Genomic DNA, 144,179 nt, shown 5'->3' on the forward strand with positions numbered 1-144,179 from the left:
ACATCCACGGCGTCTACCCTTCATCCGAACCCACCCGGCTCTGCACTTCCCTCCAGAAATCCTTCCGATACCTCTGTCGAACAAGACTTTGTGTACTTTACTGTACAATAAATCCTTAACCATAGCTCACTACATCCGGCCTCCCAGCCTGTTATTCCGGTCCGCCCAACCCACAACTCCACACTATGTTTCCACATCGACGACCACAGTCTCAACGACGATGGCATACATAGTCAGCCTCCTCATCGACATCTATAACTCAATCGTCGACGGCGGGTAAGCCTCTGTCATCGATTATACTTATAAAAAAGCAATCGACATTGCTTAAAGTTCCATCGACGGCATAGTCTACGTCGAAACATAAACTGTCGACGCCTGCACCGACGACTAAGACGCCATTAACACCAGGCGCTTCGTCGACGAAGACATCGACGACGGTAAGCGCATCGTCGTCGACTAAGATATCGGCGTCAAGCACACTGTCAACAAAGGCACCGTCGACGACTACGTCGACGAGGACACTGCCGACGACTTCATCGTCGACGACGAAGGTACCGTCGACGACCACACAATCGATGACGAAGGAACTGTCGACGAAGAAACCGTCGACGAAGGCACCGCCGACGACCTCATCGTCGACACTTGAAAAACAATCGGCGTCTGCACAGTCGACTGCAAAGTAGACGACGACATCGTCGACGCCGTGGAAAAAAGCTGATTTAATTCCCCCAAAACTGAATGAAAAGATGCAGATTACACCAGAACTATCACCAAGTAGAGTACAAGGATTACTCCTGTCTTGCCTCCTACAGAGTGATGAATCTGAAGACGACCACTATGAGCAAGCTACTAGTCCTTCAGATCTTATTGTGAAGTGCCAGAGCACAGATGAAGATGATGTAGTTATTACAGAGGAGACCGTACATACACTACAGGTCACTCCCATGGTTTGCCTTCCAGTTTCAATTATCTCAGATCTCCAATTCTTGATCGCAGACTACAAAAAATGTTTCCCTGAATCACCTGCGGCACCCTTCAAAGGAGAAATCTCCATTATCACCCAAAACACATTAATCTCCAAAAACAAGACCACCACCTCTGGTTCTTACTCAAGAGAGGGAACCAGTTCATAATGTTCACTCATCGGATGACGACTAAGAGGAACCAGAAGAAGGGGAGGTACGGTATGACCTCTCTTCTCACAGGGATGAATAGGATTATATCGCTCATTCTCCAGCCACACCTGAACCTCAGACTTTAGAGTCCCCCCAGTGGACATTGGAGGTTTCCACAACTTGGTGGAAAGAACAGCCACAAGATTCCACATGGCTATAGAATCACAAGAAACAGACTTTTCTTTATGATTTTAAAGATCCGATCAGGAAGACAACCTAGATCTATTCCCATAATAGAACACCTATGGGAGCAAGGTCAGCAATTGATGCAAACGCCAGCATCGGTCTCTACAGTAGTGCCCAGACTGGATAAAAAGTACAAAGCGCCATCAACAGCAGTTACCTGCCTTAATGCACACCCCAAACCAGATTCTGTAGTCACACAAGCGGCTCAAAAGAATTCTAGAAATCCATCCTCGCCACTGTCAGCACCACCAGACCAGGAGGGCAGGAAATTGGACAGCATAGGCAAACGCTTTTCAACTACGTCCGCCATGACTGTCAAAATAGCGAATGCCATTGCGTTAATAGGCAGATACAACAGACAATTGTGGGAAGACATTGTCCCATACCTGAAAGAAATACCAGAAAACTTGAAGGAGGAAGTCGAATCCCTCCTAAAGGAAGGACAAATGTCAGCATCAGAGATCATCGATTGCGCAATAGATGTCGCAATGATAGGTTTCAGGCAACTGGCAGGTGCAGCAGTCTTAAGGAGACAAGGATGGCTCAAGGCAACATCCTTCAGACAAGAAATCCAAACTAAAGTTCTGGATATGCCCTATAACGGACAGCATCTATTTGGGGACAAAATTGACGAAGCCCTACAGCCAATCAAAAAAGACACAGATACTGCACGAGCTCTAGGCACCTTACAGTTCAGAAACCAGTCCTTTCGAGGACATAGAGGCAGAGGTCAGCCCTCTTACAGAGGATCATACCAGGGAAAATCCTCCTACGCATATAATGAAGGCCGATCGCAATACCAGCAGCGACAGCAGCAACAAGGTCGCCAGACCTCCTACGGGAAATCAAATTTCAGAGGGAGAAACCAGAGGAAACCAACAGGCGGACGCCAATAACAGTTTCCAGCAGCTAGTCCCTCCACCATCTCATTCTTTCAAAATTGGAGGCAAAATATCACACTTCCTCCACAATTGGAAAGCAATAACAAGAGATCGATGGGTGATCCAATTATTCCAATACGGACACTCATTGGAATTCAGCTCAATCCCTCCAACAACTCCTCCTCGCAAGATCCAACACACACACTTGCGATTACTCCTCCAAGAGATTTCATCAATGTTGAAGAAAAGGGCACTAGAACGAGTCCCATCAGCTCAAAAAGGAAAAGGATTTTATTCCCGATTCTTTCTGATTCAACAGAAAAGGAAAACATGGAGGCCCATTCTAGATCTCAGGGCACTCAATTAATTTCTAAAGAGCCAATCATTCAGGATGCTAACCCTTCAGGAAATCTTAGGATCTCTAGAGGAAGGAGACTTTGACGTCCTTGGACCTCCAAGACGCATACTACCACATCCCAATACACAGGCGCCACATGAAATACCTACGATTTGCTGTAGCAGGACAACACTACCAGTTCTGTATCCTACCATTCGGCCTAAAATCGGCGCCTCGCGTTTTCACAAAGTGCCTCTCTCCAGTGTCGGCTTACCTAAGACAGCAAGGCCACCAGGTCTTCCCCTACCTGGACGACTGGCTGGTGAAAGCACCTTCTATGAAAGGCGCACAAATGTCTTCCAACGCCTGTCTCAATATTTTGGTCAAACTGGGCCTGACACTCAATCACGAGAAGTCAACCTTACAACCCTCAAAAGTTATAACTTTTCTAGGGGCAACTCTAAATACGACAACTTTAACAGCATTCCCATCACAGGAAAGAAAACAGAAACTAATTGCTACGGCCAACGCAGTGACCTCAAAGAACACCATCCGAGTCCCTACTTTCAAGTCCCTTCTAGGGATGATGTCCTCGTGTATACTACTCATTCCTCACTGTCTGCTCAAGATGCATTACACTGGTGGAAGACTTCCACCAACCTATCACAAGGACTAACGTTCCTTCTGCCTCCAACTCCACATGTCATAACTACAGACGCCTCTCTAGAAGGATGGGGAGCAGTCCTTCACGAGTTGCAAATCAGTGGCAAGTGGACGGACCAAGAGAAGAAACTCCACATCAATCTCCTGGAACTGAGGGCAGTGTTCCTATCTCTCTAAGCCTTCCTCCCGTGCATCAAAAACTCAGCAGTGCTTGTGAGAACGGACAACACAACCACAATGCACTACTTAAACAAGCAGGGAGGAACACGTTCTCTGACACTATCTCTAGAATCACAAAAAATTTGGAACTGGCTAATACTCCACAACATCAACCGCACGGCAGAGTATGTCCCGGGCAAGGACAACGTCATAGCGGACGCTCTGAGCAGACAGAGGTCTCTGTCCCACGAATGGGAACTCAACCAAAATGTTCTAAACAACATTTTCACAACATGAGGGAGACCGCAAATAGATCTATTTGCCACCAGGGAGAACGCCAAATGCCGCAACTTCGCAAGTTGGCATCCCCAATCGCGGTCACTAAGAAATGCATTTTCCATCGCATGGCGCAACGTGTTTGCGTACGCATTTCCGCCATTTCCCCTACTAACGAGTCATTCGGAAATTGAAGACAGAGCACTGCACACTGATTCTCATTGCCCCGTTCTGGCCGAGGCAGCACTGGTTCACGGACCTTCGTCGCCACTCAGTCCAACCTTCAATCCATCTGGGACATCATCCATCCCTACTCACAATGTCCAAAGGCCAAGTACTCCACCCGAATCTGAATTCCCTCAGATTATCAGCATGGCTCCTGAGTACAGAGAATTCTAACAACTAAACATTCCGCAGGAGTGCAAGAATGTCCTAGCAAAGGCAAGAGCTGATAGCACAAACAAAACTTATTCACTAAAATGGAAACGCTTTTGCGTTTGGTGTATGGGTAATGACCTCCATCCCTTTCAAATCACTCCGGAACAGCTCCTACCATATTTATTACAGTTGGCACAATCTGGACTTGCCCATGCATCTATCAGAGTTCATCTGGCAACCATCTCTCGCTTCACGAGAACATCAAAAGGAACATCGCTATGGTCCCACAGATTAATTAAGCAATTCCTGTAAGGACTCTATGGATCCTTTCCTTGACCACGCACAGTTCCACCAACATGGCACCTTAATGTGGTACTCAACCAATTAATGAAACATCCATTTGAGCCCATCCATAGAGCTGATCTCAAATACATCTCATGGAAAACAGCACTACTTTTAGCCTTGACTTCAGCAAGAAGGGTCAGCGAGCTGCAAGCTCTTACCATTCAAGATCCCTTCATGCAGTTTAGAGAAGATGGAGTGATTTTAAGGACTAATCCACGCTTCATTCCCAAGGTCCCTTCGGACTTCCACCTAAATGAGCCACTAGTCCTGCGATTATTCTTTCCTAATCCCAGTTCTGCAGCGGAACGATCATTTCACTCTTTAGACCTAAAAAGATGTCTTAAATTCTACCTAGACAAAACAAAACATATCAGGAAAACGAAACCGCTTTTCATTGCCTTCAGCAGACCAAGAAAAGGCATGCCACTTTCTAAACAAAGCATTTCAAGATGGATATCCTCTGCAATTGCATTTTGCCATGATAAAGCTGGACGACCACTACAGTCCACAGTTCGAGCTCACTCCACAAGAGCTGTGTCCACATCGGCAGCACTATTCGCTGGAGTGCCCATTCTGGACATTTGCAGGGCAGCGACCTGGAAGTCGCCGCATACATTCACCAGGCACTACTGCCTGGATACAGAGCTGATGCAGGATGCAGCTGTAGGCCAGGCTGTACTTCGCCATCTATTCCAGTGAGATGAGCCTTCCTTCTTCCCTCCATCCTTTATTGGTATGCACATTTTCTTCTATTTATATTCACTTGTTGATGGTTGCAAGTCGTATGATATGTATTATCTCAGACTGCTTATACTGTCTCATTACAAATGTGCATAATGTATTGCTTGCTACTCTGATTCAGGCATGTGAATCTATGAAAGACACCCATAATACTGGATAAGAAATGCGTTACTTACCTGTAACTGCAGTTATCCAGTATGTGTCTTTCATAGATACACATGCAACCCTCCCGCCTCCCCAGGAAGGTCTCCTCTCTCTCTGTCTATCATATATTACGCCTACCTAGCTTGGTGCGTATGAAAATCTGAGAGACTGAGGCTCCTGGGAGGAAGCTTCTAGAGGGAGATGGTAGCTGATTGGCTACTTTCTAGAGTTTGGTACTTTTTACAAAAGGTCATAGGCTACTAAGGTAAGGCCCTTAGGCCTACTTTTCTCTATGTATGTCTATAGGACATTACTTTTCTATTTACCGGGGACTCCCATCTCGATGACGGGGAATGATTCAGGCATGTGAATCTATGAAAGACACCAATACTGGATAACTGCAGTTACAGGTAAGTAACACATTTCTTACTGGGCACAGATAGACACTGTGAAAGGGGGTGGTTAATTGGTGTCGAAGAACAAAGATGCGGCATCAGAAACGGAAGGATGCTTTACCAGGGTGCACTTGAAGGAAGTGTGTATTTTTCAGCAGGCTGAGCTGAGCTGGGGAATTTGAGGCTCAGAAATAGGCGTTTCATGGGTGGCAATTGGTGGTAGTTACATGCTGAGGGTCCATTAGGTAACTAGAGTAGGAGACCGTACCATATGCCACTTGGCGAAGGTGATTGGGGATAGTGGTCATAGAGTGGTAAAGCTGGGAAAGTGAGAGAAAGTACTTAGAATGGAGCCAAGGTGTGGGGGAGGGGGTGACGTTGCTAGCAGCCAACAAAGGCGGACTGTAAAGAAAGAAGCGGAGACCTCAGGGTTCAGGAAAACCTAATAGTTTATTCAATCAACTCAAGAAGCTCACGGCCAGCCAGCTCACCACGGACCTCCTTCAAAGCAACTCCCACTGAGAAGTTGTAACAAACCTCTATGGATAGATCCGTGCTGGAAATGAATGCAGTACAAAAGGGGAAAAAAGCTATGCGAAGTACGCGTTTCTCCTGTTCATTTCAAGGATGCAGTGTAAAACAGTGAAAACAACTGTGCACTCCACCCCCCCCCCCCCATAAATTACTAAACAAAACTGCAATTCTCATACATAAACATTAATGAACATAAAATTCTGAAAGCGAACAGGCATGGAAACTTAGTTTTGAGTGATCCTAGAAGTGGTAGATGGTGAGGTTTCTAAGACCGTATTATTGCTCAAATCAGCCGAAATGTAATTTGAACTGGACACGAAATAATCAACTAAAATGGATGAATTTTAGCTAACACTTGAAGTGGTAGGCAACCGACAACATTGTGTGGATATATTGGGTAGATGAGAAACTGACCTTTGAGACTTGAGCCACCATGAACTGTCAAGTGTAGTCTTGGAATCACTCCCACTACCATAATTACCCTTTGCAGACAAAACTTGTTTAGCTTGTAGTGGAGTGACTTTCATTAAGCATCTTCCACTGCACTACCTTTTTAACAGAATTTCATACCGAACCTTTGAAAACCTCCCGACTTGTACAGGGTTAATGTATGTAAGTTCTCCTTTTTTCACTCTACTGGGTTTCCTGATAAGAACTCTCACCAATAACCAAGTCCACAAGTCTCACACGATGTCTCCTATCAAACTTTTCCTTTACAACACTTGTTGATAAGCAACCTTGTTTGCGATGAGACCTTTGGACTGCTGAAGCGAGCTAATGACAACGCTCCCGGCGACCGCCCAAATCAGAGATTGCCAGGGGTCAACAAGCAGCCCTATCCGCGGCCACTGAGGCCCTTACCGGAGAGAACTTAACTGCCAAATGAACGATTCTGATCTGCCAGACCTTCTACTTGCATCCTTGCTGGTTGCAGGGGGCAGCAGGGGTGCAAACTCCTTTTGACCATACGACGGCCCCCATTTTGTTGACTGACCAGTTGCCCTGGGGCGACGGAGTACTTTCGCTACTTGGACTTGTTGCCCTGTCACAAGTTGGGGACAGGTTTTGGGGATTTTCTTGTTATGGGATCTTAGGTTTCCTTTTTCCTTTCCCCCTCTTTACATTCTTCTCGGTGGGTCCCCCTTGTCCACGTCTTCCCTTCGCCTGCAGCGTGCACCACCTCTGAAGCTGACACCACCGTCTTCTCCTCACACTACTTGCACACCCTGCCTGCATGGCGCCTACTTCAGCTTAACCCTTTCTTGTACATTTGATGCCACACGGTCCACTTAAAGTTTTGACCCTCAATGTCCGGGGCCTGAATAACCCCATCAAACATCGAGCTGTCCTTAATTATCTGGAACACTCAACAGCTGATATCTGCCTTCTACAGGAGACCCACTTACTACACAAAGATCAACACAGGATGAAATCCCGAGCCTTCCCCACACAGCTGTTCTCCTCACACTCCACTAAGTCTGCAGGGGTAGCAATACTTGTTTCGTGCTCCTTCCACAGCAAGGTACTCCAGAAAGAAGCAGAGATCAAGGGTAACCTGCTCACGTACCAATTCCTAGTGGCTGGGGTGTCCCTCATAATAGGCTTGGTACATGTTCCCAACGAGGGTCAGGAACAATTCCTACATAGCGCACTCACTGAAGCCACAGCAAACTCCGAAAGGCGCCTGCTGCTGGGGGGAGACCTGAATCTCGTCTTTGACAATCTTATCGATCGCTCCTGCCAGCGCACTAGTCAAGTAGGGCCTCTCTCAGTCTGGTTTGGCACGTATCTGGGACCTGAGTTTTGTTGACTTATCGTTACACTTTCACCCCCTTAACCGGACATTCACCTATTATTCAAGAGCCCATAAGACCTACGCCAGGCTAGATTACTTATTGTGCTCCACCCCGCTGCTGGCACTAGCCACTGACGCCGATGTTCTCACCACGTCCCCATCTGACCACTCTTTAGTTATGGCCTCTTTCCTACTTCCATGCGCACCATTACCACTGCGGCACTGGCGCCTCTGCGACTCGCTTTTACACCAGGCTTCCATAACTATCTCAAACAATTTAGCCTTCAATGCTAACCCGGACACCTCGCTGGCAACACAGTGGACTGCCCTCAAAGCCGTCTTACAGGGAGAACTCATAGCGATTTCCACTGCCATTAATAAAGAACGCAGCCAGAAGCTGGCTGAGCTCACACAGCGGGTTGCGGAGTTGGAACAGATGCACCAATGCACTGGAGCAGCCAGGGCCTGGCGCCAACTCTGCACGGAGCGGAAGCAGCTCGCGGCGCTTGACCAGGACAAAGCTTAGTATGCGGCCCTTCGTCTCCGCACCTCCTACTAAACCGGAGGTGACCGGTGTGGCCGTCTCTTAGCTCATAAGCAATGGTAAGTGAGACCGCGGCAAGGGGTGCAAGCCATCTGACCACCTGGAGGTGATCTCACCTCCGATGATGTAGCCATAGCAGAAACCTTCCGGGATTTCTACGCTAAGCTATACTCTGGTGACTCCCTTGACATGCTACACAGCCTTGACTACCTGGAAGCCGCGCAGCTTCCCACTCTGAACCCTGCTCAGGCTGCCCAACTAGACCGGGTTATTGGGTTGGAGAGGTGATCCCGGCTATCTCTCGCCTCCGACTTGGGAAGTCACCTGGCCCAGATGGCTACTCCGCAGCCTTCTATAAAGCCTTTTGCAACCAGGTGGCTGCGTGACCTTTTTAACACATTTGCCCAATCCGGTGCAATAGCGGAGGAAATGTTGGAAGCCTCAATTATAGTTATCCCGAAGCCCGGAAAAGACACAACTAGCTGCAGCGTGTATAGGCCGATGTCCATTTTAAACATTGACATTAAGCTATATAAGAGTATCCTTGCGACACGATTAGCTCCTTATATGGTCCAATTGGTGGAGCCAGACCAGCCGGGCTTTATCTCCCAGCGGCAAACCAGTGACAATACAAAGAGTACTACACCTCCTAGAAAAAGCGTCTTGCACGCATGGGGAATATGTTACTGGCTATCGATGCCGAAAAAGCCTTCAACAGGGTTCACTGGCCCTACCTAGAACAAGTCCTGCAACGGTTTGGCTTTGGGGACATCCTGCGCACCCGTATCCTACATTGTAATCGCTCGCCATGGTCCGGGTCAATGGCCAGATGTCTTCCCGCTTCGCCATAGGTAGGGGCACTCTGCAGGGGTGCCCTTTCTCCCCCCTTCTCTTTGCGCTCTATATGGAGCTACTCTCGCAGAGAGTTAGGCATCACCCCCTCATCACAGAGATTAAATTCGGGTGGGACGTACACAAGATTAGACTTTACGCGGACGATATTTTGCTTCCATCACTGACCCTGCCCAGACTCTGCGGGCTCTCTTTATCGAACTGCATAACTTCGCGTAGGCCTTGGGGTTTAAGATCAATATGGAAAAATCGGTTGCCCTTAATATCTAATTGTCTGTGACCACGCTTGCCCACTTGAAGGAAGAGCACCCCGTCCAGTGGGTCGGCACCACGGTCCCTTACTTAGGGGTCCAACTGGGCCCCACCATACCAGCCACCGTCACCGCTAACTAGGATAGGCTTTGCACTCAAATCCGTAGAGAATTGGGTAGATGGAAACATTACCCCTTCTCGTGGCTGGTAAGAATAGCAGCCGTTAAAATGAAAACTCTCTCCCAGATCCTTTAGCTGTTCCAGACCCTCCCTTTGCGCCCTCCCGCAGGCTGAAGTCAGCAGATCCAGTCAGATCTAGCACTCTTCATTTGGCAGGGTTGCAAGTCACGGATCAAGCAGGCCGTTGCGGTCCTGCCCCCGGAACAGGGAGGGTTTGGCAAACCGGATCTGCAGCTCTACTTTTACGCGGTACAGCTCAGCTATCTGGTGGAATGGCATCGCCTAGAATCAGAAAAACACTGGTTGTTCCAGGACCAGGCGGTTGCAGCAATGCCCCTACAGGGTATCCCCTTTCTCCGAAAGAAGCACAGACCACCCAACCTCTACGCATTTCACATCAAGAGTACAATACTGGAGGCCTGGGACCGCACTGCTATCCCACAGGAGCTGATGACATTTCCCTCCCCTATGACCCCATTGTTTAATAACCCTGACTTCACTCCAGGACTGGATCCTAAGGAATTTACAAGCTGGCGGCTCTCCCCATGCCGGTCTTTGGGACACCTATATGACTTGGAGGGAATCATCCAGTTCCTACAACTTAGGGCAGACTATGGTATCCGGGAGACAGACCGAATGCATTATTTACAACTTTACACTGGGCACTTGAACCGCAAATTAAACCCGGAACTCAGCACCTCTTAACTCCTTTTGGGAAGTGGCTGATTACCCGATCCTCAGATAAAAAATAATTTCTGATCTGTATAAACACCTAATAGCGGCTTCAACCCATACATACAATGCTGGGAGGGTGCTTTGGGAGCGGGAGCTGGGTAGGACTCCGGCAGCCACGGTGACTCACACACAGCTGGCATTATTCCCCTCTTTCCTTCCTATTTTTATGGTTTGTGGACAGGTGGTGGGGGTGGATTTGGGGAGTATCTGTTTTTTGGTTCCCTTCCCTTTTTCTGGGGTTTCCCCCTCTAGACCCGCTCCTAGCATTAACTCTGTAATGAATCGAATTGGTTGTTTAATATCTTTTTAAACTGAGGTATACTTTTAAGATAATGATTGATGCAATGGTTTTATAAAATAATGGTGTTTTGATATGTATTGTCTTTTATGAATTGATATTCGAAATAAAGACTTTTGAACTGAACTGTAATGCTACCATTGCTGACAATTGATGTCTGTATTGCATTGTTTTTTAAGGAGCAGGAGGTCCTGTTCTTTACTGTGTCTGAAATCAATAAAAGATTAAAACCATAAACATTCGGGATGTTAGATGAAATAATAAGGTCATAATAAATGTTCATGGCTATTTGCTATTATCAGCCATTTCTACTAAGTGACTCCCACACCTGCTGCATTGTCGAATGACTAGATTCTATCAAGTTAGGTATGAGGTGTTGTGTTGTAGCATGCATTCCTTATCTCTTATTTTCTTAGGCTTCACCATCTCGTGGTGTCCTCTTGCTCCCTCGTGATGTGTGGTTTCGTGCTTTCTTCCCTCCCGTGGTTCGGTATCTTTAGATTGTGCCTCTGATGCTAGGGTGGGGTGGGGGGGGGGGTGGAGGGGGGGGGCCTATAACAGGCAGGTGGGGAGGCCGCCATTGCCATCACATGTTGCTGATTGTCGTGTGCTGCTAGGCTTGTGCTGTTTGCACCGAGTCTCTGCTTTCCTTATGTTGCCTGTATGTTCCTGTCTTTCAGTAAATACCTGCAGTGACCATGGGAGATTCTGAAACCCTGACTGAAGTGCCTGCCACGTTGAAGCGCCTGGTAAAATACATTGTACGGGGCTTCTACGGGTTGGAACATGCACTAACGCTGGACGTGCTCATACGGTATCCATGTGTGAAAGAAGAAGACATCGGCACACTCCTCCAGTTTGATAAGAAACAGCTGAGAACGATCATCAACACACTGAAGGCAGATAAGTTCATCAATTGTCGGATGCGTGTGGAAACTGTGGCAAATGGGAAGAGCACAAGGCACAATTACTATTACATCAATTACAAAGTCCTGGTGGATGTGGTAAAGTACAAGCTTGATCATGTCCGTCGTAAGATAGAAGCTGATGAAAGGGATTCCACCACGAGAGCCTCTTTCAATTGTCCCTCCTGCCTCAAGACCTACTCCGACCTGGAGGTAAATCAGCTGTTTGACCCTTTCACAGGTAGGTGAGGTTATTACAGCACAACGCTTCACTACTTTTTACTTATTGATGAGTACCAAGGGGACATGGTATTACCAATCAAAATAAACGTATTTCCCTAGGTAGTTCTCATCTCTTTCAGTCACTCCACCATCTTTATATTCTATTCAGGCTTATAAAAAGAAATATTAGAAGAACACTGAAAACAACCATATACATGTCTTAAAAAAAAGCGTGGTATATATATTTATTATAATGTATAAACATAATTGTGGGTAAACTGTATTGGATTAAAGATGGAATGATTGGGTTATGTAACCAGAGACGGAGATGCTTAACTCATTATGCAAAACATATTACTAATTGTGGAAGCAAAAAACATAATACCTTCTAATTTATTCCTGTAATAAGGGGTACGTGGGTGAAATGAGTCGGTAAAGGTTTATAAACATGAATCCACTATTAGAAATAAGAAACGAAGAGCCCCTTTGGTGGAATATTTCACTGAAAATAATTCTAAACAAAATGACGTTAGTTTGTGTTGGAAAAAATTACCACTAAAATTGGGAGTGGCTATCAATAAAAAAAGGAAGTTGAGAAAACACTATTATATGTCGAAATTTAGTTGTTTTCGGGTAGGCCTGGCCAATAGACCATATAGTGGGTTAACTGTATGGAATTATAGAAAGAATGATTGGATTACTGTCCCATTTATATCTCTGTATCTAACCTATGTTATGGTTTTATGATGACCGCTTTCGCATTCCCGTCTGTGGTTGGTTTGGAGTATCATCGATTTTTATAAATAGAGTGGACACCCAGTTTGTGGTGGTGGTGATTGATTATTTATAGGACTAAGAGGATGGTATTGAACTTTGGTGTCGGTCGCCTTTTTGTCCCTCTATTTAGATGTAGTATAATTTATCTTCAATATGGATGAGGGAACAAGCTCGTGGAGTATTGCAGAGTAGCCTTGGGGTTTTTGGTTCGATATGTTCAATATTTCTATCAGACATTTTGGGCACTACTCCTTGGGTTGTAAACCTGGGTATTCAAATGCGTGTTAAAATGAGTGGATTTGAATTGATTTTAAGGGTCTTGTTTACAATTTTTTAAGGTGCGTGTGATTCTTCGTTTTTGTCTGGAATGAAGATGGTGCCTGCGTTGTGATATCGGATGCCGTTTGAAAATTGTGAACAGAAAGGCGTATTTTTATTTATGATTTAGTGCTTAATACCCAGGGTTTGTGAGGTAGACTGTTTAGCTGTATTATCGCTGCTAAACAAGAATTTGAGTTTTGATATTAATGGAAAAAAAAGTAGCAAGAAAAGATGAGATAGTTATTCATCCCCTTTGTCTATAAAGTAGTAAATGTTGACATAGAAAATTGTCTTCCTCATGAGTAATGTATTTTTTTGTGTGACAAGGATACTTGTTAGTAAATAAGGAGGAACCAGAGAGAGAAAGCACAGTGGGCGATAAACAGCAGTCCTCTTGGCACACATTCTTCTTTGCTATCCCTGGTGAGGCAAAGACTGTTTGAACGGCACCATAAGTAAGTGGCTCCCTAAAGATTAACATAGCGGTTGCGACAGAAAACTCCACCGCTTGGTAAGACGTGTGCCCCTGCCCACAGTGCCCAACTGTATTGACGTTACTTACTACAATTTGGCAACAACTGGACCTCCGAGCCTTGTATATTCTTCCAGCATTGATTCCTAGTGCTGCCTTCCCACAGTTGAATATTCCTTCGTCAGCACTCGGGCTGTGAGTGACCATCAGTGGCTGCTCTGTGTTCGACCTCTGTATCAGAGGAAGAGCTGAGAATCCTGTCGGGTACTTTACGATTAGTTGTGGTGAGGATTTTCCCTGTGCCTTCTTTCTAACTGATCCTCCTACCAGCACTGAAGCTGTGCATGCGTGCTCAAGTCAACCACACTCCTGAGGAGAGCAGGCTGCTCATAGTACGAGGATGCCTGCAGCTGAGCGACTTACTCCGTCTGGTGTGTCATGGTGACGTGCACACCCTCTGTGAGAAATTGATTTTCAGGGAGAGTTGGCTGCTTGTCACATTATGCGGGTGCAGCCAAACTGGTTCATACCTTGCGTGTCACGGTGATGAGCACATCCCAAGGAGAATTAATTGCCGGCATTAGCTGGCCGCATGCTGCACTCTCTCTTCAACAATCCTATTCCTAAGCCATTATTTGGTGGTATTCAGAATTCAGTTGGGCATATTTATCATTCAGTGACACGAACACTTTATGGTACAAATCCTTTTGGAATTTGGCGTGTCACGGTGATACGCAGATCTTATTCTTGCTCCCAGCCTATACCTGTCCTTTCAATGGCCAATTGTTTTCGCTGACCCCTCCCTTGCCATTCTTGCCTGGTCCTGGGGAACCACAAATGAAGAGGCCTGAGTGGAAAGACTATTTTATGAACTATTTATCAGCAATTGAAGAGTAGGGTTCAGGAGAATTGACTTCCTCACGTAAAAAAACTTTTACTACATAGTCTAGGTCCAGAAGGAATACGCATCTACCTCCAAATGCAAATGGAAAAGAAGGCCAGATCAGCAGAGGAAGGGGATATCTTTGTGAATGCCCTGGAAGACTTGGATCACTACTACTTACCCACTGTTTACATAGCCATCAATAAGTTCAATTTTTCCCAGATGAAGCACGGGAAGTCTGAGCCTGTTGAAGACTGTGTCTGCTTTGAAAAACGTAGTGATTACATGTAAAATTGGTAATTTACATGATGAACTAATTAGAGACCATGTCATCATGCACACTAATGTACAGGAAAGACTGAGTGAGTGGAGATTACTCACTCAAGGACGTTATAATGATAAAGAGTGAACTATCTAGAATATGTGCTAAGGCAGCTCATTCATCAGCCGTTTCGAGTGAAACTAAGGAGGGTACAGTGGTTTGCCAAGTTTCTAAAGCCAAGGGTTTTAAAGATGCAAGCAGGTCTGACACAAAAAAGAAGCCTGCAGTTAATCGGAAAAGCAGAAATCTTAGTTTCTTTAGGTGTGGTAGAGAGCACCTTACCAGTGATGAGAACTGCCCTGTAATTAAAGCGAAGTGTTTATTCTGACTTGTTATGGGCCACTATGCAAAGGTGTGTAGGAGGAAGAGTAAAAGTATGCAACGGGTTAAACTAGTGGATAACAAGTCAGACTCTGAATTGTCTGACGCAGGCCAGGTTGAAGAAGATGAGGGTGTGCTATGCATGGAGTGTCCTGTTCTAAACTTATGCAATGTAACTAGGAATAAACCATTGCGCATTGTGGACATTTGAGGGGTAACAATATGCATTACCGCAAAATCTGGTTCACCTTTTACTATCGTGAACAAGGCAGTATGGGATAGTAAATTTGCAAGCGAAGTAAATAAGCAACAAATTGAATCTGATATTCATCCTGTCACCTTCACAGGTGAGAACATACCAATTGTGTGGATATTGTGTATTACACTTAACATTTAAGAGTAGAATGACAATGGCCAAACTGTATGTGTCTGAGGTGGGATCTGTGGTATTGGGATGGGTAGATTAAAAGGCCATGGATATTACTCTAAACCCAAACAGCGTGGAGTAGGTGCTGGGTGTAAATGATACTGAGTTGGATTTGAAGAATGTGCTAAAAAATAAACAATACCCTGAAGTGTTTTCAGGAAGCATAATGACTCTAAAAAAACTTTGTCCATAGGATTGTCTTAAAGAAGAATGCTGCACCTGTGTCACATAAAGTAAGGAATATCCCTTTCAGTGTTGGGGATGAAGTTACTAAAGATTTGAAGGGCTTCGAGACCAAAGGTATCATAGAGGCCGTGTAGTGTGCTGAGTGGATGGCTCCACTGGTGGTGGCCAGGAAAAGTAATGGCAAACTGAGGTTATGCATAGATTTGAGACCTCAAAAAAATATAGTTGTGGACAAAGTCCCCCTTCCTAAAATAAATTAATTGCTGGCTTTAACTAAAGGGGTTAAGTGGTTCTCCACAATTGACCTGGCTTTAGCATACCACCAGGTGACTCGACATCCTGACAGCAGGGATCTAACCGCATTTATAATGCCCATAGGATGTTTCAAGTTTATCCGCATGCCATTCTGCTAGCCATGGGTGCTGCAGTCTTTCATAGAATCCTGCATAGACTTTTCAAGGATCTTCCTGGCACAACCTACTTCCAGGATGACTTGTTGATTATGGGCAAGAGCAAAGAGGAACATGAGAGCAGTCTTCACGATGTGTTAGATAAATTGAAGGCCTGTGGTTTAACTGCTGAAAGTAACAAGTGTGAGTTTGGAAAAAGATTAATTTACTTAGGACCTGTATTGGGTAATAGTGGCATCACCGCTAAAAAAGAAATGGGTGATAGTGGCATCACCGCTAAAAAAGAAATCCTAGAATCCAATAAGAATGCCCCAGCTCCTACGTGTTAGGATGAGGTTGGGTAATTTTTGGGCTTGGCTGAATTTTATGCTAATTTAGAGGGATTTGCAGAAAAAACATACCAATTGAGAGAGCTCTGATGTAAGAGGCAAGAGTTTGAACGGAGCGAGGAGTGTCAAAGGCAATCTTAACAGATTAAACTTAGCATATGTGGTGCATTACCTCTGCAAGGATTTGACCATAGAGCTAAGACGTTGATCACCATGGATGCCAGCTGTAAGGGACTTGGTATGGTTCTCTCCCAGATTTCCAGTGATGGAATCGAGGGCATCTATTCTTTTGCTTCCAGGTCCCTAACCCCTCCTGAGGAAAAATATTCCATGATAGAACAGGAGATGTTAGCAGGCAAATGGGCCACATCTAAGTTCAGACAGTTTGTGGGGGGTAAGGAGTTCCCAATATGTACAGACCATTAGCCACTAGTCAAGATGTTAACATCTGAAGGGTCTAGCATCGCTAATCCCCGTATTGCTAGAATGTCACTCCGCTTAAATGATTACACGTACAATGTTGAGTACATCCCTGGACAGAAAAATAGGGTGACTGACTATCTCAGCAGGTCACCCTTGCAAAGTGATGATAAGGATGTTTGTGAATGGGAGGAATACAGAGTAGCAAGTGTTTAGCATAATCTGGGTAACATTACAGCGGCAGATTGGGAAACTAGTTACAGGGAAGATAGTACTTTAAGTAAGGCTTACACTTTGCAAGGTTGGCCTGACAAGAAGGCTATTGAGAACGAATGCAAGAATTTCTGGGAGCTTAGAGATAAAATATCTGTCTCTGGTTCAGGATTCCTTCTAAGGGATAACCGGATCATTCCACCACAGTGCCTTCAGGAGAGAATACTAGAACTAACACATGAGGGACATCAAGACATTAAGTTTAAGCATAGACCTAAGAGTTCGTATTAGTGTCCCTGGTTGGACATGGCCATGGAAAAATTTGTCAGAACGTGCAATCATTGCAGCAATTCAGATAAATCCCTGGTCATGTTAAGACCACCCTTGGGTAACAAAATTTTACCTTCGGGTCCGTGGGAGGATTTGGACACTAACATCTTGGGCCCTGTGTAAGATGGTATGGGGAACCCAAATACATCTTGGTGGTGTTTGACATGTATTTTAAGGGAAACGGCCTGAACTTTTTTTTTAAATCTTTTTATCAGCGAGTGTCCTGAACAACGACTGATAAACAACGATCTGGAACTGAACCACGACCTCCTGAACAACTACTTCATTAAACAAGTGACTCTGACCTTTAAACACGAACAAAAATGTAATAAATTTAAAGATCACTTTGAATAAACTATTTTTAATAAACAATCTTGAACAGAGAGACTGTTTTAATTTACCAGTAGATAGCACTGTAGGGAGTTTTCAACTGATATTTTTATGCTGATGTGTTTTTTTTTAATCGCTTTAAATAGTGCATGGAGAGCCAGGAAGACCCGCCTCCTGCCCCAGCCCTGCCGGCTCACAAGATCTACCAATGGTCGGGAGCCAAGCGCAGTCTTACCAGGGAGGATAGAAACTTCTGGATCGGATCACAAACACCAGTCCACCAGTAATGTGGGTGGCATAAACACCCATTTCTGCAGCACAAAGAAGCTGCAAAACAGACAGATAAAGCACTATTAGAAACAGTTAAAACATTTTTTATTTTAAATGCACAAAACCCAGACGGCTGTTATACCAATCTTGCAGCCTGGTGCAAGCAGATTGGAGTGACTCTGTGAGAAGGACCATGTCTGGAGGGGGCACCAACAAAGTAAAGCCATCTAAAGCCACCACAACCAAGCCAGCATAGCCAGCGAGCTCAATCCTCACCACATCAATGTGGAAAAGCAAAGGTCAAGCGCACCACCTGAGAGCACAGGTTTCCCATTGGATTGGTAAAGAAGTCCTGTGTATTACTGTTAGCTAGTATGTACAATGCTACTGTGGGACGCGGACTGATGGATGGGAGGACAGACAGACAGACAAACAGAACACTGCTTAGCATGAATTTGGTAGGCCAAAGATGCAGGAAGCTATTGTAGTCGCCTGGTGTTTGTGTCACATAGTATAGCTCCTAGATGCAGTGAGAGCATCTAGAAGCAGAGATGGTGTGCTTGAGTAGCGCGGGGGAGTCACTTCCTGGTCATGACGTAACTGACGAGGGAGGACATTAAGTATTTAACTGTTTTACTGGGAAGATGCTGCACAATTCGGCATCAAAACGGGCCCAGGGGACAGAGCTTTGGCCCCTGGACTTCAATAAGTTACGTAAGATGGCTCCCTGGAGGCACAGGAGCTGCAAGGTTATCTGAATTGTATAAATAGTGCTCGATGCTGAAGCGTGTAGATCCTATACATAGAAGGCGCATGTTCATGAGACAGGCCAGTGACCAGCCCCTCCTATCTCCGACAAACGATGAGAATGTATGTATGTGTGCATTGCACAAAGGGCAAATTTATTTTCATGGTTCACTAAGTTGTGGTTCAATACCTAGTGGTTATGATTTGGTCATTGCTTAGCTTTTGTGGTTTAGGCGCTCGTGATTTGAGGTAGTTGTTTAATCATACAACCGTATTTTAAATGGCCTGAATTGAAAATCTGTGAATCTTCTGAAACTACAAATATTGTTCAATTTCATGAAACTGTATTCTTGAGGACATCCCAAAAACTCTCTTGAGCGATAATGAGCCACAATTTGTGGTTGAAAAATGTGCTTGTTTCCTAAAAAGAAATAGCATGAAAGGAAGGAAGACCCATGTGTATCACCCTGCTTGTAATGGTGCGGTTGAGAGGTTTAACAGGGTCATTATGGGCAGTATCCAAGCAGCCATTTGAGCTGGTAAGAAGTGGGAGCATGAACTCAATAAATTGGTATGGTCGCATCGCTCCTACTGTAACAGGGTACAGACCTTTCAAGATTCTGATGGATAGGAATCCCTTTACTAGGGACAATTCGGCATGGTTGTCTAAACCAATCTAGAAAAAGCCCACCACATGTACAGGGAATATTTTGACAAATGGAGCACCGAAGTAGTAACCTTGGGTGAAGGAGAGTGGGTATGAGTCAAGTAAAGTAGGTTAGTGAGGAAAGGGAGCAGACCTTTTTCTGAACCTATGAGAGTAAGGAAAGTCTTTGCGTGTTGTGCTGAATTAGATGATGGCAAGGTTTGACATTTCAGCAAGCTAGCCAAATGCAACATCTTGTCAAGGAAGAGGGGCTGTGGTCGCTATTCAGGTTCATGGATTTGGGATGAAAACGTTTGTTAAGATGTAAATAGGTGGACCAGTTCCAACTTGGAGTATTGGGAAGGAAGACCCTTGGTGCAAGTTGATGATACACTCACGGACGGTGTACAAGGGGAGAGTGGTGAGGGCGAGTCACCTTTGCCGCTAGGTACACTGAGCTTCAGTAATGGAATGTGGTGCCAAAGTCACACGTCTGGGAAGACGAATCAAATTGCTTGTCAACTACAATGATTATATTTGGTTTCTTTTTTAACTTTTTTTTTTTATTGGGTACATGACTTGTTGGATTAAGGCATACAATAAGGTCTTGTGTACATAAAATTAATATTAAAGATATACAATAAGTTGTTTTGCCTGCTTTGCCTCTGGTTGTTATCTTCCAGTGAGGGTTCCATTAGTGGTAGTACAGATTCCCCCATTCTAGTGAAGTAGGTTATGTGGAGCACTTTAAGTTGTATAAGGCGTAGCTTTGAAGATATCACCACTTCTTGCGGGGAACCTGGCACTTCCTGCCAGTCCGTGTCATCTAGTTCCCCAAAGTCGATCTGCCATTTTTCCTGGAGTGCCTGTGTGGGGTCTGGCTGGTGTATATAATTTTACGCCAGGTTAGGGATCTGGCTTTTATATCCATCTGATCGGTTAGGAGTCTATCCTCCAGTAGAGAAGCTTCCAGTAGTATAGTGGCTGGTGGTATGGAACAGTTCAGTGGGTGCCTTCTCATATTGATTCTGTAGTTGAGTGAATGTAATAGTCTTCCCCTTGGTCTAAAGGTCCCCTACCCTTGAGATCTCGATAGCATCCCATTGGCGAAATCCCTTGCTGTTGCCTAATTTACCAAGTTTTCTGGTTTCCCAAAGTGGGGTGGCTTGCGATATCTTTTTGTCCCAGCCCAATTTTCTGAGTACGGTGTTATGCGGGTTGTATGTTCTGTGTGTTCCAGGGAAGTTGTTCTTCGGGTTTTGTTGTAAAGTGCTCGGTTGATTCCTCCTCTTCTAGGAAATGCCTATCCATTCAGAAAGCAGGATCAGTTTTGGGGGAGTGGAGCCCCTGATCACAATCAGTTGGGATGTCCAGTAGTATGTCTGTATGTTTGGGAGTGCAATGCTGCCATCGTACCACCTCTTAACTAATTCACTCATGGCTATCCATGCTGGTTTTCCACCCCAAAGGAGGCTATTTACTTCTGATTCTATTGCTCGAAAGTAGAAGTTGAAGGTAAAAGACTTGTAAAGCGCTCGATCACCGTGCAGTTTCTTGGCGATCAGGACTGAAAGGCCCGAAGTGAGACCGAGAAGGCCGCCTAGGGTGAAAAGGCACGTGAGAAGAGGAAAGTCTTGAGGGCTTTACGGAAGTCTAGGTAAGTTGGAATGGACCTGATAGTGAGTGGGAGGGCATTCCAAAAGGGCGGGGCCAAGGTCGAGAACTTCAAGACCCCAGATTTCTTCTTCCTAAAGCGGGGAACACATAATAATAGTTGGGAGGAAGAGCACAGGTCTCTGGTAGGAACATATGCTTTAATTTTAGAGTTAATGTAGGCTGGTGAAGTGCCTGCCAGGGCCTGGAAAGTCGTACAGCCCATCTTGAATAGAGAACGCTCAAGAATGGGGAGCCAGTGCAGGGTTTTTAGCAGAGGGGTGACATGGTGAAATTTTGGAAGTTTGTAAATAAGTCGAGCTCCATGGTTTTGGATAAGCTGAAGGCGCCAAAGGTCACAAGCGGGGGCAGGGATGTACAAGATGTTGCCTAGTCAAGGCGTGACATGACCATGGGCAGAAGAATAAGTTTAAGGGCTGCAAAAGAAAAAAAGCGGGAGATCTTGCGTATGGTGCGAAGTGTCCGAAAGCATGATGATACCACAATGCTGATCTGAGAGCGCATTGTGAGGTCGTTGTTGACTTTGATCCCCAGGGTTTTTACAGAGGGGGAAGGTGGGGGGGGGTGGCAAGGGAAAGGGGCCAGAAAATAGAGGTCCAGGGGTTGGAACTGCCACCCGAGAGTACCAGTTCGGTCTTGTCGGGGTTTAATTTGAGGTGACTGCCGTTCATCCAGTCACTGATAAAGGTCATGGTGGTTTAAAAGTTTTGGATAGAAGCAGGGAGAGGAGAAAGGTTAAAGATCAGCTGGAGGTCGTCGGCATAGTTGAATACCGTGACATCCATCTGTTGCAGTGCAGAAATGAGAGGGAGAATGTAAAGATTAAAGAGGAGGAGGGAAAGAGAAGAACCCTGTGGTACCCCAAAGTGAACGGCACGTGTAGGAGGACAGCCTGAGTACGGTTCCCTAGAAAGGAGGTAAGCCAGGCCAAGGCGGGTCCCCTGATGCCGGCGCCTCCGACACGGTCGACAAGGATGGAGTGGTGGACCGTGTCAAAGGCGGCGGACAAATCAAGAAGAACCAACGCCTGGGGCGAGTTGGTATCCGCGCCCCCTCTATGCTCGTCCAGGACGGAAAGAACAACCGATTTCGGTAGAGTGTGACGGACGAAAGCCAGCCTGATGGGAAGCTAGAAAGCGGCTTTCCTCAAAGGTGCTGAGAACTTTGGTGACTTGGCATTCTAGAATTTTTCCCAGGAAATGGAGAAAGGAGATAGGGCGATTAGTTAGAGAGAGAAGTGGGATCAGCACCTGGTTTCTTTAGAATATGGATTATTTTAGCTGATTTATGCTAGTCATTGACAATTCCCTGCATGAGGGAGTTATTAAGGAAAGTTAGTGGGGGCTGGGGACAGGCAGAAAATATCTCTCTCAGTATGTGGGCAGGGCAGCTGTCAGAAGGGGATCCTGATTTGACCTTTGTTAACAGTGAGGAAGGCTTCCTTGGAAATCGAGGGAAGTTGGTCTAAAAAGAAAGGATTGTAAGATGGTGAAACCAAGAATGGGGTGTTTTGGAAGGCGTCGAGGAATCTTGAGAGTGCCATCATTTTGAAGAGTGCCGCTCTCCCCAGAAGTGTTGGTGGTAGTGAGTGCCAGTGTTTGGCATCTCGTCGCAATCTTTGTAGGGGTACTAGGAGGTTTTTATTCATAAAGTCATCTGGGTTGGATGTGACGTGGATCCCTAGATATTTAAAGCGGTTTTCCACCATCTCTATCTTTTTATTCTTTTCTTTCTTTTATTTCATAAGATTCTCAATCAGACAACACTGGGAAATCGTCAAGCGACTTTCTCCAGGCTCAAATGTCATAGGTAGTAATCGCCTGGATAGCCTGGATATATTGGGAATATACGAAATTGAGTTGAGGTGTTCAATGCATATTTGACAGATACAAGCGAGTGGTCCGAGATACCTCTGGGCAGAAGTTAATTCCTTAAAACTCCCAACACAATCTGCCAGTAAAAGTATGTTGTCTATTCTCGAGAGGCTGTTGTGTGCGCCTGAGTGGTATGTATATTGTCGTGCCTGTGGAAAGTGGGCACGCCAAGTGTCCACCAGACCTATTGTCTCCAGGAAGTCTGCAAATTTGGAGTGTGTGTGGTGTTGTTGTCTCGGAGGTGTGCGATCTAGCGAATTATCTTGGGTAGTGTAGAAATCTTCCCCAACTATTAATTTTCCCTCTGGGAGCCTACGTAAGAATGCACTAAGCGCTGGAAAAACTAACAAGTGAAGTGCAGGGGGAATGTATACGGCAACTATATTATTAGTATGCCCTTCCCACTGACACAAAATTGCTGCAAAGCGGCCTTGGTTGTCTGCTTGTGTGTACTTGATAATGAGTGGTAATTGTTTCCTAATTAGGACCCCTACGCCTTGTGAGTCTGATGTAAATTCGGAATGCACCACCAAAGTCCCATCTGGCAAGGGCATTGCATGTGGTACTACAATGATTACATTGTTGATTAATTATTACATTCTTGTACCTGAAAGTATTATCTTGCTTTCTATGCTATTGTGTTTTATGTTTCATTCTGTATTGCACCTACTTGTATTTTTGGTTCGCACAGTATCTTATCTGTTTACTCAAGTTTTATCTCTTTGTATAAAAAGGGGAGATGTTGTGTTGGCATTCTTCCTGTTGCGTGAGGTTGCTACCGAGCGTGTGGGGAGAATGCCAAGACTTTAACGTCCGGTGGGGGAACCGTGGGCACTGACAGCTATTTTTCAGCTTCACTAGCTTTGCGTCTGCTGCTCTCCCTCTTATGAGAACAAAGAACTTAGACTTCACAGGGTGTCAGTCATTACTTACTACACTTTGTGCAGAATAATGACCATATTGGGTGTGGCATGAGTATATAAACACCCAACTTCCTGAAAGTGCTTAGGCTTCCGGATTCCCTGTGAATGCGAGCTGGTAACTAAGAACCCTTACCTAGCTTCACAACGCCCTGGATCTTGCGTTTGGACTCCACGGCTAAGCTTTGTCGGCTCTTCTTTGGCACAGCGCCAAACGCAAGTAAGGTTTAAATACAGAAGTTATTTAAGGAACAATTTTAGGAAAGTAAAATAGTTATATAGTTCCAATCTGAAATTTCAGTTACAATTTTCATTAGCATTATATTATATATATATATATATATATATATATATATATATATATATATATATATATATATATATATATATATATATATATATATATAATGCAAAATGTTCGTATTTCTTTATAAGTCTGCTTGAGACTTCATTTTATTACTGTATCCTAGGTGTCCTCAAAGGAGTTTCAGCAGAAGATGGAAATCAAGAAATCTATAGTATATGTGTGAGTAATAGTGAAAGCAAGAAATCTATAGTATATGTGTGAGTAATAGTGAAAGCGGCTATTCTGGGTGGGAAGAAGAAAAAACTTGTTGTGCGACTAGGGGATTATTATTTTTTTTCTTTCTTTCGCTCAGTTTTCAGTGATTTGGTTTCAACACCATGCTCTACAAAAAAAGACTTCTGACAGAACAGCCGACACCCTCCTATTCACCAAACTAACGCTCAGCAGACCGAGTTGATCGCAGGCAGGACATTAAACAAAAACATCACTACTTATGAGCCATAGTATGTAAGAGAAATAAAAAGGTCCGTACTAAGGCGCACCAAAGGCATGCCCGTCTGCGCCCAACTTCTGCCAGCTGACAGGACCCATGCCTGTTTTATTTTTTTATTCACATTTCCCCTCGCCGCCTCCTTTTAAATTAGTGAACTATCAAAATGACTCTGTTCAAACACTCAAGTCAGGAGCTGAACGATGTTAATTATTCATCTCTCAAACACTCAGCCCTACTAGAAGTTGTAACAATTAGAGGGGTGCGAAGGATCTTAAGTCCTAATATGTCAGCTTCACCAAGTGAAACCCACGTAGTATGTCATCTTAATCACAATAAAATCTCCAAACCACTAAAAGCATTATATTTCAACGCAAGCTCCATCCCTAAACACGCTGTTGAAATATGGAGTCTCATGGACACGGAATTACCAGATATCTGTTTTATTACGGAAACCTGGTTACATGAGTATGCCTCCACAGACGTGGTCACTGCTTTTCGACCACAATACAATATTATAAGAGTGGACCGAGAAAAGAATAGAGGAGGTGGCTTACTTATAGCCACTATTCCTGATGTGAATATTACCTCTTTAGAAACAATAAGCACAGACAAATTGGAATTATGTATCTTCAAAATGGAGGGTTTGTTAGGAGGTACATGGAGAGGAGCATTATTATATAGACCTCCCGGTCCTAAAAATGACTTCCACACAAACTACTTGAGATAATTGCTCCACATGTATTGGCCTCTGATTTCTTCCTTTTGATAGATTTTAATTACCACGCTGAATTATTACAAGACCCAGGCACAGATCAGCTAATTTCAAGTATCTGTACCTTGGAACTAGCCCAATTGGTAACAGGGCCCACACACACAGACGGTCACACACTTGATTTACTGTTAATTAACTCTACAGAGGTTAAGGTTGAGCCACCACTACCATTATTATGGTCTGACCACCGCCTACTAAAATTTGTTATTTTAGACGATACAATCAAAACGGCCACCAGGAAAAAATCAATCTGGCGATGATCATGGCGTAAAGTCACCTTACCCCTTTTACTACCTACTTCAGTTCCACCCAACTCAGTCTAAATGACAACATTGATCAATGAGCTACTTCCCTAGAAAGAACCATAACCAATGCGCTGGACAAAATTTCCCCTCCAGAGTGAAAATTATATCCAGAGCCGCTCCCTGGTTCACGGAACAATTGAAGTCAGCAAAGCTTTCCTGTAGGACAGTGAAACGGAAATGGAGGAAAACTAAAGATCCAATAGATCGTGAAACATATAAATGTGTCCACGGTAATTATATGGAAAACTTCAGACCAACAAAAAAACAATTTCTCCTAAATCTGATTGAGCAGTCAGCAAACTCCAACAAGGAGCTTTATCAAATCTTAAAAGAATTCACTACTCCACCTGTTCAGATGCAAGCCTCTATCCCGCAGGACTGGATATATTCCCTCTCTAAATTTTATGACGAAAAAATCATGGCAATCCATAACTATTTTCCTCCAAGACACTATCATTGTCTCCGGAAATCCTTCCATAACTGCCTCTGACCCCCTTCCCATACTGGACGAATTTACCCAGTGTAGTTCAGAAGAAGTGACAAAAGCTATGCTGAAAGTAAAATCTGGTAAACCCACAGATCCCCTGCAACCGAGAAACCTCTAACCGATCGTACTACGATAGTACAGGTGGAAAATACCATCTTGTGTAGCAGACCAATCAGGATGGGAGTGCCACAGGGCTCGATTTTGAGCCAGACACTCTTTAACCTATATGTGACCCCTCTGGCCAAAGTATTCAGATCTTACGGGTTTGATGTTGTCGTATGCCAACGACACTCTGATCCTAATCACTCTGGACCCAGATCCAATGGAAACTAAGTCACGTTTCAAAGACTGTATGTCCCACATCAAGAAGTGGATGAGCACAAACCATCTGCAGCTAAATGGAGGAAAAACTGAAATAATGCTTTATGGCAAAGCTCATGAGCATTGGTCACACGGATGGTGGCCCTCAAGCCTTTGCCCCTGCCCAACGCCAACTCAGACGGGCAGAAACCTAGGCTTCCAAATGGACAATAAATTGTCAATGAAAGACCAGATAAACAAGACTATTAGCTCCTCCCTTGGCATCATGTGTAATTTGCGCAAAGTTTTCAAATGGATTGCGACAGAGTTGAGAACCCCTAGTCCAGGGACTGATTATAAACTGTATGGACTACGGAACGCTCTATTGGCATGCTAGGAAGTTGGTCCATAATGCTCTGCTAATCGAACAGTTAGGACTTCAGGTAAGAACGCACTGTTGCTTTCGACATCCAATTGCTACATGTCGTTGGTCGCAACATTTGTTGGTATGTTATTTTTAAGTTTGTCTCTCCTAGGCAATTACAAAAAATACAAGCAATACTTCGTGGAGGACTCAACAGAAACAATAAACTAAAAGCATAAGGAAATAGATTTGTTTAATCAGTATTACAAATGCATGTGATTAAAAACTAAAATTGACAGGATAGCACAACAATACATCCTCTCAGACAGTACAAATAGAGTATCCCATCTGACAAACATTACAAAAATTCCATTAAAATCCTTCATAAAAAGAAAACACAGTAGTAATTGTCGACGCGCGTTTCGGGGTAGCAAACACCTTCAGGAATTTACCACAAGTACCCTACAATATAATTTAAAAATAGATAAAAAACAATTTCGAAAATATGAACTACACAACATTTGCATTACATGTGCTGTTTTTTCTTTACTATTTTTTTAAAAACATTACATAGTCTAAAACATAAAGCAATTGTACTAAAGAAATATAAAAACATTATCTCAAAAACTTACAATATAATACAAAAGTATAATAAAGCAAAAAGTCTACATTTTTAAAGTACCTCAAACAGTATCCACGATAAAGAAAATAATACACATTTGCTAATGGTCATATTTGAGTACTTAATTGCAACACTTAGGGTGTAGTGCTAGAGAAAAGGAGAAGGAGCCACGCAAACTCATAGGGATTGCCAAAAGTCTAAAGAGAACTTACTTTAAAATTTCTTTTTAAACAAGCAAGACTTAGATGGTGTTGCAGTATTTCTCATAGACTGAAAACATTCTGAAAAATAATATTAATTATACAATGGTCTTTAATTCTGTTGATAAGTCTCTACTACTCCTATCAACTATATTATATAGTCCGACTTACTTACAAAAGTAGTCCTATAAAGCTAGTCCCTTTTGATGATGTCGGGAATATGGAGCACAATAAATTAAAAATGTCGTAAATGAAGACCTCCTTCTTACTGAAAAACAAAAAAATATATAGCTGTAACTGTCATACACTAATCCCGATAGTCATGTGGTAGTTCAAACCTTAGTATTTGGTATAAAAGAGTACTTGTATGGAACGACAGGCCAACATTAAATGACAGGTGTCCTGCGTCTTAAAACAAGCCAAAATTAGATGGGCTATACATGGATGAAACAAAAGGGGGAGTATGAGAACTCCTACACAAACTCCTAACGATCAAAAATATCATTAGAAGATCATAAGCTAATCAAAATACATGAGATTAGTCACCAAACGTCCATCACTATTTACCATAGCTAATCAAATTATTATGCTAGTATTATATTACCTGAAATCGTAAGTCAGGTTTAATAACCCGGAGCTAAGGGTGGGGGCGGGGGTCTCTTAAAAATGGTATGGCCGATGTAATCGAGGCCGTGGCTTAAAAACACTTAAACAAATCTAAAAATAAAGCGGCTTCATTGTATATAATAATGAAAATGCTTCAGTTTTGATATGATGAAACTGTGAAAGAACTATGAGTCTCTTTGCAGCAGTACCACCCTTCACTGTCTCCGATGTAACTTCAAAGTTGAGATTCTTTTTCACCGTGAGGGGATAAAGAAAGATCCCGAGCTGGACCAGTCTGAGCACATGCTCTTTAGAATTGCCAGCACAGGCCAAATCTGGCCCACCTAAAGCCCGGGGAAGGAGAGGGTGTTGGCAACACCCACACACCCTCCTTTTGAAGCTACTCCCCTGAACGGGGGTATCATCTCGTGGTTCGTGGTGATGCTTCTTATGTGTCTAGTGATGTATTACCCCAATATAAGCTAACGTTGCATCCAGTTGCTCATTTGTCCATACACAATCTAACTACGATAAGTTAAAAAATATAATTTTTCATCCCAAAGAAAGAATTGTGTGTCACCATGACTAATATATATTTTAAATTAGTTTGGTCTTTAAAATTGACTAGAGCACATCGACCCCTCCCATAAAGAAATCACAACGTCTGCGTTTTTATGATTCTGTGTGGTGTAATTGAGTAACTGCTACATTAGGACTTTTCTTTTAGCCTACACAGTGCCTGAAACATTGGATTGGAGGGAAGTTATTTCAGAACCTTTATTACCATTTCGTGACCTTGTCAGAGCTGGTCGCTCCCCCTGAGTCCGCCCGGTCTCCCCTTGCTGCCGCCGCTGCTCGCCGCTGCCCCTGTGGCTCCTTTATTTTTCCCGTTTTTTCCACCCTCTCTGTGCCAGTAATTGTATTGCTTTTCACTGTTGTACCAGTAATTGTATTGCTCTCACTATTGAGCCCCTGATTTCTTCTTTGTTTCTGTGCTCGTCTGCTGCCTTTTTTCCCCGCTGTTCCGCCCCCCCCTCCCCGCTCCCTGCCGCTGCTCCCCCGCGACCCCGCCCCCGTTTTTTCTTCTGTACACTCGCTCCCCTTCCCATTCGCCACCCCGCTCCCGCCTCCCAGCTGCTCCTCCCTCCCACTTCGCCATTTATGGCGGATTCGAGTCAACGTGTACACGCAGCGGTCACGCGCAGCGGGCGTGCCGATTGTGCGCCGAAGGCAAGCCCGTCTAAGCCCGTCCACGCCTGGACCGCGCCCAGCGCCAGGACCCCTGGTCCTCGTCGATGCCAGCGCACCCGACGAACTTACGACGCCGCCACCCTCCATGCACTCAACGCCGGCCGAAACACCGCCTGCTACCAAGCCACCCCGAGGCGCACACACGGACTCTTCACCCAAGCCTGCCAATTCACCTTCCTCAGGACCTGCCCGGCACCCGCCGAGCACCAGCAACAACCACCTCAAGTGCATCCTGATCAACACCTGCTCCGTTTACAGACACGCCGTCGAACTCTAGAACCTCCTCGACACATCACCAGACGTCGCCTTCCTCACGGAAACCTGGATGAACTCCTCCTCAGCCCCCGACATCGCCATAGCCATCCCGGAGGGCTACAAGATCACCCGGAGGGACCGCATCAACCAAACTGGAGGAGGCATCTCCATCGTCCACAAACACCATCCGCATCACGACCAACTCCGACGACACCCTCACCGCCGCCGAACACCTTCACTTCCAGATCCACACAAACCCCAAACCCACCCTCATCTACAGACCCCCGGGACCACGCACACAATTCAGCGAAGCCATCGCAGACTTAGTCAGTCCACACGCCCTCACCTCCACAGACTACATCCTCGTAGGGGAACTCAACTTCCACCTGGAGAATAACAAGGACTGCAACACCGCCGCCTTGCTGGACAACCTCGCCAACCTCGGACTCAAGCAACTGGTGAACACCCCCATCCACTACGCCGGCCACATGCTTGACCCGGTCTTCTCCTCCAGCAAGCACATCTCCTTCAGCCACTCCATCGGACTACACTGGACAGACCACAGCTGCGTCCACTTCAACTTCAGGAGAACCACGACACACCACCACCCGCAACAGGTTCCCCGCAGAAGCTGGAGCAAGATCACCGCTGACCAGCTCACCACCTCCCTCAGCCAGACCCTCCCACCATCACGACGGACCCAGACGAAGCAGCCCGCAACCTCACACAGTGGCTCGCCGATGAACTCGCACCACTGAACAACCCTCCCAGCAGACCCGGCAGCAGGAAAGCCTCTTGGTTTACCAACGACCTCAAAAACTCCAAGAAAAACTGCCGCACCCTCGAAAGCTTGGAGCCACGACCAGACAACAGAATGCATGACAACCCTCAAGAATGCCACCCGCAAACACCACCAGCTGATCCGCACCACCAAGAAGACAGCATTCAAAGAACGACTGGACAACAGCATCCACAACAGCAAGGAGCTTTTCAGCATCGTCAAAGAGCTCTCCAACCCAAGCGCCTGCAATAACGACATCACCCCCTCGCAAGACCTCTGCGACTCTCTCGCCTCGTTCTTCCACCGCAAGATCGGCGACCTACACAACCGCTTCGGCGCGGTGACCACGCACCCAACCACTGAACCAGCGCCCCCCCCACCATCACCCTCTGCACCTGGACCCCTGTCAGCACAGAAGACCCCACCCGCCTGATAAACACCATCCACTCCGGCTCCCTTACCGACCCCTGCCCACACCACATCTTCAACAAAGCCGACTCCATCATTGCACCCCAACTCCGAAATATCATCAACAGCTCCTTCGCATCCGCCACCTTCCCGGAGAGCTGGAAACATGCCGAGCTGAGCGCCTTCCTAAAAAAAACCACTGCGGATCCCACGGACCTCAAGAACTTCCGCCCCATCTCGCTCCTCCCCTTTCCAGCCAAAGACATCGAGAAGACAGTCAACAGACAACTCTCCGCCTTCCTCGAGACCAACTGTTCCCTCGACCCCCTCACAGTCCGGCTTCCGAGCAAACCACAGCACCGAGACCGCCCTCATCGTAGCCACCGACTAAATCCGGTCCCTTCTCGACAACGGTGAAACGGCCGCCCTCATCCTCCTGGACCTCTCAGCAGCCTTTGACACCGTATGCCACCACACCCTGATACAACGCCTCAGCAACACCGGAATCCAAGGAGCGGCACTGCAGTGGATCATCTCGTTCCTCGCCGGAAGAACCCAGAGAGTCCGCCTCCCCCCTTTCCGATCCGCGGCCACCGAAGTCATCTGCGGCGTCCCGCAAGGATCCTCACTCAGCCCCACCCTCTTCAACATCTACATGAGCCCTCTCGCAGCTATCGCCCGCCAACACAACCTCAACATCATCTCATACGCCGACGACACCCAGCTTAGCCTTTCCCTCCCCAACGACCCCGCCAAAGCCAACCTCCAGGAAGGAATGAGACGTCGCAGAATGGATGAAGAGCAGCCGTCTGAAACTGAACTCGGACAATACAGAAGTCCTCATCCTCTGACCATCTCCCTCTGCCTGGGACGACTCCTGGTGGCCCCCTGCCCTGGGCAGCGCACCCAAGCCAATGGACCACGCACACAACCTGGGCTTAATCCTGGACTCCTCCCTCACGATGACCAAGCAAGTGAACGCCGTCTCATCATCCTGTTTCAACACCCTGCGCATGCTCCGAAAAGATCTTCCGATGGATCCCCACTGAAATCAGGAAGACTGTCACCCAGGCCCTCGTGACCAGCCGCCTGGACTACGGGAACACCCTCTACGCTGGAACCACAGCCAAACTCCAGAAACGACTCCAGCGCATTCAGAACGCCTCAGCACGACTCATCCTGGACATCCCTCGCCGCAGCCACATCTCTGCCCACCTGAAAGACCTTCACTGGCTCCCCGTCAACAAGAGGATCACGTTCAGACTCCTCACCCACGCACACAAGGCTCTCCACGACAGGGGCCCGAAGTACCTCAACAGCCGCCTCACATTCTACACACCCACCTGCCAACTCCGATCCGCCAGCCTCGCCCTCGCCTCTGTCCCACGATTTTAGAAATCTACCGTCTGAGGAAGATCCTCCTCCTACCTGGCAGCCAAGACATGGAACTCCCTCCCCACCCACCTACGGATGACCCAGGACCATCTCTCCTTCAGGAAACAACTCAAGACATGGCTGTTCGAGCAGTAGCACCCCACCCACCCTCAGCGCCTTGAGACCCTTATGGGTGAGTAGCGTGCTTTACAAATTTGGTGATTGATTGACAATAGAAGAGACCGTTTTCCAGTGCTTCAGTGATCTTGATTGTTGGTGGCACAGAAGCAGAGGGCAGAGATGTATTTTTGACCTAGGAAAGTAGATGACTTTTTGTGTGTGTGTTTCTTTGTGTTAGCCAGCTGTGTGTGTTTCTTTGTGTTAGACAGCTTTTCCTAACTAACCAAAGTTTCAATATGTAAAAGCAGTAATACCAGCGAATAGTGTGTGGGGCGTAGGTATATATTCAAGGAGCTAAGGTGCTCTTTGTAGAAAAGTTCAAGGATTTTAGTTTTACTGTTGATAAGGGGCAGAGGTTGTGTAGAAGGGAAACCAGGAGTCTGTCCGTACACCTACTTCCAAGCGTGGCAGAATAGGGGCTCTTCATTTACTCTGTCAAATACCAGGTTCATCCACTCAGTGCAACTGTACTTTGACGAGAACCTTCTCCGTGTCCAGCTTAGCGTTTGCTTTCTTTGCGCCACTGTGCCTATCTTTCATTGTATTTACTAATTTCACTTTTATATTGCCTGCTGAAAGTGTTCCATGGTTTCATAGCCTGCAAGAAGTCACACAACTGTGGTACTAATTTTCATATTTTGTTTAGATTCATTCTTATTGAAAATGACGGACTGTTTTTCATGTATAGGACAAAATAAGATTGGTTTGTATATAACAAAAAATCTTATCTAGGCAGATCTAAGGCTTTTAGAGTTTAGCTTTTTACAGAACATTACAATTTACAGGTACGCCTTCAATGCACAAGGATGTTCTTTACCTCAAGATGACACCTTTTGGGGGCAAACTAAGGAGTTACCAAGTAGACCTGTGCAATTGAACTGCATATTTTAATGATTAACCTGTAACGGTACTAAATGCAATTTGGCCTTTTTCAGGATAAACTGGAAGCAGATTTAATCCTGAGTGGGGTAGGTAGAAACCAGGAGAGGACAATAGCAAATGTATGTATATGGCTGGTATGTGTATGGTGGTGCAATGGGTGTCAAAACATTACATTGAAATGTGCCCTGAGCATTTGCAAGTGGCTGAGATTCATTCAAGCATTCCTTTGATGTGATTTGGTGCAGTGATTTCTTGGAGTGCATTAAAGGGCGTCTGTTTCGTCCAGATTTCCTCTATTCAGATTCACTTCATTCTGAGAACTGAGTTGTTTATTATGAAAATAAAAAGACCGAACCTTTTCAGATTTGCTGTGAACTAATTAATGCTCTGCAAAAGAGGATGGGGAGATTTCCATAAGTCTCTCAAATGAGAATTTCAAAATTATAGGTGAACACTGTGGCATTGGAGATTTTGATGGAGAAGCAGAAACAATTTTTTAAGTCGATTCACTTGAATCCAGCTGCGTAGACATGGACGATGTTGGGGATGAGGCTGGCATATTTTGCGAGACCCCAAAAATAGATTCTGAAAAGGCAGGCACTGTTGGTGATCTGATTCTTAGAGTCGGCATGGGTGGCGTTAGCATTAATGATGGCATTGTTAGATTGTCATACATAACTTCTCTAATGATTTGTAACTGCAATGCAGCACAATATGTGTGAGGCATTCTCATTGGTCACCTATGTCAAATGCCGTTATTGATATTTTTCCACCATGTTGTCCATATAGATTGCTTCAAAGTATATCATGCACCAAAAAGCAAGGCTCCCATGAGAAGGTTGAAATTTGTGAAATTGGAAAGTCCAGTTTTCACTTATCCTGTCTCCTCCAAAGGAAAATGTCTTTGCTTTCAACATTGTTTTTCTGTTGGGCAGACATCTCCATGTACATTGCAATTCATGCTGGCTTTATTTCTTTGCTATGAAAAAAAGAATTCCACAACAAACTACCAGAAGTGTAGTTGAAATTCCACCAAAAAGATTTGAAAACTGAACTGAAGAAGGAAGTATTGAATCCAAAAACAGTATGAAAGTCAGTCAATAGGCCCGATTTGATGGGATTAGAAACATGGACTATGCCTGTTGTATTTCAACCATGGAAGATGGTGTGGAATAAGTCCGAAATAATGTTCCAGAAATTGATTCTGCTGAATTGTTGAATTGAGCCTGCAGAATTTTCGAATTTTGGAAGCAGACTGGGCTCTTTAGAGGGCAAAAGGTTTTGCAACACAGGCTAAAGGTACCTCTTTCTGTGTCAGGATCACAGAAGGCCTGTTTCATTTATCTAAGCACTTATTTCTGATTTCTACTTTTGGCCAGGGAAACCTTTCATACAACTTATTTGGAGGAGGATAGATTGTAATACCACAGCATTTTACTGTTTTTTGAACAGTTAAAACCTAAGCGAAACTGGGGTCAACCCACAGCAAATTTCATTTATTCTAATTAGATAAGAACTAGGAGTGTATGATAGGAATGAAACGGGTGCTTCAGGAAATGTATATGAGAGGCCAGGCTTCAAAGGGTTGCAAGCCCCTTGCAGTGTGATGGAATCACAGAGAATGAATGTCCTAAGTCGTTGGTTCATCTAAATTATCTAATGAATTCAGGGTTGTCTTCTGTCAAAAGATTTAACTCAAAACAGAATTTCCAGACATACTAAGGAGAGGCATTGTGTAGTTTTTTTTAGTTTTTATTATAGTAGTCTAAGGATGTCTATTACTGACAATCATAAAAATGAATGTCCGTAATTGACCGGTAGTGTATTCAATGCAAGAGTCACATAAGATAGTGGTCTTCTGGTATAGATCGATAAGAGTATACGTTTGTAATGTCCAATTCAATTTAGCTATTGCTGGCATCTAATTCTTGCCCCTGAGGCAAGAGATTCATATCGTATTTTAAAAGATTGAAAGTAAGAAACATAATGCTTGAAATTGTGTTTATGCATTTTGAGTGTTTGGAAACCATTAATAATAAATTAAAATGTGCTTCACATTATTTCTTTTTTCCGCTCTAATGGCGTGTACAGCTTCTCTTTCTCTATATATATTTGTTCCTTATTTATAGTAGCATATATTAGGGTGTATATATAGGCCATTTATTCTTTACGGGATGTGGAGCCAGGACAAAATACCTGAATTCTATGTCTTTGCAAAGCTTTGACAACCATATTTGGCATAACTTGCCAACACTATACATAATTAGGGTCATGGGGAATTGGGGGGGGGGGGGGTACATCCTATCGAGGGTCTGGTCTGGTTGTTAATAGACCAGCAGCTTTAGATAGGAATATGTTAATATATACATCAATATTTATTGACCATAACCTGCTTCAATCTGAGCTGAACTTACGTTCTATTCTGCACCAATACAGTTAATTCACAATCACTGATGTTCTTCACACAATTTTAGTTTATATTTCCTGCCAATATCTTGTTCTGCAAATAAGTCAAACTGTGTGGAATAAAGAAATCTGACATTGTGATCAGGGTATTTTTTTCTCTGAATTATCGGACTCATGAAAATAATAAAGGACCAATAGGTTATACCTTTGATCACTAATAAAATAAGGAAACTTTTCTGGGAATGTCTGACTATTTATGGGGACCGACAATGCTTGCACTGTAAATTTGTATAGATTTATCTTGGGCTGTTTGATCTGTGAATGCACAGATGTCCATAATAATGAAAAGAGCCCCTGCTTATTTTCTGCACTTAAATGAGGATCTTCACTGTTTAAGGAGGCATAAGACTTTAGATCAATATCTGTTTGACAGCATTTAAGTCTCACAAAATTGCAAAAGGGGGAGGAATTATAATATCATCCTGTGGAAGAGGGGCTTTGAAACATGGGAGATTTGAACCCCCAGAGCAGGACAGGTCCGCTGGAACATACCACCCCAGACCATGGATCTGAGGAGTGGGAAGAAGATCCCACAGGAACAAACGACAACCGCAGCGGAACAAGTCTAGTGATTAATCTTAGCTCCCAACAACTCTCTATAACCCAAGAGCAAGTGCTAAACAAAGGTCTGGGCTTTGTGACAACAAACCACACGGATCCCTTCCAGGCCCAGATCGAACTCAGCAAACTTTATCGTAAGATTAGGCTGCACTATTTGTTTGCAAATAAAAACAGCGGATTTTCCCAAAATCCTACTACTAGCAACACCGGTCTGAAGAAACCCTCGTCATTCAATCCTACAACGCTGGGCCAACCACCCAAGGTGTTGACGTTTGAGGAAGCGGTTAATCATGATGTCAAAGAACTCTTCTCTCACAAACAGAAGACTTTCTCTAATTTGTCCAAAGTGGAAAAACTTGCGATTAAAGAACTCACTGAGCACCCCCTTATTGTAATTAAACCAGCAGATAAGGGGGGTGGAGTGGTCATTTTGGATGCAGATGCATATCGGAACGAGTGCCTTCGCCAACTCAATGATGTACGTTCCTACAAAAAACTAAAGGAGGACCCGACGGCTAGATTAACCAACATTATAGCGAACATTGTAGAAGAAGCATTAGCCGAAGGTTGGTTAACCCCCAAAGAGGGCCAATATCTGCAGGTATCACACCCGGTTACTCCATACTTCTATCAGCTGCCTAAAATACATAAGGCCCAACGTCCACCTCCTGGCCGACCCATAATTTCGGGGATAGGTTCGCTATTGGAACCACTATCCACCTTTGTGGATGTATTCTTACAGCCCATGGTACGTGAGATGCCATCATTTTTAAAGGACACCAAAGATGTATTAAGACTGTTGCCCGAGATGGAGTATGATATCAAAACAGATCTATTGGTGTCATTTGATGTGGAAAGCCTATACACCTCAATACCGCAGACGGAGACACTCCAAGTAATAGAAGACCTGTTACTGTCCCGAGAACTTAACTCCATCACCCCGGTTAGACTGATCATGAACCTCGCTACTGTGGCCATGACGGAGAACTTCTTCGCCTTCGAAGACTCCTTGTATTTACAGATTAGCGGGACTAGCATGGGCAGCGTTTTTGCCCCTAGTCTCGCTAATCTGTATGTGCATCATTTCAAGCAGCAGCACATACTCGTAGACACCAATCCCTACTCTCATTGTCTGCGTGCGTGGAAACGCTACATAGACGATATTTTGGTGGTGTGGCGAGGCACAGAAACTGAATTAAAAGAGTTCTATGAGTGGCTGAACCTCAGAAACCAGTTCTTGAAATTCACTATGGAATTTGACAAAGAAAGACTGGCATTTCTGGATCTGTTGTTAATGGGCACTGAGGAGGGTTTAAAGTCCGAACTTTATCAAAAACCCATGGCCCGCAATTCCCTTTTGAACTATCACAGCTGTCACCCGAAGGCCCTTCGAGACAATCTGCCATATGGGCAGTTTCTGCGCATACACAGAAATTGCTCAGACAGAGGTTCCTTTGAAAAACATGCCAACAACTTAAAAAAAGATCTTCTCGAGAAAGACTACCCCAAACAATTAATAAAACGCTCCAAGAAAAGAGCACAAAATAACAATCGAGCAAGTCTCCTCGAGAACTCAACACCAAAAGAGAAGACAGAAAGAATGACGTGTGTAACAACATTTGGCACAATGTCCAACCAAATAACTAGCGTCATCAAAAAACACTGGGGCATCTTGAACACGGGGCATGACACGATACCAGTTCCCCTGTTTGCCTTTAAACGGGGACCCAGCCTTAGGGACAAATTGGTCCATACAAGACCCAAAACTGAAATCCCGAAAAATACAGGCACCCTATGGGATATGCCAGCTGTGATCGGACACCACCCGTGTGGACAATGTGCAGCGTGTCCTCAAACCCGTAAATCCACAACACTTGATATTGGTATAGAACATCCCTGGGAACAGCGGAGGTTTACGAACTGTAACAGTTCGAACCTCATTTATTTAATTAACTGTCCCTGTGGAAAGAAGTACGTGGGGATGACCACGAGAAAGGTAAAGATAAGGATCTCTGAGCACAAGAGCTCAATACGGTGTAACAAACAGGCAACCCGTATGACCAAACATTTTTTGGAGGCACATCATGCACCAACAGACCTCCAATGGACTGTGCTAGAACAGCCGATGATCCCAAAACATGTTACTGATGTCAGCACATTCCTACACCGCAGAGAACAGCGGTGGGTGTACAAACTCCAAACGGACATCACGGGTTTAAATGAAGATATCCCGTGGATGTCCCTATAAAATTACGACATCAAGAGCACAGTGCCTACTGTTTCCAGTCCTCAAATGCCAGATTGTCAGCAGTCATCATATTGATCTGTAAAAACCATACTGTGGACAAGTTAAACCAATATACAGAGATGTAATGCTACTGTTTAAGTCAATACCACTTCTAGCCAACTAGACATCCTTTGGGTCATTTAGATTACATTGTGATTGCACACCCCAATTGAACTACAAATTCCATCAGTCTTGTAGTTCCAGCACTTATTAGGCTTTGTTTCAATAGATGTAGGATGCCAGAACTACAATTCCCATCAACTTCGTAGTTCTAGCGCTATGAACTACAATTCCTAGTATCACCATAGTCACCCTGCTAACTGTATATAACCGGACCCACATAGTGATCAAAAACGGAGCTTCCCCATAATCCCCCCGCTAATTGTATATTAACTTGACCCACATAGCGACTAAAAACGGAGCTTGCGTGTTACCGCGAGGTTCCGTGTAACAAAATAGCGCTGGGAACTACAAATCCCAGCATTCTTGTAGCCCCAACGCTAAATAAAAATAAATATAGGTAACGTGATCCACGAAGCCTGCGTGTTACCGCGAGGTTCCGGGTAACCAATCAGTGTATATTCAACACTGAAAGGGCCTCGCGCTGGGACGCGCCTGATGACGCGTAGCACACGTGTGGTGCCCCCGACCAACAAGCACTCAGATAAGTACCACGCTTCCTGTCCAGTCGGTACCTCCCACAAGTCAGCCTAGAGGAAGGCGAGGAGTACCGACGGACAGGTAAGCACTAAGGGGAGCAAGGGAGGATTCATTTGTATTGTCCAGTCCTCGATGGGTGGAAGCGCTATCAGGCGATCTACTTTTAACGCTCATACAATAGAACGAAGAAAACGCCGGGGCAGCCAAAAAAGATGGCAATAGAGACTAATACTCCGCAAGAGTGGGAAGAAAGAATTCTTTTACACCGAATACAAGATATTCAGTATAAGACAGCACTTTGGCGATAACATGGCATTCCAGGTAACACGTGGTATGCCACGTTGGGGCTAGATGTCGGCCTTTACAGTAGCACTATATGGGCAGTCATAGACTTAGACTACAGTCTAAAAAACCGAAATGTGACCCTGTTTCTGCCTAATCTAACAAGTAGAAACTTTTGGGGTGGTGTCAATACCAACAACATCACGTTTACTTTTGTAAAGAAATACCTAATGATGAGGTGTCGGATGGAGTTCTGGTGATCTCTTCCTCCTTCATGTGTTCCTTTTCTGTTTCACATCTATTAGAGCGGTGCTCCATTTGTACCTGAGCTGTTGCCGGGTGAGGTGGAGAACGCATTCCCCAAAACTTGGGTGAGTGAAATAATGAGATTCGAGTCCAGGATGTTGGCACCTGGCTTACATATTTGATTGAAATTACAAACACTGACCATGAATTGCTTGGCATATTAATACTTTACAAGCATCTCTTGTATTTTGCAGCAATCTTTAATAACTATGTGTGTTTTTTTCTATGTGTGTTTGTCTATTTCCTAACTGTTTGGACCATATCCACTGGCGCTTGCAGGTGATATGATTCTTTTTACACACTTATAATTTCGTAAACAGCAGTTGCACTTAAACAATAAGAAGGTCCTGATGAAGCAGACTGGTATCTCTTGAACCAATTCACTGCAGAAACATGTCGACCTAGTTACCATCTGAGTAGTTATTTGTTACCACTACTTGCACTGTTTTTTAACCTTGGGTGTGGGTAGGACTCTATTAAACTCAATTTTTTCCACTCCCACAACCCAATATTAATTTTTACACTCTTAGTTGCCACATTGAGCACTTCATGCACTGCTTTATGTTAATTAATTTCTTGTACCCCCTGATACCTACACTAAGTTCAAACCCACACACTTCACAACTTTGATTAGGTTACACTCTACCTAATCCCAAGTGGTCTTTTCCACTTCCTTCGGGTGAAGGATCCCAAGTGATGTAGGGCGGTACAGGACGGGTATCTGATGGGAACACTTTTCCACCAAGGATACTTGGGATTCAGGGATAGTGCTCCCTCTTCACGCATAGTCACATAGTTTGCTGCACTCTTACGTTGACCCATTGTTGCACATTGTTTGTTATATAGTCATAGGGACTGCGACAATGCAAGGTCATTAAATATTTTCCCAACCTTGCCCTCTTTATTATGTTATAGATTTGAATCCTTACCTTCAGACCCAAAATCTGTTAAGGAACTCTTTTTCAAACACTGTCCAGCACAAGATACGCAGTGATGTTCACGGCATGATAATCCTGTGGTACTATTTCAGGTGAAAAAGAATTTAGTTGTAATTCCTGAACCCCAGGAACTTGTACTTTTTTTTATCAGGAATATAATTCCTTTGTACTAAAAGTCAAAATATAATTTATTTATTTAAGTAGCTTATACAGCGCGCAGCTATCCCCGGAGGTGTGTCCCGGCGCTAAATAATCCACGTTGGAATGGACAAAACAATCCACGTTGGAATGGACAACTCCAATAGCAATAGATCTGTATGAGCATAGTGGAAAAGGGTATCTGTCATGGAACCGCAAGCAAAAAGTCATCTGTAGCATTCATTGACTGAAGGAGGAATGATTATTTCTCTTCTTCAAAACCTATAGTCGTAGAATACTGTTTTTTGCTATCATTTTTTCAATGGAAGTAAGTTTTGCTGGTGGTTTATAATAAACCACAGTTGTATAATTAGCAATTGTCAATATTACAGCATCGGGTTTGTTTGTTTGTGTAAATCTGGAAACACAGGAGTCTCGTCAATTCCAATGGGGTGAAAGGTTTTAACCTTGCTTGACTCTCTGGGGGTGGTTCTTCCAGAGTATGGAGACGATACATTGATTTACTCAGAGCCACCTTGGGTTTAATAAGAGTCTGAATAGAATCAGCCACGGAGTGCATATTTAATGTGATTCCTGTTATTTATTTAAGAAGTGGCGGTAAGATTAGTTTGTGTGCCTTCCACGCCAAGAACTGGACAAAATGGTCCAATTAATGATCCAAAGATTTGTGTGTCAGGGATCTTTTTCTGAACTAGCTCTCCCACTACGGGGAGCCATCCATCAGCATCTTCAGTAACTTTATTTTCGTTGGTGGCAGTCAGAATTCTTCACGTTGGATACCTTAGTTCTAGTTTCTTGAACAGAATGCAATACATTTAAACTTGAGACTGAATTGAGTAATTTTAATGTGGCCATTTTTCAGGGACATTGAGTTGAAGCACAGCCATTGGTTCTCTGAAGAATAATTTGTATTAGGTGTGACCACCTAATACACCTCATTAGGAATTTGCAGTCAAGTCAATCCTCCATCCAATATCGTTGGTAAAAGGCCCGTTTAAGCGTTCCGCTGTCAGATTCCGGGCGAAATGAGCACTAAAATAGCAACAGTGCTCCTAAAGCAGACATAGTATCCATAAATACCTTAGCTGCGAATGCAGAACCATTGCCTGGATTTAAGATATGAATTCCTGTTATTGCAAATAGGCACTGCAGCTGTTTAATGACTGCTCAAGCAGTGGGGGACTGATGTGTGTGTGTGTTTTTTTTGTTTTTGTTTGTAACCAAACCCTAAGGAATGTAGAGCTTGAATTAACCATTAAAGATGTGAGTTTATGTTAATTGCCATTCAGAGGTGGCCTGACGTGGTCAAAGAAAATTACCCCAAATGGTTTATTGGAGATTGTAAGAGGAGCCTCTTCTGGTCTTAAAACAGTTGAATGTTTTATTTGTTGGCAAATGTTGCATTGGTGCACATTTATTTTTGTAAGCTTTAGTAAATATCACCACCAGTATTGTTGCTGTAGCATTGATACAATGGCACTGATGCCAGAACTAGCCGCAGCTATCTCCTTGTGAGCTGCTCTTACTAGATCTAATCTAGTTCATTCATTAGAAATATACTTATCTCCTCCCCCAGGTATAAAGACCATAGAAACATTGTCTTTAGGGAAACTATGCAAAACATTTTCTCCTTTTTAATGTTGCTTGTATTGTACTTAAAATGTCTGCGCTGATCTTAGTTTAGGATCACTTTTATGAGCCACAGTGTGCTGTACATAGCACAAAGGAAGCTTGTCTTGTAGAACCACTACTTTCCCCATGAGTGTTTACTTTTTTTTTATTTCCCTTTAGAGTCTCTGAATCAGTTTAAGTGTCAATGGCTTAAGCCTTTGTTATACCCTTGTACATAGAATACTGAATCTGACACAATAAGTGTAGGAACTGATGTATCAGTAGATATACATGTACTTCTATATGCCCTTCAGAAGGCTAACTATGCAGTAAAGTCACCCAAAACTTTAGTACGTGTGCGTAGTGCCTTGAGGTCACCAGCATAAAAAAAACTGCCTGCACTGCAGTACAAGCTGCGGAGGACTTCTTTTTCGTGCCAACGGTAGGCAGTGCAAAGACGTCCAAAATCATCCTCTTATACTCATGTACGGGTAAAATATTTGCAGTTTGTGGAATGTTTTATGTTATCTGCAAAACTTTGTGAGGGCAAAATGTAGGATCATATTCAAATTTTTCATCCATGGCATTTGAAAAAGTGGCCCATGCACCCAAGTTAGGTGTAGAGTGCGCGCAGTATGAATACCAGCTCTTGTTTCTTCGAGTGTTTATATGCGAGAAACCATGATTTGTTTTTTCTGTGCTAGAGGAGGTTCCTTCAATATAGCTGTCTGTACTGCAGTGAGGATTTTCTCAGTAGGAGCAGTCCTCAGCAGAGGATTTAAAGTGTGATCTGTATACGAGAGTTGTCGGTCTATCGTTGTAAGCCACATATGTGTAGCTTGAAGTTTTCAGAACAATCCTAATAAATGGGTTTGTCTTGTTTTCCTGTGCCTATAAAAACTCTGCAAAAGACACGCAAATGATGGACGGAATGTGGAGCAAAGTAAACATTCACCTCCGTCAGGAGATCCGGGTTAAATGCATCCTTCTTTTGCTCACCATGCCACCCCAGGTTAGACCCAGCCATATGCAAATCAATCTTGACCATGCTCCTCATGGGAAAAGTCCTGCCCTAACTGCTAAGCCAGGTTCTTCCTGGACCGGGAACAAGTTGGGACCGGTTTCAGGGTATTATCCATTATCAGCCAGGCTAGCTTGAATCCAGTGGCACAGTGAGCCTGGTACCCACATCTGGGCATACCCGGCAGACTTTGGGCGAGAAAGGGGAAAAAATACATTATGGACGGAATGCAGAACAAATCCAACATTCAGCCCAGTCAGTATATAAGATGATCATCATGGAGGAGAAAAGTACCGATTTCACAACAAAAATTCGAGATGCTAAAAACTCTGCAAAGGTACTCTTCGCCACAGTGAAAAAACTAGCCAACATTTCAGAAAAAGGCCCTGTGATGAGCAGCCCCGAATTTTGCGATACTCTGGGAAAATTCTTCACTGATGGTTGCCTCAGTCTATAAAACCTTTAACCCATTCCCTGCTGGCTACATTCCCCCTCTGTGCTGGGGGGAGGGGGCGCACGCAGCGCTGCCATGCTCATGACGAGCTCAGGGGAATTAGCCCAGCGTGCGAGCGTTCTAAAGGCCATGACGAGCTCAGCTCGTCATGAGCACCGGAGCACTGTAGCTCATGCTGAGCTAGTCATGAGCATGCAAGGGGTTAAAGACAACTATAACACCCCTCAGACACCGGCAAGAATAGGGGTGGGTAACAACACAACTAAGGCAGGATTTACTTTTTCCCCACCTCCGTTAGATCAGATCATCCAGGTGGTGGGAAACAGTCAGGAGCCCCCTCAGATCCTTGTCCCCCTAAAGTTTATCATATGTGTCAAGATCTTGTTAGTGAACAATTAAATGTGTTATTCACTAAGCTAATTCAATGTGGCATTTTCCCGGAGAAATCAGCCTCTGTACTGCCTCTGTTGAAGAAGCCTAATTTAGACCCAAAGGAGCCCAGCAGCTATCGTCCAATTTCAAGTCTTCCCTTTTCATCTAAGGTGTTAGAGAAGCTGCTAAATATCCAGCTTACAGAATTTATCAATAAAGAAAATCTGCTGGACCACACTCAATATGTCTTCAGTGAGGGCCATGGGACTGAGACTGCGTTCGTTATGGCAGCGGAGGAACTTAGGTTAATTCTCGATGCAGGGGGGAAGGCCGCCTTGATCTTGTTAGATCTCTCGGCGGCCTTCGACACCGTTAATCATGAGATTTTGGCTAGCAGACTGGCAGAGATGGGGCTTAATGGGCCCTCTCTGAAGCTTCTGTCCTATTTAGCCGACAGAACCTTTTCGGTGGAACTGGGAGATGCTGTCTATAAACTATTCAAACTGCCATGTGGGGTACCTCAGGGGTCTTCTCTTAGCCCCACCCTTTTTAACTTATGTGGCGCCATTGGCTTCCATTATTAGACAATGTGGGTTCTCCGCTATCTTATGCTGATGACACACAGGTGGTGGCGTCGGTCTCAAATGACCTGGAAGCGACAGCTGACCTTTTCAATATCTGCATGAGGCAGGTAAATGAATGAATGCAGGCCAACTGTCTTAAGTTAAACTGGGAAAAGACAGAAATTATGCTGTTAGGACCCAATCCTTCCTTTTGGTCGCTAAGATGGTGGCCTGATAGTCTGGGCAACTGTCCCATCCCAGTCTCTAAGGTTAAGAACTTGGGGTTTGTTTTTGATGACAAGCTTACATTCAGTGCTCAGATTAATAAGCTAACTTCTACATTTTGGCTTATTTTAAGAATTATTAGGAAAATCCGTCCTTTCATCCCCTGTGAGGCACTGAAGACTTTAGTCACAGCGCTCGCTTTGTCCAGATTGGACTATGGCAATGCTCTTTGTTGGGTTGCAAGCACAACTGCTACTGAAACTACAGAGACTACAGAATGCAGTGGCAAGACTGTTGCTTGATATTCCCAGACTTGAGCCGGTTTCCCATAGATTGGAAGGGTTACATTGGCTTCCAGTGGCCAAAAGGGTCATTTTTAAATCGCAATGCCTGTCCTTTAAAGCAATAAAGGCTCTAGACCGCAGTTTTTGAAGACTCATCTGAAGTGGTACACACCAGGTACGAGCCTAAGATCTTCTCATTCCAAGTTGCTGCAAACACCTAAGTTCAAGCAGGTTCGCTGGGGAGGAAGAAGTTTCCTAGTGGGTACAATCAAAATCTGGAACCTCCTCCCAAGTCCTGTTAAGAGTAGTACATCGCTCATGCCATTCAGAAATGCTCCGAAGACCTGGCTCTTCACAAACAGACCTGATGCGTAATGGACATTATAACTATCTGGTCCTAGCGCCAAGATTCCTCCGGGCATTCGTGCGCTGTATAAATTATAAAATCGATCAAATCAGTCTAGACATCTGGGTCAAATCCATTGTTCTTTTGCTTGCCATGCCACCCGAGTTAAGACCCAGCCATATGCAAATCAGTCCTGACAGGGGGTGAGTGTTTGAAAATGTCAGAACTCCGTCCATCATCTTGTTGTGCTTGCTATGTAATGTAAATACTTAGAGCCTGATCCAGAGCTTAGCTGAGGGGATACTCTGTCACAAATGTGACTGCTATTCCGTCCTCTGTATTACAAGCGCCATTAGGATATTATGCACTTGTAATACGGTGGACAGGATAGCCGTCACATTTGTGACAGTGTATTCCATTCACCAAGATCTAAATCAGTCCCTTGATCTTTAACATTTCTGTTTACAGTCCACAAAAGTTTGCTCTGTTTTTGTCCAGTTATTTTCAGAAACCTTGAGGTAGTTAATTCATACAAAGTGTTTACCCACTCAGTATAACGTGGCAAGCATTCCCTTCCAAAGCTAGGTAGGCAATTCCATTTAGGTTTGTTACTTCCTTAATGTGTTTGGAAGTTCTAAGTTAGAATGCTACTGCGAGAATTCTGGTAATACACATTTACCTGTATGGGTGTTCACATTCAAGAAAATCATAATAAGATATACAATTTTCACATTTCTTATCATTGGTTTTTTTTTTACACATCTATCGGGCTAAAAGCATAACTATACTGATTACCCGCAATCAGGTGTTCAGACAAGTCATTGTCTGTAATATAGATGTTATCAATTTATGATAGCGCCTCAGGATCTTCTTGTAAAATCTCCATAATGCTTGCTGCAAAGAATCCTGGGCAATTCGTATACCCCTCTGGAATTCTTGTACAAGTGTATAGAAAACCACTGAATCAATAAGTGGTTACATACCACAATTCAAGGGCTATTTTTTGACAAAAAACCCACAAGACATATAACGTTTTATGAATTATTTAACTAGATTCATCATTAATCCAGTGCTGTTAGCATTTTGTACGTGGGTGTATTTACATTTCTATAACCAAAACGTGACCTATATGAAATATTAGGTTTTAACCCTGTAAAAAGGAGTGCTTATGGTGGAGTGATGAGGCATTTTCATGCCTTGATATTGTAGTTGATCTGAACCCGGTTTCTAATGTGCTTTGCTTCTGGCTTTAGAGGATATTGAACCTGATCATTTGGCTTATTCTTTAAGGGGATCACATGTAGAACAGATTCTTCGTCCCATCCAGTTTGGTTTTTACACAATGCAGCAGCCTGCTGTACAGCCCACTTTCTTCCCTGAATTCTTCGGGTACTAAGGAGGAAAACACTTGCAATATTAACATCTCACCTTGAGGTGCATTCCTTATAAAAACTAGAGGCCAATCATCCTCCGAGAAAATGATAGCATAAACATCCGACAAATTAGACCAGAATATAGTTATGATTTTCTTCAATATGTAGCCCTCCCTTAATTAGAAATTTCCACACCAAAATCACTTTTTTTCTCAAATCTGTGTGAGAAAGTTCTGGAATCTACTTGGATCCACAAATTTCCTACCACCCAGCATTTCCCCAGGAATCCCAAAAGAAATGATACCTCACTCACGTGGGTGGGTCAAGTACCCGCGACAGGCAAGGTCCAAAACGTGCTGAGGAGACATCAAAATGTCCTATCACAAAACAACCTGGTTTGGCAAGGGGAGGGGGGGGGGGGGGGGTGATCTTGGTTTTTGGCCCCAGCCTCTGTGGCCATCTTGGAAAAGTACCAAACCTACACATTTCTGAAAACTAGACACCCGGGGGGAGTCCAGCAAAGTATGGCTTGCGTGGGTCCCCCAACGTTTTCCTACCCAGAATCTCCTGCAAACCTCAAATTGTGCTGAAAAAAAATCTAATTTTTCTCACATATCTGTGTGGGAAAGTTCTGGAATCTACTGGGATCCACAAATTTCCTACCACCCCAGGTCTCCCTGTAAGAATGATACCTCACTCGCGTGGCTGGGTGTTAAAACCAGGATCTCTAGTGGGGTATGCACCCTAGCCCAAGTAGGGACCACTGCCTCCGACAGGGTAGCTTGGTGCAGAGCAGGTAGGCTAAACGCAGGAGGTAATGTGTAAAGTGTTTGTGCAACACACATCAACAGTAACCGTAAAAACATTCACAAAAGGGACAACACACCCGTTTTATTAAAATAAAAGTATCTTTATCTGAAACTTCGGCACGATTCAAAATGGCAAAAGTCCCTTATATAGACGTTTTTCCTTAAACAGAAATGTCTTTGAGCAGGTTATTTAGAATGTTCTCTCCCAGAAGTAACGTACAAGTCCTGTACTTTGTCAAGCAAATGTAAGAGTCGGAGTAACAGTCCCAGGGTTAGAGCAAGTCACTTGTACGGACCGTATCTCCCTTTCATTAAAAAAATGGTTTTGATTAATAGCACCCCTCACGTGCTACTGAAGCACGGTGCCCTTCTTGAAATGGCTGAAATCCTCGGCTACCCTGATGCTGACTTCGCAGCCCCTGACGATAAAGACATACCCTCAACACGTGCCGGCCTGTAAATAAAGCACCGATGTCCCAGAGTACAGTGAGCAGACTCCAGTGGCCCGGACCCAAGGGAAAGGCTTTCCACAGTCCTGCTGGCAGGCATGCTATCAGTTTAATGCCACACAGGAAAAAAAATACTCAGTCCCCGGCAGGCCCACCAACAGAGGGATGCCCACACTGTCTCTGGCCCACAGCCTGGCCAAGGCAACACTTCAATTGGACACTAGGAGTGTTTACCTGAGGGATGGGATGAGACTGGTTCCGACGCGAGGCTCCTCCGGTCCCGGTAGTCCTTTGTGAAGGCAGTTGTCCTCACAGCCCCTGTCCCACAGCTCACACCAAGCGCAGCAGTTGATAGTCTGGCCGAGGTCGGGTTGCTCGGCAACTCCTCGCCCTTCTAGTAGCCTCTTCAGGATGAGCCCCTCGTTGCCGGGCAACACACCGTTTTTGGGTGGAATCACTGTGCCAGCACAAATGTCCTACCCCACAGTATTCCCCTCAGTCTCCTGAGTAAAATGATACCACCCTTGTGTGGGTGGGGTAGGGCCTGTGACAGGGAAGAGCCCAAAACATAGGGATTAAGGGTATAGCACAGATTTCCCAGCGTTACTTTTTTTACAAATACATTTTTAGTCAATTCTGCATTGGACACCCACACAAGTGAGATATCATTTTACTCTGCTGGCGGAGAACCCGGGGCCAAACCCCCCCCCTCCTCCCTCCCCCTCCCTGCCCCCACCCAACCCCCCAAAACCAGGTAGTTTTGTTATAGGTAATTTTGAAGTCTCAACAGCACGATTTGGGACATTTCCTGTTTCAGCTACTATGCCTACCCACACAAGTGAGGTGTCATTTTTATCGGAAGAACTGCGGAAACGCTGGGTGGTAGGAAATTTGTGGATCCACGCAGACTCCAGAACTTTTCCACACACAAATTTTAGAAAAGTGATTTTCTTTCTGCAAAATTTGAGATTTGCAGGGGATTCTGGGTAGAAGAATGTTGGAGGGCCAACGCAAGCCATGCATTGCTAGACTCCCCCCGGGTGCCTAGTTTGGGTTTGGTAGGTTTCCCTAGATGGCCGCCGATCCCAGGGCCAAAAACTCATGGGACCCCCCCCTTGCAAAACCCGGTTGGTTTGTGATAGGTAATTTTGATGTCACCTCGATAGGTTTTGGGCCCTTGCCTGTCGCGGGTCCTTGACCCACACATGCAAGTGATGTACCGTTTTTATCGGGAGACCTGAGGGAACACTGGGTGGGAGGAAATTTGTGGATCCACGCAGATTCCAGAACTTTCGCACACAGATATTTGAGAAAAAAGTGGGTATTTTTTTAAGCGAAATTTGAGGTTTGCAGGGGACTCTGGGTAGGAGAATGTTGGGGGACCCATGCAAGCCAAACCATGCTGGACTCTCCCTTTCCCCCCCTCCCCCGCACCCCCCCCCACCCCCAGGTGCGCAGTTTCCAGAAATGTGTTTTGGTGGGTTTCCCTAGATGGCCACCGAGCCTATTTTGTGGCATCCCGGGATTGCATGACACTCTGACTTTTCACCAACACAAAGGTTTGCCGTACATGGAAACTACATTGGTGTGGTGCTGTTTTTGAAAAAAACATTATAAGGAGCCTGAATTTACCGTGCTCTTATTACCATATCACCAAAGAGTGACACATTGGGGTGCCTGCTATATTTATTCAGATCTCCGCAGTATCCTGTGACCACTAGATCGTTAGAGCTAGTGGGATAGGGACGCCTATAGTTGAAGGATATCTCCCCATCTTTTTAAATTTGAAATCTGCCAGACCTTGCATTTTTATCTTTCTGTGCAAGAATAGAACTACGACCAGAGAGAGAAAGGGTATAATCAGTTGGAAGGATCATACAAATACGCTCGACCTCAACGCTGTTTACCCAGGAGATAGTTTTCTGTCACAACATTTAAAAAGAGCCAGAATTAAGAGACAACCAATCGTCTTTTGTCTTGAAAAAGGTGGTGCATATCAGGCAGCACACCGAAACGCGTCGATGCTTGTTCTTTTAATTAAATTCGAGGTACTATTGTTCTGAGTATTTTTGACATTTGCCTGAATTTATGAATAGATCCCAACGAATTAGTAATTTGGATGTTTCCAATATGATTCACTTGATTTTGTCTTTGTTTGTAAATTTACTTTTAATCAAGATCGTAGATTATGAATGTCATTTTCATGATCATGTTTTAAACTTTTTATTAACCAATAAATGTGCATATTGTTTTATATAATTTGTTACAGTTCCTACTGTGGTGTGTTTATCATCAGAACTGTGGGGTTTCTTGATTGTGATATTAGTGTTGATGTGACATTGAATGGCTTGTACGATAGGTGAATGTGAGTTATATTGATCCAAGGGAATTCCTGATTTCACACTTGGTGTGTTGGCACCCTGTCCCTTGGACATTTGGGCCTCTCCCTCTATTTTTGAAACCACCCTTGCAAAACCAGGTTGGTTTGTGATGGGTAATTTTGATGTCGCCTCAATAGGTTTTGGGCCCTTGCCTGTCGCGGGTCCTTTACCCACCCATGCAAGTGATGTACCGTTTTTATCGGGAGACCTGAGGGAATACTGGGTGGGAGGAAATTTGTGGATTCACGCAGATTCCAGAACTTTCCCACACAGATATTTGAGAAAAAAGTGAATTTTTTTTCCAGCGAAATTTGAGGTCTGCAGGGGACTCTGGTTAGGGGAATGTTGGGGGACCCTTGCAAGCCATACCTCGCTGGACTTGCCCCCCCCTGGGTGCCCAGTTTCCTGAAATGTGTGGGTTTGGGGGGTTTCCCTAGATGGCCGCTGAGCCCCTGGGCCAAAAACTCATGGGACCCCCTTTGCAAAACCTGTTTATTTTTGTTTTGTTTTTTTAACAGATTTTATTGCCATTTTCCTTTTTTACCATTGGTCCATGTATACATGCTTAACCATCATTTGAGATAACCATAGTGAGTCCATAACATGGTTAGTACTTAAGGTACAGTGGCTCATATTGCCGTTGTTAGCTGCTTCTTAGCCTTAGACATTTCTAAGGAACCCATTCCTGATACTGTTATCTACCCGACTTCTGTTTGAAAACTGCCCCCCCCCCACAACTCCCAATTAACTCCCAACCAACCAGGTTGGCTTGTGATGGGTAATTTTGATGTCGCCTCAATAGGTTTTGGGCCCTTGCGTGTCACAGGCACTTGACCTACCCACGCAAGTAAGGAACCATTTTTCTCGAAACACTTTGGGGAATGCGGGGTGGGTTGAATTTTGTGGATCCACTCAGATTATAGAACTTTCCACCACAGAATTGTGTGGACATTGGTTTTTTTTGGACAATAGTTTAGGTTTGCAAGGGATTCTGGGTAACAGAACCTGGTGAGAGTCAGTCAAGTCACCCAATCCTGGATTCTCCTGGGTGTCTAGTTTTGAAAAATATATAGGTTGGCTAGGTTTCCCTAGGTGCCGGCAGAGCTAGGGTTTAGAAACTACAGCTAGGCACTTTGCAAAAATAAAGGGTTATTTTTTATTGTGAAAATGGGATGTGTCCACATTGCGTTTTGAGCCGTTTCCTGTCATGGCCACTAGGCCTACCCACACAAGCGAGGTACCATTTTTATCGACTTTGGGGAACACAGAATTGTAGAACAAACTGTTATTACCTATTGACTTTCAATAAATTTCTGCTTTCCAAATGAAAGACAATGTGTGAAAAATGTCATTTTGAAAAATTACCTATAATTCTCATGCTAGTATGGGTATTCCTAATTTCGGAAATGTGGAAATATCTACTGTTTATAAACTCTATAGTTTGTTCCCATTTCAGAAATACATAGGTGTCTTTCATACCGATTTTTTTCCATGTATAAATTTCCCAGAATAATTGCTATATACCCGTACATAATTAAAAACCATTGCAAGTCGCTGCTCCGTTATTGGCTCTGGGTTCATCTGGTTCTTGGTGAACCTACAAGTCCTATATATCCCCACAACCAGAAAGGTCTAGCGGATGTAACTGTATATTGCTTTTAAACAGCTGTCATAATTAGAAGAAGGTACAGGGGAAAACGTTGACACAAATAGCTTTTTTTTTCAACTCCAATTTTTCCTATATCCAACGGTTAGTTTCTATAAAGAAACCTCGAAGGATCTACACCAGGGGTCTCCAACCAGAAGCTCCTGAGCTACAGTAGCTCTCCAGCAACCTCGGAGTAGCTCATCTGTGTGCAGTCCAGCTTATTAAATAAGCAAGCTTGTGCTTGGTTGAATTATCATACATATTAAAAAAAAATGAAATTATACGATATTTATATTAGTAGCTTTCAAAGCGTTTCATTGAACATAAGTATCTCTCAGTACAGAAAAGGTTGGAAACCCCTGATCTACACAAATGACCCCTTGCTGAATTCAGAATTTTGTCTACTTTTATGAAATGTATAGCTATCCAGGATCCATTATTGCTTTCATACCCATTTCTTCCATTAACTGGAAAGAGGTTTAACGCACACAAAATAGCAAAAATAGGCTATGTCCCAGAGCAATTCCAAAACTGTGTAAAATATTTTGGTTTTCTGACAAAAGTCTGCTTGTCCCTGAAAGCTGGGAAGGTGGTGATTTCAGCACCACGACCGCGCTTTTGATCCCATTTGCAGGTAAAAAAACGGACGCTTTCATCTGTAGCCCTTTTTTCCAATTTTTTCCCCCAAAAAACAAAATGTAGCTGTTTTTTGGCTAATTTCTGAGCCACCTCCAGGGGAAGCCACAAATCTGGGTAACTTTAGAAATCCCTATGATGATGGAAAAAAGGACGCAAATTTGGCGTGGATACCGCATGTGGTAAAGTTACAGGGGCCTAAGCTTGAACTACCCCAAATAGCCAAAAAAAGACTTGGCATGAGGGGGGAAGGCCTAGCAGCGAAGGGGTTAGGAACACTTGGAACCCAGGAATATGTTTTCAATATTTATTTACAATGAAAACCCTATTCTAATGCACACACGCGTACACTAGTAATTATAAAAACGGAACAGTGACCTTGCTACTTATCAGGAAAATGTAATAAAACAAATGAAGGAGAAGTAAAGTGTTCAGCTTCTACGAAACCTTGTTCATTTTTTAGAAACGGTCCCTGGAAAAGAATAGTCATTCCTTACATAAAATCATGAACAGATTTGAGAATAAGATGGGTACAAAATTGCCCTACATTCTGCAAATGTGTGTCTTCTTGAACCTGCCAACTTGTTAAGATGTGCTGTATAGGTATTTTGCAAGCTATGGGAGACTACATAAATTTGTGTCTGATGCAGACAATGTTTGTTGTATTATCAGGAAAATCAACATTAAAACCTGGCCCACCAGCCCATAAGAACCCACAAACTACCAAAAAACACCCCACACACTGACTTCTCAAACCAGCCTTTAGGTGCTGCCAGATTGTCCTAGTGCCAGTACAACCCTTATACCGGGGTTCTTCTACGTGTATCACATATAGTCTATTTAGCTCTGCATGCAAATCTTTGCATAAGTATAAAGAGAAATTGAGAAGCAGTATGTGAGAAAGGAGGTTACGACTGTCGCCCTGGTGTTAAAGCCAAGAACCTGCGCAGATGCATTGTAATTGGTGCGTATTTTGTGATTGGTTTTACAAGCTTGGTGTGCTACTAGACTGCAGAACCTACATGCCTATTTTGTTCACTATTATTTTAATGTACTGTTACCTTTCTGAATGTTTCAGAGCTGTTTCGTTGCACCTATTGCAGTACAGAGGTTGAGGAAGACTCTTCTTCGCTTCCGAAGCGAGATGCTCGAACCCTAATAGCAAAATTCAATGACCAGATGGAGCCAATCTTTGCACTTCTCCGCGAGACAGAAGATATAATTCTACCATCTGAGTTGCTTGAACCTCAACCCACAGAAATCCCAGAACTGGCATTAAGGCGAGTACGATTTTTATCTTGCAGGCAATGTCTGTAAAAGTAGTAGGTTATTAAAATGAAATGTTCACTGGCATGGCTGTATTCAAAAGATTTTATTAACACACTAGCTGCGCAACATTGAAAGCTTGTTAAGCAAACCTAATTTATTGCTGCGGGCACACAGAATTCTGCATTATAATGTTCTTACATTTAAAAATACATATGTCTCTAGTTTTTTAATGCATGCGTTTTTACAGGATCAATATTTATAACTTGCATTTTTGGTAATGCCTTGTTGTCTGTAATTGCAACTTCATTGTTTTTCAATGAGTTATTTGCTCTACTCTGAGGCTGATATATCTCTTTGGAACTCCTCCTGCTTTGCTTACGAATGGCATAGTCTAGCGAGCCTTGGTAAAACCAATAGGTCATGCCACTATAATGTGTTAAGCTTTTGGCTTTGCCAATACTTGTTTGTACGTTGTTAAAACAGAAAAAGAAAAAAGGGATCAAAATATTAGAGGAAATGCATGCACATATTTTACCGTATCTGGAAACTAGAAGTTCAATTAATTACTTTTTAATCTTCATAAACAGCATGGCTCATGTTTCAGAATTCCCTGTTCTGTCTGTCAGCACGAGTCGACTCAGACTGGAACAAGTGCTTCGGCCTTTTGGTGGGAGCAGGTTTAAGGTCCTCTCGGAGAAGAGACCTCTTGCCAGTCAAGTTTCAAGATTATTATAAATGTTAGAGAGCCTAGCCTTCACCTACAAACACAATATAAAAAGGTGCGAATATTGGAAACCTGAGAATAAAATTCAGAGATGTTGGCCAAATGATACGTTCATTATAAAACTACGCCCAGGGTTACTATTACATGTCCCATCCCCCCACCCTGCCCAACTGTGTCCTTTTTCCCATTCTTTAGCTGGTACTTCCATAGCAGATTGTGAATGTGCACTTTCCAGGTGGTTTCTGTTTCAGCGGATCAAATAGAGAACTGGTCTTAAATCTGCTATATTTGATACTGTTTGCACACCCAGCTCTGCATATGGGGAGTAGCGGAGCCCCCGGCCCAATTTTAGCAAAGCGCGCAGGAAATGAATTTACATTGCTTGCAGGTCCCTGACTTTGTTATAGCCCCACATCCTGGCACCCTAGAGCGCGCTACACAACAGCTTTCTGCCTATAGACCTTCAAGACAGAAGTTACACGCTGCCTGCCTATCCCTTTGGCAAATCTAAGAATAGCACTGCAGCGTGCTCTAAGCCTAATGGTAGATTTATCTAGGTGAGACCGCCAGCTATGCAACACAAATCAAGCCAGTCGAAGTGATCAACCTTTCCTTAGCAATTCCGCACCTATCTTAAAAGACCTGCTTAAGTGTAAACTTGTTTTCATCACCAAACCTTCGTTTTCTTCACATTAGTAAGGAAATGTTTTGCTCTACAGAACCCAATAAATTTGTTGATCATAATGTGCATGGAGTTTTTCGTCAAAGATAGCAGCACTGTGTCATCCACATAGAACATTGTTGGAACCTTCTCATCTAATGTCTTGTCTCCTCCAGACAGGCAGTAACATCATTTGTAAATAAGCTAAATAGGAGAGGGGCCATGACGCGACCCTGCCGAGACCCAAAGGGGATGGTTAGGGGTTTACATTCCCCTTTTAGGCCAAATCACACTTGCACTGTACTGCATGCATGAAGACCTTTGATGACTGCCAACAGGGATGGCTCAATACCCAGCAGATTAAGAGTGCTTCAGAGCCTTTCTCTTCATACAAGGTAAAAGGCAGAGCTCAGATCAATAAAGGTGAGACATTCTATTTGTTTACCCTCACATAGTTAGTACACATTGAATAGAGGCACAATGCCTCCTCCATGGTACCAATCATTTTACTGAAACCTGCCTGGCAGGCAGTTAGTTAACATATTTCCCCCATCAGCCCAACATTGCAAACGATTCAGAAGTATCCGCCCAAATATTTTCCCCACTCTCTAAAAGAGATATAGGCGGGGTCAGTACGACTACCTTTCGTATGCATGGGGACCAATATAGCAGATCACCAGGACTTCAAAATGCTGTCTGGCTGGAGCTCAGCATTGTAGCCCTTTACTAGGATGCCAGCCACAAGTCTGGGTCTGCTACAAAAAGATCAGCAGGAACCATATCAAGACTGGGGTCTTTATTCGACTTCTGCTGTCTTGTAGCTCGCGCTACATCAGGGCGGAGAAAGTGCAAACTGCTGGTGCTATCAGCATCAAGAGTTTCCGGCACGCAGCCAGCAAGGCCGGAATCTTGTATATGTAACTTTTTACAATCCGCCACATACACAATATCCCCAATGTAGTGTTTCAACCTTTTGACTGCACTCGTTGCAACCAGAGACCATCTTCCAAAACTGCTTGGTGTCAGTTGCTCTTACTGCAACCATTAAGATATTACATAATTGTATTGAAGACCGCTAGGATTATTGATTCCATACCCAACTCCTAGCCCCCTATCTGGCTAACATCAGATGTTATAATGCTTGTAAGAGCAGGCTGTACATTCCTATTTAATGATCTACTGACCTCACATTAGGAGTTTTTTTTTCCAGAGCCAACATATCATTCCAGTCATCATGAATTTGAGGCAGAATGTGTTCTTCAAATGAGTCCGTATAGCAGCCGGTCTCTCCTCCCAGTACCATACATGGTACAGACCTATGCTTTCAAGAAATATGCGATAAAAGATAGCCAACCAGTTAAAAGCTGCGCTTTTGGTCAAACCTCGTAAAATTATACTTGCTGTTGTGCTTTAATAGAGGAACTTGCAGAGGTGGGAAGCAACATGGAGAGCAGTGGGACGGGAACATTAGGGAGAAGCAACTCATGGGGGAGAAAACAATAAAACAAGCACTCCCATGGAATGCTAAAAGAAAAAAGAAGATGCTTGATGTGCGGCTAGTCATCTACTTAAAAAACCCAGTAAATAAGCCATGTTCCTGGGAAGGGACAAACCGAAGAAAACGAATGAAAGCAAAGGAATAAGAAGCAAGCAAATGAGTGACAAGGCCAAAAAATAATAAGCAAAGGACTGATCCAAAGTCTACTCTAAATATTAGTATGATACCAAACAGTCCTTTGACACCAGACAACTGAAGCAGTCTGTAGGCAAGACTTAAACATCCCCACTGCCTATAAAATGTGACCAGGAAGACCATTTAATTGGTGGTTATGCTACGGCATCCTCATTTCCAAGGGAGCAAAAACTGTTGTCTTCTTGCTCATCTAGATTCCTCATTCTCGTGCCTATTGAATGTAATGGATTCTTGACCTCCTTGAAGGTCAGAACAATATATCTTGCCTTCTACTTATTGCTCATCACTTACATTTTACTAATGTCCCTTAGTAGGCTGCAATAATTCTGCATCAATAGCAGCTTTCTGAAGCTCATCCTTGAATGTACCATCTCAACCCACCCTACCTTCTGTTTACACCCCTGTTCTTTGTGATTCGTCTGTCTCATTTAAGCATATGCTAGGGGTGCTCTTGGCCCCAACTTTTTAATTCCTTTGGTATCAACTTATTAAGCCAGGTAATACAAAGGGTGTAGGGGTTTCAGGAAGTAAAAACAGCTGGCTTGGGTGTGTTTCTTTGGACTAGTGTATCCACTGCAGGGATCTGTGTTTGACCTAATGGTCACAGGTTCTAATCTTGGCAGGTCCGCTCTGTTACCCAACTCAGTGTTACTAATTTTCTTGATTTTTGGAAAGATGAACAGTTAAAATCTGTTAGTTCAGCATAAAGATACCCTTCTGGGTGGACATACATTTTAATAATCTACATATTATGTTATAAAATAGCGAGTCGTGAATAGGCATAGGGCCTTATGTAGGAGTTTGAAGAAGGTCAAAATACTCTGATTTCTGAGGGAAACCTCAAATACAGAGTATAATCTTCTAGCTCAATTTCCTCAACAAAAGGGTTAATTTTATGGAGGAAATTCAACCAGTGGATCTACTTCATATTTGGCTTTTCCCCCAAAAAGATCAGGATTTCCAGTTTGTTACAAACTTTAACTCATTATATCCCAGCAATCTTACATTTATGTCTAGCCATATTTTACTCTTCTGAGCAATTCGTTTGAAAACCACATTGTATGGATTCTCATTGGATTGCAAAGACCAGGTTAATCTTGGATTCTGGGTCTTGAAAAGGCAATGGCATTGGCAAGTCTTTAACCGCAAGACTTACTGAAGATCTGGAAGTTAATTTTTCAGTGGAGGTCTATAGTCTGGTAAGTATCTTTCTGTACCATGTCCATTTTTCAACCACATTTGAAGATTACGCATTCTGTCAATATTCGTTTGCCAACGTATAATTAATCCCTAAATGCTATACCAATTTTTTAAAGCCTCTGTAGGAAAGTGTCAATACCAGATTCCAAACTGGTTATTTACTGCTATGACATAACAGTGGAAAGACACAATTTAGTTACCATTCCTGTCAGATGGCTGAAAGAAGGACTTGCTTTTTCAGTGTCCCCCCACCGCCCCCAACCTCGCCTGGGTCTCCAGAGACTCCAGCAAAGCAGTGGAATTGCATAGGACGGTCTTTCATCTCACCATCTTCTCCCACTTCTCTCGTGTCTTTGTAGGTACCTAGAAGACAGACAAACATGGGTGGTGCTGATAGAACCATCTTATCTGTCACCCATGTGTCTACAGAGACCCATAGATGACAGGCTCTGCAGACATAGCTCTCAGAATGCTGCTCTCAACGCAGATTTATTTGGGAAGATTTATAGGAGGACCTTGATCTGGACTGGACAGTTTGACTAGTTCTACAAGTTACTTGATATGGCCCAATCGGTTACTTTTCCTGTATTAGGTCATGCTACCTTGACCCAACTGCAGACCAACATGGCAACCCCGGAACAGGGGACCGACCATTAATATGCTAACATTGAGCAGTGACACTGCCCCCTTTATTTGAAGTACAGGTTAGTGGTTACCTATCTTCTTTTTTTCCTTTTTCTTGATTTCTTATCTTTTCTTTCACCTTCAAAAGTGCCAACATCGTTTTTAGACCTCGTGCCTCATATTGCTCTTTCCTCTTTTTCAACTCTTGTTCTTAGGCTGCTTTAGGATTGGGCAGGGCACAGTTCTCAGCCCAGCACCGGTTGAGAAGTTGTTGATGGGTGAGTTGTCACCCTTATCAGTTATATTCTTGAGACATTTCACCCAAGACCTAACGCAAAGGGATGTTCCATTATTCATCAAGAAAAGTCCAATTAAGTTTCATCACACAGCACACACATGCATGTATTAGGCAATACCCGCCAATTGGGGCTCATGCTTCATGAGAAAACGCCTATAAAATAGTTACTTCCAGTATGGCTCATTGTAATACATACAACTTCCTCACATGGTACATCAGTGTGTTGGGACAAACAGCAAAACGTGATCACATATCATCCGCCGCATTCCGGTCACTTCTCCCCGGTCAACCGCAGCTCCAAGTGCCGTTTGTATGGAGGGAGTGTAGGGTGACGGTGGCGGTTGCGCTCCCACTTCCAGTTGCACAGGCTACGCCGCCATCTTGGGTAGCGTTCTAGTTCGCAGCGGCTGCCTTAAAAACAGCTGATGGGGCGACGCTCAGCGGATGTGTGCAGAGGGCGCGCCAAAGGCAAGCCTGTCTGCGCCCGCCCGGGACCATTGGCTAGAACCCCTGCCCGTACACTGACTTGCTCTACAGAAACACTATGGGCACTCAAGTTGGGTAACTATGTGTTAGAGGAGAGTGTGCAGGCAAGTTTGTGAGCCGAATCCCTACTGAAGGCCAATAATATTGAGGCGGAAGAGCCCCTGAGGACTCTGGGTCAGACCCGAGCCCCAACGGTCAGTGGGTTGAAGGTAGCGGTGCTTATCACTCGCTCCTTGCTGAAACATCATCTTGAAGTGTTCCCTCTACTGCAAGAGGGAGATATTGACATTCTGGCACTTACAGAAACCTGGTTTTGATGCAGTGTGGCACAATAGGCCAGGGGACTCCAGGGGCGGGGGAGTGGCGTTTGTTTAAAAGAGCCTCATGGTTACTAAAATACTGGCAGAATATTGTGACAGTGCGGACGTTTTGGGGATAAAAATTTCCTTGCAATCCTGCTGCCTTAGACTGATGGTAGTGTATCGGCCCCCTAGATCTACCCCAGATTTTATTGAATGTTTTCTAGAGTTTACTACTGATCTATGTTCCAGATATAAACGCCTCCTAGTAGTGGGGGATTTCAATTATCACTGGGACAAGACGCAAAGAGAGCCCGTAGCGGATCTATTTGAGACTAATGTGATCTCAATGGATTTGCAGCAACTGGTTAACAGTCCTACCCACATTAAAGGTCACACTTTAGACCTCATTTGGTCTTCACAACCGCAGGCACAGATAACTGATATCCGCCCCTGTGCCCGGTCGGATCACTCACTGCTAAGATGTTGGGTCCCAAATGACAGTCCACTTTTGCAGCCCCCACCTTTGTGGAGGAAGGTCAGAATGTGTAAAAATGTTGAGGCAAATCCTTTATTAACTACGCTACACTTAATTCCGTCCCCTGAGGTGAGAGGACAACCTGGACCACAAAAGTGAAGCCTTATTCTCCCGGCTACAGCAGGCCATTGACTTACTGGCACCCGAACGGAAAGGAAGGGTTCGAGACAAAGGGAAGGGGCCCCATGGTTTGATGGTACACTAAGGGAAAAAAAGCAACTCCTCCGCCAAGCCGAGAGGCGGTGGAGATTTAACTATGAGGCAGCAGAGTTAAGAACCTATAAAGCCCTCTTCGCCATGTATAAAGCGGCTATCCTAGTCAGGAAAGCAGCATTTTACGAAGAAAGAATTGCTCTGGCACGAAATAAACAAAGAGATCTTTGCCATTTTGAAGGAGCTGATTCAAAAAGGGGGAAAAAAAGCCCACAATCGCTTCTCCAAACTGCGATAGTGCCAGGATTTCTTTCTCCAGAAATTCGTGGACATGATCTTGGAAATCACCACAATCCCCATTGACTTCAGCTCCCTGGATCAGATTAGCCCCCCTTCCCTAGCAGCCAGCTGTCTAATTTCCCAAGCTTCGATTCTGCTACCCTGGCTGCATTAGCAAAGAAGATCAAATCGGGCTCTCGAATGGACCCTTGTCCTCCGAGGCTTTTCCAAATGGCTCTGCCTGGATTGGAAAGGCAGGCTCTGGGATTACTTAACCCCTTCGATGCTCATGACGAGCTCAGCTCGTCATCAGGTATACCTCTAGTGTGCTCATGACGAGCTTATCTCATCATGACCACACCCATTTACATTAGGGCCCAGCACAGGAGAAGGATACCATCAGCAGCGATGGTGCTAATGAGTCTATAGACTTGGGCTATCTACCAAATAATCTGAAGGAAGCAAGGGTCGCTAAATCTGGGGCAGATACGGCAGCCTTAAAAAACTATAGGCCTATCTCGCATCTCCCCTTTCTAGAACTTTTTTTTGAACAGGTCTTGAAAACACTTGCAAAATACCTAGATGACCATCAATTGCTCCACACTAGACAAGCATGCTTCAGAGCACACTTTAGTACATAGCTGGTGATGGTGTCCGTTCTGGACGAGCTCAGAGTTGAGGGCCGATAGCAAACAGCCGAGTGCTCTGATTTTATTAGACCTGTCAGCAGCATTCGACACGGTCAGCCACAACATTCTGCTGAACAGCCTGTCGAATCTGGGCATAAAGGGGCAATCACTTCAATGGCTAAGATCCTTCTTGACTGATCGCACTCAGAGTTCAATTGGGTGAGCAGCTGTCGGACTTGGGCTCCCTGACCTGTGGAGTCCCCCAGGGTTCTGCATTGTCTCCGCTCATTTTTAATATCTATCTGCAGCCCTTGGTGGAGGCTCTGACACGTAGGGACTGCCAGGTCTTGACCTACACTGACGACACAACTTCTGGTCAGGCTTTACAACACCGGCCAGGCTCAGGAGTCAGTAAAAAATCTTCTTAGGTTTACTGTTAATTGGATGGCAGCCAACTCCTTGAAGATCAACCCGGATAAAACAGAGGTGCTTATTATTCCAACTCAAACTAGCCCTTGGTGTGATCTGTTTTGGCCCCCAGAATTAGGAGTGGTCACAGTCCCAGTCCCAGTGCCAGTGGTAAAAGGCCTGGGACTGAAAATTGACTCTGAATTGTCCATGTCCTGCCTGGTTTCTTCGGTTGTGGGAATCTGCACAAGCTTACTTAGGCAGCTACGAAGACTTGCTCCCCTCTTTCTACATCTTTCTACATCTTTCTACATCTGCATTGCAATCAATTGATTCCGCCACTGTCATCTCTTGGCTGGATTATGGGAACACCCTTTATTTGGGCATTCCCCAGAAGCTCCTCAGGAGACTACAAGTTGTACAAAATGATGGGGGCCAGGCTCATTTTTAGACTCCCTAGGAGAACGCAAGCCACTCCATTACTACATAAATTGCACTGGCTGCCCATTGAACAGCGCGTGCAATTTAAGAGTCTCTGCATAGCCCACAAGGCTATTTATGGTGATGCACCTAAATCTATAAAAGATCGAGTGAAGAAGTACATTCCCGGCTGGGTTCTAAGATCATCTGAGGCCTGTAGGCTGGCCTCTTTCAGGTACAACCTTAAAACCAAAGGGGCAGAGCTTTCTCTGTCCTCCTTCCGCAGATCTGGAATGATTTACCGGAGAACCTACGAAAGGAACCGGTTTTGCTTACCTTTAGGAAGCTCTTAAAGACCTATCTTTTTAGAGATACACTGACATCGGCTTAAGTTCTGCCTCCACTGCCGCTAGTTTTTCTACTCTAGCGACCTGTTCACTTTCTCTAGAAGCGCTTAGACCGGTGGGTGATTTGTGCTATATAAAAATAATATAACATAACATAAATACTTTCCTTCAAAAGATCAAATCGCCACATTGAGATATTGCAGGAGACACCTGTCTCAAAACTGGAGGGGTAGAAACTACAGGCCTGCTGGAGAGGTAATTTCTTCTAGACCTTATTCTTGTCTTATTTAAGAGGGGTCCTGGTCTGGGTGGCCCAGAGTCCCTTTCCAATTTGATTTTGTATTCATATTGGGCCTGCTTGACGGCCTCCAAATATGCATACCAGGGCTTTACTCTCCAACTCTGGCCAAAGCACAAATTTGCACACTCAATTGCTTTACCAAGGAAGCCTTTCATGAGTCTATACTTGTAGTGGGAATTTCAACTGTGAGCTGCACATGATGCAGGATGGATCACATCCCCTTACAAGGAGCACGAGCGCACAGTGACCAAAGACATGCGCAAATGGGTAGACAACTAGTGCATGTTCAAAACATAGGGGCAATCCCATCTCCCGTAATATAAGAATATATATCCGAGAATGTCAATAGGCCTTTTCTTGGCATTACACCACATCAAACCTTTGTGCTCACCGCCTCTGTTAACGCTTGCAATAGCCACTGACATTCTTTATTAGCAAGCAAACCGAGTTTAGGCACCTTGGTCCCTCCGTCATCGGCCGTATCTCATTTTTTCCTCTTTATTCTATCTAGAACACCAGGCATCACTCCATTGGCCGCAGCCCCGGTTGGTATCCCAACATGGTCACTCGCCCAACATGGCGGACACGTATTCACATTTGTGCTCACCACTGACCACCATCTGAAACCAATTCTCAGACAATAGACCATGATATAAACTACTGACCTTGCCGTCTGCTCTCAATTTCCGAGATGGGGTAGGTCGCAGGTATAATATCATTAGGACCATGTGATTACCAGGTTACTGCTTGTTAGAACCGGCTGTCTCTAGTTGGCAGAGGTATGCACTTTTGACAAATAGGGACACGCCTTTTCTAGTAAGGACAAGGGGATCACACCCTTTGATAACCCCTGCTCACCCCCTTGGTAGCTTGGCAGAGCAGACAGGCTTATCTCAGAGGCTGTGTGTTAAGCATTTATGACCACATACAGTAATAAAGTGAATACACTACAAATGGACACGACACAGTAGTATTATAAAAATAAGGATTTTTATATAAGGCTTAGCACAAGACCAAATAACGACAAAAATATGCTCAATCTTAATAAATACTCTTGGAAGGAAAAATAATAGTTCAAGTGTAGTTTCTTCTGAGCACAAAGTCTTTAGTAACAAAAGCAACTCTTCTTCTTTAGAACACAGTTCTTGGCAACAATGTAACCCACACGGGAGTTACACGACGTCGAGGCAAAGTTAATCCAAAGGGGTTCGGCGTCGACCACGAGGAGCGCTACATCGAGCCTGGAGTCACACGGACCCCCCAACAACACAGTACCTTAGGAAAATGAAGCACACGATGATCAGCGGCGTCTAGCAATCCGGCGTCGCGTCGTCGGTGTCGATCAGGCCTCAGTAGACGTCGATGCTGTTGCAAGAGTGAGCAGCGCTCACGGCGTCGAGAGGGCACGAAGTCGATGCAATCAGCAGCGGTGCAGACACGAGGTCCCTTGGAGCTGGAGCCAAACTCACTACTCACTGGTGTTGCTGCTGGCGTCAATCAGGCCCGGCGGCCGGCGTTGAGGAAGCGAGACACTGGAGCCGTTACTCACGATGTCGAGCTGGATTCGGCGACGTCCGCCGGCGTCGAGATTGCTGGTTTCTTTCAGAGGCACTGGATTCACAGGTTCCAGCAAATAGCACTTTTAGCAGATGAAGTCCTTTAGCCCTGTGACTTCAACAGGAGACTGGCACTCTTCCAGTCCTTGGAGATTTTCTTAGCAAAGCGTGAGAGTACACACACAGTTCCTCTCTCCTGGTTCCTTGCCAAAAATAAAGAAGCACTGCAGGATTCCCCCCAGCAAACAGCACACTGGCAGAAGGGGTAGGCAAGTCCTTAGATCAGCAGGCTTCTTGTCCTTGGTTACAGGGTTCCTTGTCAGAAGTGATCTAAATTCTTGGTTCAGGGGTCCTCCTCTTATACCCCTTTTTGGCTTTGATCCCTTTGTCCATGCAGGGGATTTCCCAACATCCTGGGTCTGTTGTGGGTGGAGCCAGGCAGAGGCACCCGATCTATTCACTGAGCAGGGCTGGGTCCTCAGACGCCCAGCAGGAGGTGGAGCCAGCATTGTCACTGGCAGGAGCAGAGCTATCGGCCTCCTGGTAGGAGGTGGGGCTAGGATCGTCCATGGCCATCAGCCGCTTGGCAGGAGGCGGAGCCAGCATTGTATCAGGCAGGGCAGGCTATCAGCAACTACTCTCCCCCTACTCTCAACGCAAATGTCCCACTCATCCCATACTGACTCATTCAGACCTCTGGAGCCACCCAGCTCCTGTCACGCACACACCAAACCAGCAGAAACCAGAAATGGTTAGACAAGAAAATAGACACTTTCTAAAAGTGCTATTTTCAAACCCAGAGTCCAAAAACCATCCACACAAACGGATGCGTTATTAAACCCTGGGTTCAGGGATACCAAACTCGACATTGCACCATGCTCCCCGAGCCAGCTAGGATCATAGCATTAATAATCCCGGCGGCCCGTTCTAACTAATGGAGAGCAGGTTACCTCGCAATAGTGAAAAACGAATATGGCTGTAATTCACTATCTGAAAGAGACACGTTAGTGATAGATTCCTTACCTTAGAATATCCCCAGGCGTCAGACTGGATCCGGAAATTTTTGCGTAGCAATACCCCTGCGCGCTGGTAGGCGTCGTCTGCGGCTCCGCGTCCGTCGTCGGCGTCGTGAGCGCCGGGATGACGTCGTCGGAGTATATAGACGGCGCCCATGCGCGCTGACGTCAGTTCTTCTTTTTTCCGCGCCAGCTAGCGCAGATCCGGAAGAAGCTCTACCCCCAGTCACTTTTTGACTGAAAACTTTTTTGATCTTTTTGATCCTCTATTTAGTCGATTCTCGACTATCGGTGCCAGGGATGCCCGGGTTCAAGCCTTGCTCGAAGTGCGACCGACTCATGTCGGTCACGGACCCCCATCGCCGGTGCCTGAAGTGCTTAGGCCTCGACCACGACGATCGTACCTGCTCCGACTGCCGGGCCCTGACGTCGAAGGCTAGGCGGGAGCGGTCCCGCAAGCGTCTCGAGCTGAGGCAGTCGGCCCCGCGCCGCTCCAGGTCCCGGTCCCGGTCCCACGGGAGGTCGAGGGACAGGTCGCGAGGTCGGAGTCATCGACGTTCCGGGAGTGGACACCGATCGTCTGGTTCCAAGTCCTCAGGTAAGAGGCATGAGAGGTCGGAGCGACGCCATCGATCCTCCGACCCGCCCCGTCGCTCGCACGATGCGACCGGGGACTCGGGCGACACCGCCCACGCGGCTCCGCGGGAGTCGCAAGCGACGCCGCCTGCCCCACACCTTCGGGTCCCTGGGCACGGCGCGTCGCAGGAGGAGGTCGAGAGGTACCTCATGGCCATGAGGGCCCTCCCTCCTCAGTCGGTTCCCGTGGCGCCTTCGGGCCGATCGGCTCCGGCTGGAGGTCCTTCCGGGTCGGGCGCTTCGGCCCCGACGACGTCGGGTACTTCGGGCCTGGCGCCGCTGGCGACTTCGGTCCCGGCGCCGCACGACCTCGCTGGATCCGGCTCCGGATCCGGGACCTCGCCGGTCGACCCTACGACCTCGCCGGCGCCGTCCCTTCAGGTGTCGTCCCCGGCGGCCGATGTGGTTGCCGCCCCCAATGTTTCCTACGGTCCTCCTCAGGAGTCGGAGGGGCGCCGCTGGGCGCCGATTCCGTCGGCCTTCGGAGAGTTCTATCTCCACGAGGAGGCCCTGGCTGTTAATCCTGGTCTCCAGGAGCCAGGTGACGAGGAGCAATGGGAGGGGTCCGAGGACCCTCTGGCACGTGATTGCCAGTCGAATCAGGACTGGACATATGAGCTTGGGGAGGCCAGTGGTATTGACACCTTGCCAGACACTGGATTTACGTCGCCCCCGACTGTGGCTTCGGAGGCGGGTTCTGCTTACAGTGTAGTGTTGACGAAGGCAGCTAAGGCCTTAAACCTTCAGCTCCCCGTCGCGGCCGTGAGTACTAATCTCCTCACTGAGGTCCTCAAACAGCAGTCCGGCTCCGCGGAGCCCCTCCTGCCGTTCAACGAGGCCTTGTGTGACGTTCTTCTGGGCACTTGGTCCAAGCCCGCCACAGGCCCCCCTGTGGACAGGAACGTGGCCAGACGCTACCGCCCGGCACCGGGCGACCCTTGCTTTTTGTCCACCCACCCCACCCCGAGAGTCTGGTCATCCAGGCCTCCAACTCCCAGACCGCATTCCCGTCGGCCCCGCCCGACAGGGAATCCAAGAGATATGAGCAGTTCGGGAAGAAGGTCTTCTCGTCTGTGAGCCTAGGGCTACGGTCAGTGAACACCAACTGTCTCTTGGGCCGCTACACCCACACTCTGTGGGACACGGTTGCGGAGGTGCTGCCACAATGCCCTGAGGAGGTCAGGGCTAAACTCAGCCAAACCCTTGCGGACGGCCGAGATGCGGCACGTTTTTCTATCCGGTGTGGGCTGGATACCACGGACTCACTGGGCAGGGCGATGGCAACGACGGTGGCGGTTCGACGCCACGCCTGGTTGAGGTCCGCCAACTTCTCGGCCGATGTCCAGGCCACCCTCCTGGACAGGCCGCTTGATGGCCGTCGCCTCTTCGGCGACAAGGCAGACCATGCGCTGGAACGTTTCAAGGACTCCAGGGCCACGGCCAAGTCCTTGGGCCTTACGGCCCCACGCCAGCAATCGGGTGCCTTTCGCTCCTTTCGTGGCCACGGAAGGGGCGCCCCACCGCGGACCGCCAGCCACACGCCGCAAAATGTCCAGCAGCGCGGTGGCGGACGTGGGTACCGCCGCGGCGGTGGTCGGGGTCAGCGGCGAGGCCAGTCCACACCTCCCTCAGCAGCCCCCGCCTCAAAACCTTCCTAGTCCGAGTTTTCAGGCCCATGTGACGCCTGTGGGAGGCAGGGTTCGCCATCACCTCTCCCACTGGCATACAGTCACTTCGGACAGGTGGGTGCTGCAAATTGTCCGAAGGGGTTTCTCCCTCCCCTTCGAGTCTTCCCCCCCATCCATGCCACCTCAATACCACCGTGTGTCGGGGGATCACTTGCAACTTCTGCAAGAGGAAGTTTCGGCCCTGTTGGCCAAGAGGGCCATCGAGCGCGTTCCTGGGCCAGAAGTAGGACGTGGCTGTTACTCCCACTACTTTCTGGTACCCAAGAAGGGCAAAGGGGGCCTACGCCCTATCTTGGATCTGCGGAACGTCAACGGCTTCCTCCGGACGGAGAAGTTCAAGATGCTCACTTTGGCTCAGGTCCTGGCTGCCCTGGACCCAGGAGACTGGATGGTAGCGTTGGACTTGCAGGACGCCTATTTCCACATCCCCGTCCTGCCGGCCCACCGGCGTTACCTGCGGTTCACGGTAGGCCTAGAGCACTTTCAGTTTACCGTGCTCCCCTTCGGCCTTACCAGCGCCCCACGGGTGTTCACGAAGGTGATGGCGGTGGTCGCAGCCCATCTGCGCAGGCAAGGGGTGTCAGTCTTCCCCTACCTCGACGACTGGTTGTTGAAGGCGGGCTCGCCCCAGACAGTCGTCAGCCACCTCCAGACTACGGCCGACCTCCTGCACTTGCTGGGGTTCTCCATCAATGTGCCGAAGTCACACCTGTGTCCCTCTCAGAAGCTCCTTTTCATCGGAGCGGTTCTCGACTCGGCGCAGTTTCGGATTTACCCACCCGAGCAGCGGGTTCGGGATCTTCAGGCTCTGATTCCTGTCTTCGGGCCGTTATCCCGGGTCTCGGTCAGGTTGACGCTGCGGCTTCTGGGACTGATGGCCTCCTGCATCCTTCTGGTGCGTCACGCCAGGTGGCGGATGCGGGCTCTGCAGTGGGACCTGAAGTTTCAGTGGGCCCAGCATCAGGGCAACCTGTCCGATCATGTCCTGATCTCGGAGGGCACTGCGAAGCAACTGCAGTGGTGGCTCACGGACCGCGACTGGGTCAGTGGCAGACCCCTCTCCCTACCCCAGCCGGAGCACGTAGTTGTGACGGACGCGTCCCTCCAGGGCTGGGGAGGCCACATGGGGGAGGCGGAGATCAGAGGCCTCTGGTCTCCGGCGGAGTCCCAGCTCCACATCAACCTTCTGGAGCTGCGGGCGATTCGTCTTGCACTGAAGGCATTCCTCCCCTCTGTCAGGGGGAGCGTGGTGCAAGTGTTCACCGACAACACCACCGCCATGTGGTACTGCAACAAACAGGGCGGTGTGGGGTCGTGGACCCTTTGCCAGGAGGCTCTGCGCCTCTGGCAGTGGCTGGAACATCAGGGCGTGACCCTGGTGGTTCAACACATGGCAGGCTCTCTGAATGCCAGGGCGGACGAACTCAGCCGCCGGTGCATGATGGATCACGAATGGCGTCTGAACTCGGACGTGGCGCAAGGTCTCTTTCGACAGTGGGGAGAGCCTTGGTTAGATCTATTCGCCACCGAAGAGAACGCGCAATGTCAGCAGTTCTGCGCGTTGGAGTTTCCAAGGCGGCGCTCGCTCGGAGACGCTTTTCGTCGCGAGTGGAGCTGCGGTCTGTTGTACGCCTTTCCGCCTATACCACTTCTGCCCAGAGTGCTGAAGATCAGGCGCGACCGGGCCCAGGTCGTCCTTGTGGCTCCGGACTGGGCACGAAGATACTGGTATCCCGAGCTACTCAGCATGTCAGTCGATCCCCCGATTCGTCTGCCTCTTCGGGAGGACCTTCTGTCGCAGCAGCAGGGGACGGTCCTGCACCCGAACCTGTCCAGTCTCCACCTACAAGCTTGGAGATTGAGCGGCGGCAGTTGAGGCCATTTGACTTGCCTCCCGAAGTCTGTGACATCATTCTGGCAGCCAGGCGTCCCTCCACGAAGTCGGTATACGCCTGCCGGTGGAACAGATTTGTGGCATGGTGCGCAGCTAAGGCTGTGGATCCCCTCTCTGCACCCCTTTCGGAAGTGCTGCTCTTTCTTCTTTCCCTTGCCCAGCAGGGCTCTGCTCTGGGCACTCTTAAAGGGTACCTTTCTGCTCTTTCAGCCTTCTTGAGGCTACCAGATCAGCCTTCTTTATTCAAGTCCCCTATTGTGAGTAGATTTCTGAAGGGCATCACGCACATGTTTCCTCCTGTTCCCTTCGTGATGCCCCAGTGGGACTTGAATCTGGTTCTCACCTATCTGATGTGTGCTCCCTTTGAGCCACTTCATAACTGCCCTCTTCGTCTCCTTACTCTAAAGACGGCCTTCCTGGTTGCCATCACCTCTGCCAGGAGGGTGAGTGAGCTCCAGGCTCTTTCTTCTTCTCCACCTTTCCTGTCTGTTCATCCTGATAAGGTGGTGTTGCGTACACGACCTTCCTTTCTGCCCAAGGTTGTCACGGCCTTCCACATCGGGCAGTCCATCACTTTGCCCACCTTCTTTCCGCCTCCGCATCCCTCGAAAGAGGAGGAGAGGCTCCACCGTCTGGATCCAAAACGTGCGCTCTCCTACTACCTAGACCGCACTCGCCAATTCCGGGTGGATGACCAACTCTTCGTTGGTTACGTGGGCGCGAAGAAGGGAAAGGCTGTACACAAGAGGACCATCTCAAGGTGGATCATCTTGTGCATCCAAGCATGCTACTCCATGGCGAGGAAGGAGCCCCCGGCTGGATTGCGGGCTCACTCCACTCGGGCCACGGCAACGACAACTGCCCTGGGCCGCGGTGTCCCCCTGCAGGACATCTGTCAGGCAGCCACGTGGGCCTCGCTGCACACGTTCGCAAGACACTACTGCCTGGACAGTCAAGTCCGGAGGGATGGCTTCTTTGGCCGTTCCGTCCTCCAGGACTTTCTGGTGTGATATTGGTTCGCAGACCCACCACCGGGGTTGGTATTGCTGGGGTATCTATTCTAAGGTAAGGAATCTATCACTAACGTGTCTCTTTCAGATGCACAAGTTACTACTTGTGTAACGATATATCTGTAAGAGACATTAGTTAGTGATAGATTCCTTACCGCCCTCCCATCCTCCCCGTTCTGCGAACCGATATTTAGGGTTAAGGTCATCCCCTTTCAGGGCCCTAGTTTCATGGCACCAGTGTTAGTTCTATCATGGCTCTGCGTATCTGGCGCGGAAAAGCTGTGTTATCAGAACTGACGTCAGCGCGCATGGGCGCCGTCTATATACTCCGACGACGTCATCCCGGCGCTCACGACGCCGACGACGGACGCGGAGCCGCAGACGACGCCTACCAGCGCGCAGGGGTATTGCTACGCAAAAATTTCCGGATCCAGTCTGACGCCTGGGGATATTCTAAGGTAAGGAATCTATCACTAACTAATGTCTCTTACAGATATATCGTTACACAAGTAGTAACTTGTGCATTAGGACATGCCAACTTGGTCAGGCTTGTCCTACCTTATACTTACAAGGCACCCTGCCCGTGGGCCTACCATAGGGGTGACTAACATGAAGTTAAGGGAAGGTTTAGGGACTGGCAAGTAGGTGTACTTGCGCAGTCAGCGTGACTGTACCAGACTGCACGTAGGTCTAGCAATGGCAGACCTCTAGACATACTTTTACGAGGCCGCTCTTGTGGGTGGCACAACACGTGCTGCAAGCCCACGAGCAGCATTTGTATTTACAAGCCCTGGCACTCCTGGTGCACTAGACTAGGGACTGACAGTAAACCAAATAAGCCAAACATGGAATTCAATCAATACAGTAATTTAACATAGGGAGCACTTGCACTGTGGCACTGATCAGCAGTGGCACAGTGCCCAAAGCATTAACCAGCAAAACATCGAAAAACAGTGGAGGCAAACAGAAAAAATGGAGGAGAGTGATTGTTCCTCAACATTAACAGTGTTTGTAACCATGTTGATATCTATATTTGTCACTTGCCTGCCATGTTTTCCAGAACTATTTTTATCACTCCCTTGTGTGACACGATCTCGGTTGGTGGCATACTAATTGCTGCATGCCTTGTCCTGAAATAAGCCTTGTGACTAATACTTCAATAGTAATAATAAAATCATTTTTCTCCTGTTACCATTTCAGGTCAGCCCCTTGGGTTTTTAAGGTTCATCATGTTTGGGTACTTAGTGTTTGTATTCCATAAGATCTACAAATGTGTGCGGCAAACATTGTGTAGATTCGGTCCTGACGAATTGCTCATTGATCTTTACAAACTTTTTGATGACCTGTAACGTGTCGACCTTTTAAAAAAGTGTTTGCTACCAGGGATCATTGACTCCACTGGTGGCCATCACGTTTTTTAATTGGAGAAGCAAACTCGCCAAATCCCTTTTTTGAAAATTGCTTGGTCTAGTTTTAAGTCACTACTCACTATTCACATCTACATTTCTTTCGATCTACACCCAGGGCCCTACACCTGCACTTCACAGACTGCATTGGGACAAAAGATCTCCAATGAAGAGCCCCCTTGAAGATGCCCATCTGGCATTACAGCACCAGCCCAAAGAGCAAGTCTGATGATGAAGCATGCACCCATTTGGGTATTTGAGTGCCCTATTTCCAAAAACGAACCATCCCCCTACATTTGGTTCCTATATATCTGACCGGATATCTCCCTCCTTAGGAACTGCATACCATAAGTTGTTACAATTTATTTCCAAGCATCTATGCTGGACCTTCAATCGCTCCTGGTCCCCCCTCTTGTTGTGGTTAAAGCAGAATCTGTTTCATAAAACATTCTTTCTGGGGACCTTAGTCCTGCAACCGATTTTTCGTTTATTTCCAATCCAGCTTTGTTGCAGAGTGTATAATATAGTCCTTTTCTTGTGCGGCTCAAACACCATTCGCAGATCTCTAATCCAGAGAGTTGGCGGGAAATGCATATTTAACTGGACTGGTGCTAAGCATATTTATTTCCGTGCACAACTCAAAACATTAATTATATGCCCAATGACACAAAAGGGAGTTAATTTATTTTGTCGGTCTATTTTCTCACTAGCATTGCCTCCCACTCCTCTGAGCTTTGGAGTTTTTTTGTTTTCATAGCACAACCTTTACACTCGTCACTTTTGGTTCAGTGTCGGTTTATTTTACTTCCGTTACACTTATCTTGTTTAAAATGCAGCTTTGACTTCTACACAAAGAATAATTTCATCAGTGTTTAAAAAAAAAAATCGTATTAAAACGCGTTTACTTTTAGAGCAACCAATCATGTTAAAAACTTGATCACCAGAATCCAATGATAAACGTAACTATCAACTAGTTTCTAGATGTTCTTTTACCTTTAGGGAAGACCTTTCCCTCCTGCAAATTAAGGTTAATTAGTGTGAGAGTATGCAGGTACTTTTGCATGTTAGCTTGAAAACCACTCTGATACTCTTGACCCCCCAACAATAGCCTGCCACGTATCAAAGGCTTACTTAAGGACTAGTTTATGGTTGAACTCGTGTGCAATATTACGCAGTCATATAGAATAAATACTACTTATTTACAATCAAAGCGTTATGTTATCAAAATATCAAACCTTTATTTATATTTCAGAAGAATATGGATCTTTAAGCAGAACCTAAAGGTTATAGCATTTGCAGGCACTAAAGTAATACCCCAAATACTTCAATGGTTTTGATGCAGATGCTGTAAGGGTTTGCCTTTGCAACGTATGGCTAATGGTATACCATGGCTGAGGACTTAAAAGGTTCGTAATTGGTTTTACAATATGGTTTTGGCAGAAAGTAGATCTTTTCAACACACAGCACTGCAGATCTGCCAGCAGCATAAACCAAATATCCACTCCTGGTGGGGGCTCATAGACCCAGTTGCTTGTACTCACTCAGCCCCCCTCCCCGAAAATTGCTCTCCTTGTGTAACTTGAGGCAAAATTCTTCATAGTGCAAACTAGGTGCATTGGTATTGCCACTTCATCCTGACTCTTTAAACCGCCCTTTTACTCCTAGTAGAGGTATATCTAGTTGTGTATTGGCTTATCTTTGTGTACCAGGATAAGGGACCTATTGGCCTCGTCATATTGGGTGGGTGAACGTAAGCAATGATGGAAAACGGTGGTGGCAGAACATCAACTATTATGTTTGGACAGGGCAAGGACGGGAAGGAAATAGCAAGAATAGTGCTGGCGAGGGAATGGACACCCACCACGTTTCTTATTTTAAAATATTTCGCTGGGGGGGCGTGGCTAGCAGCCAACTATGGCGGCAGCTTAGGAGGAGAGCTCCGTGATTGAGGCGGCCTCCTAAAGAAATCCGAACACCTATCCGTGCATGAAATTTCCCAGGCGGGAAGGCAACGGAGCCCAGGACCGGGCGGCAGAGACACGGAACAGCGGGACTTCAGTGCGTGGTCAGGAAGTCCAGTTTTCAGCGGACCCCGTGTGGGCCTGAGCGGAATGTCCGGGCCGGGGAGTGGAGGGACCAGCTGAGCCGGCAGGAAGTCGACCGATCCGGGCAGAGAGACACCGGAAGCGCCCGCCCGCGGCCGAAGACGACGAAGGAGAACCATCGGCGCCCGGATAAAGCCACCGGAATTAAAGAGCCCAGAGTGCAGACCCAGGCACCCCTCCGAGGTATGGAGGAGAACTGCCCTGACACCCCACGGGAGCGGGAAGAAGCGCTCGGAGCTGAAACGTCCGAGGTAGGGACCGCCATCTTGGGGACTCGCAGTTAGCCCTGCATTAGTGGCGGCAGCCCGGCGTCGCAAACGGAGCGCAGGGACAGACTAGCAGTGGCTCTTCACCGCAAGGCAGGACAAAATATTGCACCCGGGCCCCCCCTCGGACTGGGGGCGCATTACATTGTGGGAAGCCCGGGCGGGCTCCGGACCTTCCTGACACTCCTCCCAGAGCTGACACCGGGTGCTGGGGATCATCCACCCAGGACTTTCCCCTCGGACCCGGGCCGAAATAGCTGCCAATAATACAGGCCATACAGTGGAAAGGAAGCACCAGGCAGAAGGATCGACGGCCGCAGAGTGGGGGAGGCGTATACGATATTGGGGTGCAGCAGAGACCGCTCTTCCAGGGGAGAACATTACAAAGACCGCCCCACGACTGGATCTAATCATCATCAGCGGCCAGCCTCACCCCACCGTTCCCGCTGGTCATTGCGGGAGCGGCGTGAAAGGAAAGGGGCCCTGTGGTGTCGCCAGTTATCGCAGGGACCAGACGCAGTTCCCGGGGTTCACGCTGAACCACTGAGAGCCACGTGGGCTATTGGAAGGGGCCCCGTGGCCATCCGGAGGGGATACGAGTGGGTCTGACCCAAGTGTGAGTGCAAACGACCAGCTACATCGGTTCAAAGGACTGAGACACCGGCTACCTTCCCATTCGAAGAGCCCTGCTGCCAAGATGGCTGGCAAAGGGCCGAAAAACGGAGCGGCGCAATCCCGCCTTGACCGGTTTGCGTATGAGAAACCCAATTCCTCCCCCCCAGACGCCAAAGCACAGCAGGGCAAGACTGCGGAAGCGGCGGGGGGCAAGAAGGCGACCCTGGACGATGTCATGCGGGCCCTCACGCAAGTGCAAACTACGGTGGGGTTGATCTCGGCTGAAATCACACTAATAAGGGCGGACTTCCATAAGATGACAGAGAAAGTGAACAATATGGAAGTGGTTACCAAGTCCCTGGTGGAAGATGTGTCGGAGCTGCAGATTAGTATGGAACGCATCTCGAAGGAAAATAGGGAACTGCGTGACAAGCTCGATGACCAGGAAGGGCGCTCGAGGCGCAACAACATCCGTATAATAGGTGTGCCGGAATCGGAAGACACGAGGGAGATGGACCTATATGTTGAGAACTTAATCAAGCAGAATCTACAGCCTAAAGGACTCTCCGCGTTTTTCACAGTGGAAAGGGCACACAGGATCCCTGGAGGACGCCAGAAAACGGGCGCCAACCCCAGGCCGATCATAGCGAGACTCTTTAATTTCAGGGATCGGGACGCCATCCTGCAGGCGGCGAGGACATCACCCCCTATTAAGATCCAGAACTCTACGCTGGCCTTTTTTCCGGACTACACAGCCGAGGTCGCAAGGAGGAGGAGAACTTTTTTCGAAGTAAAGAAAGAACTGAGAGCTAGAGAGATCCCGTATTCAATGCTTTTTCCAGCCAAGCTTCGGATTAAGGCAGACAATAAGACATGGTTTTTTGATTCCCCGGAGATGGCGCAGGAATGGCTTGAGGGATGGAGGTCGGCGGGCCTCCCGCGTCGCTCCAACAGGCAGAACAAACACCGTAATGCTGGGTCCCGTCCGGGCTCACAATCCACCGGGGAGGATGCCGAGGTACTCTCCCATCTGAATGAACTTCGGGAGGAGGGTGACTAAGAGGAACAGTGACTCACTGCTGTGGTCCAGCTGAACTGACTGCATTGACGACCGGCAGTGCCGCCTTGGACACTGGGCTGAGGGCCTCCGCAGCCGTGGAAGGGGGCCGCTGACTACGGAGAGTCCTTCACCCCAGCGAGCAAGTACTATGTTTTGGGATGGGGTCAGGCACTCTGCTAAGTTGGGGGGGCGGGCAGTTCTGAGTCCGTTGAGCAGGGGGGCAAGGAGGGGGGGAGTTGGGGGTAGGATGTGTTTTTGGTTTTCAGTTAGTACACAGGGTCAGGAACGACACCATGGGGCACACGCGCGTAGAATAGTGGTTGCGAGGCGCAGCACACAGACTCACTCCACAAGCTGCTTGTTTCACCGCAAATATAGACAAACTTCCTGCTCATCTACACATGGTGGGGAGGGATACTAGTATGGGGCGGGCATCTCCGTTGAGCCTCATGTCCTGGAATGTGAGGGGGCTGGGAGACCAAATTAAGCGTGGGTTGGTCTTACAGAACATAAAGAGATTGAATCCCGCCTTGGTCCTACTACAGGAAACTCATCTAACTGGCACAGCGACACGGGCCCTAGATAGGAAAGGCTACAGCATGGTTGTACACTCTGAGTTTACTAAGGGGTCACGGGGTACAGGAATATTAATGCACCGCTCGTCCAGGTTCATATCCCAATCCGTTAGCATCGACACACAGGGGCGCTTCGCGGCGATACATGGACAGTGGGAGGGGAAGCCGCTCAATGTGGTCTCGGTGTATATCCCGCCGGCACTGCACAACTTAGCTCTCCCAGAACTGGGAAAATTCCTGTTGGACCTTCCAGAAGGTGATCTTATCATGGGGGGTGACTTTAATGCGGTGGCACACAACTCCCTAGATCGCTACCCTGTGCGCACACAAACACCAGGGCATTCCAGATTACAAGACTTCATGGAGGCACAAGGTTTAGTAGACATATGGCAGCAGTTCCACCCAGAGGACCGGCAGTATACCTACTACTCGGCAGTCCATGACAGCCTATCACGGATTGACTACTTCCTTACTCTAGGGGGGGGCCTCCTCAATTTCACGGACACTCAAATCAGACCGCGAGGGGTCTCGGATCATTCCCCACTGACACTGACTCTCTCCAGCCAGGAACGTACCCATAGACGCATCTACCCTATCTACCCGGGATACCTCAAGGAGCCTATTATAGCCAAGACATTAAAAAGAAGCACGAGATCCTACCTCGCTGAAAATGAAGGGTCGGTGGCATCCCATGTAACCTTTTGGGAAGCATACAAGACGGTTCTTCGCGGGCAGGCAATCTCTGCTATCACACAGCATAAACTCACGCGACTTCAGGAACTGTTAGAGCTAGAGGACCAACTTGCCAGAGCAACGCAGGACCACGAGAGTAACCAGACAGGGGATTCGCAACACGCGCTTAAACTGTGTCAGCAGCGTCATGCTGACCATGTGCGCCGCAAGGTAGTAGACAGTATGGCGGCGACAACGAGTAGGATATATGACGTGGGCGATAAGGCAGGCAAACTCCTAGCCTGGCTGGAACGGAAACAGGTAGGACAGAGGGCCATACTGCAACTAAAAGACTCTGAAGGGGTGATACAGACCAGTCCGGCACGAATAGTGGAACTCCTGGCGGACCATTTTCACTCAGTATATTCCCCTGAATTCGAGGTCACGCGGGAGATGGCAGAAGGATCTCTCTTAGGGGTGCCTACACGTACTCTCTCCCAGGACAAACGGGACGAGCTTGACTCGGACCTGACGGCTGAAGAAATACAATTAGCCATAGCAGCGTTACACCCAGGGAAAGCGCTAGGCCCCAACGGAGTGCCGATTGAATGGTACAAGAGCATGTCCGAAACGCTGTCCGCACCCTTGCTCAATATGTACAGGGAATGCCGAGAGCGGGGGCATTTGCCTCCTGACCAGCGCACGGCCACTATAATAGCAATACCGAAGCCCGGCAAACCCCCTGAGGAGTGCGGATCATACCGCCCAATCTCCCTCCTTAACGCCGAAAATAAAATTTTGGCAAAACTATTGGCCACTAGGCTGCTGCCCCATCTGACGCACCTGATTCATCCGGACCAGTCGGGCTTTATGCCACACCAGAGTACGGCGCTGAATTTGCGACGGCTGCACGGGGTACTAGCACGCGCCCCACAGTTGGCGGAGCCGGCAGCGGTGCTGTCATTGGATGCCAAAATGGGGTTCGACCTGGTAGAATGGAGATATCTCTTTGCGGTCCTGGAACACATGGGGATTGGCGCGAAATTCATATCATGGGACAGGCTATTATATACCGACCCCGTGGCAAGGGTCACGGCCAATGGTTGTATCTCGAGAGAACTCCCGCTGGCGGGAGGCACAAGACAGGGGTGCCCGCTATCGCCGCTGTTGTTCGCCTTAGTACTGGAACCACTGGCGACGGTCATCAGAACCACCCAGCTGCTGAAGGGCATACGATGGGGAGGCGACTGGGAGGATAGGGTTTCCCTGTATGCTGATGACATGCTTATTTACCTCACGGACCTCGCGAATGGTATTCCGGTACTACTGGCACTGTGTGAGAGACATGGTGCAGCATCAGGGTACAAACTTAACTGGTCCAAGTCCATACTCTTTATGGTACAGGGCGATCCCCCGGTCCTACCTACTGATTGCCAACTACTCACGGAACCCCTTTCCTTCAAATACCTGGGGATTCAAATCACAAAGGAACATGCGACCTTTCTGGAGTTGAACCTTGGGCCCCTACTGGGCAGGCTCAAGGCCGATGTGCGCCACTGGAAGACCCTCCCCTTGACTCTGCTAGGTAGAGCGGCGCTCTTCAAAATGATGACGCTGCCTCGTTTCTTATATGTCCTGGAAAACACGCCGGCGATAGTCCCGATATTGTTCTTCCGCCAAGTGTCGGCGCAACTGTCAGGCCTACTGTGGGGAGACCAGCCGGCTAGGGTAGCACAATTGAAATTGAATAGAGACTGGTACAGCGGGGGGATAGCACTCCCGAACCTTGAATTGTACTATTGGGCAGCTCACCTTAAGGTGATCAACCAATGGATTCATGGAGCACAAGATGACCCGGCCTACCTGGCGGATAGACGCCAATTGGGCACGAACACCCTACTGGCCCCACTCTATAACAAGGGCATGGTGAGGAAGCTGGAGGGACCCACTAAACACACAGTGTCAATATGGCATAAAGCTCAGAGGCGGCTAGCTTGGGAGGGAGTGATTACCCAACTTACACCACTATGGGATGCCAAGGCCCTCGGTAATCTGCGCAGCTGTAAAGGGTTTGACAAATGGGACGACATCGGGATCTCCACGGTGGGTGACCTCTGGACGAGAGATGGCGTGCTCTCCTTTGCGACCCTGAGGGAGCAGTACGAGCTGGGGGTGACTGAAACATACAGATATGTACAAGTAAGGCATGCACTCTTGTCAGTTTTAGAGCCGGGGGTGTCGGTCCCGGAGTCTGCCCCGTTAGAGGATCGACTGCTGACAGACTATATGGAGGCAAGTGCTACCTCCCTTACCTACCGTAAGCTGCTGAACAACCTACCGGATCCACTGGTGAAGCTGAAGGAAAAATGGGAGGATGAGATCGGGGACCTGGATGAGGCCGATTGGAATGCAGCATTGGCGTCACCGAGGGAGGCGGGTATATCCACCAGATTTAGACTGGTCCAATTTAAAATACTACATAGGGTTTACTACACCCGCACGACACTACATAAAATACACAGGGCAGAACACCCATACTGCCTAAGAAATTGTGGGGAGGTGGGTACGCTGTTCCATACTTTGTGGGCCTGCCCTGCGATACAAGAGTACTGGAGACGTGTAACGCGCACGGTCAGTCAGACCCTACAGACCTCGTTCACACCTGACCCTAGGGTCTGCCTGCTGAATGTGTGGGGCCCAACCGACCTGCCATTGCATGGGAAACGATGGGTGATCATTGGTATGATGCTGGCAAAAAGGGATATCGCAAAGAATTGGGGGGCACTGGAGACCCCGACCCTGGCTCAGTGGTGCAGAAACATGGACATGCTTATGGTGACTGAGAGAGCAATATACCAACAAAGGCTTAATCCACGTAAATGGAACAAAATATGGGCACCTTGGAACACATACAGGGGGGATATCTGTGAGCCTCTGCCTGAAGATGAAGAGGGGGATAGCTCAGGGGAAGAGGAGGATATGGAGTAGTAGGGGGGAACAAGGGAAAGGGCATTAGAAGCAACGGAATGCACAGGGCCCTATGAACTGAAAATGCAGGCAGGCTTGTTTTTGCAGTGATATGTACAATGCCTTGAGATGCCTCTATTCACGCAAATGCAGTATTTGATTTATGACGCGGATCGTATATCTTGACCCTTTTATTAATAAGTTAAGAGTTTGGGAGAGAAAACAAAAAATTAAAAAGTTGCTCTACTGATTGGAAGCAGCTGAATGTTGACGCTACAATGAACAATGAATATCCGTTGATGTTTAACATGTGATGGCAACAATAAAAACAAATTAAAAAAATATATATATATATATTTCGCTGGGGCAGAGGATACGAATTCAGAGGGTGGTGCAAGGTATTGTTTGTTTATTTCCATTTGGGCAAGGGAGGAGAAGCATGACCAGAGGGTGGTAGGGATGGGTGGCTGAACTCTAGGCTTCAATATATTAGAAATGTTCAATATATCAGAGATTTTAGAGGAATGGGAGGCAGAGTACCGGATATCCTATTTCTAAATATTTCTATGAGGAAGAGAGCAAGAATGCGGAGGGTGGTCTATAAGGGGGAGGCTGCTAGATAATTTTCTTCATCTAGCAATGCCTTACTCTGCCGTCCCTAGAAAGGGCCGGGCCTATCGAACCCTTCTCACATGTGATGACGATTACAAAGGAGGACTGGATTAGGTTACTCATGTGTAAGAATGCCTCTATATTCACTTTAATTGAACTTAATTAGATGTGCCCAGAGGAAGCAACATATTAAGTTGTAAAACAAGTGTTGAAGGTTTAGTATCATTGGAAAAACTGTACAATGAACGAGAATTAAATATTGGAATCAGAACGCGTGTTGAAGATTTATTTCGAAAGCTTTATGATGTATCAAAATTTAGAAAGAAGAATTAGTAGTCTGTGACACCGAGAGACGGTTTGTTTATTATTACATTAGTGGCAATCTTTTTTTCATTAAGTAGTAGTTCCTCGGAAACAATACTATAACCCAATACAGTTAAAAAAAAAAAAAAGAAATACATAATTATTATTTTTGGGGGGGAAGAATCGAGTGGTTAGAATGGAATTACATATATAACAGCATTATTATATTACAAATTACCAGGAGAAATTAATCGGATACTAATAAATACACAGTGAGAGAATTTGCTACAGTAAAAGAACACCACTTCTTTGCATTTTTATTACACCCTGGAATACATTTACATGCAATTGCTAAAAATATAAAGATTACATATCTCCAGCGTTGTTAGTTTGATAGATGAGCTAAAAAAAAATGTCATTAGGGGTAATGAATGTTCATGGTACACAGATTAATCAATAGATAAAATGATTCCTTGTTCATTTATGCTCGATCGTGGAGTACATGCATATTAAATCGTTAAAGTAAAACCCACAAATCACCAGCATTATTACTGTTTAAGAAATGAGCCAAAAAAAGCCAGCTTTAGCAAATATTCCCGGTGCATAGATTTAAAGAAAAAATGCTCCTTATTGGTTCCAACTGGGTATTTAGAAAAAAACAAGGCCAATAAGTTTTATTTAGAAATGTGTCAAGCAGGGCTGGCTTTAGGGCAGTGCGACTGCTGCGGTCGCACTGGGCACTGACGTGGCGGGGGCGCTGACCTCCGGAGTGGGGTGCTGTTTTTAGCAATAACTTATGATTGGAGAGATGAGGGGCCCTTGTGTTTGGTGGTAGTGAGAGAATCCGAGGAGGCGGTCATGGGGTGTGGGGGCACAAAAACGAATATTCGCACCGGGCGCCACCAGCGCTAAAACCGGCCCTGGTGCCAAGCTAGGACAAAAATAAAGAACATGAACGATGCAGTGTATTACTTGATACAGCAATAGGCAATTTTCGTTGTGAAATTGGGATAGGCATAGGGCTGGTTCACTCCTCAGTTACCCCAGAAGTTTAGTAGTTATACAGAGAAATGTGTCTGTCTGGTAGTGGAAGGCTTGCGACTTTTATCGAAGTTGCTATCAGACGTACAGTAAGCTTCTGCAAGTGATGACTGCCTGCAGCCAGCAATCCAAGTTAACTAGTCAAGGATTATGTAAAGAAGTCCTACAAGTCAAACAGTATCGCATGATACAAGCACTCAAATTGCTAGCATCTCTACATCATGTTAGAAAACAACTTGATGCCAACTGGGCCCTTCAATTAGCACTCGACAGTCATTAGGGAGTAGTAAAGGCTAAAGTGAGGCCAAGAAGTATAGTTCCCACAACTTGAGGACATAGTAGGGACAATGTTAAAGTGCCTGGCAGACAGTAAACCTGATCTTATTCTCCTAAAAACAATGAATATATTTCATCCCAACAGGCGGCATGTCTTAATTATTATTAAATAATACTTTGAATATCCAGAAAAGGTGGTCATATCAACCACATCAGATGAGGAAATCATTACAAAGATATAATTGATATGTGCCATCCATGGACTGCTAAAGGAGCTGCGAAATGTCAGCGACCCCCCCTTTTGAAGGTCAAGAGCTGGCAGACCACCTCACTTCTCTTGAAATCAGTCCATTTCAACCACTCCTCGGTGGCCCCAGAATTATGGTGAAGCTGAAAGATTTGTGAGGACTTTAGACATAATACTTTGTGTAAGTCAGTCCACTGAGCAGAACCCTGGCTGGGTTGTGTACTAATGTATAAGGAAGTATCATAACAGTCCTCATCTGACCAGCAACTCTTCACTGGCAGGATGGTTGCCTACAACATTCAACATAATCCTGCATAGATTCCGAACCCACCTAATGATGACAAAGCAACCCCAAAAAGATGGCAAAATAATAATGGCCACATCAATGCCAGGCTTCAACCTAGAGTATCTAAAATCAATGTGATATCCGCTATTGGTTAAAAACCGGCATTCTTGGAGGATATTCAGATACCCATATCAAGACTGGTTCTGAGATAAAAGGAACATGGTAACAATTTACAGATATTTTGAGACTGTCCCAAGGAATATGTCTTTTAAGAGACTCCATGGAGTAGAAGGTCTCTGACAAGAACTGTTCAAGATAACCAAGCAAGGGGAACCAGTCCCAAGTGATTTTCCTAGTATACCCTTTGGTAGTTTTGTTCAAGTTTGCTTCTCACTTTTCTCGTTTTTGGGATGATGTAATGGGATGCATGTGCACTAAATATCGGAATATCCTAACAATCAATATCTGGAACAGAACACTCTGGTGTATGATATCCATGAGTTTCTTTATGTAGTAAGTGCCTGAGGATTTTGAGTAGCAAATGTCCACCATATTCTAAATTTACAAGACACTATTCAGAGCAGATCTTTTTCTGGCAATCTGAAATTGCATTTAGAACTCATGTGCAATGCAACATATTGAAAAGGTTGTAGACCCCCTGATGTGCTCTGACCCCAAAAGCATGTTGAAATTGGTTATACTCCTAACTGGCATATTTACCTTACCTACTATAGGTCCCTAATATATGGTACAAAGTTTACAAAGGGAATGTTATTTAAGGTCACTAATGGACTGCAGCATATATTAGGCCACCACTAAATAAATGCACAATGCAGAGCATAAATGCAGGCCTGCCTCCAGTAACTTGGCTTAAACTGCAAATTCGACCTGTCAAAATAACTTCTTTTGATATGCCCAAACCCTCCTGCTAAATATTAATGTCACCCTGTAGTAGGCCATAATGCCCAATAGGACACGGCGCTTGATATGTAAAAGTAGGACATGCAAATGTTTAATGTAACCAAAGTGAACAGAAACTGTTCTTGAATGATGCACTTTACACAAGCCCCTTGGGTGCATTCATCTTAAACATATACATTACACTTTACATCATAACTTAAACATTTGAAGTTTCACTGTTTGTACTCTGTGATTAAACTGCTTAACCACAAAATAATAATTTAACAAAACATTTACAATGCATCAACAACTCATTTACAAAAAGGAGTTGATTACATGATTGATTTGAATAAATGTTGGTGAAAGGGTATCATTTTTTTCTTGTTTGATAAATGTTTAATGTAAAACATATGCTTACATTGACAATGCTCCAAAAGCGCTTTTCACTGTAGCAGGGTTAGCTGTTCCATTCTAAAGCATTGGAGTTCACTTAAAAATGTAATATTCACTCCACTTAGGAGCCAGTTGCTAAGTTCATTGATGAACCTTTAAAACTATTTATTATAAGCCCAATCCACTGGTAAAGTCAGATTTTGTGCTAACTATTTTACAAAATATACTTTTAAAAAGTCACCTTCAACCTATCAAAAGCCTCTAGAAACTTATTTACCTCGGATTACAACTGTCACCCATAGGCTGAATAGCACCTTGATGAGTGGGAATTGGCTCCCAGAGCTGAAACAAAGTCCTTTGAGTGTGAGGATAAGTTAAACTTACCCACGTGTGAATTGGCTCCCAGAGTTGAGACAAAGGTCTTGGGTGTGGGGACAATTTGACATTTCCCTGACTGGACACCCTGGGGGCTATTCCCAGCCCCTTGCATATCTTCAAAGAATGCCTACCCTGTCACAGGCAGATGTAACTCGCACCCGGGCCGCCCCCCCTCTGAGGTCCTCTTAGCCTGGCTGGCTATGAGACCATATAATCCCAGCAGGAGAAAAGCTGTCCCCAGTACCATTTTTGAGTGATCACAGAGGAGGGGTTTCTGACTGCTCTGGCCACACCTCTAGGGTGGGCAGTGGGGCTCTACACAGGGTAAGAAAGGTCCTGCCATGTTGAATTTAGGTACAGAGGAACATTCTGGGATCGCTTGCTGTAGGGCGCACAGCAATTGCTGCAAAAGTAGTTTGGGATACTCCTGGGAACTTTTTCACTATTGGTCTAGGAGGGGCCGGAGTCACCAATCCAAACACTACTGTGATACATAAATATGCCACTCCTGGCCACATTAATTCAAAACACTACTGGACCTGTGCAAGACGGAAGAATGGCGGCACTTGCTGTTGTGACATGTGAGGAGAACTCTAAAAGCTGCACCTGCTCCCACTTGAACTAAGTGGAGTCCAAGGGTCAATTCTCTGACCTCGTGTGATGCTACAGGGACACAAATGCTGAAAAAACACTTTCTAGAAGGAGCACAGCTGATCAGTGTCAACTGGACATGCCCAGAACCATGATAGCGGTTTCTATTGAAGTGAGTCATTACTCCCAAACCATGTTCCTGAAGTCCTGGAACCCTTGGCTGGTGTTTGTGTACTTCTCCTGCCTAAACTTAAAACCTGGGACTTAAACTTTTTCGTGACACTTGCCTGGAAAACTGACGGAAGAATGGGATAAACCTCCCAAGTCAATCCGACAAAGATGCGGTTGCTCCTGCTCAGAGCTTTTCCTCAGTAAAAAATCTGTTTCAGCAGCACACAAAGGAGAAAATACAGAAAAAGTATCTAGCTCCGTGGAGACCTGTTTGTCTACAGCTCGCAGCCTTGCCCCGCTGGAGCAAGCTCCAAAATAAGTGACTACGTCGGAAGGTAGAAATCTTCACCAGCTGAAGGCACCAAAAGCATCCGGTCGGCAGGGAACTTTTCTTTAATACAAATTTTGAATTTCTCCCCCTTGGAGCTTTTCAGCCAAAAGTCAGCAGCCTCACCGGGACCGCGTTTGACATCTATCCAGCCTGGTGGAACCCATCTCAGCCACAGCCTGCTGCCTTTTCCTGCTAATGATTTTTGGCTTCCATTTCTGAGACCAAGTGAGAAGGTAAAACTTCTGCAGAGGACAAACCTGGTCTCTGTCTGTATCTGACTCATGCTTCATTGCAGTTGGCCCTAACTTGCTCCTAGGTACAGGTCATGTGCAACCAGATGACCACAGTTGGCACTTAATGCTTTTTGGTGCGATTTATATTTTAAAATGTTAAAATCTATATATCCGGGTCCATTGTTGGATTTTTGATGATTTGGTGTGCTTTTTTCAGTAAAGTATTCTCTATTGTTATACAATTGAATTAGATTGTTATTGTGCTAAGGTTTTGACTTTATAACTGTTTTGGTACTTTTAAATGCTTTACACAGTTTCTTAAGTTAAGACTGTCTACTCTGTGCCATAGTTACCTGAGGTTGAACTCCGGTTTAAATGACTGGGACCTTTACAGGAGCTAACGAGAATACTGTCATTATTACTTATGGTAGACCACCATACCCCCAACTAATAACTCACTTTTTCACAATGCTTACATTGTATTGTACTGCAACATTTATATAGTGCTTACTTTCCTTAGGTGGGGCACTGAAGCGCTTGCCTATGAAGGCATCAAGCTACACCATGTTGTGTGGGTGGCTGAGAGAGTGCTCTTTTTTTCTATTTGGGAAGTGTTTCGATGGTGTATGTGATGACCATCGAGATGCAGTTATAGTGTTATGGAATTCAATGGGAACAAAAACACCCTATCAAATAGCTCCCAACCACCACATGATATCTCTTCTTCCGGATCTGTTGTTCCTCCCAATAGCTTGCCTCAACCACCTCCAATGAAGGCGCCGCGTAGGATACCTCACATGCATCTCACCCCAGATTCTTTTCCCTACGTGGCCGTCCTTATAAATGTACCACCGCTATTGGCTGGGCAAAAGGAATCCTTCCAAATGCTAAAAAATAAGGTACCGCATTGGTTAAGGGTAAATAGACCACTACCCGGGGAAGTTGATGGCTTGATCATTGAAGTAAGAAGGACAGAGTGGATAGGTTGTACTTACAAGAAATTGGGGGGTGATTGTATAGTTGTCAATTTTCAAGATCCTAGGGTGGCAAGTTTGATAACGAAACACGATGGGGGTACAACTTGTGGGGGAATTGGCATCGTAGATCTTACTTTTTTTTTTATCCGAGACCAGCGGGTGTGAAATCTGTTATGACAAATCACTCAAGATCCCTAACCAGTGTCCCGTTTCTAGGGCCTGCCCCCTTCACTGTACCATTCCAACAGAATAGTTACTATGGTGGCATTAATACCAATCGCTTTGGAGTACTGAGGGAGCCGGGGTGGGGGTATTGACAGACGCTTGATAATCCTATGAACAAAGTAGAGGATATGACTAGCCGGAACTCAAGTGGGAATTTTGTTAAACTTGTCATGGACCAAAATGTGGAACTAAATGTAATGAATACTGGCTTGGGGTTTGTGACTTTGGAGAAACTATGTGGGGAACGTAACCAAATATTTGGGGGTGAGGAGTCAACCACTTCAAGCACCTCAAGCAATCAGGGGGTTGAGCATATTAATGTAGACGTAACAAGACGTAGGGTGGGAACAGATGTAACCCTGAAAAATCCGCCAATGAGGTCTCCTGTAGGACCAGTGCCCAGGGACGGCCTAAGTATAGGGAAGTTTTTCTCGTGGAATATTGCCGGGTTGGCCAGCAAGCTGATGTCCCAGGATTGGATAGATTTTGTTAATGGCTTTGAAGCCTGTTTATTCCAGGAGACATGGGCATGCGATCCTATTTTTCTCCCTGGCTATCTAAACTTCTCAATCCCGGCAAGTAAAGGTGCCAGCGGTCGCCCAATGGGTGGCCTCACAATTTGGGTGAAACAAAATTTACAAATTGAAGCAAAAGTGGTCGATCTGGGCTGTAGGGACATTCAAATGCTAAGATTGGCTTAAAAAAAGGAGGGAGCGATAGATATTTATAATATCTATGCTAGGGGCACTAACCCAGGAAGCTCCCCCATTCTAGAGGCCCTATTTACTTCCCTAGAATCACAGTCATTGGGGAATAAAATTATAGTAGCTGGAGATCTGAATAGGACCTTTGAGCCATTAGATAGTATAGACGATCCCCTAGGGCAGGACGAGGACACACAATGGGGTGTCCCGACCCTAACCTTGGCTCCTGTCAAACGGTGGACTAAAGACATCCTGTTATTGAATGCTATTTGCCTGGAATATGGGTTGAGAGCTCTCAATGGGAGAACAAAAGGTGATAGGGAAGGTGCTTGTACCTTTGACAATGGTCTTAACCACAGTAGGATAGGCTGTCATTTGCAGCCTTAGTCTATGGCAGTGGGTATGGGACATGAAAGTTGAGGGTAGATTGGAAAGTGACCACAATCCCATCTGCGTGACCCACAATTGGTGGTCAACCATGCCTGGTGGCCAGCAATTGAATGATGATCTAATGCCCATAATGACTAATGATATGCGTAGACTTAATTGGCCAAGTGTGTTGGAGAACGCGGATTCAATGGACTTTATAGGTTCCGAGTTGGATGCTGCAATCGCTGCAATGGAATCTGAAAATTCCGTTAACCCAGGGTCTAGGGAAATAACGGATATACACAACATGCTCTTTACCCTTATAAGACCACATTTTATGAGGGCACGTAAGACAACCAGGAAACAACCACCCAAACCAGCTAGGTGGTTCAACCACCAGTGCAGGGAAGCCAGGTTAGCCTTAGGTAGCGCTATTGGGAACAGGGAAAGGGAAGCTATTAGTAAGGCCAGGAAGTCCTACAAGGCTAGTTTATTACTAGCGAAAAAAACATGGGATGAAGAGTATTGGGCTGAGTTGAAGGAAGCATCAGGGGTCAAGGACTCTGGGTTATTTTGGAAATTATTAAAGTGGGGCAGAGGTGGCACTCCGAATAAACCCGATAATAATGTCGCCGAGGGTGCCTGGGTGGAATATTTTAAACCCCAATATGCTGAGTCTAAAGAGGTTGGGTTTGCGAAAACTATTTCAGTGGTATTTGCAACTGGGAATTTATTCTCCCTTAAAGAATCAGAAGCTTCAATATGTGCTGCCCAAGGGGGTATGGCCCAGGGCCTTGACGGGATACCCTCTGATGTCTTTAAAAATTACATAGGTCGGTGGGCCAGGTATCTTTCCCTCCTGGGAAATTCTATCGCCTAAGGAGCTGAAGTCCCGGAAGAATGGAAGGGGGCGATCATTATACCCATTTATAAAAAGGGGGATAGGTCCCTCCCGGCTAACTATAGGCCGATTAGCTTGATTGCCACCATTCAAAAAGTGGTGGGGAGAACCAGGCCGGCTTTAGGCGGGCCACAAGTACGGTAGACCAGGTGTTTCGGTTTGCCTTACTTCAATGGGGAACGGTGGTCCTTGGCGAGGGCAGTCTGTATGTCGCTTTTGTCGACTTGCGGGCTGCCTTCGACCTGGTCCCAAGGGGAAAGCTTTGGGCAGTCCTGAGTGAAATTGGCCTCCCAGCCGATTTACTTACCTTAATTATGAGGCTGCATGAGGCTAATTTTGCCAGGGTCCAATGGGGCAAGAATAGTGAATCTTCCGCCGATTTGCCCCGTTGAACGTGGTGTTCGCCAGGGATGTGCAATGGCACCCTTGCTCTTTTCGTTATTTATTAACGGAATTGTGGCTCGGATGTTGGACGCCTGTGTCGATGCACCCTCATTGGCGGGCCTCAGGGTCCCGATCCTGATGTTCGCCGACGATACATTAATTCTGTCCAAAACACCGGGTGGCCTGCAGCGCGCTCTACATATCTTTGACCACTTTTGCGGGGAACACGGCTTGGAAGTGAATGTGAGTAAGACCAAGCTGATGACTTTCTCGCCCAAGCGTAGAGCTCACCCAAAAATATTTTTGAACAATTGCGAGCTAGAGGTAGTCAGTGTATTTACTTACCTTGGGGTCCAGATCACCAACAATCTAAAGTGGTCCTACCATATAGAAAAGGCGGTCCTGAAACACCAACAGATCGCGGGAGCCTTAAGGGTTGAACACAAAAAATCAAAATCTAAACCTATCAAAGCAGTCCTGACAGTTTACGATGCAAAGGCCATTGGGTCTGCCCTGTATGGGGCGGAACTATGGGGCTTTGACAAGGTTCTTCCCTTGCAGACATCAGAGAACAGGTTCATTAGGGGTATAACGGGACTCCCCCAGAGTACCCCATTAATCCCGCTTGGTCTTGATCTTGGGAGAAGATCAGTCAGTGACCGAGTAAGATTGCGCCCAATCCATTATTGGCGACGTCTCTGGACCACTCCAGAGATATGTCATAATGCAGATGGATTCCTTGCAATAATTAAAGCAGATGTTTTTCATAAAATACCATGGCTTAAACACCTCAGGGCTGCTCTAGGCGATCTTGGCCTCTCCAATCTCTGGAACAATCCCTCTGGGGAAGTTTTCTCTAGTAAAAGCACCATCAAAGGTTTATATTGGGATAGGATTGATGCCAGACTCTGGAGCAGAGCGAGATCTGACTCGATGGGGGGGGCGCTTCTTGGAAATTAAACAGTGTCCATTGTTAGAATTATACTGGGACAGTATTACCGTCCCAGGAGACAGGAAGCTAATGTTCCAGTTAAGATCTGGTTCTCTCCCCCTGAGATCTTTGACGGGCAGGTGGAGGAGTTCGACCAACTCGTGCTGCCCGGTGTGTGGTGTAGCCAAGGAAAGCATAGGCCACTTTCTATTCCTCTGTAAGGCATACGCAACCCCTCGAAGAGTATGGTTAGCTCCCGTCTGTAGGAACTTAGGGACATCTAGTGGTGTTGAGGCGCTAAGAATTATTTGTTCCTCCACAGATTTGCCAATTGTTGTGGGAACAGCAAAATACCTGGGGTGGGCATGGTCCATCAGACGGAGGGCTATCTCTTTTAATGTACATTGATCTTTTGAAGTAAATGTGTATTTAACTGTTTTTATTCCTCTTCTGTTAAAGCTTGCACAACGGTTTTTATCATTGAATGTATAAGAGGGTCAATTTTATGTCTTGTATTTTTTTAAATGTATTCTGTGCTTTTATGAGTATATTGCTCGAATAAAGCTTTGAAACCCCCCAAAAAAAATTCAATGCTTAGCAGTGTGGAGGATGAAGAGTTGTGTGAGACAGACGTGCAGTGTATGGTTTTCAGTAAACTGGCAGCTTTGCTACTCTGCGGGCCCCTTTATGGAATTTCTTATTATCATAGTATACTTAGCTAGCTACTGCTCTGAGTTGTCCAACCTTACATTTTGTTTACAGTTTATGCACTTGAGAATACATGCTCGAAAAGAGAAGTGGTGGAGGGATCTGCTGGGATGGACTTTATCATCCATTATCTGAATGTCATTGTAAGATGCAAGGAGGAAGTCGTAGTATGTAGCTAGTTGGGACCTGCAGAGGTGGGCTATGTAGTCCTACAGCTGCCCACCAATATGTGTCAGATTGCTTCAATTATTCCATGCCTGTTCAGTTGGTGATGGAGGGTTTGTTGGGTACAGTACTGAGTGATGGACACGACCCATTGCAGATATGTCTTATGTAAGTGTAAGAGGATTTAGCAGTAGAGGAGAGTTATTGTGCAGCCTGTATGAGTAACTGTTGACTGACCACCACTGAGTGTTATGGTATAAGTGTGGGCCAGAAGGGTGATATATGAATTGATGCTATTACAAAACTACATAATAGCTAGGCATAGGTCAACCGTTCTTAACTGACCTGTAAATAGAAAGTACTGTTCCAAATTTGTGGGCTGTTCCAAGGTTGTGGAATGAAGAAGCATCTAAATTACCCTCAAAAATTTATTTTTCGATGCCTCTCCAAACATTACTTTTAATTGGAGAAATTCTGTTCCTGACTTTCTTCTGTTCAGACAACTGTATTGGGATCAACATTGCTAATTAATTAAATAAAACACAGTCCGTGAGAATATTTTGGGGGCAGCATGTTTACGTGTTCAGCTGACTATAAAATAACTTTTTTTGTCTTGCAGCTCTAATCAGCGCTCAGGCTCACCCATGAGAGACTTGACAGGTCGTGCTGAAAAATGGACCAATAAGAACTCCTCTGCAAACATGTATGTGCAAAATGTAGAAATCAGTGTGAGGGAGCCTGATCAGAAGAAGAAAAGGAAGGAAAAGCCCAAGGAGCAGCCTGTCTGGATGACAAAAAGCACCATACTGGAAGTGCCTACAGATGATCAAAATATGGGACAGTGTGAGTATTTGAGCTGCTGGGTGCAGTTCTCTTTGGGGGTTTTGTTTTCTAATTTCCTAAAAAAAATTGTTCGCTTCCTGTTCTTGAAAACTATTGAGTTTGCCAGAACGTATGAAATATCCTTTATGGTGTAAGCTCGAAAATTGCCTCTGGTATAGATTCTGGGTAATTCCGATGATACTACTATGGATGGTATACAAGTCAGTCCAGTGTGCGTGTGTGTGTGTGTGTGCGTGTGTGTTTTAATTATTAATGTAGTGCATTTTGTTTGCTTCACATGATCAGCAATTGCTGCATAACCATCGATGTCCTCTTGAGTAATTTTGTCAATGGACAGTAAGTCACAAGACGTTCTATACAATATCTAATGTATTTTAGCCTTTAGCGGGAACTGCACTCTTCACATAGTGTCCTCAGCTCACTTTCTCTGCTATAGTGAAGGCCATCCTTCAGAATGTGGGGGAGGGGCTTGTGCTGTGTTATCAAAAATGGTCCATAAAGGACCAGATCCGGTGGTGATTGCATCCCCTGTATCTGCCAGGCATGGTTGACAGCGGGAGTCCATAGAGCAGCACGGTGCATCATGCAGGACTGAAATGGGCGAGAGGGGCCCAAAGGCTCCAGCTGTGCCCAACGATTGCAGCTGAGTGTATTTGTGGGATCTTTCCAGTTTTCATAGATATTGTTGTCACTCTTCTAAACTTTATTTCCTGTTGTACCGAATATTCATCTTTAATTTAAAAATTGTCAATGGCGGATGCATTTGTTTACAGCTCTAGAAATGCCTGCGGTGGTGGATGAAAATGACAATAAGGACACAGCAGCAGACAACGAAGTGATCCGGACACTCATGATGCATGAGTTGAAGTCTTCTGGCCCCGGGCTGCTCCCAGCAGCAGCCAGCTCTCGCAGTGACAGCGAAAGCGACACCAGTGAATCCGAAGACGAGAAGAAGCCGGTGAAGGAGCAGCCGGGTAAACCCGCTGCAGGCAATGAAGTAAAGGAGGAGGAAGAGGAGGAGCAGGAGACCGTGGATCCACCTGTCATGGTCGCTGGACAGCAGCACCTCTACAGCGAGGTCAGTCAGAACCCACAACTAGTGTCCTTCATGACCGAGGAAGAGCGAGAGTCCTACATCAAGGTGGGACAGCAGATGTTCCAGTCTGCTTTTGAGTGATTGTATGCAAAGCTTTCTTCGAGTTATGGTTCATTGGGTTATAGTTGGTGAGAGAAGAAATGCCCACAGCTGGGAGACAAAGGGGAAAAATACACACATTTAGATGAATTTCGAATTTGATCATTAAATTCACTCCTACATATTTATACTCATTTGTTGTTGCTCTCGGATGTCGTTGACAGGAATTTGTTTTGCTAGTAGACTCTGCCTTCAAGTAGGAAAGACACTCGGGGCTTCAAATGCTTTAAAAAAAATGTAAAAATAAGTGGGTGTCTGCGAGAGAATATGTAAATAATCGCAACTTTTGTTTTGCCCTGGACACTAGTAGAAACTCTATAATAGAAGGTACAGGGGCTTTGTTTATATTGTTTGATATTTGCACTTGGATGAAACACAATTAGCTATCTTATTAAATAAAAAAATGAAGTATTTTCTTTGCGTAGGATCTCATACCTAAACGCCGGTGTGTACGTGCAAAGTTGTAAACGTGCTAGTGACAAATTTGCCGCTCTGAAATCTATTTACTGCTTAGTGTAAGGAAGCACTTAACTACCATTTATTGAAGTGGTAAATGCCTGTAACTAAAACAATGTAACTTGATTAACACAATGACTTTGTGTTCCAAGTGTCAATCGCCTTTGAAATTGGTTTGTGCACAGTAAAATTATGAAACCTGAATAATCACTTTTTTATGTATAATAAATGCTAGATTCCTTCATTGAAATACGAGTCTATGGCCCTGCTTGCACTTTCATGGAACTGTTCGATGGGAGTGAATTGCGAAAAGCTTGTTTCGCAATGAAGTGGGGAGAGAGTATGTAACTTAAGAGCAGGAGCTGGCGATTTTGGAACTGGGGAGCCAGGTTCCAGTCTCGACATCGGCTCAACATCCTGTGATTCTGAGCAAATTACTTCATCTCCTCTGCATACAAAAAATGAATGTATCCTTGTGCAAAGTAACTGGTGCCCATGTAAAGCGCTTGTTGGACAGGCCACATGAAGGGCCGCTCTCCCCCGGCCCAACCCGGCCCGAGCCCGGTCACACAGGTACCACACCCCACCATTGCACGTCCTCCGTCCCCTCAGGGACCCCTGCCTTCGAACATATCGACCTCGTGGACCCGATCCACTGCTGGCCCGCGCGCCCATCCTGGGCGCCATCTTGGACACTCCACCACGAGGCCGCCTGGCCCCCGATCGACCTCAACCCTGGGCCTGGCCAGGCCTCAGACATCCCGGCACCACCATCCACCCAGGAGGTGAGCGGGCTACTTGGCAAGTCAATGGGAGAAAGAGGTGTCGATGGCTCTCCCCGCCAAGTGCCGCTCGCCCATCGCCTCCCCGGGCGCTGGCCCCACCCCCCTGCTGGGTGTCTGGACTCCCCCATCCCGGACCTCCCGACCTCCAAGTGCGAGGGTCCGGACATCAAAGAACACCAGCCCTATAACTGGGGCAGCTCCAGAGCAGGAAGGCAGTTGTATCTTGGAGTCGAGAGACGTAAAGAAGAACTCATCCTTGACGGACTACTGGCGCTGCCGTAGCTCTGCCTCGTGCACCATCGCCCTGCCTGCTGGTGCTGCCGCAACCTTCGTAACCTTCGTAATCCTTCATCGTCGTCGGGACCTGCTGGCGTGGCCGCGGACCGTTTGCAACCATCATCTTCATCGGGACCTGCTGGCTCCGCCGCGGACCGTCGCTTCCTTCGTCCATCTCGGGACCTGCTGGCTCCGCCGCGGCCCGATCATCTAGAACGCCGAGCTCGAGGATTGAGAGCTATTTCCATCTTTTGGTAACCAAGACTGTCCCGCTACCCTTTCCCCAAACCAGAGACCAGAATCGAGGGGACCCCTGAGTCCAGACCTCCTTGTACCATTTTATCGTACTTTAAGAATCGCCTATAAAATCTCGTTGAACCTTACCCTTGTGTGGTGTCCGTCTGTGGGGGGGAAGTTACTTGTCTGTACGGTCACTGGAGTCGGCTCTCCCTGGAGACCGCTCCCCTTATCCTCGGCCGACCCTCCCGGTCCGTCTAACATTGGTGGCCAGCGGCGCGATCCGAATCACCGCATAATCGTACAGACAGTAGCTCACCCCACGACGAAATCAAGATGACAACTAAAGAAAGCGGATCCACCGAGAAATTCCAGATGGAGAAATTGGACGAGTACAACCATCGTGAACTAAAACAATTCTGCATCGAACTAGGTATCGCTACCACCGGACTAAGTACCAAAGACGATTTCAAGCATGCCCTAGAGTCTTGGGCAGAGACCGGGGTCGCCGGAACCCCCGATCGAAGCATCGCAGCAAAAACCACCATGGCTCCTGAAGAGCAAAGAACGGGTCTCTCGCAAGACGAGATCCAGGAACGAGAAAAAACCCGACTACACAAGCTAGAAATGGCTCGGCTCAAAATGGACGTTGAACTTAAGTTGGCCGAACAGAAAATAAACTTAGAGCACCTGCGTCTCCGAGAAGAAAGAGAGGAGAAACAGAGACAAAGGGAGCTCGAGGAAAAGAAACTGGCATATGAACACGAGCGACGACTAGCTGAGATTGATTTACGCAAGCAGAATAAAGAAATAGGGGTGTCCGAGCAACCCCACACCCCAGGGACAACGGAGAAAAAGGTACACATCCCCAAGGATGTCGTTCGAGAATACTTCCGAGAGGACGACATCCAGCAATGGTTTAAAGCCTACGAAATCGCTATGACTGCACACCGGATCGATAGAAACGACTGGGGAGCCGGCCTATGGGGGAGATTCCTCAATGAGGGCCGCGACACCCTGCTACAGCTCCCGGACCACCAGATGACCTCCTATGACCATATGAAAGCTGCCCTCCTCACCCGCTATGGCCTCACACCCGAAATGTACCGTCAGAGGTTCCGAGACTGCACCCGCATCCCGGGTACAACTTGGGTGGACTATGTAACCTACTTTAGCCGAGCCTTCGAGGGCTGGATCAAAGGAAGCAAGGTTACAACCTACGAACAACTGTTCAATCTCATGGTATGGGAGCACCTATCGAACAATTGCTTTATTGAACTCCGCCAGCACCTCCTCGACAGCAAGTTAACCGATCCCCGGCAGCTCGCAGCCGAAGCTGACCGATGGGAAATCACCAGAGTGGGCCGGAATGGGTCCTACGAACAGAACCGGAACAACAATGGTCAGCACCGTCCCCGAGGAGGAGGAGGAGGAGGCCAAGGACGCGGAAGAGACAACGCTCCGGTCGCCCCCGCGGTCAGCACCACCCCCCCGGCCAACCGGGGCAGCGCCCCGGCGCGACCGGGATACCGAGCCAATGTTACGTGCCATCGATGCCAACGAGTCGGCCACTATGCCAACGATCCAAATTGCCCACAGTACCAGAGCCCAAGACCCCGCCAGGTGGCTGCTGCTGCCCTGGGGGAAGAACAGATCTCCGAGGAGCAAGAAGAATATGAGCAAGAGCATCAGGAATGGGAGCCAGCCGCCATGGCTCTAGCCTGCTTAGGGGGGAAAGACATGGTCCCGCGGGTCCCCCTACCCGCTAACACCCAGAAGTACAGCCAATGGGTGAGCATCAATGGACGCCGGGCTGAAGCCCTTCGTGACACTGGGGCCAGTGTAACAGCCGTCCGCTGTCACCTGGTGACCCCGGAACAGTATCTACCGAACATTCTCTGCCCTGTACGTTCAGCCGATAACTCGGAAAGTCTGTGTCGGATGGCCTGCGTCCCTTTCGAATGGTGGGGGGGTCTCCGGCATGTTGAAAGTCACGGTCCGAGACGATGCCCCCGTAGACTGCCTCCTGGGGAATGACCTTGAAAGCTCCCCGTGGGCCACCGTAGAACGAAGAGAACACCTGGGGATGTTAGGCGTCCCGGACTGGGCGTGCGTCACCACCCGGTCCATGGCCGCCTGTGCCAGCCCCCGCCCCGAGGAACCCGAATGGCCGGCGCCACCGCCTCCGGTCGCCCCAGCCGAAACCACCGACCATGACGTCCCCCCAGAACAAGCTCAACCTCCAGACCTCACTAACCTCGACCAGTGGCCTCAAGAGGGGGGGCCCACGCAAGAACAATTTCGCCAAGAACAGAAGTCCCTGGGCTTCAGCCCGTTTGAACTGCTATATGGACATCCAGTGCGGGGGCCGCTCAGCCTAGTCAAAGAGGGCTGGGAGATGCCCCCTCTAAAGAACCCACCAGATGTCTTCCGGTACCTCCTAACACTCCGCAACCAGACCCGGCGGTTCAGAGAGCTGGCAAAAGCCAACCTAGAGGCCAGTCAAGAGGACATGAAAAAGTGGTATGACCGGAATGCCTCCTCCATCGAATTTGAACCTGGGCAACAGGTATGGGTGATGTCCCCCACCGAACCCTGCGCCCTGCAAGACAAGTGGACGGGGCCCTTCAAAGTAGTCGAGCGCAAGGGTCCTGCCACCTATCTCATCGACATGGAATCTTCCCGGAACCCCCTCCGGGTCCTCCACGCTAACAGACTGAAACCCCACTTTGTGCGCTCCGAACTCGGCCTCCTGATGGCCACCGACAATGGGGTTGAAGAAGACTCCGAGCCCCTCCCTGACCTCCTACGGACTCAGGAGAAAGACGGCTCCGTGGATGGGGTCCGACTCTCGGAGGCCCTCACCCGAGAGCAACACCAGGAGTGTCGAGTCCTCCTGTCCCAGTTCGCCAACCTGTTCTCCCTCACCCCAGGGGTCACTTCCTGGTGTGTGCACGATGTGGACACGGGGGACAGCCCCCCTATCCGCCACCGGGCCTACCGCGTGCCAGATCGGGTACGGGCCTGCATCCAGGAAGAGGTAGCCAAAATGCTCACACTCGGGGTCATCGAGCCCTCAGACAGCCCCTGGGCCAGTCCTGTAGTACTGGTCCCCAAAGCGGCCGCCCCTGGCACCCCACCGGAACTCCGGTTCTGCGTCGACTACCGGGGCTTGAATGCGGTCACCAGAACAGACGCACATCCCATCCCCCGGGCGGATGAACTAATCGACCGCATGGGAGCTGCCCGCTACCTCAGCATTTTCGACCTGACGGCGGGCTACTGGCAAATCGGCCTCACACCCCGGGCCCAAGAACGTTCTGCCTTTTCCACCCCCGATGGGCATTACCATTTCAAGGTCATGCCCTTCGGCATGAAAAATGCCCCAGCAACATTTCAGCGGCTCGTCAATCAGGTCCTGGCGGGGCTCGAAGGGTTCAGTGCCGCCTACCTAGACGACATCGCTGTATACAGCCACCATTGGTCCGAGCACCTCCACCACCTCCGAGCAGTGCTACAAGCCCTTCAACGAGCTGGCCTCACGATCAAGGCCAGCAAATGTCAAATTGGGCAAGGATCTGTGACCTACCTCGGGCACCAGGTGGGAAGCGGCCTGGTGGCCCCTCTGCAGCTCAAAATTGCCGCCATCCAGTCCTGGCAGCCACCCATCACCCAGACCGAGGTACGAGCCTTCCTGGGCCTCACGGGCTATTACCGAAGGTTCGTGAAAGACTATGGTACTATCGTGGGGCCCCTCACAGAACTCACGTCAAAAAATCAACCCAAAAAAGTCAACTGGACCCCGGAGTGCCAAACAGCATTCGAACAATTGAAAGCCGCCATGTGTTCCGCCCCGGTGCTCCAGGCCCCCGACTACAACCGGGAGTTCGTCGTCCAGACGGATGCCTCCGACCATGGCATTGGGGCAGTCCTGTCTCAAGTGAACACCGAAGGCCTTGATCAGCCAGTGGCCTTCATCAGCAGGCGCCTCCTACCACGGGAACAACGCTGGAGCACCATAGAGAGGGAGGCCTTCGCTGTGGTATGGGCCCTCAAGAAGCTCCGGCCCTACCTCTTTGGCACACACTTTCGGGTGCAGACCGATCACCGACCCCTGCAGTGGCTGATGCAGATGCGGGGGGAAAACCCGAAGTTACTACGTTGGTCCATCTCCCTACAAGGGATGGACTTCACAGTTGAACACCGGCCTGGGCCGGATCACGCCAACGCAGATGGCCTGTCCCGGTTCTTCCGCCTCGACGAGGAGAGTCCCCAAGAGGATGGGTAACTCTCCCCGCCTTCAGCTGGGGGGGACGCATGTTGGACAGGCCACATGAAGGGCCGCTCTCCCCCGGCCCAACCCGGCCCGAGCCCGGTCACACAGGTACCACACCCCACCATTGCACGTCCTCCGTCCCCTCAGGGACCCCTGCCTTCGAACATATCGACCTCGTGGACCCGATCCACTGCTGGCCCGCGCGCCCATCCTGGGCGCCATCTTGGACACTCCACCACGAGGCCGCCTGGCCCCCGATCGACCTCAACCCTGGGCCTGGCCAGGCCTCAGACATCCCGGCACCACCATCCACCCAGGAGGTGAGCGGGCTACTTGGCAAGTCAATGGGAGAAAGAGGTGTCGATGGCTCTCCCCGCCAAGTGCCGCTCGCCCATCGCCTCCCCGGGCGCTGGCCCCACCCCCCTGCTGGGTGTCTGGACTCCCCCATCCCGGACCTCCCGACCTCCAAGTGCGAGGGTCCGGACATCAAAGAACACCAGCCCTATAACTGGGGCAGCTCCAGAGCAGGAAGGCAGTTGTATCTTGGAGTCGAGAGACGTAAAGAAGAACTCATCCTTGACGGACTACTGGCGCTGCCGTAGCTCTGCCTCGTGCACCATCGCCCTGCCTGCTGGTGCTGCCGCAACCTTCGTAACCTTCGTAATCCTTCATCGTCGTCGGGACCTGCTGGCGTGGCCGCGGACCGTTTGCAACCATCATCTTCATCGGGACCTGCTGGCTCCGCCGCGGACCGTCGCTTCCTTCGTCCATCTCGGGACCTGCTGGCTCCGCCGCGGCCCGATCATCTAGAACGCCGAGCTCGAGGATTGAGAGCTATTTCCATCTTTTGGTAACCAAGACTGTCCCGCTACCCTTTCCCCAAACCAGAGACCAGAATCGAGGGGACCCCTGAGTCCAGACCTCCTTGTACCATTTTATCGTACTTTAAGAATCGCCTATAAAATCTCGTTGAACCTTACCCTTGTGTGGTGTCCGTCTGTGGGGGGGAAGTTACTTGTCTGTACGGTCACTGGAGTCGGCTCTCCCTGGAGACCGCTCCCCTTATCCTCGGCCGACCCTCCCGGTCCGTCTAACAGCGCTCCCAACACCTGGCCGAGTTCCAGCTATATAAAACTACCAAAATATAAATAAAAAGCATTAAAAATGCAATAGGTCTCGCCTTTTAGTAAGTTAAAGCCATTTGATTTGCTGTACTATACCATTAGCAAAGCAAATGGCTTTTTAACTTAATCAAAGACGCGACCTATTGCATTTTCAATGCTTGTTTACAACCAAAACCCTCGTGTGCTTGGTCCAAGCACCCCTGAAATCCCATAAGCCATCTACACCTGTCAAAAACTGATAAATGCAGGGTGGCCAAAAAAAACAAGCAGCAAAAGAAAAGCTTTGTAAGACCTCATTGGCTTTCAAAAGAAGATTGAGAATGTGCACTTTCTGACAAATCCTTGAATATTGTGATATAATACAAGTGTGCACATGCTCTGCTTTCTATAAAGAAAAAAAATTCAGAAAATCCATTTGTTAAGGACCTGTAACTGGCAAAATGCTTGTTTTTGCATGCCTACGTGTAAGTCCACATGTATACCGCACATCTTGGCCACTGTCATATAACAAGACTATGCAAACAGCATATGCACCCTTGTCTCAGACTAAACCAGTCCAGTACAACGACAAAGGATGAACCGGCCTCAGGAGTGATTTAATATCATTGGGGCGAAGGAAGAAGATAACACAGGTTTGTTGTAAATATCGTGAAGATAAAAATGCCAGTCAAATGGAATGAGTCTGTTGTACCAAAGCGCTGCGATACACGAAAGGCGCTTGACATACCCTATTAACAGGAAGTAAATGCCAACTTTTGCAAGGTTTGTCCCCGCTCCCTCCCTCCCCCACCACGTTGCACCCCAAGACACCGAACTGACCCGTGGATGTGCTGCCAGTGGTACTCCTCGCTCCACACCCTGGACATGGTGCGCACGTCGCAGGTCCCCTTCTCGGCCTCCGTATGGGCTCTGGTGTGAGTGCAGCTCCGATGAAGTATGACAGGACAGCGCTTCTCCCACTCAAGTGTTAACACGCCAGAAACCAGAGCGCCGGGCCCACCGCGTCCACGCAAAACTCAGGGCACGTGTGACATTCAGAAGGTTACTACAGCGGGGGCATTCCTATTGGCCCGGAGAGCTCTCCTACTGGAAGCGGGGGGCCGCTGCTGGCGCGAGGGCAGCTGGGGCGATAGGACAGGGGTTCGGGGATGGCATCACCGCAGATCTCTCCCACCTGTCCCCATCAAAGCTGGGGTGCTGCTGCAGCCCCGTGGGGCATTGCACTTCATCACTATGAACTCTGTTAGACGGAATGGGTGGACAAGAGAAAAGTATCTGGGAGGCGCTGTTTTTAGGTTTTGCCTGGCGAAAGCTGCGCTCTGCGCTGCTTTTTCGCGCAGGCGAAAACCTAATGAGTACTGTAGTGTGGTTTGGAACGGCCCCCGTCATTTATTGGCTAGCTCCATAAATGGAGCCTAGCCATTGGACGATGGGCCTGTCCGTCAATGCCGGACCAGATTCGGGGGCGTTCCCGAGATTTTTTGGCTTTTGGCGACGTCAAGCGACGTCAGCCAAAAGCCGGGAACGCCCCCGAATCTGTTCCGGCATTGAGCCGGCACCCGCCTTTCTGACCTTCTCGGTTTCTTCCCTCAGGCTCGGACGGGAATAATTATCCCTCCCCTCCACTCCTCTTCACACCCACTCACTCCCCTCCTCCGAATTCCGCCACCGCCCCCTCCTCCACGCAGCCGATTCTACCCCTTCCCGCCCCCTCCCGCCCCCTGCCGATTCTACCCCTTCCCGCCCCCTCCCGCCCCCTGCTTCCACCCTGTATGAAAACGTACTGTATTTTTGGCAGGTTTTTTGCTGTGAAATGTACTATTTGGATTTTTTTCCAAAACATAATTAGGGACTTGGTCGTCCTCGGCCCTCCCCCCCCTTGTCCAGAAGTCGGCCTTGTAGCTAAGGATAGCTTGGAGCGCGCATTCACACTCCACTTTGAGGGTTCACCAACGCCCTCCCCTGCTGAGAGTACCGCCTGAGAACGTGGTATTTTGAGCAGAGCAGACTGCCGGCAATTTTATTTTTTGAGATGGGGCCCTTTGTCCACTGTCTAATAACTGGCGATGAAAGTGCAGCTCCTATTTCCATGAGTTTAAATGTGATGCGGGGTCGAGTGACGAAGTTAAACCTGCTTTTAAAATTGTAACTCGGGCTCTTAATTAGGGATTAAGGCAGACATCTTGCATTCTGCGGAATCGGTTACTGTACACACAATGTCAGATTTCCCCTGTCAATCACTGGTTTTCTCATGGCTCGCTGATCGCATTTTAAACAGCGATTAAAAGCAGCAGCCATGTAATGAGCTCGCCACCTGGCGCAGCGAGCTTTCTCTGCGTGTCACCCCCGTGAAAAGTGTTCAGCGCCCGCGAGCACAGGGCAGGGGGCGGCGGCATGGCGCCGGGGAGGAGAGGGGCTCGCCTGCCCTGCCGGGTGGCACGGCTGGGGGTGGCTCTGTCGGGGGTGCCCGCCTTTCACTCCTCCTACGGCTCCTCCCCACTCCTTCCCCGCCCCCGGAGCCCGGACACAGTCAGCGCGGCGGCCGCACTCCACCCGGACCCGGCTCCGGCTCCTGCTCCTGCTCCTGGCCCCCTCACCCTACCGAAACGGCTCCAGCAGGTTTCCGGGGCCCAACACCCCCGTCCAGCAGGTAAGAACGGCACCCCGGGAGGGAGGCGGGGAAGCGGCAGAGTGGCCTACTCGAGGCCCCGGCTGCGGCCTGTTCAGGCCTTTGTGCCCCTCCAGCCGGGGCCTCAGTTGGGGACGGGGTGAAGCCAGTGAGGATGGGTGGCGATAGCGTCTGGTGCCCATGAGTTTCCCTGCCCCTGTCCCGACCCATAGGAGGACCGCACCGAAAAGGGCCATTGTGAGGTCTTGCCGCCCGTAACCTGCTGGCTCGGAACTGTGTAGGCTGCTTTGCAGATAGGACGGGGAGTGACAGAGACCACTCCTGCACAGTAGACCTCCGAGGTGAGCCCTGCATTGGCGGACCCGTCTGGCACTGCTTTCCCCACCCCAAGACGCCTGGAAGGGGAGGCCCGACTGGAGCATGAGCGCTGCTCCCTTGGGGCGGCGAGGGCACACCAGAGACTCTCTCTATGCTGCAGGCCTTTTGATCGCAGACCTGCCTGGCTCCGATTCCTCCCCTGATGCGCTTGGGAGTGGGTGCCCTGCTGGAGCACTGGGCAGCCCTGAGCCTGGGTGATTAAGACCGGGGGGCTTTCTGTGCCGAAGCAGCTGAGGAGTGCTGGCAGCCCCGCCTGTGCGCGGGGGCCTTCGCTTGCAGACTATGTGAAGCCCAAATCAATCGCCGACTGGATGCTTCACTGTTTGAAGTGAGGAGGGGGCTCGGTGAGCTGTTTCCTCATTGAAGGAGGCCTACTACAGACTGCCACAAGAGCTTTGCCCCGTATTATCTGCAGCACAAAGGCGGCTACGGGGTCTCCCCTCTTGGACCGCATGACCATTGACTCATCTACTAAACACAGTTGCAGGGCACCCTGCTTGGGACTTATGTTGGCACGGCTGAGACGCGCTCCCTTATCAGTTATACTCTGATCACTTTGAACAACCCCCTGGGGTGGTGCGCATGCCTGCCTCTGTCTGCACAACGGAGGGCCAGACACTGCTGTGGGTTCTGCACCTGGCCTCGAAGGACTACTGCAGGCGCTGGGTGCTCTCCACCCCCTCCACCGCTGACTGTATTGATCATCTATTGATATCCTGTGGTTTTCAGCACCCCTGGTGAAGTGGTCCTGCTGTTTGGCTCCTGCTGGCTGGGGCCGTGCGCATGCCTGCCTCTGTCTGCACAACGGAGGGCCAGACACTGCTGTGGGTTCTGCACCTGGCCTCGAAGGACTACTGCAGGCGCTGGGTGCTCTCCACCACTTCCACCGCTGACTGTATTGATCATCTATTGATATCCTGTGGTTTTCAGCACCCCTGGTGAAGTGGTCCTGCTGTTTGGCTCCTGCTGGCTGGGGCCGTGCGCATGCCTGCCTCTGTCTGCACAACGGAGGGCCAGACACTGCTGTGGGTTCTGCACCTGGCCTCGAAGGACTACTGCAGGCGCTGGGTGCTCTCCACCCCCTCCACCGCTGACTGTATTGATCATCTATTGATATCCTGTGGTTTTCAGCACCCCTGGTGAAGTGGTCCTGCTGTTTGGCTCCTGCTGGCTGGGGCCCCATAATAAACCACCCGATACAGATCGGGTCTGTCGCCCCTCGACCCCTCCACTTACTGTTCCAGTCCAACAACTATCCCCCCCTTCACTCGCTCCCCGGGCTCGAAGGGCCCACTTGATGACCTCGCCTGATTCACCTGTCAGTTGCAACCAGACCACATACAATGCTTCAAAGGAGCACTTATCACCCTGTGCAAGTCATTCTAGCCCAAGAGGCTGAATAGAGTTGCTGTCTTTCTAGCCCTGCTGGCTCACTATTGGAAAACCGGTCCCCAAGACTGCTGAGGGCCACCATAGAGTACTTCACAGGCCCGAGAGATTAATCCCACACTACGACCCGTACACACGAAAATCCGACTGCCCGTCTTAGGACCTTAGCCGAGCGCAGCAGCACCACCACCATAGGCTTGGGGCTCGGAGCCGCACCATGGTGGACCTGGGCGGCTGCCCCAGGAGACACCTCTGCGAGCCCCTGCCGCCCCCCGCCCTGCTGGGCCCTGCTGCTACTCTGCGCCCCGTAGACTCGGCGCTGCTCAGCAGCGGGCAGCGCTGGCACCATGTGAGCTTGGGGCTCGGAGCCGCACCATGGTGGACCTGGGCGGCTGCCCCAGGAGACACGTCTGCGAGCCCCTGCCGCCCCCGCCTTGGTCTGCTGGGCCCTGCTGCTGCTCTGCGCCCCGGAGAGCTCTGCGCTGGCAGACTTCTCAGTTAAGACCCTCTCTGCTTCCCAGCCTGTCCTCTCCCAGCCTGCCCTCTCGCAGCCTGCCCTCTCGCAGCCTGCCCTCTCGCAGCCTGCCCTCTCGCAGCCTGCCCTCTCGCAGCCTGCCCTCTCGCAGCCTGCCCTCTCGCAGCCTGCCCTCTCCCAGCCTGCCCTCTCCCAGCCTGCCCTCTCCCAGCCTGCCCCCTCCCAGCCTGCCCCCTCCCAGCCTGCCCCCTCCCAGCCTGCCCCCTCCCAGCCTGCCCTCTCCCAGCCTGCCCTCTCCCAGCCTGTCCCCTCCCTGCCCTTTCCCAGCCTGTCCTCTTCCAGCCTGTCCACTTCCAGCCTGCCCTCTCCCAGCCTGTCTCCTCCCTGCCCTCTCCCAGCCTGCCCTCTCCCAGCCTGTCCCCTCCCTGCCCTCTCCCAGCCTGTCCTCTCCCTGCCTGTTGTCGTGTCCCGGCGGCAGCAGGCAGCAGGCAAGAGCGTGCACTGCGTCCCCGAAGTAACAGCCCTAAAGCAAGCAAGAAGTACGCCCCCTCCCCCCAATCCCTGTTAGGTAGTGGAAACTGTCCAAACTGGGGTGCAGACAGCCCCTCTCACCTTTCAGCCTGGTACCACTGCACCAGCTGCACTACTTCCCTACTGACCATTCTCCACTTCAGCCCCGTCTAAATTACAATTCCTGCTTGTGACCCTTTTGCCTGCTTGTGCTCGTTTTCGTGACCCTGTTGCCTGCTTGTGCCTCCGTGTGCCCCTGTTGCCTGCTTGTGCCTCCGTTTTCGTGCCCCTGTCGCCTGCTTGTGCCTCAGTTTTCGTGCCCCTGTCGCCTGCTTGTGCCTCCGTGTGCCCCTGTCGCATACTTGTGCCTCCGTGTGCCCCTGTCGCCTACTTGTGCCTCCGTGTGCCCCTGTTGCCTGCTTGTGCCTCCGTGTGCCCCTGTTGCCTGCTTGTGCCTCCGTGTGCCCCTGTTGCCTGCTTGTGCCTCCGTTTTCGTTTTCGTGCCCCTGTTGCCTGCTTGTGCCTCCGTGTGCCCCTGTTGCCTGCTTGTGCCTCCGTGTGGCCCTGTTGCCTGCTTGTGCCTCCGTGTGCCCCTGTTGCCTGCTTGTGCTGTGTGGGTGTGTGTGGAAGGCTCTGTGTGGGTGTGTGGAGGGCTCTGTGTGGCTGTGTGTGTGGGGGGCTTTGTGTGGCTGTGTGTGTGGGGGGCTCTGTGTGGCTGGTTGTGTGGGGGGCTCTGTGTGGCTGTGTGTGTGGGGGGCTCTGTGTGGCTGTGTGTGTGGGGGACTCTCTGTGGCTGTGTGTGCGGGGGGCTCTGTGTGGGTGTGTGTGGGGGGGCTCTGTGTGTTTGTGTGTGTCATTTGCTAGAGATAAAGCTAGTGGCATTGTAAATGACAATGCCATTTATTTATGTTTAAAAAAAACATAAATAAAAATAATGTCGAGCAATGCCAATAGCTCTAACTTTAACAAAGGCAAAACCATTGCATTGTAAATGCTTGTTTGTTTTAGTCGTGCAACCATTTTAATTGTTGGCAACAGCTGTCTGTCAGAAGGGGCGGCTACGCCACAAGATTATCACGTGCAAAGACACCATAAATCCGGTCCTTGCCACCAGCGCAGCTCCTGCCCCAAGGCCCGGGCAAGCAGCATAACACAAGTTGACAAGGTTCATTTTGGATTTAAGAATGTTCTCGATAAGGCCAAACAGACATGGTTCCTGTCAAGAATGCTATCAGTTTAATCTAAGACAACTTTCCAAAGCAAAGCTGCAGAGGAACACTGCCGGAGAAACATTCACAGCCCACGTCTCAGACATTCTATGTAACAAACTCAGTTTTGGCAGAATAAACCCGGAGACACAACTCAAATTACTTGGTGCAAACAACTTGCTAGTAGGCGTTTGATGAGACAAGAAAGACAGGTGGGTTCCTCGCGCTAAAAGGAGGCAGCAGGGGGAGGGGCGAGTGAAAGCGTTCACTTGCGAGAGCGAGCAGCACCAGGAGCGATAATTGCTACCATATGGCGCCGCGCGCTCCCGCTAGTGAATCGCCACACGTGCATGCTTTGCATTGAAGGTAATGGAACGTGTGCACGTTTTGACTGAAAAGCCAAAGCGAATGCAAAAGGTCTTTTTGCCTAAGTAGTGTATGCGCATGATAACCTACTGACCGAATACTCCTTTCATTGATTTCTTCATCATTTCTCAGGCAGGTGACATCACTTCTTTCGGATATTCTTCATGTAGCTATGTAGATGATCTTAACGATTTTATTTTTCCTTTCTTCCGTCGTTCTCTCCCTCAGTTAAATACTTTTTAGCGCACCTTTTTGCAGTGGAGAAATGGGTGGCCTTCCCGTATCTGTCTCTAAGTGACAGCAGAGCTCTTGTTTCCAGTAGTCACCAAAATTATCCATGGATGAGATGTTTTACCCGTCATCCCTTTCTTCTACATCTGTTGGGCCGGTGAGACACCGTTTTCCATAAAAACCAGGTTCAAATTACCAGCGCGTTCTGCATTGGACTATGAAATGCATTCTTCAAGTTTTCGTCCTTAAATATCTTGCACGGTATATAATTCATTCTCGCCTTAAGTATTGTCCTTCTCTGTAGGTTCGAGGCTGAGCTAGTGTTATGTGGTCAGCCTGTGCTTTCGCCTCCCTCCTTCTCCTGGCAGAGGACCACGACCACCTGCCATAATCCGAGATTCCAAAACTAAAGTTTACAAAAAAGTGATGGATGGAATGCTTGAAATCATCTCAGCCACTGGGTATTACCCGGGCCTCAACCCAATCCATCATCATTTTACACACCATGCCACCTAGATTTGGACCCACTCATATGCAAATCAGTCTTGACCCTGCTCCAATGAGAACAGTCCGGAATGAACGGCCAGGCCAGTTCCTCCCTGAAGTAGCGCACAAGCAAGACCGGGTCGGTTTCTCCCTAGTTTGGGCTAATCACCCAGATAAAGCTTGGTTCCAGTAAAGCAGCGAATCTTGATTCCAGCCTGCCTTCCGAGGATTTCTATGCCAAAAGTCCATCTGCCACTCGAAATTTATTTTTGTTTTCCACAAACTTCCAAAGTGAATACAACAATTCTCTCACCCTGACCTTACAAGGAATGTTACCCATTCCCAGGAGTATTGTTTCTTTTCCCTGCTTGCAACTGCCCTAAATAGGATGGGCCTCTGTATGTGATAATGTTAGTAACCATGTGGCAAATGGGTTGCCTCCATTGACTGGCCAGTGGTCATTCAGCAATTCCCTACTCTTAATAGGGTAAACCTAAACTTTGATTCACCATTTTTATTTTCTAGCATACAGGCATTTCAGTCCATAATAGTAAATAAATATACAGCCTAATGTAGAGTACATATTGGTTTTAATGTTTTGCCACTAGATCTAACATGAACTTGAAGCGTGTATTTTATAATGGTAACCTGTGCATGTAGCTTGCTGTATTGTAGTTTCCATTCAATTTAGAGGTTCTGTCATGTGTTTTTAAACCCTCTTCTATTTATTTCAGCAGCTATGTTTCTATGCCATTGATGGGCTTTGTTTAATCTTTATTATTTTTTTCGCTTTTCCTTAAAATACGAACTAAGCTTGAAAAATAATCTACGATATTGATATTTTAGGTCTTGTTTATCCAACCAATGTAGCAAATTGGATTATTAGTTGAAAAGGGTAAGAGCCTAACTCATATTATAAACATTCCTTGTCAGGATGAACCGTAAAATGTCACTAAATTCAATCAATCAATCACGGCATTTATAAAGCGCACTACTCACCCGGGAGGGTCTCAAGGCGCTGGCGGAGGGGGGTAAGTTACTGCTCGAATAGCCAGGTCTTGAGCTGCTTCCTGAAGGAGAGATGGTCTTGGGTTCGCCGAAGGTGGGTGGGGAGGGAGTTCCAAGTCTCGGCTGCCAGGTAGGAGAAGGATCTTCCTCCGGCGGTGGCTCTGCGGATGCGTGGTACGGTGGCGAGGGCGTGGCTGGTCAATCGTAGCTGGCGGGTGGGCGTGTAGAAGGTCATGCAGTCGTTGAGGTACTTGGGGCCCAGGTCGTGGAGAGTCTTGTGTGCATGGGTGAGGAGTCTGAACGTGATTCTCTTGCTGACGGGGAGCCAGTGCAGGTCTCTCAGGTGTCCGGTGATGTGGCTGTGTCGGGGGATGTCCAGGATGAGTCGTGCGGAGGCGTTCTGGATGCGTTGGAGTCTTTTTTGAAGTTTGACTGTGGTTCCGGCGTAGAGGGTGTTCGCGTAGTCCAGTCGGCTGGAGACGAGTGCCTGGGTAACGGTCTTCCTGGTTTCAGTGGGGATCCATCTGAAGATCTTGCGGAGCATACGTAGGGTGTTGAAGCACGAAGATGAGACGGCGTTGACTTGTCTGGTCATCGACGGGGAGGAGTCCAGGGTGAAGCCCAGGTTGCGTGCGTGGTCCGTTGGCTTGGGAGCGGTGCCCAGGGCCAGGGGCCACCAGGAGCCGTCCCAGGCGGAGGGTGATGATCCCAGGATGAGGACTTCCGTCTTGTCTGAGTTCAGTTTAAGGTGGCTGTTCTTCATCCAGTCGGCGACGTCTTTCATCCCTTCGTATAGGCTGGTTCTGGCGGTGGTGGGGTCGTTGGTGAGGGAGAGGATCAGCTGGGTGTCGTCGGCGTAGGAGATGTTGAGGTTGCGTTGGCGTGCGATGGCTGCGAGGGGGCTCATATAGACGTTGAAGAGGGTTGGGCTGAGTGGGGATCCTTGTGGTACGGCGCAGATGACTTCGATGGCCTCGGATCTGAACGGGGGGAGGCGGACTCTCTGGGTTCTTCCGGCGAGAAACGAGATGATCCACTCCAGTGCTTTCTCTCGGATTCCGATGTTGCTGAGGCGTTTCACTAGGGTGCGGTGGCAGACAGTGTCGAACGCCGCAGAGAGGTCCAGGAGGATGAGGGCCGCTGTTTCCCCGTTGTCGATCAGGGTTCTGATGTCGGTGGCTGCGATTAGGGCGGTCGCTGTGGTTGGCCCGAAACCCGGACTGCGAGGGGTCGAGGGATCTGTTCATCTCGAGGAAGGCGGCAAGCTGTCTGACGGTCTTCTCTATGACTTTGGCCGGAAAAGGAAGGAGCGAGATGGGACGGTAGTTCTTGAGGTCGGTGGGGTCCGCCGTTGGTATTTTGAAGTTAGCATCCATACGGACGCCTCCACGATGTCCGTATGGATGCTAACTTCTAAATACAGGACACTTTGCCTTTCTATGTGAAACTTTTTGGAAGTATACTGACAACTTTCGCTAATAATTGAAGAAACTACTTTCTCTCAAATTTGAAATTTTTTGCTTATAATTCAACATCACTGACGAACATACACAGTTCTTAAACTTGTCCATCGATATACCATCAGCCCTGAAGAAGTCCCTGGAAGGGACGAAACGCGTTGGCGGTCTCGAAAGTTTTTTTTTAAAAAAGAACTGAATAAAGAACTGAAATCAATACAACATCGACTCATCCTTGGACTAATCTCTTCTTAATGATTATATCATTGAAATACTGTTGTATAAAAGTGTGCTGGGCTATTTTGTGTATAATTAGCCAAGAGGAGGTCATGAATGACTGGCAGCTGCTGGATGAGGTCTCGGTGAAGCCATCAATTATGGAAGGCAAAAGCTCTGGATGGGTTTTACAGGCAGAGGAGGTTATGGTCATCATCAATGGGGTGCTGATTGTCCCAGGTTAAGATTTCTATTTTTGGGCTTGGAAGTTTTCTGGAGCTCTGATTTACCAAGCAGAATGGCCCTGTAGCCAAAGAGGGCTCCACTAGGTTGGGTACTGACAAAAGGAGATCTAGCTGAAACGGATTTGCTGCTGTGGAGAAGAACATAGTGGGAGCTACAGCAAAGTCAATCCCACTGGTGATGCACCTTAAGCAGATTGCTTGAATCCAGTGGCGCAGTGAGCACAGGACACAAGTTTGGGCATACCCTTCCCACTTATCCTAGCTGATAAAGGGTGAATGCCGAAACCAGTCCGTAGTATGCTTGTTTCCAGTCCGGCAGGACCTGGCCTGGCTGTTCGAGCGGGACTGTTCCCATGGGCGCAGGGTAAGGACTGATTTGTATATGGCTGGGTTCAAACTAGAATACCTTTTGAAGCAAAAAAAGATGGATTGAGGCCCACATCGGCATATGGCTGGGTCCAAACTGGAATCGCATGCGGAGCAAAAAGACGATGGATTATGCCCAGATCTCTGTACTGGGGTGAATGTATGATATTGTTCTGCATTCTGCCGGTCAATAGTTCTTTTTGCATGTGAACTCAACAGCAACATCTTTTGCATCTCCCGAAGGGAATGTGCCTTCCTGATAGTATAGCATGTGTACATGCCAGCAATAGTACACACTGTATGGGTAGAATTGATATACTACACAGGGTGTAGGCTATTGTGACTCTGATAGTATGCTATCCCTGTGAAGTTCCTGTAGCACTTCCACCATGTACATATGTGCTAATTGTAGGTTTTACATCAGTCTCTGCATCTCACTGTGTACATACAGGCAACATTATGTTAAATGAATGTTGGTGATGTCTCTGACCGGACAGGGAATCCATGTACACATTGACATGATATGGTAGTCACCGAGTAACAGAGCATTGCAGCTACACATTGTAGGAGAGTAGGGTCTGCAATCCTATGATCACCCCAGATTTTTGCTTTTTGCTTCACTGGTTTACGACTTTCCCTGGCTGTGGGCCTGCTAATCAGACCCACAGCCTAGCTGTTCTCTCTCTAAATTGACACATATGTACCTTAGGTGCATTTACCAATTGGTACTGGGCCACCTTATCAGTCCCTGTACAGTATACCTTAGGTATCCAGGGCATAGGTGTACCCAGGGCCTACCAGGGGCTGTAGCATGTATTATGCCACCCCTGGCTGGCCATCCAAATCTGACACAACTGGCTGCATGACAGCTGAGGCACGGTGGTGTAATCACCCTTTGCTTTAGGTATAGTATTCCTATATCTAACCCTAAAATGGGCACATGTATTCCTATCAGTCATTCCTATGGCAGGTCTTATCAATCCTGAAGGCAGAGTGCTTGGAATTATGTGAGATGGTGCTCTGGCATGAGCTGAGCCCGTTTGCAGCTTGCGGAACCAAGTCCTAATAGCTGTTCCTTGATAACGCGTACCATATACTCTTAAGTGTATTATAATCCTCGCGGTTATTTGCCAACTTTGGTATCGCTTTATCAAAACATGTCGAGTAAGGTGTCATACGAATTGGAATACTAACCCCTCGCCAATTCTGGCGACGGGGTTAGCATTCCACCCTTCTAGAGGGACACGACATGTATGTAACTGTGAACCCCGGTTAAAGCTAACTCGAGCCTCAGCATCACAAAATGGATGCTGCCACTACAGACACAAGTCTGACCTCCTGCTGCTGGGAGTCCTTCCAGCGAGGAGAGCTTGGACAAAGGGTTTCCTGTCAGGGGCGGTGCTAGCACCATCCCAGACAGGGTTTTGTGTATCCCAGGTAGGCAGGGCTGAGAGGAAGGTGACTGCAAGTGGCACCCCGGTGCTCACTGTGCATATGCCGGCTTGAACCAGTTCCAGGGGCACACCAGCCCCTGAGCTGGGGAAAGTCCGGACAGGGGAGAGTAGTGTAACCACCCCCTTCCTGGTTCCACCCATGGGCAGGACCTAGTCGCGTGCCAGCCCCTTTTCTTGAGAATAAAGGTAGGAGCGGGCCCCCTTCCCAAATTAGATAATTCTGAATCTTGACTACTTTCCACGAAAGGACTCTTGACTATTTCTGAAGACTCTCCCTTGTGGCTAAGGAGTAGCCACCCTGCACCAGCGGGCACCATCTAAGCGCTTGCGGTTTGCTGCACGTCCATCCTCCGGATCAAGACTGACCAGCTCGACGAGACCCGGATTCCCTGACATCTCTGACCTCTACCTGCATCATCAGCCCATCTAAGATTCGTGGGTGTGACGAGACCTGAGGGACCGGCCATCTTCAGAACCTGCACAACGCTTTTCCAGCACGACCGCCGAGGGATCCTCAAGTGAGTGCTTTGGGGTTTGAGAAGCCCTAACCCTGAGCAGCTCCAGCACCGAAGACCAGCCCCCCAGCATCCACGAGATCTGCGTGGGGCCCTTCTGCTCTTTGCTGCTCACCGCGTTGTCCGGTCACTTGCCTGCTGGCTAGTGGCCCTCCTGACAATGAACCACAACTATTACATCGCTGGTCTGGTTGCTCCAGACTGGCCCTTGCTCCCCTCCAACAGAGGAGCACCCCGGACCCTCCTGGTCCACTCCAGACGCCATCTTGACTCCACCTCGTGGGCTTGACTTTGCCAAGGTTTGTTGCCCCAATCCTGGGTCCAGCATCGCCGACAGCAGACACCTTCGTGGGACAGCTCGCACCTCCAGCTTGGTCGCCGACAACGCCTCCTGGTCCGAGGGACAGCAGAGTCCAGCGTCGCCCACTCACCTGGTCGAGGTGACTTCATCCGGTGCCATCCTGGTGCCCACACAATCACTGGCTAGTGATTGAAAACGGAGTCCCCTCTGCTTTCAGGTAGTCTCCTTCACCGATCCAGGCTTGGATCACATCGAACTTCTTCACTGGTCGCCTGCCAGCAAATTCTTCTTTCAGGCTCCATAGACTGTAACAAGGATTCCCGACGTCTTTTGAACCCTATGCAGCCGCAGCCCCTGGGCTAGGTAACCCGAGCATTTCGGTGCTCCAACGTAGGTTCACTATCTAAGTGTCCAGATCCTTTTTCGTTTTCAGCCTATCTAGTCGGATTCGTCCGATAACTGTAACTTTACAAATACTAGACTTTGTCCCGCATCCCGCGTGAGAGTGCACACCCTGCACCCGATCTCCCTAGGCCTCCTGCTCCTAACCTTAGGGTTCAGTAGTGTAGTCCTAGCGATCCTGAAGCCTCTGGATCTTGTTACTTACCTGCTAGTATTTCGCATTCCACTTTTAGTGTATATGGTTTTTCGTGCCCCTCGGGCATTTGTGTAAATTGTGCAACTTAAAGTATTTTCATAAGAGTTTTGTTGTGTGCTTAGCTCCCTGACTCATAAAGAGATCAGGGTAGACTTGTTATAAATAAATATCCTTTTATTTTCATAACAACTTGTGTGGTGTCCTTTCACTTGGTGTTCAAGGGGGTATATGTGATGGTATAACAGCTGGCTTAACATGCCCTCTAGAGTTTAGCCTAAAGACTGCTCTTGTCCATGCTACTAGGATAGCTGGTCTATAAGGTTGACTTACAACCAATCATCAATAAGGGTCGTTTGGAATGATACACAGTGATCACTAGAATAGTGAGTGTGAGAAGTTGGCCCGATATGCAGTGTTCACTATTCTAGTGACCACTATGCATCGGTCCAAACGACCCTTATGGTGATTGGTTGTAAGTCAACCTTAGACCAGCTATCCTAGTAGCGTGGATACGAGCAATCTTCGGGCTAAACTCTAGAGGGCGTGTTAAGCCAGCTGTTATACCATCACATACCCCTTGAACACCAAGTGAAAGGACACCACACAAGTGTTATGAAAATAAACAGTGTATTTATTAGAATCACAACAGCCCTGTACTCTTGGTGAGGACAGGGTACTAAGCACAGAACAAAAGTCTTAGGAAAATACTTCAAGTGCACAATTAATACAAGTGCCCAAGGGCACGGAAAGTTTAGTGGTCTCGGAAGCGAGGGACTCGGGACCCTTAAGTAAGGAGGCTATGCGGGCACCGAAATGCCGAAGTTACCTAGCCACAAGGGCTGCGGCTGCACAAGTCTTACAGGCGTCGGGGGTCTCGAGTCCCTCGCTTCCGACTTGCCTTATCGGGTCCGCCCGAGACCACTAAACTTTCCGTGCCCTCGGGCACTTGTATTAATCGAGGGAACCCGAGGTGACCCTGACCTTATCCATCTCTCCGCAGAAGGTGAAGAGGAGGATGAGGATCTAGAGCCATCTGGGGACGAGGCAGACAAAGGTCCATAAGTAGTTAGCCAGCTAACTAGTGACAACTTAAGCCGGCACGAGAATGGTACTAGGAGACCCCTGGGGCCCCTCTCAGGCCAGCTTAACATTGGGAGTGGACGAGTTAGGTCTCTATCGAGAGGCTCTAACAGATCCATTCAAACCAATGGCTCTCGAGGCTCTGCTCGAAGAGGGATGACATCCCCTCAGAGGAGAGTGTACGAAGCTAAAGAGCAGGAAGTCAATCTACGGATCGAAAGGGAAGAACTTGCCCTAGCCAAAGAAAGACTCGCCTTCGCTAGAGAGCAAGAATTGAGTGGGACAAATCCCACTAGTGGCAGCATTCCCCCACGGGAAAACAGGAGTTTAGACACTAAGCACCTGAATAAGATAGTGCCCCCATTACTGCTATGGAGCGGGCTTGCACTGTCCAGTGCGTCCCCCAGAGTCAGTGGGCGGCTATCTTGTGGCTCTCCTTTTGAGGGTAAAGGTAGAGACAAGCTCCTCACTACTAGAGTCGAGGATGCTAACAATTACCAGATCCTGAAGAACACACTGATTGATGGGTTCGGCCTAACCACTGAGCAGTACAGGTTGCTGTTCAGGGATACCCAGAAAACTCAGTCTCAGGATTGGTCTGATTTCGTTGATTGTGCCACTAAGGCTTTGGAGGGCTGGTTGCTGGGCAGTAAGGTTACTGATTACACAGGATTGTATAATTTGATCATGCGAGAACAGATTTTAAACAATTGTCAGAACCAGTTGTTGCATCAGCACCTTGTCGACTCGGATCTGACCTCTCCCCAAGAATTGGGAAAGAAGGCAGACGGATGGGTCAGAACAAAGGTTAAGCAAAACCAGAACCAGGGTGGTCAGAAGAAAGCAGACCAGAAGGGTAAAGATTCGAAAGGGGAGCAAAATGACCCGAAGTCTTCGACAAGTCCCCAACAACCCAAAGAGGGGGGGGGGGTCAGGCTTCTCAGAAAAAGAAGAATCAAGAAGGCCAATCGAAAAGGTGGTGCCAATACTGTAAAAGTAAAACTCACTGGTTTAGTGAGTGCACCAAGAAAGGAGGGCAGACTCCTGCTACTGCAGCCCCTAAGGCACCTGTGCCCCCTAGTACAGCCAGCAGTAGTAGTGCGCCTCCCAAGGGACTAGTTGGGTTAACCTTGGGTTCTGAGGGGTGTGACAACTTAGTTGGCACACTCACTCAGGCTGTCCTTGTCTGTACGGGGGATGTGGATATATCCCCTGATGTCAGTCCCAATACCTTGGGCAAATACCGACAGACGCCTTTGATCAATGGCAGAATGGCTCAGGCCTATAGGGACACTTGTGCCAGTGTCACCATTGTGACGCCTAACTTTGTGGACCCTGGACAGATCATGCCAGGTACAGATTTCCTGGTGACCAATGCCAGCAACGTCACTACCAGTCATAGTATGGCGATTGTTGCTTTCTCCTGGGGAGGGGTAAATGGCCAGAAAAAGGTTGTTGTTAGTTCAGACCTCCCAGTGGATTGTTTGTTGGGCAATGATTTGGAGTCATCGCAATAGTCAGAAGAGGAGCACCGGACTCACATGGAGATGTTAGGCTTGCCAGCACATGTGCTTGCTGTGACTAGGTCACAGGTCAGACGATGCCCCACTGAACAGGTGCTGGATCCTGGAACAACGGACCAGACACCTCCCAAGAAGAAGAGCAGTCGGGTTAAGGCAGCGCCTTCCCCCTTGCCCCAGGTCGAGGATCAGGTCTCAGAGGAGGCTGACCTCCAGGAATTGCGGGAAACTGAACCTAAAGAGCTCGAACTTGATCAAGTTGAGTTTCTGGGCTCAGGGGGACCCACACGAGAAGACCTGATGGGAAGGACCAGTTAGACTGCCCTTCCCTTGAACCCCTCAGACAGCAGGCTGCTGCTAAGGCTGCTGGGAACGCCACAGGTACCCAAAAGGTGTACTGGGAAGATGGACTCCTGTACACTGAGGCAAGAGACCCCAAGCCTGGCATGACCAGGAGGCTGGTTATCCCCTTGTCTCAGCGTGGTTTCCTCCTTACCTTGGCCCACGAGATTCCCTTAGCAGGACACTTAGGCCAGACGAAGACGTGGGACAGGCTTGTCTCACACTTTCACTGGCCTCACGTGAACGAAGATACCAAGGAGTTTTGTCGCTCCTGTGTCACTTGCCAAGCCAGTGGTAAGTCAGGTGGCACGACAAAGGCCCCCCTTATACCAATGCCTGTGGTGGGGGTGCCCTTTGAACGTGTGGGGATTGACATTGTCGGTCCAATGGAACCCCCAACAGCATCAGGGCACAAGTTTATACTGGTGGTAGTGGATCATGCCACCAGGTATCCTGAAGCTATTCCCCTTAGGACCACTACAGCCCCTGTGGTGGCAAGAGCCCTAGTTGGAGTATTCTCCAGAGTGGGCTTCCCTAAGGAGGTCGTCTCTGACAGAGGTGCAAACTTCATGTCAAGCTACTTGACTGCTATGTGGAAGGAATGTGGTGTCAACTACAAGTTCACTACACCCTATCATCCACAGTGCAATGGGCTTGTTGAGCGGTTCAACAGGACCCTGAAAGGGATGATTCATGGACTACCTGAAAAGCTCCGGCGTAGATGGGACGTCCTGATTCCCTGCCTTTTGTTCGCTTATAGAGAAGTCCCACAGAAGGGGGTTGGCTACAGCCCTTTTGAACTTTTGTACGGACATCCTGTAAGAGGGCCCCTGTGTTTGGTGAAGGAAGGATGGGAGAGACCTCTCAAAAAGCCTGCAACCAGCATAGTGGACTATGTGCTTGGCCTCCGCTCCCGGATGGCTGAGTACATGGAGAAGGCATCCGAAAACCTTAAGGCCAGCCAAGAACTCCAAAAAGCTTGTCATGACCAAAAAGCTGTCTTGACTGTTTATCAGCCCGGACAGAAGGTGTGGGTGTTGGAGCCAGTGGCCCCAGCAGCACTCAAGGACAAATGGTCCGGGCCCTACACCATCCTGGAGAAAAAGGGAGAGGTCACCTACCTGGTAGACCTTGAAACTCCCCGGAGCCCCCACAGGGTGCTTCATGTCAACAGGCTCAAAGCATATGTCGACAGGAAGGACATGAGCTTGCTCATGGCCATAGATGAGGGACAGGAGGAAGAGAGTGACCCTCTCCCAGACCTGCTCACTCAGAATCCTGACGATGGATCGGTAGACGGTGTTGTCTTTTGTGGCAGCCTCTCCGAACATCAACAGGAGGATTGTAAACAGGTTCTTCAATCCTTCCGGCATATGTTTTCTCTAACACCCAGTCAGACTAATTGGTGTACCCATGAGGTTGACACTGGTGACAGCTTGCCCGTCAAGAGTAAAATCTACAGGCAGCCCGATAACGTTAGAGACTGCATCAAAACTGAAGTGCAGAAAATGTTGGAGTTGGGAGTCATTGACCCTCGGATAGCCCTTGGGCTAGTCCCGTAGTTCTAGTGCCGAAACCTCACACCCCGGGCGGTAAGAAAGAGATGAGGTTCTGCGTAGACTACAGGGGTCTCAATGCAGTCACTAAGACTGACGCCCACCCAATACCAAGGGCAGACGAGCTTATAGATAGATTGGCTTCTGCCAACTACTTAAGTACGTTTGACCTGACCGCTGGGTATTGGCAAATCAGGTTAGCTGAGGACGCCAAGCCTAAGACAGCATTTTCTACCCCTGGTGGGCATTATCAGTTCGTGGTGATGCCCTTTGGTTTGAAAAATGCACCTGCCACCTTCCAACGGTTGGTGAATCACGTTCTCACTGGGCTGGATGACTTCTGTGCGGCGTATCTTGACGATATTGCTGTCTTTAGCTCCACCTGGGAGGATCACCTGGTCCACCTGCGGAAAGTGTTAGAGGCGCTGCAAGCAGCAGGTCTCACTATCAAGGCTACCAAGTGCCAGATAGGGCAGACACAGGTTGTATACTTGGGCCACCTTGTCGGTGGAGGCCAAGTTCAACCACTGGAGAGCAAGATACAGTCAATCAGGGATTGGGCTCCTCCAACCACCCAGACTCAGGTTCGAGCTTTCTTGGGCCTGACTGGTTACTACCGAAAGTTCGTCAGAAATTACGGATCGATTGTGACTCCGCTTAATGAACTGACGAGTAAGAAAATGCCAAAAAAGGTTCAGTGGACAGCGAGCTGTCAAAAAGCATTCGATGACCTAAAACAGGCCATGTGCACGGCACCTATCCTCAAGAGTCCAGACTACTCCAAACCATTCATTGTCCAAACAGATGCTTCTGAGTTGGGTGTGGGAGCTTTTCTATCTCAACTGAATTTTGATGGTAATGACCAGCCCATTGCTTTTATAAGCAGACGGCTGACCCCCAGAGAGAAAAATTGGTCAGCTATAGAGAGGGAGGCCTTCGCTGTGGTGTGGGCCCTGAAGAAACTGAGGCCATACTTGTTTGGCACTCATTTCAAGATTCAGACCGACCATAAGCCCCTCCTATGGCTAAATCAGATGAAGGGTGAAAACCCCAAACTGCTTAGGTGGTCCATTTCCCTACAGGGGATGGACTTCACAGTGGAACATAGACCTGGCACTGATCATGGCAATGCAGATGGGCTCTCCAGGTATTTCCACTTAGAACAAGAAGACTCACCTGGTCAAGGTTAGTTTATTGTCCCAACGTTTGGGGGTGGGGGTCATGTAGGAGAGTAGGGTCTGCAATCCTATGATCACCCAGACTTTTTGCTTTTGTTTCACTGGTTTACGACTTTCTCGGGCTGTGGGCCTGCCAATCAGACCCACAGCCTAGCTGTTCTCTCGCTAAATTGATGTGTGTACCTTAGGTGCATTACCCAATTGGAACTGGGCCACCCTGTCAGACCCTGTAACTCAGGGCATCGGTGTACCCAGGGCCTACCAGGGGCTGAAGCATGTATTATGCCACCCCTGGATGGCCATCTAAATCTGACACAACTGGCTACACGACAGCTGGGGCAACGTGGCGTACTCGCCCTTTGCTGTAGGTATAGTATCCCTATATCTAACCTTAAAATGGACACCCGATTTCCTATCAGTCACTCCTATGGCAGGCCTTGACAATCCTGAAGGCAGAGTGCGTGGAACTGTGTGAATTGGGCTCTGGCACGAGCCGAGCCCGGTTGCAGCTTGCGGAACCAAGACCCAATGGCTGTTCCATGATGACGCGTACCATATCGGTAACTTCGGTATCGCGTTATCAAGACATGTCGAGTAAGGTGTCATACGAATCAGGATGCTGCCCCCTCACCAATGCTGGCGACGAGGTTAGCATTCCGCCCTTCTAGAGGGACACGACATGTACGTAACTGTGAACCCCGGTTAAAGTTAACTGAAGCCTCAGCTCCACAAAATGGACGCTGCCACCACAGCCACCAGTCTGACCTCCTGCTGCTGGGAGTCCTCCCAGCGAGGAGAGCTTGGACAAAGGGTTTCCTGTCCGGGGCGGTGTTCGCACCATCCCAGACAGGGTTTTGTGTATCCTGGGTAGGCAGGGCTTTACAGGAATGTGACTGCGGAGTGGCACCCCGGTGCTCACTACGCATCTGCCGGCTAGAACCAGTTCCAGGGGCGCACAGCCCCTGACCTGGGGAAAGTCCAGCAGGGGAGAGGGGTGTAACTACCCCCCTTCCTGGTCCCACCCCTAGGGCAGGACCTAGTCATGTACCCACCCCTTTCTTTAGGATAAAGGCCGGAGCGGGGACCCTTCCAAATTAGATCATCTTTGAATCAAGAATACTTTCTACTAAAGGACTTCAAGACTCTTCTCAAGATTTCTCCCTTGTGGCTAAGGAGTAGTCACCCTGCATCCGCAGGCACCATCTAAGAACTCTGCGGTTTGCTGCAAGTCCTTCTTCAGGAACCCGACGACCCAGCTCGACGAGAACCGGCTTCCCTGGCACCTCTGACCTCTACCCACATCGTCAGCTCAGCTGAGATCTGTGTGTGCGACGAGACCTCGAGGGACCGGCCATCATCAAAACCTGCACGCTTTCTTAACTAGCACAACCACCGAAGGAATCCTCTGGTGAGTGCTCTGGGGTCCGAGAAGCCCCGACCCTGCGCAGCTCCAGCACCGAAGTGCAGCCTCCCAGCATCTCCACGATCTGCGTGGGGCCCTTCTGCTTTGCTGTTCAGCACGTTGTCCGATCACTAGCTGCTGGCTTGTGACTCTTTGACGACGAACGACAACCAACGTTGCTGGTCTGGTTGCTCCAGACTAGCCTTTGCTCCTTTTTACGAGAGGAGCACCCCGGACCCTCCTGGTCCACTCAAGACGCCATTTTAGGCCCACCACTTGGCCCTGAAATCTGCCAAGGCTTGTTGCCCCAATCCTGGGCCCAGCGACGCCGACAGCATCAACCTTCGTGGGACAGCTCGCACCTCCATCCTGGTCGCCGACAACGCCTCCTGGACCGTGAGACTGCAGAGCCTAGCGTCGCCCACTCACCTAGTCGAGGTGACGATCATCCGGTGCCTTCCTGGTACCCTCTGACTACTGGCTAGTAGTACGAACTTGGTCCCCTCTGCTTTCAGGTGTCATCTATCCCTGATCCAGGCTTGGATCTCTACGAACTATTCTCCACTGGTCGCTGGCCAGCAACTCCTTCCTTCCGGCTCCTGGCTCGTCAGCGAAGACCCCCGACGCCTGTAAGACTTGTGCAGCCGCAGCCCTTGTGGCTAGGTAACTTCGGCATTTTGGTGCCCGCATAGCCTCCTTACTTAAGGGTCTCGAGTCCCTCGCTTCCGACTTGCCTTATCGGGTCCGCCCGAGACCACTAAACTTTCCGTGCCCTCGGGCACTTGTATTAATTGTGCACTTGAAGTATTTTCCTAAGAGTTTTGTTCTGTGCTTAGTACCCTGTCCTCATAAAGAGTACAGGGCTGTTGTGATTCTAATAAATACACTGTTTATTTTCATAACACTTGTGTGGTGTCCTTTCACTTGGTGTTCGAGGGGTATGTGATGGTATAACAGCTGGCTTAACACGCCCTCTAGAGTTTAGCCCGAAGACTGCTCGTATCCACGCTACAAGGATAGCTGGTCTAAGGTTTACTTACAACCAATCACCATAAGGGTCGTTTGGACCGATGCATAGTGGTCACTAGAAAAGTGAACACTGCATATCGGGCCAACTTCTCACAGTGAGCACTACATATCAGGCCAACTTCTCACACACATGTCAGTGATACTCATTCATACAATGAACATGTCTTATGCAGTAGAAGGGATCTGTTGTATATCAGAATGTTGGATGAGTAGGCTAACGCAGACCTACAATTGGCTGGATTTGAAAAGAATACATTTTTACATTGTGGTGTGGCCAACTAAACTTCCCACCATGGTTTCTTGCCTTACTCCCAATTTAGTAAATTATTTAAACATTGTGGTATGGCTAGCTGCCATGTGACATACAAGTACTCATATGCTTCAAGTAGATGTATACAGCTTGAACTCTGGATATGTAGCTGTGGACACACATCTAACTATGTAGTGTACAGCAGTTGACAGATGGGTGTATTTGTGTTTTATGCGAGTAACACTTGGTGCTTAGTAGTATGCCCTTACTACACCCAGTGCATCCTAAGAGTAATGGTAAATGTCATGCCCTGTGTCCACAATTGGCCCGTAACTCAGTTGCCTTGGATAAATTCCCCTGGTAGACTGTCTGAGTTGATGTCAGCATTTCGCTAAGGAGACCGTCCACTGATGTTGTAGAACTCTGCCATTGCTGTGTGTCATACCAATCATTACCATAAAGATACCAATTTGATGTTGTGAGTAGAAATGTACTTCACATTTGATTCGCTCCATCAAGCTTCGTGTTGAAAACCGTTTTATAGGACAGTTTCTTTCCTGTTTAAGCTTGAGACTTGGAAAGACTTGTTAGCCCTTGATATTTGTCCTGTTTACATCTTGTCCGGTGTATATTTCATTACAGACAACATGTCACCTGAAGCTGCAAAACGTTTCAAGCAACTCAAGGACCGATACCAGCATGTCCACATAGTTGCCAAGGGCTGCCGGGCAATGGAACGGCTTTACCATGAGTAGAGGGCTGCAGAGTGCTGGAAAGCATTCGCTCGGGTGCCCCAAAATCAGCCACACTAGGTGGTGTAGTTTCAGCCACTGGAAGGCACCATGGGGACAGACACATCCTGCCCAGCACCTCTGGTGCCCAACACCCTACACCACTTGCCGCACCATCCGCAGCTGTCCAACATTCTGCACAGGGGGCTGATATAGCAGCACCACTTCAAAACAGTCCCCCCCGTAACAAAAGCAACCCCCACTGCTGAAAAAACGTTAAGTAGTGGCTTAAGACAGCCTTGTAAATAAGGCAAAGCCCCTATCGTCACAGGAACGTCAAAAAAGTGACCTTTCGAGTGGAGATAGGGGCTTGGAAATATGCCCCTCTAACTTGAAGGAATGGAGCCCCCCTAATTTACTGCTTCTAAAACTAGGACAATCACTACATTTACTTATTGCCCCAAAGAGGAGTTTCAATGGTTAACGTGTATTGAAATGATACTTTCGGGGGGTGGGGGGGACTAATTATTTTCGACACTTTGAGGGCACAGTGGAAGCTCAACAATGCAGTGGTCCACTAGATTTTCAAGTCATGTTTCACTGTCTCTGTGTATACTGCACAATGCTGCACACATATAAACATCCAAAACTGGTTGATAAACGCCATTTAACCTCATTCTGCCCCATTGGTAGGTCACCCTTGAAAATATGGGACAAAATCAAACTGGTGTGTTTCTGCCAAATGCCCATCCAACACCCATTGCCCACCACTTTCACACTAAGTATAGGTCAAAAGGGTGCCTTATTTGCAAGGCGATTCAGAAAAGGGGGTGGTGATGAACAGAGTGTCTGAATTAAGCAGACCACTCTTACCCAGTCCAAAGATCAGGGCTTGATCCATCACCGTTTTTTAGCTCCCTGCACCATCCCAGCTCAGAACCTGGCTACATGCAAATTAGTCTGTTCCTGTCCCAGTGCATGATGGGAACAGGGCAAACCAAACTACCAAGCCAATTCTTATACTGGGAAGGAAACAAGCTACCGGGGACCGGTTTCTGGCATTTCAGCCGTCGTCGGCCCGGCTTGCTTGAATCCTGATGGTGCAATGAGCAAGGGACTCACATCTGAGTATACCCTTCCACGCTTATGGTGGACAAAATGATTCAGAAAAGGAGGTGGTGATGAACAGAGTGTCTGAATTAAGCAGACCACTCTTACCCAGTCCAAAGATCAGGGCTTGATCCATCACTGTTTTTTAGCTCACTGCACCATCCCAGCTCAGAACCTGGCTACATGCAAATTAGTCTGTTCCTGTCCCAGTGCATGATGGGAACAGGGCAAACCAAACTACCAAGCCAATTCTTATACTGGGAAGGAAACAAGCTACCGGTAGCTTGTCTCCTTTCTGGTGAAGAATTAGCTTGGTAGTTTAGTCAGCCCTGTTCCCATGATGCACTGGGCCAGGGACAGACTGATTTGCATACAGCTAGGTTCTGAGCTGGGATGGTGCAGTGAGCTAAATAACGGTGATGGATCAAGCCCTGATCTTTGGACTGGGTAAGAGTGGTCTGCTTAATTCAGACACTCTGTTCATCACCACCCCCTTTTTCAGAATCGTTATTTGCAAGGCAGCATTAATCCAGATCAAGTGGCTGAACGCTGCATTGAATTGGATGAAAAGCCCCTATCACCAAGGGAACGTTGGTAAGAATGACGTTCCTGTGGCAATAGCGCCTTTTAAATATGCTCCATTGTGTCCTTTACACATCTTCTAACATCTCACTGTCTATCAAGTACCCAGAGCTTGCAAACCCCAGATTTTCTAATGTCCTATGTATGTGGGGTAGTTGCTAAACAGATTAGGCATTGTTGACACCTCTCCTGTTTGATGGTCACAGACAACACACAGGATATTGAAAGTACATTTATTTACATGTGCAAAGTAGAAATTGTCACACTGGGCCAATTCTTTTGACATCATCCCTGAAATATATTCATAGCCAGGGGATGTCCAGACAGAGTCCTTGTGGGAAACATGTCAAGAGACATGTAGAGGAATAGGGAATCTTCAGTCAGGAGTATGATTGCAGTGTCATTGGGGAGCAATGGCCACATTGCCTGTCCAAAAATGTCCAAGGTAAACGTAGCATAGTCAATATGAGGACAGTGACAGGTGATGTTCCCAGGTATTATGGTAAGCAGAGGGCTAAGCAGAAAATGAGCATTTGGCACAGATGAATGCTACCGCTGGCTTCTCCTTTTGAAAGATGTACCGTCCACATCTTCCTCCTTGGATGTATGTGGTGTCTCCCATGATGGTGATGTTGGAATTGTGACAGACAAGGGAGACAAAGGCACATCAGAGCCAGAAGATGTGGATGCTTTAGCTGCTGCAGTATTCATCTGTTCCAACAGATGAGGCATCATTGCATTAGAATGAGCTGTAGGCATTTGTAAAACTCCAGTAATGTTACGGTGGTAGGCAGCTATGTGAGAACCCTGCTTCCACTCCATGGTCTCCAAGATTTTTCTAATTGCCCCAAGCTCTTTGGCCACATTACTGGTGCCACTTTGGCAGGACAGTTGTTGACTCTGAGTCATGACTCCAGCAATATCGGCCAGGGACTGCTAAAGGCCACGGAGCAGAGAGTAGTTGCCTCTATTGGCAGCTGAGTTGTCCCAATTGGGACTGAGGCCCCCACGGATTCCCTCAAGTGTGCTGGCCAGGGTCTCCAACCCCACCTGCACCTGATCTACTATCTCACGCTGGACTCCTATCCTACCGCACAGCATTGCAATATTATCTGTGGGTCCACAAAGTCCAGGTTTGTGGCTATGGTGGCAAGTGGTGCCTGCTGGATGTTTGGATAATAATAATAATAATCCTGTGTTTGTAAAGCGCACAGCTACCCATAGTAGGTTTCCCGGCGCTGGGGGCCGTCGGGAAGATTAAGCGAGCTATTGCCCAGAGTCACATGGTGCTGTGCAGACCCTGCCGCCGGAGCCAGGAATCGAACCATGATCCCCAGCATCCAGCGTCAGTCGCCCTGGCCGCTGCAGCCACACCTCTTCCACAAATACATGGAGAAGCCACAACGCTGCTGCCCCTCCCCGAGTCCAGAGATGGGCTGCCTATGGAGTCCAACATTTCTTGGAGGGTGTCATGGTTGATGGCTGGAAGTTCTTCATCAACATAGTCCTCATCGTTGCGAAGTAAGACAGGGTGCTGACCAGGTTTCATCCTCTGTAACGTAAAGGGCAGATTCTAGTGTTAAGTTTGAGGCATGTGGGCTGCTGAATTCATATCTGTGCATAGATCGCCGCCTAGTGTTGGGTCCGGATGATTGCACATTGTTGTCCTGGAAGAGTCTTCGAAGTATCACGAGATAGTTTGCTCCTCCCCTGGACTACAGTGCGCATGGGCATCGACTCCATCCTCAGATTGTTTTTTTCTGCCATTGGGTTCGGATGTATAGTGGTTTCCTCTAGTCGGAATCGATAAAAAACTTTCTTAAGGCCAAAAGGTCTTTAGTTTTCTTCGTCGGTATAGTCTTGCGTTCGGTGCCTAGTTCTTCGAGCTCGGTTCCGAGCCGGATTCCATACAACCGCGTGCTTTCGGCGCGGAGGGCCCAGTCGACGCCACAGACCCCATCGACTACTCATCGTGGAACGGAGCCCGTTCAAGAGATGTCCCGTCTGCAACTCCAAGTATCCCCACATCGACATCCACCCGGTGTGCAACAAGTGTCTGTCGCCGGACCATGATGAAGCCAGTTGCATGGCTTGTTCCCGTTTCAGGTCCAAGAAGACGCTTAAGCATCGATGCTCTGCGCGCCAGGAGGCCCAGCAAACTGCACCGGCGCCTGTGGACATCTTCGATGCCGGGGATGTTGAGGAGGAAGCTGACCGGGAAGTTGGTGAAAACCTGTCGAATCCCGCGTCGGAGGTCGACTATAACTACAACGCGGACGCTGAAATGTTCGAAGCTGAAGAAGTCGTCGACTAGGTAGGAGACGACGGGGCCTTCGGGGCCATGGAAGATAGCTCGAGCGAAGAGCTACCTCAAACTGACATTGGGGCCGTAACTCTTCAAAAGGCTCAGGTCGAGGGATCGCCACTAGGCCTTACCCAAGATCTTACAATGGGTTCTACGGCCCCGCCTTCGGGCTCAGCTACGGACATTACTATTGAGCCGCACCCTGCAAAATCGAAACCAAAAGTGAAACCTACGGTCTCGACGCAAGCAAAAGCACTGGTGGCCCCCTCGAAACTGAAAGTGCGCATTACTTTGGTCGGATCGAAGGCCTCGGAGCCCTCGGCGCCAACAAAGCAGAAGGGTGTTGTCGATCCGAAGACACAGGTCAAGGGCGTCGAGACGAAGTCTGCCACGCCCAAGACAAAGGTCAAGGTGGTCGAGCCGAGTAAATCGGCGCCGAAGACGGTCGACACCAACAAAGGACTCGGTGATCCAAAGGTTCCCGAGACTCCACGTCAACAAGACAAGGCCAAGAGCGGTGTGACCCACGAGTCCACGCCTAGTGGTGCCTCGAAGGATCCCGTCGGATCGACGCAACCGTCCGCCGCTTTCTCCAAGCAAGTGGCGGACTCCCTAAAGCGCATCAAGGAGAAGGCCTCGGCTGTCGGCCCAAGAGATCCTCCACCTTCGAAGCCGGTCGAGAAACCTCACAAAGCGTCGACGCCCATTCACTTCACGTTGCCGCCGAAGGTGGCGCCGAAGGCTTTCACCCCTAGGATGATCGCCAGTGTGCCCGAGAAGGTGTCCTCTGTGCCGAAGTCGACGATGGTGGTTCCCACCTTGAAACATCGGCAATCTTCGTTGGAAGAACAAGAAGAACACTTTATTGATGCCGAAACGGGCAGACTTTCCCTCCATAAACGGAAAATTGCCCCGGAGCAGCCAATGGAGTCCTACAAAATTCCTTTAAAGAAAAAGGATTCCACTTCGACTCCTGTTCTTGTGGAACCACTTTCTCCACATGCCCATGATGTCTCACCCACTTACTCTGACGTGGACGCAGGGGAAGGCGATGATGAGGATGAGTACAGCTGTGGAAGCGAGTCTGAAATACAAGGGATAATTAATGATAGGAAAGACAGACACAACCACAGTATTTGTCAGCTCAGAATATGGTATATTTATTAGCCACAACAAATACAATTTAACGTGCAACACGGTGACAGTCAGCATAGAAGCCTGAATGTCCAAAGATTTATTGTGTTTGGTATACTTTATAGACTCAAACCACAGGACCACCCATATGACACATGACAATAGAAGTATTATACGTAGCACAGTCCACCATGATTCCCACAGCCAATGGGCACAGAACTGTAACAAGAAATCTCCTTGTAAGGTCTGATACATCTGATGCATACATACTGTAGCTAACCATGTGATCTGAATGGGCAGTATTGGGGTCAGTCAATCAAAATGCGAGCTGTCATGGCCTGGTATATTTCCATTCAAAACTGCGACATAAACAAGGCGATGAGTAATATTGCGAAATCTGTTATTTGCTAAAAATTATATTGTGCAACCGGTGTGTCACTTCAAGCGGTGTGTCACTTATCTCGTCTGGGCATAGAAAAATGCAAGGACAGCACTTCTCTGACTGTGAAATGGTCTGAACTATCCAAGATGGAGATTACAGACAAAGGCTAAGTTAAGAGGGCCTGAAGCTACAATCATTTGGTATCAAAATCCAAGATGGCTTCAGCATTCCCAAATCTGATACCAAATCAATATACCCTGCGTGCCAACATAATCATATCCATGGCAGGTACCTCAGCCACTGCCTGTTGCTCTGGCTCATGGCTGTGCTCATGGCCACGGTGCATAGAGCGTAAGCAGTAGGAGACAAGGGATGTGCAGCAGACTGGGCAGACCTGTATCATAATGCAGAGTGTCAATAACACAGCTGCTATTATGATAACAGCCTTTATGATCCATGAGCCCTCTTCCTCATCCCTAACATCCTTTATGTTATGGATTGCCCTATCTATGTTCCTGCTGTTGTCAGGTATATAAGAACAGCACTTTTGACCTGTGCCATGTCTGAGAAGTGGACCATACGTGGAAATATTGATGCAAGGTAGCAACGGCCATACCAACCTGGAGGCAGGTAAAAGTAAGCCCATGGTCCGCAGACAAAAAATAGTCCCTTGTAACCCACCAGTCAAGGTGAGGACCCAGTGTTGCTGTCCTTGATACGTGACAGTCTCGTGATGTGTGTGCAGTTGCTTTTGCCCACAAAAATCTGGTTCACCTTCCTAGGTTCCATTATTCTCATCTTGTTTATCCTGTCCTTACATGCCAACAATCCTTGTTGTCCCTGCAGTAGATCCTGTAACACACAAGGGTAGGGTATGCATTACTGCTGTGTTGAGCAGTTGTGTGCTATAGTTATGTCTGAAGGTAATTTAGGTGCTCTGTCCCGCTGCATCCCTTCATCATATAGGATGCAGGATGGGGCTAGGGACAGCTCTTCTACCCTAAACCTTGGTATATTAACCTCCTTGTTTCCACTCTGGTCATTGCCACTCTCCTCAGCCCTGTTTCTGGACCTCCTGTCAAATGTGCTAAGCATCTCAGTGTCTGACCTTGTAGGGTGCATATTCCTGCATGGTGCCCATTCTTTTTTGGCTCCCTGGCACCCTGTCTGACACCCGCTATATTGGAAACATTCAGTGTTGGGGCTGCCGCGAGGCGGTGTTTGTTGGTGCAACTAATACTGACATATTGTGTTCAGTGGAGAGTAACTCATGCATCAGAATACAACCCATATATTTGGAAACTGGTAGTACAATGTAGCTCATGCTGTGTATCTGTTGGTAGGTGGGTACAAACATAGTATCCTGAAATGTTCATGATCTGTACATATAATTTCAGCATTTCAACATATTTATTGTTATCATATTCTTCCCACAATTCTCTGTCATTCTCTTCTGTAACCTCCTTCTTCCCCAACACAATCTGGTCTGGCACAACTATGTTTCGCTCCTCATGTTGTATAACTGTATTATTCTCATCACCCACTTTGCCATGAAGAAATGGGATGTCAAACTCCTCTGCAAACATTATAAACATGGTTGTCAGAACTATCCCAGGTACTGGTGATAATACAGCTGCCAGAATATATGGCCATCTACGCTCATTTGTCCTTGGCCTAGGCATATTAAAAGCGTTTATGGGATTAATAATAAGCCGTTATTTTCGCCCCAATTGACGTCTGTAACAATCTGTAACCCACTGTTTTCTATGGCAATTATAATACTTTGTAAAACTTTAGTTCGTGCTGTTGCTAGCTCCTGGGCTGATGGTAGGAAGCCAACTATTGGGAAGGAAAGGTCATTCAGTATAAGTGTCTGCAGCCCGCTCAATATTGGGGGATTTGGCACTGCTACTCTCTGAACAGTTGTTACCTCTACTCCTGGTGACAACGTTGGCACTGCTGACCTTATTGTTATATATAACACCCTTTCTTCCACCACCCGTATCGTAATCCACCTGTGTACTGCAGGTGATGCAACCTGCATATCTCAATTTTATTAGCAATCAATAAAATGTGGTTACAACATCCATTATTGCCCCCCAGCCAATGTGATGTATGCCAGATATGACACTGTCCAAGATGTCAAGGCGTGTGTTTGCCAGTTCCTGTGTTGGTGCTTGGCTGCCAAATGTGGGAAATGTAAGCTGTTGCAATATCAAGTCCGTCAACTTGCTCATCAGTGGTGATTTTGGTACAATCAACTGGATTTGTCCCTTCTTCTCCACTCCTGGCCACAATAAGCGTATGACTATCACCAAGGTTGACTCTTGCACCTCTATTGTCATTTGCATCAATCTACCACTCCTTGTTGTGATCAAAGGTGGTCCAGATGCAATGGTAGTCATGTAGCTGAATATAGTCTATTTTCACAGTTCAATGTTGATTATGCCAATGCCCTCTACCTAGGCATCACAGCAGGCCAATGTCAAAAACTCCAGACGGTCCAAAATGCCGCCGCCCGGTTAGTGGAAAGAATACCTTTCAGACACCATATCTCTCCCCACCTCCGCAAATTGCATTGGTTGCCAATGGCCAAAAGGTGTATTTTCAAAGCTATGACGCTGGCCCACCGAGCTTCGAGGGGTATGGGATCTGCCCACTTGAATAACACCTTGCGACCGTATACCAACTACAGGACTTTACGGTCCAACTCTCTCCTTCTCTTGGAAACTCCACGCTTCAAACGCTCACGGGCAGGCGGAAAAACCTTTGAGGTTTGTGCCTCCCAGCATTGGAACAAGCTCCCTCTGGCTCTACGCTCTTCCCAATCAGAAATCTTATTCCGTAAGTCACTGAAGACCCACCTGTTTTCCCTATAACATCCCCCTGTGCCCTCCACCCTCAAAGTTCTCAGCGCCGGGACGCCCCGTCGGGGTAGCTGTGCGCTCTATAAAATACACAAATAAATAAATGTTCATCTGGTGCTTCACTAGTCCGTGTTGTGCTCACAGTTCTTAATTAAAATATATTTGATACAGACACCAGCACCATTTGAAATCAAACACGTTGGTGCCTTTGCTGGGTCTGACAGAGGTTACCAGTACATAACAGACAATAGGCACTTGAAGGAGACAGGTGTCTCTATGATGTCATCTGGAGGATGTGTCTGCCAGGCACAGCAGACAGTTGCATTGGTCGGTCTGTTGGAGGGTTGGCCCGCAGCCAGCATGAGATCTCTTCTTCCTTATCCCCTGTCGTGCTGGTCGGGCTGGTCCTTCTTGGTGGATCGGAGGTTGTACCTATGGTCCGCCTCAGGTGCTGCTGGTGATGCTGCCGGAGCTTGCCGTCCGTCGTCCTGGTCCGCTGCCCGCTTGGTGTGAGAACTGTGGATCCACGAAGTCAATCCCTCGCACTTCACTGCGGTCGCGGTGGTCAAGATGACGGTGAAAGGACCTTTCCACCTGGGCTGAAGACAGTTCCGCCGGGTATGGACCTTTATCCAAATCCGGTCCCCAGGCTGCAGGTCATGTGGTGGTGGAGTTGCTGCTTCTGGAAGAGCCTGCAGGACCTGGCGGTGAAGATAACGTAAAGTCTCTGTTAGTTTCTTACAGTAACACAAAAGCAAATCGTCTACTATTGGCAGAGGTGCAGTGGACATATGACCCGCAATGTTCATGGGTCTGCCAAACAACACTTCATGTGCACTTAGTTTTGTTATCCTGTCAGGCGTACTTCTCATTGCTAGCAGAGCTATTGGTAGTCCATCCACCCATGACAGTTCTGTAGAAGCGCAGATTTTCCGTATCTTATTCTTCAAGACCCCGGATTTGCCTCTCCACTTCACTGTAGTTTCTATGTGACCCCCAGACCCTTGCATAGTCCCCCTATTACCTGGGAAATGAACGCAGGCCCATTGTCTGAGTCCAGAAGTGTTGGGATCCCAAATCTTAGGATAAGTTCCTTCAGGAGACATTTAGCGACTGTTGATGCATCACAGTTCTTTGTGGGGTATGCCTCCATCCACTTACTAAACATACAGAAAATGACCAAGACATGCCTGAACTTATGGGAGGGTGGCATGTCAATGAAATCCATTTGTAGGCTTTCAAACGGTCCCTGGGGTGGAGGGAAGTGACCAGGTGCAGTGCTGGTACCCTTTCCAGTGTTATACTGTGCACCGATAGTGCACTGCCTGCAAAGTCTCTCAGCTGTGTGACGAAACTTGCTATGAAACCAGTATTGTGAAAACAGTCTAATCATTCTGTCTCCGTGTGTGACGAAACTTGCCATGAAACCAGCATTGTGAAAACAGTCTAATCATTCCGTCTCTCCCCACATGTGAGGGGCCATGGAAGAGACGTGCCATTGAAGGAAGCATTGATGAAGGCAGGCAGATTTTCCCATTGGGCCCAGTCCATAATCCCTCCTCTGTTTTCACACACCCTCCTTTTGCTAACTCGGCTATCTCCTCAATGTCAACTTTTTTTTCTGGATGTGAATGGGGTCAAAATGTAATGAGTCTTGTCTAACATCCACCTCTCAGTTGCTGCCCACTATTTGTACCATTGCTAGCTGGCAGCCTGTCAGTGCTATCCTCTATGCTTCTCTATCAATGAATGCATTGCCCTTTGACACATATTCTCTAGATGATGTGTTTGCAGCACATTCTATGATGGCCTCTTTGGATGGTCTTAGTAATGCTTGGAGGAGGTCACTTAACAACATTGCATGTTGTATTCTTTTGCCTAAGGATGTGAGGAATCCCCTCAAGGAGAGAGACAATATTTTAATAAACACAGAATGTTATTGTAATGCCAGACCTAATTTGATGCCCAGTTATGAAATAAAATCCACCCACGTTCTTTCATTAAGTGAGATATACAACTGTTGTTAATTCACCAGGTCTTGCAGAAGTATGCCAAGAATCAGTACTCCTAGAAAATATCTGTGAACTGCATTTAAGCATGAGCAAATATGCAGGTGTAGTTCTGCTCATGCAAAAATCTACACCTCCACTTGTATCCCACCTCAGTAGAAGTATTATTTCTCTCTCTTTCAGGAGTAAAATCTAACATGTCTCAGTATGGGAACATTTTTCAGAGAAGAGCTGGTGAAAACCCTTAAAACGTGCAAGCATTTTTGCACATACTCCAAACGGCATTTCCGTCCTGTAACTTTTTCCTTACCATTACCTTCAGCCCCTGTATGTAGATCTGTGGAACGTGGCAGCATAAGGTAATAGTTAGCATTCAAACCCTACTATGGAAGGAGCCCTGGTATAATCAGAAATGCTATTTTAGACATCTTATATAATGATATTGCTGCCATAATTTGTCACCGCACTACATGGCACAAAAGGGACAAGTGGTTATGTTATAGGACACCTATTCACACACACCCCTAGACTGCACCTGTATATTAAAAGACATATTAAATGTGTGCATACAGTATCCTTGAAATACCATAATATGAAGCACAGTTATTCAATGCACACTGTCCTTCTGTATTTGCATATATTCATTACTAAAGATCAATTAATAAACATAATATTACAATTCTGTGTCCGAATCCTTGGTGGGCCCTTGCGAATACACTGCTTTTAAAAAAAGCATTTTAGCATATTCACATTACAATATAATTTGTTATATTTCGTTGAAGAACCTAGAAATTAAAACATTAATATTCATTCTTTTAGATGCATATATAAAATAGTACTTCTCCTTGCGCCATTCAATTAGGTACAACCCTTATAATCTTGCCCCCTTCCAGTACTTTTCTAGCCGTGCCCACTGTTTAAGAATTTTCAGTGAGCCTGTGTTGTTGCTGAAGCATGAACCAGAATTAGAGCCATTTCTCCATCGTGGAAAGGTGTGCCTCTTAAATCACGCTAAACATTTGCATAATTATCTGTAGCTAGCACATATGCAGTACTTTTTTTTTTTTCTCTTCCAAACACTCCCTGTCCATGACCCATTGCTAGGTGAGAATAATTCTGTGAGAAATCAGTAGTGGTGCAATGTGTGGGCCAGATTGTCAGAATAATAGAACATATTTGCACCAGTGGATCTTTCGAACCAGATATGAGAGGATGAAAACCTCTAGCATTACACTCTGTAGGGGAATGAAGGAAAGAACCTAAAAAGTATATTATCTTCACAAGCAAGAGAAGAATCAAAACATTGTGCTTTTGTGTATTGGCATTTACCTTACCCGACCAAATTGTGTGATCCTGGCCATTTCAATCCTGGGAATTTAATCATCCCCCCTCAATATGTTTAAATGCATACATTAAAGACTAGTACTTGAAATACTGACAATACTTATCAATGCACTGCAAGAACATGATCTACCAAAATGAAACAGCTCTACATGTCTTTAACATTTCTGCTATAGACTGTTCTCCTGAAAGTGATGCTATGCAGGGCTACCTCCCATCAATTGAGTAACCTGACCTTTAAGCAAATGTTGCCTCCTGTAAATTAACTCTAAACACCTATAAATTGTAAGTCATTCCATTAATATACATTTAAGAATTTGCATTCCCTTCCATTCTCCGCTGCAAATAATACATTTCTTTTTTAAACCAGTTCTGTTCATACTCACAGAAAACTGTTGTAGTGTGTGGTTTAGTCTTGGCGCAATGCCCAGAATCTGTGGCCAGGCCACGATCATTATTTCAAAGCCAGTCCAAAAGAGTTTTCTTTAACCCTTCAATGCATCGTATCATCGATGGCCATGCTGGCCATTTCTCAGTACCCTTTGTTCTACACATAATTTCAGAAAGCCTTGGTAAAGGACATGAGATCTACTCTGTACCATGATACATGTACAAATGCCACTTTATTTTCCTTCCCCACATGGGGAGAAAGCAAATGTTAATGCGGTGCGTTGTGGGCACTTGGAAAGAAATCAGAGAATGAAAATATTTGCGATATCCAAACTATAACATGGAGAAAGGGGGCTGCGGGCCTCAGGACCATAGCCGATTAAGAAGCAGTATTGAACGTTATTTTTCTGTGCGTCATTGTAACAGCTAATTTTTCTTTCCGCAGAACTTGGAAGGAGGACAGGCTGCTTCCTGTCCCATTGTTACAAAAGAAGCAGTATTTGAAAGATCCTGTCTAAAGTTCTATTTCGTTAACTTCCTCATTCAAGAGTTTGTGCACAAGGTCTGTTCTCCATGAGATAGCTCGGTGGGTTGTGCCCCTGTGGTAGAGAATGCGAGTGCAAACATATATGTTTGGCACGGGCAGATGTATCCTTTCCAAAGAAGCGTGCTCACTCACATATATTTAATCTAACTGAAGGGATGTGTCTATTTTGAAATAACGGGGCTGTTGACACTGCCTGGGAGCACCGAAAATAGACGTGTCACCCTGTCTAACATGACAACCAGGTGCTAAGCAGCCATAAATGTCCTCGGATTTGATAAATATTGGAAAGGGTCTATTTGAGCAGTCTAGAAATATTATTGTATGAAAATAGCAACAGAAATCGGTGTCCTTTTGTCAAAGTCAGATCAGTCAAAAATGTAGCTGTACAGTCAAATTTGACCATTGATGAACACTGGTATTGACAACAAAAATCACAAAACTCAAGAAACTTAATCCAAATAAAGGAAAACAGTAAATTACATATTCCTTCCCTGTGTGAAACCAGGCATTCACCCCCTCCTTTTCACACCATCTTACACCTTCCACCCCTGGAGCCAGCGAGTGTCGCAGGCAAGACAGGGAACTGCAGAATTTCACCCTCCCTGAAACATCAGTAGTCTTGTGCTGCCTATTTTCAGGGAGTCACTGCGTGGTCAAGGAACAAATGCAAAGTTTTGCCTTCGCCGGAACTCAGTTGAGGAGGTGACAGTGCAGCAAGTATAATCTAATCCAAATATAAATCACATCATCAGAGAGAGAATACCAGGGGAGTATCTGCAGTTACAACCCCTTGCGACGCTGGGTGTGCTCAAACTGCGCCTGCACCCATGGGCCCACTTTCAAGAATTCCCACCGAATCCTCCTGACCCTGCTCCCACTGAGCAGGGTCCCCGGACCTATCAGTCTGGTTGGAGTGCCACTGGCTGCCTATGAACAGAAATCTGGAGGGGATGCAAATCACCAACCCTCCACCAGCCCCTCCAACCAAGGTCCCAAAGGGGCTCGTCAGCGTACTCATGACTGAGTTCCCTCATAACTCTGGCTAGCCAATACGGGTGCTCCATTTGCAATGGCACCCAATTTTTCCTTTTCCGTCCCCTGACATGGTAACTGTAAGTCCAGTCTTTTTTTTTTATTCTGTCAAGTAATGCCATTTTCTAATAAACAAAAATGGAACTCAGTCCTAAGCGTAAAGCCACCATGTAAGCAGGTGATTTGTTTCGGTGGGGCTGGCTGGCAACTGTCCAAACTATAGTTAGTCAAAGGATTTCCCATGACAAATAATAAACAGGAAGTGTGTATGGTGTGCGTGATATGTACCGTGGGAGCAGCGCAGGGTCTTTACTCAGTAATCTACAACCACGATGAACAAAATGCAATCGTACCAGACAGATGATGGGAAAGGGTGCGCGTTACATAGGTGACATTGACACACACAGGATGGTCACAAACAGTTGCACGTGCTTTTCAGCCAGCTTGTCAGCTATGCCAATTCACAGAGGAAGCCAAAGGAAGCCATTCGCCATGTATTCATACAAGGCAGCCGATACCAGTTCACCACAGCACTGAGTCATGAAAAAAGTATATGAAGTCTTCGGGTGCTATGATTCTGGCGTCCCATAGACTGAACAGAAGGAGACAGGAAAGGGTGGTGAAAAAGATAAGTAACTCCACGTCCCCTTGCAATTCTCCTTGGCCCCAATAAACTGGGAGGAGAGGGCGGCTGGACAGAGAGAGTTTGAAAAACACACAGAACACATGCAGATTTTCATGCATATGTTGACCATACAAGGAAATAGAGAAGGTGAACTCTCTTTCGCCGCCAGATATTCACAATGAACAAATGAACAGATAAACAAGTAACAGTTCGGGTCACCGCAGCAGCGCCGCAAAATGTGCATGTGTGGTGAGTGTGGTCAGTGTGTGTGGGTACCGGACAAGTAATGTCTACACCACTGGATGATAACAGAGCAGACAACTGATTAACACAGTGTCAAGCTATTCGTACTATGGCAGCCAGCCAGCATATTTGGGTAAATCGGAGTGTCAGGAACAGTCACAGTTGAGTCAGTTGAGTCAGTTGAGTCAATTAAGTCAGTCACTAAGCGTATTTACATCAGAATGCTAAGCAAGGCACATATCACTTCATACATATGTACATGAGGCATAGAGCAATGATAAATCAGTACAATAAATCAGGACACCCCCCTGTATGTGCCGAGGTCAACCCCAAGGCACAGACACCAAACGGCAGTGGCCGGGAGAAAGAGACCCAGACCACCAGAGCACCAGAAACACGATCAGAACAACAACAGAACCACGCTTGCGTACCTGGCCCCAGATCCAGCAGGGCTGAGGAACCACGCCAGGCGCCACCAGAAACACGGGGAGCAAACTGCTACAACCCACAATGGGAGCTCACAGGAAACCCATGAAAGGAGAAGGCCCCCCTGCTCAACCAAAATCAGAGGACAAAAACCTCAAATAAACACTCACCTCCAGTACACGAAGTCCGTCAAACCCACTGACCTCTGCTCCAGGCAATCAGTGGCAGTTGTCCAACCCCAGACTGGACTCTCACTGGTAAGACAGGAATCTGCAGTAGTACGCCTTCCCTCGGACCACAAGCCAACACGAGTAGGCGTCTGGGAGTCACTGCATGCATGGAACTCTGTGAGGCACACCGTCACACTGGGGTCGGACAGCGACCGGAGCCAAATACTAGGATGCAAGGAGAAAAACAGCAAATCACAAAGGAGCCCAGAGCCACGAAGGGACCCCTAGGTCCAGAACCGGCCGAGAAGGGAATCAGAGGAAGAATCACAACTCAAACCAGAGCATCAGGGACGCAGTCATCAACAGAGTGGTGGCAAAACAAAAAATAAATAATAACAGCCACCAGAAAGAGGCAGATAAAAACACACACCAACATCGTCCCAATCCACGACATATCACAGGGACCAGCCAGACAAACAGAGCAGAGCCAAGAGAAAATACCACAAAAACTGAGCTGAGAAAAAGATCAGAGGAACAGAGCAGGAACCAGAAATCAAGAGGAACAAGGCCGCACACAAGCAGGCCAGCCACCGGCATCCAACGGAGCGAAGCAGAGAGATGCACAGAGAAAAATCAAAGTCATCGAACCTCAAAACTCCAGGCTCCAGAGGAAACCCGCGGCCGAGCCGCCCGAGGCCAGCGATGTCACCACGAAGTCTGGGGCTGCAATTCTCCACCAAGATGTGGAAGCGAGTCTGAAATACAAGGGATAATTAATGATAGGAAAGACAGACACAACCACAGTATTTGTCAGCTCAGAATATGGTATATTTATTAGCCACAACAAATACAATTTAACGTGCAACACAGTGACAGTCAGCATAGAAGCCTGAATGTCCAAAGATTTATTGTGTTTGGTATACTTTATAGACTCAAACCACAGGACCACCCATATGACACATGACAATAGAAGTATTATACGTAGCACAGTCCACCATGATTCCCACAGCCAATGGGCACAGAACTGTAACAAGAAATCTCCTTGTAAGGTCTGATACATCTGATGCATACATACTGTAGCTAACCATGTGATCTGAATGGGCAGTATTGGGGTCAGTCAATCAAAATGCGAGCTGTCATGGCCTGGTATATTTCCATTCAAAACTGCGACATAAACAAGGCGATGAGTAATATTGCGAAATCTGTTATTTGCTAAAAATTATATTGTGCAACCGGTGTGTCACTTCAAGCGGTGTGTCACTTATCTCGTCTGGGCATAGAGAAATGCAAGGACAGCACTTCTCTGACTGTGAAATGGTCTGAACTATCCAAGATGGAGATTACAGACAAAGGCTAAGTTAAGAGGGCCTGAAGCTACAATCATTTGGTATCAAAATCCAAGATGGCTTCAGCACAGCTATCCTGTCTACACAGACCCTGATGATACCAATGAGCCCTGGGCTGCTGGTGCGGACCCAGGTGATCCTCATTCTGCCCCAGACACTCAACTCTACTCTGTTAAAACGTCACCTACAGAGGATTCAGCAGCGTTTAATGCCCTCATTGAACGGGCGGCCAAAAACCATGACGTCCAGCTCCATGCTGACCCCATTGACGTGGACTTTCTTTTTTATACCTTTTCCGTCTCAGAAAGAACTGTCAAAACTCTACCTATGTTAAAGGGTGTCTTAAAACATGCTGGGGAGATCTTTAAGGAGCCTACCAGAGCCAGGGTGATAAACCCTAGGATTGAGAAGAAGTATAAACCAGCACCTACTGATCCTACTTACATCAAGGGACAGTTGCCTTTGGTCCCTCTTGTTGTTTCAAATGCCCGGAAGAGGGCCAATTCTCAAACAACGGGTGATGCTCCTCCCCCAGACAAAGAATATAAGGTGTTTGAGGCATCAGGGAAAAGGGTGGCAGCCCAAGCGGCCAATATCTGGCGCATTTCCAATACACAAGCACTTCTAGCGAGGTATGACAGGGCACACCATGACACACTGGAGACCCTGTTGCAGCACCTGCCAGATGAATACAAGGAGGCACCTGAGCTGCTCATTCAAAAGGGGAAGCTAATATCCAATGCTTCAATTAAATGTGCACTGGACGCGGCTGACACAGCGGCTAGAGCTGTCAACACTAGTGTCATGTTCAGACGACATGCCTGGCTCAGAATCTCGGGGTTTAAGCCAGAGATACAGACCACCATTCTTAATCAGACAGTAAATGCAGATCATCTGTTTGGCCCAGAGGTGGACACCACCTTGGAAAAGATTAAGAAGGACACAAACTGCTAAGTCAATGGCGGCCTTGCAGTCCCAGCAATTCAGGGGTGGGTCTTTTCGTCGCTCAAGCACTAGAGGCGTTTCCAGAGGCCAGCTCTCCCAAACCACGCAGTACTACAAAGGCAACACGCAGTCCACATACACCAAACAAAGTCGAGGTGGATATCGTGGCAACAGCGCCAAAGGCAGGGGTCGTGGAAACAACAGCTCCAGATCCTCTGCCACCAACAAACCGTGACGCCTTGTCACTGCCCCCCGACCACGCGACACCGGTCTGGGGCAGACTTCAGCAGTTCCTTGGGGCAGACTTCAGCAGTTCCTGCCGGTCTGGAAATCCATCATCAGACAGGTGGGTCACACAGCTCATACAGTACGGTTATTGTCTGGAGTTAACATCCACTCCACCCAACTTGCCCCCAAGACACCGTCCTATGTCCGACGTGCACTTGCACTTATTGCAGCAGGAGGTCATCGTCATGCTGCAAAAAGGGGCAATCGAGCTCGTGCCTGTGGAAGAAAGAGGCACAGGAGTTTACTCTCTGTACTTCTTGATACCAAAGGAGGACGGGTCCCTCAGACCCATACTGGACCTCAGACCCCTCAATCAGTACATTCTATCGGATTACTTTCATATGCTGACCCTGCAGCAAGTACTCCCGTTGCTCAGTCAGGGGGATTTCCTCACAACTTTAGACCTAAAGGATGCGTATTTTTACATTCCGCTGCACCCGTCGCACAGAAAATACCTCCGGTTCACCATCCAAAACCAACATTACCAGTTAAAAGTTTTGCCTTTCGGGGTCACCACGGCACCCAGGGTGTTTACAAAGTGCCTGGCGACGGTGGCAGCGCACCTAAGGAGACAAAACATTCACGTCTACCCTTATCTGGACGACTGGCTCATCCAGGCAAAGTCAGCCCAGCAGTGTGCCGCCCACATGTCCCACACCATTCACCTTCTTCACGATCTGGGATTCTCACTGAATTACCCAAAGTCCCACCTGCAACCCGCCCACATACGGCAGTATCTGGGTGCGCCGATAAACACTCTGGCAGCCACAGCACAGCCAAATTCAGTGAGGGTCAACAGCATTCAATCGCTGATACAATGATTCAGACCCCAACACTCGCTCCCAGCGCGAGTGTTCATGCAGTTGATAGGCATGATGGCCTCCTGCATCTCCATAGTCCCGCACCCGAGACTACATATGCGTCCGCTTCAGGAGTGCTTAGCACGTCAGTGGACTCAGGCTCCCGGACAGTTGAAAGACCTAGTGTTGGTGAGCAGTCGGGCATACAACTCTCTGCATTGGTGGAATCCACAAAACCTTTGCAAGGGACGACCGTTCCAAGAGCCTGTGCCACAGATCATCCTGACGACGGACGCTTCTCTCCAGGGATGGGGAGCTCATGTACTCCATTATACTGTGCAGGGACTATGGACACCACAGCAAAGGAAGATGCACATCAATGTTCTGGAACTGATGGCGATCTTCATGGTACTAAAAGCCTTCAAAGTACATCTGTGCAACAAGGTCGTGTTGATCCGGATGGACAACATGACGGCCATGTACTACATTCAGAAGCAGGGAGGAACACACTCTCCACAGCTGTCTCATCTGGCTCAGAGCATGTGGAAGTAGGCCATTGAGAGAAACATCTTCCTCATGGCAGAACACCTCCCAGGCAAAGACAATCAGATGGTGGACCTGCTCAGCAGGTACAGCCACCAAATGCACGAGTGGGAGATACATCCATCGGTACTCCGCCTGTACTTCCAAAGGTGGGGTCACCCAGAGATAGACCTGTTCGCCACAAAGGAGAACGCAAAATGCCGAAGCTTCGCCGCCAGGTTTCCACATTCACAGTCGCAAGGCAATGCGATATGGATGAACTGGTCAGGCAAATTTGCGTACGCTTTTCCCCCAGCACCTCTAATACCGCTGGTGGCACGCAAGCTGAAGCAGCACTCGATGACTCTCATCCTGGTTGCTCCGACGTGGGCTCGCCAACCATGGTACACCACCTTTCTGGAACTGTCCGTGGTACTGCATCAAAGGCTGCGCCTCACACCCAGACTTTTGACGTAGAGCCATGGCGACATTCAGCATCCAGATCCGCAACAGCTCAACCTGGCGATCTGGCTCCTGAGGTCTTAGAGTTTGGCTACCTCAACTTACCTCCTAACTGTATGGACATCATCCGGGAGGCAAGGAAGCCCACCACTAGAGCATGCTATGCGGCGAAGTGGAAGCGGTTTGTCATTTATTGTGCAGGCCACAACATTAACCCGCTGGATGCATCTATTCAGAACATCATTTGTTATCTTTTACATTTGTACAAATGTAATCTGGCCTATGCTTCCATTCGCATACTATATCCGCAATGGCTGCTTATCTCCAAAACAG

The 144,179-nt window shown here is 47.6% G+C and overlaps 1 protein-coding gene across 1 annotated transcript; it reads left to right on the forward strand.

Annotated features, from left to right (window-relative positions):
• The first annotated feature begins 11,551 nt into the window (after nucleotides 1-11,551).
• Nucleotides 11,552-94,952, forward strand: LOC147728792 (general transcription factor IIE subunit 1-like). Its single transcript, XM_086963339.1, has 4 exons — nucleotides 11,552-12,016; nucleotides 54,366-54,567; nucleotides 92,828-93,051; nucleotides 93,825-94,952. The coding sequence occupies exons 1-4, from the start codon at nucleotides 11,569-11,571 to the stop codon at nucleotides 94,226-94,228; spliced, it is 1,278 nt and encodes a 425-aa protein (XP_086819465.1). The 5' UTR covers nucleotides 11,552-11,568; the 3' UTR covers nucleotides 94,229-94,952.
• The last annotated feature ends 49,227 nt before the right edge of the window (nucleotides 94,953-144,179 follow it).

Source organism: Lissotriton vulgaris, chromosome 3_1, assembly GCF_964263255.1.
Source record: "Lissotriton vulgaris chromosome 3_1, aLisVul1.2, whole genome shotgun sequence".
Lineage (NCBI taxonomy): Eukaryota > Metazoa > Chordata > Amphibia > Caudata > Salamandridae > Lissotriton > Lissotriton vulgaris.

Excerpts from the sequence above, each read along its gene's own strand:
- LOC147728792 (XM_086963339.1), top strand. The coding sequence starts at position 11,569 with ATGGGAGATTCTGAAACCCTGACTGAAGTGCCTGCCACGTTGAAGCGC. Across the intron at positions 54,568-92,827 it reads ATCCCAGAACTGGCATTAAG|CTCTAATCAGCGCTCAGGCT; the intron begins GCGAGTACGATT and ends TTTGTCTTGCAG. Across the intron at positions 93,052-93,824 it reads TGATCAAAATATGGGACAGT|CTCTAGAAATGCCTGCGGTG; the intron begins GTGAGTATTTGA and ends ATTTGTTTACAG.